The sequence below is a fragment of the Sphaeramia orbicularis genome, chromosome 4 (assembly GCF_902148855.1).
Source record: "Sphaeramia orbicularis chromosome 4, fSphaOr1.1, whole genome shotgun sequence".
Lineage (NCBI taxonomy): Eukaryota > Metazoa > Chordata > Actinopteri > Kurtiformes > Apogonidae > Sphaeramia > Sphaeramia orbicularis.
In genome coordinates, this window is record NC_043960.1 from 30,504,848 (window position 1) to 30,649,026 (window position 144,179).

Sequence of the window (144,179 nt, forward strand, 5' to 3'; positions counted from 1 at the left end):
TTTCATTCACCTGTAATATAAAAAAAACCCCATTAATCATAAATTGACAAAAGTAAAATCTTCAGAACTCGTTTATTGCAAGAAATATGAAAGAATTTTGTATCATATGATGTGAAAATGCCCATAAATGTAAGCAAAAATGTTAAAAAGCCAATATGTAGCATAGTTCAGAAAGTTGACCTGATTGATCAAAATTAATGTGATTTTTGGATTCAGAACACCAAAATTATCCCAAATCAGCTCAAAAAACTTAAACAATAAATTTGTTGTTGACCAGTGGAATGATTGTTTTCTATAATAGTTGCAGACTGGGTGTGAGGTGCCTCTGTGTCCACTAGGGGGCGTGCTGCCTTGGAGAGGCAGAGTGGGTGCGTTCCCGCAGCAACAGGGAAGATGGCAGCCCTCACATCTCTCACCCAGGTAAAGATGCACCAATTTACGACTCTATACTTCACTTTCAGCCTAAAGGAGTGGGTGGTTTTATACGCTATATCTAACTGGCTACAACGGTTTTAATTGTAATGTGGAAAACACAAGAGGTCTCATTGAAGTGAGGCTAGAAATAAGGCAGTCAGCTGGTCCAATAAGGCCTATATTAGTACCGTTAGGTAGCGGTCTTGCTAACCCCAGCCTGCGTTAGCTAGCCTTATATTGCGTTATACCTACGACACTACATTCAGTATGTCTCTAAACAAAGAAGTTAAACTGCTAGCCTGTCGTATGCACATTTAAGGACAAGTTGGCCCGCAGACGTTTGTGCAACAAAGCATTCAACTGTGGTAGTCCTTATGCTAGCAGTCCCTAGCTAACCTAGCCTTCCTCCCAAGTAGACAGTAGTGAGGATGGGGGATAAACCGACGTGAGGCTATAAGGCAGGTCAGACAGAATGCTAACTTTAGCCAAGCATTAATGAATGCTGTTGATTTGAGGTAGCTTGCCGGTGTGGTTGATCCAGTCACACAGTTTGCCGGTCGCTGAGTTAATACTGAGACTGATGTGATGGCTGGAGGGGCTGTACAGGAGCTGTGGTTGCGCAACAGTCATTTAATATGGCAATGCAGTCAGCCTGACATATCTGTGGTATTGATCATGAGCGTCTGGGAACGGGGATGTTGTAGTAAAAGCGGAATTAAACGACTATTTGATCAAGCATGAGTCTAGACTTAGTTGTAGATGTTGGATTGATACTACACACTACCGTTCGCGCAGTCTTTGTGTGCAGTGTGAGATTGTAAAGAACTTTCACTATGCAAATCTTAAACACTCACAATACTTTATATACCAATACTCTGCCACATCTCATTGTCTTCTTGTTCAGTGAAAACCACCTATTAACAAATGTACTGAATAGTGTTTGCGATACAGTAAAGGTAGAGGTGTTCCTTTATGGATTGAGAATTCTCAAAATTTTCCAACTAGCTGTTATGTAGAAAATAAAACATGGGTATTTGATTTAAGTACCTCCTAGGTATGTATAATATGGACAAAGAAAAGAAACGATGGTAAAGTATTTGTTTCCAGACTATTGCCCCATATTTTGTTTTCTGCTCATGGTTTTTCTCACCATTACTGGGCATAGGTACAGCATCTAGGTGTTTTTACACAGCACCTAAACTGAAGAAATAGAAAACAGTGCTCTAATATCTCTACCACTGTGGAAAGAAAACACATCATGCCTGAAGTGACTTTTTTCTGGATATTTTTTTTTTTTTAAAGGAGGAGGAATAGCATATGGACTTAGTGAGCTGCTTTGTTGTATGTTTCATGAGTTATTTGCTAGACATTGTTATACATTCAAATTTGTACCTTTTTTAGTCAAGTTACAATAGTAAGTAAATTAAAATTAATTAAAATAGTAGCATCATCACAACATCTGAGCTTCACACAAACTATCTGATGTAGTCTTTCAGCACAACCACAATATGTTTATCAGTTTTAAACTCCATCTGCAACCAGTGAAACAATATCAGTGTATTTTGTTCCTCTTTTCTAGCACCCAGGAAAAAATAAACTTCCCTTCTGTTACTGTAATTGTAAAGTTGAAGATATGCAGAAAGGAAATGAAATATGTGAAATTGGATTAATTTGCATTGTTCCAGTATTGCAGCTTTAATAATATGCACTGGATTGAAGTTTATTTGAAAGTACTACCGGTCTGAACAACCTTTCAAGAAGTCTATCAAACTAGAAAACAAATGGAAGCTGTGTTGGAATCTTATAAATAATTTTCTTAATTGAAAAAATAAAGTATGTAGTTCACACAGAGACAAAGATTTCACAAACACAGACTATGATGCACTGCTGTAGTTTTCACTACCTAACAGTATGCAAAGTTCAGTTGAGCTCCATCTGTATCTATAGCAGTAAGAGGTACATACATATTAATGCAGCAGTAATACAACTGTAAAACATTTGAGCATAATAGTAAAACATTTTACTGCACTATGAATACTTAGATTTTTTGTACATTTTGCTGATACCTCCACTTAAGTAAGGTTTTAAAGCAGATCTTACATCCAGTTCCAGCACAATTTATTTGAACCCACAAACACCCGGTGCTACTTTTGTGGCAGTTCCCAGATGAATTTTTCTCTCTATTTAATCTTTCTTAAGGGATTTATCACCATTTATTATAATATTATTCTCTGTATTTTGTGTTTTTTTTCCAGTGAAAATCAAGTATTTTCTCATATTTAATTTTCTGACCATGTAGATGTTCATTAAAGCTCATATTAAAGTTGGTTATTGTAACATCAGAAACCGAGAAAACTGAAGAAAAAGTCACCTTTTAAGCAAAATATTTCATTAACTGAACATAAACCCAGTGTGTCCATCCACTGTCATTGATCAAATTCCATGGGTTTTACTGGTGAATCAGTGTTGTAGAAGATGATGATGCATCCATGGCAACTACGGAGCCTCTGAACGTCCAAATGGGTCATATCTGATGACCATGAAAAGATGAATAACTGTATTTTACACCAATTATTTACATATATTGATAGAATTCATGGATCAACAGGTATTAAACACTTTAGATCAGTAAATGGTTTTGGTTGCCAGCGGCTCTTTGGGTTTTTATGGGTTAAACACGTCACATAGATGCATTGATTACATTTTGTGCAGGTTGTCAGAACCTATAAGTGAGTTCACATCTTTTGCAGAGACAGAAGCGTTTGTTTGAATTATATTGCAATCAGCGCTGTCTCTCTTCCACAGTTGTCAAGTGGGAACCCAGTATATGAGAACTTTTACAGACAGGTAAGCACTCACATCTGTTTCATGAGTGAAGTTCAGTCTGAAATGAAAATGCACACGATGTCACTTCAGATTCTAACTTGTGTGTTCATTGTCAGGTGGATCCTGGGAATACAGGGAGAGTCGGACCCACAGAAGCTGCCTTGTTCTTAAAAAAATCCGGCCTACCAGACATTACTTTGGGAAAGGTAAGCATGGACAAATGTTATGCTGTGCTGTATATGCTCTGCAGTGGCTGAAAGTTATGAATATTACTCCTCATGGACCTTGTTTTATTCATTGCTTCATCAGTTGTAGCAGTCGGTTGCTGGTTTAGATTGCCAGTGGACTGAAGCATTTTTAGTTTGGCTGGAAACTATGAACTAGTTTGGATTGGATTTCATTTTTGCATAAAAAGCAGACTGATGATTCCAGTACTTGGAATGGATATTAGATCCACCCTTGTTGGATCCCTTGTTGATGCGAACCCCCCCCCCCCCCCCCCAAGTATCTGATGAGACAGTAATGGATATTAATTGTAGTTGCATCGTAAATATCCTCTTGTGTACTTATACTGCAGTAATCTTGAATGTGCTGGATGTAGATCTATGTAAATGTGCACATAGATCTGTGTGTTATGAGTGTGTATATTCTGCTTGTCAAGAAAAAAAAGTCCAATTTCATATTATATACTATCATTTATACCAGGAGTGTCAAACTCATTTTAGTTCAGGGGCCATATTCAGCTAAATTTGATCTGAAGTGGGCCGGACCAGTAAAATAATAACATAATAACCTATAAATAATGACAACTCAAAATTTTTGTCTTTGTTTTAGTGTAAAAAAACCCATTAAATTATGAAAATGCTTGCTTTTATAAACTATCCCAAAAAAAAAACCCTGAAAAAAATGAAATTTAAATTAAAAAAAATGTAAGAAAATTTAGTGCAATTTTAACAATATTATTCCTCAACTTATCATTTCTACATGTGCATTATGGATCAGATCTACAAAGACACTAAACACTTAGTAACAGGAAGAAAAATAATTAAAATTGTGCTTAATTTTCTTTAGACATTTCAGGTTGTTCATATTTGTTCAGGTTATTCACATTTAATTGTTTCAGGATAGTTTGTAAATATTTTCATAATTTAATGTTATTTTTTGCACTAAAACAAAGAAAGAAATTTAAGTTGTTGATTCTAGATTTTTTTGGCTTATTTCAAGATTTTTTTTTACTTAATTGAAGATTTTTTTTTACTTAATTGAAGATTAATTTTTTTTTTACTTAATTGAAGGTTTTCTTTTTTTGCTTAATTCAAGATTTTTTTTTACTTAATTCAAGATTTTTGTTTTTGGCTTAATTCAAGATTTTTTTGCTAAATTTCAGATTTTTTTTGGCTTAGTTGAAGATTTTTTTTAATTAACTGAAGATTTTTTTTGGTTTAATTCAAGATTTTTTCCTTAATTCAAGCTAAATTTTTTTTGCTTAATTCAATTCAAGACTGTAGAATTTTTGCACTTGGCAAAAGCATCCCAGGGGCCAAACTGGACCCTTTGGCGGGCCGCATGTTTGACACTCCTGATTTATACCATTTTGTCTCCTTATGGCATTGTTTGTCATCATTTAAGGCATTCTTTAAAACTGCACTTTGCTCATTTATTTGTAGTTCTCAACCAGTAAAAAATTATATAGTTGCAAAGTTGTGTGTGTAGCTGGTATTTAGTTGTATTTGTTCTTGCAGTTCAAGTGCCTCTATTGTTGAAGAGGATGTTTGGCTTTGATATTATTGACCACATTCACAGTTTACATCTAGACCTCCTATGTTTGCTTTGTTTATGTCTGGTTTGGCTGTTATTTTCATGAGTGCCCTTTTATTTGTCGAATACATTAGTTTGAATTGTATTTGTGGTCAGCTGATGAATATACTGTCTTTTGGCTCTGATATGATGTACAACAACTCTGATGAAAGATATCTACAAATTAAATGCTGTACTCTGTTTACCAGCTAGTCTGTAAGTGTCTGCTAAGCAGTTGGAGCACATTTGGCTAATAAAGCTTTTTTAATGGAAGTTGTTCTTGGAAGTAAGGCCAAAAAACACAGCGACTCAGACACTAAAAGTTACCAGTTCTGATCCAAAATAATGAGCCAAACGATGCTAAATGCTCTGTAGAATGGAGAGAAACTGCAGGGTTCATTCTCTGTTGGTTCACATTACAACCAATATTTTTCACATTGCACTCAGTCATTTGAGCCAGAGTAATTTGATGAAATAATAGATTTGTCAACATCCAATGCATATACTATCTTGTAAATTTGTTTTTGTGTTTTAGCATGAGGACCCAAACATTTGGGTCTGATTCTTTTGCAGTCCAATTTAAATTATCTGAATCAGTTGTGTTTATGTTAAAATGATTCATTTTTGAATGAATTAATCTACATGTGAATATCAAACACTGGTTTATTTGTCTTTAAACTTGCTTATGTGATCTTTTCACTTCTCATTTCAATAGCTCTTTTTCTTCCTGCAATAAAATACTGCCATTGGGTCATTCCATGGCAATTCAACCAATGGTCCCCACATGACCCTCTCAGAAAATTCTGAAAAAATTCACACTTGTTCACCTATCAGATAAACAAACACATCCAAAATTTTAATGTCATATCTGTAATAGTTTAGGAGATACAGCCCTTTGAAAATTAATTGTTTTTTTTTTTTTTTAATTTTGCAAATTTGCTTTTCAGCCAACTTTGAGGAGCTATATCTCCTTAGGTATTCAAGCCACACTGCTGAAACTTACTGTCTGGGATGAAATCCCCCTGAAAAGACCATATTTTGCATCAAAATAATTGTAGGTGCCTTCATGTTTGGTCCACGAGGCCTTGAAATCAGGCGAAAAGGCTAATTCTTCAAAATGTCCTCTCTCTTCAGGCTTGCACTGTGCCATAATGGATGAATGTAGAGACCTAATTTTTTTTCATGGATTCTTATGGTCCAGATGCAACAATATACTGCAAAAAGACAACATTTCAATGAAAAGTGTTGCTGTGAGGCAATGAATAAAATGGGTCGATTTCAGTTTTTTACAAAAATATTCTTTATTTGAGCACCCAAATTACCAGGTGGCCAGTTAATGAAAATTTTGAAATTTTTACCATGCCTAATTTTTCTGACATTTATCCTTTAAGATCAATCCAACAACAAATTTTTCCCCCATGATGAATAAGTTTCTTCAGGATTATGAATAGAATTCCCAAAATTAGGCTGGCCAGCATCATAAAAATTCTGGGAAATCTTAGCTGCATTTATGTCATTGACCCTGGTGAAATCGGGTCAAATGACCAGCTCCTTCCAATTTCTGAGAAGTCTCTGCTACAGGCATCAACCTGAGCCAGTTCTAGGAAATCTATAATTATTCTATCTGAACCATCATGCAGTTCCACACCCTAGTTCAAATATCTCAAGTATTATCATAACTCGTGCAATAATCAATGCCATTATACTGTTTAAAATGCCATTTACACCGATGTTTGTATACAATTTGAAGAAAATATAGTCATGAGGTTAAAAAAAAAAAAAAAATTAAAAATAGAACCAGTTCTATCCCAAAGCTAAAATTTTGTCCACACCATCCTGAAACATATATGAAGACAAGGTAAAATTTAAAAATTTTCATTAACTGGCCACATGGTAATTTGGGTACATTCATCCATTATGGCACAGTGCAAGCCTGAAGAGAGAGGACATTTTGAAGAATTAGCCTTTTCGCCTGATTTCAAGGCCTCATGGACCAAACATGAAGGCACCCACAATTATTTTGATGCAAAATATGGTCTTTTCAGGGGGATTTCATCCCAGACAGTAAGTTTCAGCAGTGTGGCTTGAATACCTAAGGAGATATAGCTCCTCAAAGTTGGCTGAAAAGCAAATTTGCAAAATTAAAAAAAAAAACATTAATTTTCAAAGGGCTGAATCTCCTAAACTATTACAGATATGACATTAAAATTTTGGATGTGTTTGTTTATCTGGTAGGTGAACAAGTGTGAATTTTTTCAGAATTTTCTGAGGGGGTCATGTGGGGCGCTTTCTGAAATCTTGTTGATTTGGGATGGAATGACCCCATTATTCTTTATCAGCAGATGTGTGTATTTCATTATGTATATTTGCAGGATTCTGATGGCTCATGTGTGATACAGATCACCAAAACACACTGTAATATGTGCAGAAATATTTTTAAGGACATGGTATATGAAGTAGTTTTAAATTTTTCAGAGTCCTTTGACTTAACTAATGATGGTTAATAAATTATGTTTAACAGTGGCAGGGATGGATTATTAAGGATTCTACTCTCATGGTCCATTAAAGAGCCCAGTCAATGATGAACAGTGACCTACAAGGAAGGGCTGAAGCTGAGTAGCTACATTATCCAATCCAGCAGGATAATACACACACACAAACACACACACACACACACGCACACACACACACACACACACACACAAAATGACATAATGATTTTTCTAGTCCTTTATCCTAACCCCAGCATTAATCCAGTTCTAACTGTAACCCTACCCCTAAACTGAGTAAACCCTCAGACCTTTAAAGATTTGGGGACCAATTGAAATGTCCTCACAATAATGTTAAAAGAACAATACAATTTGTCCGTAACACTACTCAGAGACGTATGCAGGGGACAACCAGACAGGAAATGGAGTGAAGGGCAACGCTGATGATACCACATGTTCTTGTGTGGCTCTGGCCTCAGCTCTGTTAATGTAATTGGGAGTGCTCATTCTTAATATGAAGTAATCCATCTGTGTTATTTTTAGTCATAAAAGTTTACCCAGGCAGAGAATACCCAGACTGCATCAGTTCATGCTCACCTAACTGATCAACTGATTGACAGAAAATCAATTAGGAAGTCCCTTTAAGCTGTTCACTGCCCATAAACTGACAGTTCAATAGGTGAAGACAACTGATGACAGACAGTTGTGATGAGATTTGGTTGTTCAATAACAGATGATCCAGTTGCTACTGACTCTTTGTTAGTGTGGGGCTTTTATGTGACTGTCAAAGCCTTGACTGTTCTCCAGTCTTTGGAAACAATCTGTTTGTTCTGTCCACTGTGAAAATATCTTAAGGAGTTAGGAGAGTAAGGAGTGTGTCCAGCTTTAGGGTCATTATAGGAGTTTATTCACCAGTCTGTAGTGGGAGGTTTTATACTAAGATACTCTGCTATACTTTTTGGTTTGTTTATTAATGCTGTTTGTTTGTCCTGTGTTTCAGATCTGGGATTTGGCGGATCCAGATGGGAAAGGCTACCTGGACAAACAGGTAGAGAACACATCACTCAACACTAGTGCTTGTGTCTCTGATAATTTGCTCCATCAAAAAATAAACAATCAGCGTGGGTACCATTTATTGTTTAAAGCAGGGTTTTTCAACCTTTTTTGAACCAAGCCCCACTAACGGCATCATGAGCCTACTGGCTCCCGACCCATGCCCGGAAAAATTTGTGGGACCGGGGGGTATGTAATTTCACAAGTAACATGATGGACCTGTATGTGGAGGATGTGGTGGGTTATATAGCTCTGTGGATAAAGCTGTGAGAAAGTGAAAGTGAGGTCCTCTCACCTTATCATTAGCTGGGTTTCCATTACCCTCACACATGCACAACATCTAAATTACACAATACAAAACTGGTAATGGAAACACAGAAATATCGCAAAACTGTCTGTAATGGAAACACATTTTGCGCATTTTCACACATCTGTGCACGGTGGTTTTACTCACGCCAAATGTCTCACCAAGTAAACACGGTGAAGCTGTGTTTCAGTTCCATGCAGCTAAACTCTGGACCAGTCTTCTGATGATGTGAGACAGGCCTCTATTCTGACAGTGTTCAAGTCCAGGCTGAAAACGGCTCTGTTCAACTGTGCATAGAACAACTGAAAGGGTTCTGTCTGCACTCTTCTCTTTTACTGGTTTATTGATTATGTCTTAATTGTGTGTTTTTAACTTGTCTCTGTTCCATTTTTGTAAAGCACTGTGAATTGCCCTGTGAATTGTGCTATACAAATAAATTTGCCTTGCCTTGACTATTACCCTGTACTCAGAACAGGTCACTAGTTTGTATAGGGCAATAGACACTTGCTTTTGTGTAGGAACTGCTTCCCGAGGGCATGACAAGTCTGGTGCCATGAGAAGTTCAATAACATCACACAGTTCATTAAACGTTGCCCGGGTCATTCGGAAATTCTGGATCCACAACTCGTTGGTGATTTCCTGATGTACGATTCTTTCCCAGAAATCCATTATGCATGGCCGCTGCCATAAATAAGGACTTTGCCTTGGGACAATTATACGTGTCCCTTCCTCTTTTGTTTAAGACAGTCACTGCAATAGCAGTAGATGCAACTGACACTACAGTGCCAACACTGTGGAGGTTTTGCATGAAACTTAGTGCGTCCTGTTGCGCAGAATTCTACTCCTTGCCAAAAACTGCATCCCCAGCTGTCCAGCTGTGAGGATGCATTTTTCAGCAGGGAGTAGATTTCAGCACTACACATCCATCTTCCTTAAACGATGACCGGACTTTACTAGAATCACGTATCAGAAGCCAAACACTCTTCAATGGAAACACAAGTTGCAATTGCACTTTGTCGAAATTGTAAAAATATCGCTTTTATTTTACAGAAAACTGTAATGGAAACCCAGCTATTGACTACCTGCCGCCCCCCGAAAACAAATTTGAGACTGAAAATATTCAGTATTTATACTACCTCATGCCACTTTCCCTGGTATTATACCAAGCAAAATGACATGAAAAAGAAGTAAATGAGAGATAAATTTGCATTAAACCACCAGTTAATACTCTGTATGTATTAACAAGTAGCTACAATCTAGCTGCTCAGTTACCTCAAGTTGTAGGAGCTCTGGGTCTCATAATGTTGGCTGCAAGTCCAGTTTAGGTTTACTTTATGTAGAAAATAAATGGAATGTGCCTTGGGTTTCTTAAACAATATGATTGATCAGCAGAGTAACAAACTCTATGTTTTTCCTCAGGGGTTTTACGTAGCTCTGCGACTGGTGGCTTGTGCTCAGAGTGGACAGGAAGTCAGTCTATCCAGCCTCAACCTCACAGTACCTCCCCCCAAATTTGTGAGTTTGACATCATCAAGCTGTGACATTTTTACTACACAACATATGTCTTTTAGTCACCATTCATTATGTAAATATAAAACATAGCTTTTCTGTTTTTCTTACATTATCATTAACCCTTGTATTATGAATGTAAGGACAGAACATGTTTCTGTGTTGTGACAACCATCTTTGTCTGATTTCAGAAGGACACCAGCAGTCCATCTCTGGGCAGCACTGCTTCTGTCACTGGAGAATTACACTGGGCTGTCAGGGTATACACAAACACACACAAACAGTGGATTGAAGATGACTCATAGATCAGGGAGAATAATGTATGGTTTCTTTTTTGAATTATCCTAAAGAGCATTGTTGTGGATTACTGACTGAATACGACTTTAAAATACAAGGAATATATTTAAGTCATCACTGTGTTTGATGCTCATGTATCCTGGAATGTCATGGGACCAGTATTGCATTATAAATTGTCAATGAGATGCCTGTCCAAAATGTTTTCATATAGTTCATGCATATATTTTACAAAACTGTAAGATAAAACCAGCAAAATATGTAAAAAAAAACAAAAAAACAAAAAACAACATATTGACCAATATATTAGTATCACAGTGTGAACACTTTCAAATAGTAATAACTCTGGCCTCATTTCTCAAGTATGGGCTAGGGCAGGGTCAGCAACCCTGGTCCTAGAGAGCCACTATCCTGCATGTTTTAGATGTATCCCTCTTCCAACACACCTGATTCAAATGATCAGCCTATCCTCAAGCTCTGCAGAAGCCTGATAACCACCATCAGGTGTGCTGGAAGAGGGAAACATCTAAAACATGCAGGATAGTGGCTCTCTAGGACCAGGGTTGCTGACCCCTGGGCTAGGGTCTGCTATGGTACATTTACCAATCATTTATTTCCACTCCAGCTTTTTCACAAAAGTCTTCTTTCTCTTTCCCTGTGTGATAGCCTGAGGAAAAGAGTAAATTTGATGGAATTTTTGAGAGCTTGGCACCAGTCAATGGTCTGCTGTCAGGAGAGAAAGTCAAACCTGTGCTCATCAACTCCAAGCTACCTCTGGACGTCCTTGGGAAGGTATGGACTTCTCTTGTTCAACTTGACTCCTTGTAGAATTGAAATGTAATGGTTCTGAAGCCAAGACATAAAACAAAATAGATGTCCACAATTAAGAGTTGCAGCCCCACCTCACAGTATACATGTTCTTCTCGCATACATTGCCATTGCATCCCAACACTGTAGAGTGAGAGGGACAAATCCATCAAAAGCACACATGAAGCTCTTGTGCAAAGACATTTCACATGATGTTAAATATGTTGCATCATCTGCAAAGTCAGATGTACTCCACTCTAACAGGTAGGCAGGTTATTGTTGTACTTAAGTTGCAAAAAAAACTTCAATTATAACTAGAACAAATAGTTTTTACAAAAATCCTGGTGTGTTGTTGAAAAACAGCAAAGGAGGAGATATTGAAAAGGTCAACTGCTCTACCGTTATACTTTCTGTTCTTAGAGCAGCATTCAAAATTTTTCCTGTTGGCAGGTTTGGGACCTCAGTGACATAGATAAAGATGGTCACCTGGACAAGGATGAGTTTGCAGTGGTGAGTGTGTTTTTGTTTTCTCTACAATTGCCTACAGAGCTGTTGGTTAAAAAGATGCAACATGTAAACCACAAAATTCACAAACTGCAAATTATTAGTATAATAATATAACCATCCAAACTTGATTCACGGGATCTGAATGTGTTTTTTTTTTTTTTTCCAGTTTATCCATAGTAGCTCACAGAGGCCTGCACAGTTCAATTCAGTCAACTGTATAAAATAATTAATGTGAAAATAGATACCTTTTAATGGAAGTTTTAACACAATGTTATGCAATAATATCCATGACATGGTATGGGAGATGCTTTGGAATGAAGCTGTGAAGTTATAAAAAGCAGATTCAGTTTGAGTCCTTTGTGCCTGTTGTGTTTACTGCCAGCCATTTAACCTCATTATTGTACCCATTATAATACTACAATTGAATTGGCATGTTTTATGTGTCTTTTAATGTAATTTTGCTGATGAGACATACTCTACTCTCAGCAGGTACTTATACATTTTCGTTGAAGTATTTTTTAAATGTTTGGTACCAAGAGAGCCTGTCAAATCCAGTTCATACTAACATTAGTGTCTGTGTTATCATAAGGCAATGCACCTGGTGTACCGGGCCCTGGAGAAGGAGCCAGTCCCAGCACTGCTCCCCTCATCCCTCATCCCTCCCTGTAAGAGGAAGAAGAGTCTCGTCTCAGTGGCAGGTTCAGTACCAGGCCTGCCAGCAAGCCCTCCACCTCCCAAAGACTCACTGCGCTCCACACCTTCCCATGGCAGCATGAACTCACTGAACAGCACCGGCAGCCTTTCCCCAAAACACACACTCAAGTCTGGACAGGTAAAAAGAGTCAATGCCAACACTTCTATAAAACATGTTTTTTGATTTCAGATATAGAAATTTCACAAGGTTTTGCTCTCTTTCTCTTTCTTATTTTGTCTGCGTTTCTTCTCAGCATTCAGTCAACTGGGTAGTCCCAGTTTCAGACCGTGGTCGCTATGATGACATCTTCCTGAAAACAGATGCTGATCTGGATGGTTTTGTAAGTGGACACGAAGTAAAGGACATCTTCATGCAGTCTGGACTATCTCAGAATGTCCTTGCCCATATATGGTAAGAGCTGTTTTATTCTGCCTCAGTGTGTTGTTGGTGGCTCTGCTCCACTGTGCACTCATCCTGTTCAGTGTATTCCTCTAAATCACATGAGTCTCTTTTGACCGCGTGTGTTTTGCTGCAGGGCTCTTGCAGACACTAGGCAGATAGGCAAACTGACTCGGGAGCAGTTTGCCCTTGCCATGCATCTCATCCAACAGAAAGTCAGCAAGGGCATCGACCCTCCACAGACCCTGACTGCTGACATGATCCCTCCCTCTGAGAGAGGCACTCCTGTGCCTGTAAGTCACTCAGACAGTGTATGTTTAGCTCAGCTGAGTGACATATCTGTGTAGTATGTGCATTGACATGTCACTCTCATGTTACACTGTACTTAACTGTTGTAATTGTATTCTACTAATGGTGGGAGGGGTGTTTAAATGAATTGTGTTGAATGATACAATAATATTTGCAATATGTAATTTACTACTAATTGCGCCATTATTTAAAAAAAAAAACAACAAAAACAAACTGGGTTTTAACCCATCCAACTCTGCAGAAAACAGAGAATGCATGATAGGGTTCCACTTTATTTGGAATGCTAAAGGAAGGCTTTATCAGGACATGTTAGTCCCCAGACCACTTCATTTTTAATTTGCTGATGGAAAACTGTTGGCCAACTTGGTGGACCCTCAGGTTAGAATTGTTCGGCCTCTGGTTCTTCTCAGTGTACCACTGCTTGTGTAGCTGGATTTTACAGTCTTAATTTTCACCTGCGTTTTCTGTGATCTTGTGATCACTAATGTGAAGGGTCCCAAATGGCCAGGACACCGTCCACCCAGAAATCAAGGCGGGTTTAATTAACTCTAACTAAGAGAGTCAGAAGGCACATTATCCTCTTTCTATACTACAACTCACTGATGAAATACTTCAAATGCCTGCCTGATGACATCCAGATTCCCCCATTGGCATAGTGTATGTGCATGAATAGTGCACATATTGGTTTTGTTTCCAGACAGAAAAACTGTGTAACGCAGTGTAAATGGCCCCTGTTTTATTAGTATAGCTACACCCTCATAGGTCTACTTGTATGTAACCCTATGTGGAATGCTCAATGAGGTGTCTGTCTTGTCCTGGGAAGGTTAATGTTTTAAGAAAAAATTGAAAAAAGACGTGAGCAGTGCTGTGAAGCTGAATGGATATATTTTATGTAGTTAGCTCGTTATTAATCAGTCATCTCTACTGAAAAGGTGTTTTGACAGAGATGAAGGTTTGCAAACTGCTGCTGTGTCTGTCTGTAGCTGATGTGTTTTTTTGGTGGCTGCAGGGTATGTCAGGATACATGACCCCAGTGGGATCGGAAATGGCTGCTCTGTCTGAGATGAGACGGGTGAGTCAATATTTCTCCTCTGCTCCTCTTTCAGATTGGTGACTTGAGATGTAGAGATACAGTGTGATTTGTCTGCTGGATGTCCTCTACTTTAGCTTGAACAATTTCCTGATCTACTTTTTTGGTCAAAGACAAGAACATTAATGATTTCCCAGAGACAATAAAATGTGGAGAAGATTTTTTTTTTCTCTGAAGCAAATTTACTCCCTTCAATTGTTGAAGGTTTTCTGATATTTACTGCCCTCTGTTGATCTTTCTAAGACTAACCCCTCTGCTGCTGATGTTTCTACCTTTCCCCTCCTCCTCTCTCAGGCTATAATGTTCAAGCTGTGGGTACGTAACATGGACCTACCCTGTGTTGACCCAGAAATGCTTTCAGTGACAGTCTCATCATGCAAATTACTGGAAAGCATTTGCAATAATTTTTTTTAAAATTTCAGTAAAACGGAGTCTCACCCTGCCAACTGTCTGCTTATTAAGCGACAACATTTATCTTCAATTTTCAACATTGTGATGGCCCAGGGTTAAATGATTTAAGTGAAAGAAACAGGCATGTATTTTTTAAGTAACACCAGAAGAGATACTAGAAATTTGACAAAACCAAGAGCATGAAAATTAGAGGTCGACTGATAGTGGATTTTCAAAGGCCCAAACCTTACAAGCCTATAATCAGCAACCTTATTATGTTCATTATTTATAAATAAAATATGAGACTAAGTTTAGTGTAAGTATAAATGATCTCAGGTACACAGACACCATTTAATAATACTGCCAGGTGAATCTGAAGCAAACTTTTAAAGTGCAGGAATAAAGAAAATGCTAATTGGTACTCACAAATTGAGGTTATTTTTTATTTTACGATTTTATGTCCTTAAGTATAAGAAGTTGATAGAGCTCTTATACAAGTAGAGTAGAAATGGGCACTCTGGCCAAAAGATCAAATGAAGCTCTTTTGAGGTAGAATTGCCATTTATCAAATAAATCACAATTTTTCTCACCTCTTTTAAAATAAAGATCAAATGCAACAAAACTAAAACAAGGGTTTCCACTAATTTTCCTTTGTTTCTGGATTCTGTAATGTGATGGCTTTTGGAGCATCGAAAGCAGTTTGGTCTGATACTATTGCATATTGTAACAATACTTATAAGAAACCTAAAATAAATGTGCTCATTAATGAAGTCAGCATTTGTCCATATTTTCCTAACTGTACATACAACCATTACACCTGCAGTGTTTTTATGAATTTGTCTTACCAAAAATTACATTACATGTGTTGTGTTTTGTTGCTTTAGCAAAGAATCTGTGTAAACAGAAGTTCAAAAGCTGGACCAGCAACTCATGTAGTTCCAGTAATTCTGTAAAACCTCTAATCTGAAGTTGTCATTTTTGTCATTTATACTTGGACATCAGTGAAACATCTTATTGCACAAACTTCGCAGATTAAAGTAAACATGTGCAGGCTGACATTAAATAATCACTATAAATGGACTTGGACACAGCCATTAACCCATAGCATTTGTGGTACAAACAACCCATAATGCAACACTCTGTAAATGCCGATAAAATTAACATCATACACGTTCTAAGATTGTGAGATTGTCTAGCCCTAAAGCGCAATCTAATGAAGATATTTCCAGTTCCCTCAGTGTTGCTGTTAAACAGATTTCACCGCCATTGGCCAACATGAATAGTTAGTGAAATGTCTGATCAGCTCGTATTAATCAGCCAATCTGTTGACCTCTAATTAGAGTAATCAGAACTTTAATGTCCAAAAAGGAAAACAGACTGCAAATCCAAAAACTCTCCTCTCATTGGCAGTTTGTTGTGGGTGGTGACACCCTTTACATGTTGGTGCCTGACCCAGCCCCCACCCACCAATTCAGACCTGTGTGCTGCTCCTCATATCGACAGTGATTTCTCTCCTACCCTCTCTTCACCTCTTCCCCCTTCCTCTGACCTGGTCCACTGTGGCTCCGTTGGTGCCATATCATCATCCCACCTCATTCAACAAACAAGTGATACACAGACAAACATTTCTCCTTTTGTCTTCCTTTCTTTTCTTCCTTCTCTCTCTGCCTGTCTCTGTGTCTACAGGACAGTTCCAGTTCAGTGGGTTCAGGAGAATTTACTGGCATCAAGGAGCTGGATGACATCAGCCAGGAGATAGCTCAGCTGCAGAGGTAACAAGCTCTTTCAGAGCCAGCAATGACATAACATGAAAACACCAGAGCTGTCCTGTTACTGGAGCTATGTACCAAGGAGCCTAGAGAAAGAAGATAACATTAGATAAACAGTCAAAGTCATTACACTGATCTTGCTTAAATACAAGAAAGTATTACTTAAGCATGGTCTTATATCCAAAACATGATGGGGTAACTATAGTAGCACCCACGTAGGCCAAGGAACATGCACAGGATGCAACTTCAAGAGTGAATTTGAGATTTCTTTTCTTTTCTTTCTCACTCTTCAGCAAAGGTTTTGGCGATGCTCTTTCTTCAGAGTCTGTCAAACTTCTTGCATCTTCTCATGACATTAGGTTTCTCACTAATTCACTGTTATCTGTAGCATTCAGCCTTTTTGTGTTGCAGTTCTCTCGTATCAGATCTGGAAAACTGATAAAAATGATCCAAGTCATTTATTTGTCATACAATTTTTGATTTTTTTTTTTGTTTGAAAGATCAAAAATGTCACCCACATACTGATCTGTACCAGTTACACTGGAGAAATAAATAAATTTAAAAAAAACTACAGTGAAATGAATCTGAATCAAATTCAGAACATCCTGAAAATGCTGTTCTTATACAAAGATACTGATTTGACATTTTTGTACAGGTTTAAGTCATACTTACTGCACCTCCATCTCCCTGCTACCCATAAATACTACCCACTGTACTACCTACCTGTACTCCTATGGTCAAATCATTTCATTACTATGACTAATCAACATTATCATTATGGACAGTTAACCACTCCTTTTCCACAATATCCCCTGATAAAATGCACACAAAATAAATCCAGCACCTCCTGTGGATGAGTTCACTCGTCTTCTTATCTCACTGTTTTCCTCTTTCTCACATCCATCCATCCACCCATTCACACATCCAACCATCCACTCTTACTTTGATGTGTGTATTTTATCAACTTTTTGTTTGTTCACCACTTATTCTCCATGCTGCGTCAGCACTCTTGCCTTTACCCAGTGGAATACTCTCAGGTAAACACACCAGCTCCTGAATATCCATGGACTGGCATACAGGCAGATTACTCAGCAAAAATATGTTTCCATTCTGACATACGAAGTATTGTTTAAACTGTGGCAGAAAGTAAATATGAATGTCACGGTTATTTTCAGAGCCATAGTGAAATGTGTTATATCATGAACTTAATGAATGTAGATGAAGATATATTACATTATAATTTCAGCATTTATTCTTTTTAGCTTCACTTAAAAACCTGTACCAGTATGTCATTTTAATATCTGCACACAACCGGGGGTTAATGGGTGTTTATATTTTTTAACCTTATAATAACTATGCTTGTATGTCTTGTCTGTGTGTCAGGGAAAAGTACACTCTGGAACAGGACATCAGGGAAACAGAAGAGGCCATCAGACATAAGACTGCAGAGGTGCAGGTGAGAGCCGCCGCTGCATAATTACATCCATACTCATTGGAGGTTTATACATGTAAACACATGATTCCTGAAAATCTAAAATTGTGGACTAGAATAATTTTTTTTCCTTTTATGTTTCTTTAGGAAATGCAGAATGACCTGGACAGAGAGACAGCCAGCTTACAAGAGCTGGAGGCTCAGAAACAAGATGCCCAGGACCGTCTGGAGGAGATGGATCAGCAGAAACACAAGTTAGAAGACATGCTGAATGAAGTCCGCATCAAGTGCCAGGAAGAATCTCAGATGGTGGGTTCACAGAATGAACAGGGGCACTGTTGAAAAACAAGGCCAGGGTTTTTAATTCTGAGTCATATATGTGATAAAATGTGAGAATGAATGTTAATTTGTTATCTTTATGCTGGTAACTTTGGAATGAGAGTTGTTTAACAAAATTTTGACTCTGTTTCTGGGGTAATTAAAATACATAAATACCAGTATCAACATTTAAGATGAAATATCATACTTGATTCCAATTCCAAGTGCTGTTAGTGCTTTGTGTTTGATGATTTCAGACCTCAATCTTTATTTGCCTCCAGATCTCAACACTCCAGAGCCAGATCCACTCCCAGGAATCAGACCTGCAAAGCCAGGAGGAGGAGCTGAGCCGGGCAAAGGCTGACCTGGGCCGACTACAGCAGGAAGAAAACCAGTTGGAGCAGAGCCTGGCCGCTGGCAAGATCCAACTGGAGACCATCATCAAGTCTCTGAAGGCCACACAGGATGAGATCAACCAGGTAAAACACACAGCCTCAAAGTGTGTGTTTGTCTCTAAGATGTCAACAGAGGGCACTGTTGCATCATATAAGTAACTACTAAATTCAGTATTTAACACCCCTGTACCACCAGAGGATCTGCAGGATAGTGTTTAATGTAAATGCAGCTGTCATGTGTTTCCTACCAGTCACACCCATAAACCGCCTGCAGCAATTGACATATTTGGAACAAATACTTGGACAAATGTAGTTTATTTCAATCAAGAAACAGTAAGTATAGGTAATTAATGTGCATTGAACACTAGAAGACAAGAATAAACTATATGCTTCTGTTTGTCTTGTAGTCTTTGTAAACAAACATTGCACAGAGCAAATTTGACATAAATAAGTATCTTAATGCACAAAACCTGAAATATACAAAGTGATTGCAGACAGTGAGTGGTAGTGATAGAAGTGAAGCGCCATGGGTTTGCTGGGGGGTGGGGGGTGGGGTCACAAGGGTTTGTCAAGTATGTGAGGTCTCCATAGCAGGACAAGAGGGAGTAATGAGATGATGTTAGTAAAAGGGTCAGTCAGAGATCAAGTGTTTTAAGATGACGTGATGGGGATGTAAGATTTCTGTGTTTCTTCCAGCTCTTTTCACACAGGTGAAAGGAGACAGTTATGATAATTCTGTAACGTAATTGCAGTCAGCTGAAATATGTGGACTGACGATCATGTAATAATAGAGACAGAGCTAAAAGAACACTTTGTGCCAAACCAGTGACTCCTGTCCCCCACCCAGCGAACTACACACTAAAATGTAACTGCTCAAGATGAGTCATTATCTAATACAGAAACATGCATGAAATATATACCTTTTTTATTTGTTATTTATGTAAGTGAACTCCATCAACCTGAAAGCACATGGAGGGTAATTTTTTCTTCTGGATGAATATGTAATGTCAAACCACAGCATATAACTTGTATATATAAATGACATAACTTAACTCTGAAAATTCAATGTTTTCCACAAAGCTTCTAACAACTTTACACTGAATCAGATAATGTCAAAGGGTGGGTAGTAGATAAAGTAGAAGTAAATAAATAAAACTAACCTGCAGAAGTGAGCCGTGTGCGGTGGCAAACGAACAAGCAAACAAGCCAACCGGATTGTAGCCTTAAATCTACTCCTTTTTTCTGACTTTCTGATTCTCTTTTAAGAAAAATTACATCACTCCACCCTTGTCACAGTGCAGTTCTCTGCATCTGCAACAGCTACTCCAAACAAAACTTTACTTATTTCGACATCCAGGCCTTTAGCTTTGTGCATAATTCAGGATGTTGGGTCATATTTCCCTGAATGGCCACATGTTTGTGTAGAAGCCTGTGCACTTTTCTCTTCATGCACAAGGTCACCTGGGGAGTTGAGGTGTCTCAGCATTTGATCATTTCCTTCTCCTCACCTGAAATAATATCCAGACTTATTATTTCAAGGAACACTGATTTTAATTCTGATGACATAGACCTTATTGTCATTCATATCCCACCAGTTTCAACAGCTAGAGTCCATGTCATGTACCAAAACCATAAGTTCAGATGTACTCCGTACATCATATTAAATGCCAGCATGACCCGTTTTAGAAGGAAGCACCCTAAAGTGATCCTCAGCCAGAAACATATCGACATATTTTTATTTTTTTCTGTACTGTGCAGTTTTCAGAGGTTACAAAAGCACTGGGTTCATGTCAGTTATCTTTAAGTCCAACAGATTAAAAGGGACTCACAGTATAAACAAATATTAAATTATGTAGAAACAAAATGAAATCACTCCTACACTATATCCAGTTTTGTCCAAACTGCCACTTTAAACCAAAGTGACAACTGAATATATCATATATTGTCCTGTGTTTGCCTCCCTTCCCATCAGCGCTTTTAGGTAGATAAGTGTGTTTTCAATATCCTGTATATGAAGCCACTGAGTAATACAGAGAAAAAACGTGGGGGAAATTGGTTCACCCAAAACACACAGACACAGTTTTGTCTTTACCTCTAGTGGTTTATGTATGTGTGTGTAGTTTGCTCAACTTCTGAGTGATGTGACATTTCATCCTGCACCTCAGAACAGTACTGGCAGGAAAGAGGAGTTAGATTTTAGTTAAATAAATTATGAGTGTCATAACATCAGTGGAGGAAATAAACAATCACCAGTTGTGTCTTGAGTGTATAATAGATGATCTGATTGTCTCTCAACACGGTCAAGTATCTATATGTTTACATTAGGGATGAACAAATTAGAAGTATGTGATGCAATAGATAATATAATCTGTACTGATATAGACAATTATTAAAGTATGTTTTTCTCATCATGTGCTTGTATTTCTTTTAGGCTCGCAGTAAGTTGTCCCAGATCCAGGACAGCCAGCAGGAAGTGTCTAAAAGCATTGAGCAGTACAACAGCACCTTGAACGGAACCCACGGGGGCAGCATGACCAACCTGGCTGACATGAGCGAGGGCTTCAGCGACAGAGAGAACGGAGCGTTCCCAGCCATGGTGAGAGCTGCACAGGTCAGGATCTTTAATTTACATTTTCCGATCAGATATTCTAATAGAAGGCAGAAGGAATTTTACTGACATATGTTTTCAATGGGAAAGAACCTACTTAAATAAGCATCAACAGTGCAAACAGTTGAGCTAGCAAAATGGAAACTACTTTGTATGAGATTTTTTGCTATGAAAGCAGAAGACATTTTAGAGTTCAGTTTCTATTAGGCTCTTTGTTTCTTCAGTATGTACTTGTATTGAAGTGGAGACCAAGTACCAGAGAATTACTATATATTGCATTCAAGGAATTCCCCCCAAGAAACGTTATTGAAATGATTGCCCTTTAAAGTGTGGCATCTCATTTTCGCAGGGATGCTACAAATACAGAGAGAACATAAGAACACTTACAGACACAGCACTTAACACCTCCACACATACTGAGAGCCTCCCTCGTACTGTTGGTGAGTCAGTAGACCTCCAGTGGACAGGACTATTGCCTGGAAAAAGCAGTGGCCTCTGGTAGAAGCACAGCAGGGGCAGTCAGTTGTAAATAAACACAGAATTTTCCATTTGTGCATTTTGGGTCTATGTTGCATGGGCTTAGTAATTCCCCAGCCTGTCCAACCTGTTTAGGTCCTGAAACAACACAGGGACGGTTAAACGCCAATAAAAGTCTTAAGCCTCTTAATCACATAAATCCTTTTTGGCCTCATATAAGGAAAATGTCACAGCACTAGAGACATTTGTCTTCATATCTGGTAAAATCACAGTTAACTGTAAAATCTGTCAGTAATGAGGGGGCACTTTGAGTTAATAGAAAATCCAAAATTGTCAAGTATTTAGGTTGATCTCACATCATTATATTAAAGATCACATATTAATTTAACAGGCTTTGGTTCAATTGTCCCACATTCCATCTTCAGGCTCTGCTGTCGGTTCGCTGTCAGCAGTTTGTGCCAAATCCTTAGCTGTCATGTCCATCACCTTCTGCTTAAAGCGTTTTTAGGGCCTTAAAGAGTTCCACCGATGCTGAGCAAATCCCTCAACTTGTTGAGCTGTGGGATTTGTGTAACAGCCTGATTCCAAGTACAAGAAATTCAGAAATTTGTTTGCAAGCAGATTACAAAGTAACTGCTGAAATCCTGAGAATAGACTATGAGGAATGTAGAACTAAATTATGGAGTTAGACTGTTTATCAACCATTTTTTGTGACATAAAATACTTACACTTTCTGAGTTTACTGACTGATTTACTGTTGTTATTGTTACTGTCTTTTCATCTGTACCTGGGTAGTTATTTACCTAGCAACATTATACTTTTACCTCCTATGTTTTAATGTACTTATCTGTATTTTCTATTCCATACATTTATAGAACAGACTAATTACTTGAGTTTTAAATCATTGATTGAAGTTGTTGATTATTTTTATTTTGTATTTTGTGCTGCATGCCTTCCCAACATAAAGACCAAAGTAAATGGATGGACGATAACATAAAGATTAGATGTTCCATTAGTACATTCGATTTATATCACACACATTAAATGTTACAAGATGTAAAAGACATAAGACAAAAATAACATAAAAGATTAAACATGGTGAAAATGACATAACAAAACAAAAACACACCTAATATCGTTTTTTATTTATTTATTTTTTAAATTTTTGTTTATTGTAAAGCACAGGTTATCACATGACCCTCATTTACAATCTGACAAACAAGGAGAAAACATAATACAGTTGTTGTACTACAAGGTTGTTTATAGAATAGTTTGGCTGGCATAATAACCGTAATCCTGCAAAGAAAATTCCAATGAAATACAATAGGCTTAAAAAGAAAAAGGAAAAATGTCAAAGTAAGCATTACTATGAACAGAGGCTAGGTGAAGTATACATTTGTCAAGTTCCAGGATATAGCCATGGTATATCTTCTTGCAGCCTGGTTATCTGAACTGTCCACTTATGAGCACATTCTTTTAACTTAGATCTGGCCACATGCTTTACCACACCATAAATCTTATTGAGGAAAAAAAAACAAACTTGGAACAGACAAAAAAAAAGATTTAATTAAAGCAGTGAATAAATAAGTTCAGATATTTGATTCTTTCACAACCTAGTCAAATGTAAGGGCATGCTGGAAAAACCTGGCTGACTTTATTACCTCATGTTATTTATCCTCTTTTTTTAAGAGGCTTCTACACAATTTTTTAAAAATTTGTTTTGTGAATAGTATTGTAAATGTTTCAGTGTAGTGTATATTATACAGAGATCTATGCCAACTTTGGACAAGCAGAAAGAGTAGTTTTGGATGAGTGAATGAGTAGTTCATGCTGGGGCATATGTAGACATATGTAGCTGTTTCCATAATATCTTTTGATAAAGCATGTAAGAAAGTTATATGTTCAGCTGACTCAAGTCAGATGTACTAAGTCTACATAAATAAATTTGTGTAATTGATTTTTGGGAGATTCATTTTTGAATCATTTATCATATCTACAAATATACTACATTTATGTAGTCAAGAGTCAAGAGAATTTGAATTAACAATACACATTGTATGTAATGTAACATTGTGAATGACTTTTCCGCATGTCATAAAACCTTCTATATTCAACAGCTTGAATAAAATAGTTTTCTTCATAGCACCAACTTCATAATTGGTACATATATCAATTAGACCAAGTTCTTTTCACTGATATAATTTGTTTTCTGGTAGACCTTGTCAGACATTTGCTATAAGCAGTCAAAATACAGACTCAACACGTTTTTTTCCATTTTTAGGGGCATGTATGCCAGAGAATATAATTTTTGTCACAGATATAACATGTTTTTCTGACAGTACTATAACTTGTCTCATATATTAAAAAGAATCAGACATCTGGTGTCATTAAATCTGGAGATATAGAGAGCCAAAAGTGCTACCATGGACAAATGCGCATTCCAGGAAGCCATGTTTGGCATGCCATAAATCTGCAAATATGTCACATACAAAGCTCTCCATATGTGTACCTAGCCTTATTATATCCAGGAATTAGGTGTGAAAATTTGAACCATTTAGTATGAATAGTTCAAAAGTTATTAGCCCTCTAACTATGGATGTTTGATTGGAACACTTAAATATGGGGCCCCGCCCCTTTTTTGTAGGCTTAATATCTCCAAAACTAGTGGAGATATTGGCCTCAAATTTTGCACAGTTGTTATTAGTTACAAGGGCATCAAAATAAAAAATTATGAAGCAAATCTGAGATGGTGAGTCGGGAACTTTCTCTAAAATCTGGTGATTTGGCACGGAATTACCCTATAACACTAAATAGAGTATTACCTCATATGGCTAAGTTGTTGAAAAGTAATAAAAAATGCCCACTCTCTTCATATTATAATTATTTATATTTTATATAAACCAACACTATGTCAATATTCATAGCATATGCCATAATTTTCATTATTATAGAGCACCTGTTTTTCAGGTTGGTTATTCTTTTTACCATTCAGTTTTGATCCGGTGTTAGATAACACATTTTTCTGTAGTGTGACAAACTTCACACACATGCTTATTACTGCTGTACATGGACTACAAAAGTCTTTTCTTTAGACTCCTGGTTTCAACCCAGTCCAGAGTCAGGAAGACAACTGAAGAAAAGTCCATATGTATTTACACACTAAGGAATGTAACAGTCCAGACACGGGTTTCCTCTCTACAAGGTTTAGAGTCAGAGCAGCTGAGCACAGCAGGGAGCAAATAGAAAATGGTAAAAGAATGAAAATGGTCTGGCCTTGATGTGTGGACTGGAATTTGGGTTTGGAACAGTCAACAGATTTGTGATTTTTGCATGTTCTTCTGTGCATGATAAACATCCACCTTCCAAAAACTTGTCTTTTTTCTCTATTCATATCTTTCTGGAACCACAGGAGGATCCATTCAAAGTGAAGCCATCAGTATTCAACAACCAGTCTCAGGAGCTTCACACTGACCCCTTCCACTCTGAAGACCCCTTCAAAACAGACCCATTCAAAGGTTGTCACCCCATTTTTATTTCATTGGACTCCTTTCAGGATCTGCTTCTCTGTACTTTCTCTCTCTCTCCTCAGGATATATATTCTCCTCCTCTTTTGCCCAAACTCTCATCTAGGACTCTTATCTTTTTCCTTTCTTCATTTCCTCAACATGTTCTCTCACTTTTCCCATCTATCTCTCCTTACTTCTCTTTCTTTGGCCCAGCCTGACGCTGTGTGTACTGCTCTGGTATCTGTTTATCTTCAGTTTTCTCTCCTTCAGACAGCTTATTTGTTTTCAGTTTGCATTGCTCTCTGACTGTCTTCCTCCTCTCTTCTTCCTCTTGGTTTCCTCCTGCTCCTCCCTCCCTCTGCTTGGCTTTCCCGTAGGTGACCCTTTCCAAAATGACCCCTTTGCAAAGCAGCCCACAGCAACTGCAGGTATTTATTCTCAAACACTGTCCCTCACTAGTTTATTAAATTTTACATCACTAGAGATCTGAGAAACTTTAAAATGTAGCTAATAGCTGATAAAGGTGCAGACACACCAACATTTTGAAGAAGTTTTGAATTTTACAGTCAGCAGATTTATTCACTGGAACAAAACAAACCTCATCCATTGTATCTCAAAAGTTGAACAAACGTCAAACAGTTTTGTCTTATAAGGCATTTAATCCACTGTTCTGTGTGAGCTATAAACTATAAATGTCTTAAACCAAGTCTTAAAAATTTTAATACCTAATGAATGTGGTTTTAACTGCATTTTATTTTTACTGACAGAGCAAATCTTTCTGGGCATTTATGTCATGGATGAGGATAGGATTGATTGGAACTTAAGTTAAACTAACCTTGACAACACACATTTTGTTAGTCAGTGTTGCCCGATGCAGATATGTTGTGTCTGTTGGCTAGGAACAACACGGTGAAGTCCAGATTAAATGGAAATTTTCAATTCAGACAAAACTTTGCACCAAGCTTGAAACTGGTGCCAGGTAGGAATGCACCAGTGTGTACTGGCTGATCTTGGCTATAGATGTAAATTCATCTTTTTGACTCATATTAACCATTGTCAATGTTTTCTGTTGTTGTAAGAACTGTCTGTTTAAATGCAGCTCCACTCCATTCAGCTTCATTTCAGTAGTGCTAATCTCAATTCAATAACAAGTATGTGTTCGAAATGTCTTATCTGAATATTCAGTGGCCCATGTCTTATCAGAACTTCACGTGTCTTTGATATCAAGTGACTGAGGACACTAAAGTATATGAATTTAAGTCAAGTTCATTGATGTGAACTGTAGGTTTATCTTAATAGTGGTTATTACACTAGTGGTTAGTTGGAACATGAAACATAACAACCAAATGTGACATTAGTATTTGCATCAACTATCTGTTCTTGTATCAGGCTGTAATTTCATTATTGGTGTATGCCTACTTCAAGACACTGTTAGATAATCTAACTTTGTAACTGAAATAAAAAAAGCTATATTTTGTTGCACTTTCCTTTTGAAAAACAAAAATCATCCCCAAACCTAAATAATTTAGCCTTTTTGTCTTTCAATGTTTTTTTTTTTTTTTTTAAATTTCGGTCTAAAGTTTGCTTTCAAAAAAGTTTAATGGAACTTTGCTTAAGCTTTTGGCATCCTGCTGTATGCATGCACTCTATATTTACAAATATTCTAAAAGTCGTAGGTGTTGACATATGCACATTTGTATAAGACATGTGACATGTTTTGGTCTAACTGGCTTGTCCTCTCTGATATGACCTAATTGAGTGCTGCTTAAAAATGTTTTGCTGTGCAGTATTTTTTAATAATAATGTTAAATATTGTTACTGGTGTTTCTTGTGATAACTCTACTAACATCTTCTGACATGAAATCTAAACAAAGTCATACAAATACCCATGTGTTGTTTTCTGGTAGCAGGCTTATCTTTTGTTGATGCCCCTCCACATGTGTGAACCAACAGTGTATGTAACTGTGAGTTGTGCCACACTTCCCTCTTCAGTGATATTGTAGAGTTTCACTTCTCTGCTCAGTAGATGGAGATCAGTGATAGAAAACAGCCGTTTCACATAGCAGTGAACCAAACACTGAAAATATGTTCTGTGATCACAATGCTCCACTGTGTGAACTCTCCATTTTGTGTCTGTGTCATGCTGTAGTTCATTTCAGAATGTTTCTTTCATGAACCTTTTTTTGAGCAGACTCTGTTACTCTCATTCCACTGGTGTGAACTAAGTACATGTTCTGGGATTGTGTTAGTGCCGGTCAGAGGTGCTTCTAGCCTTCAAAGAACTGGTTTGCTTTTTCTCAAGACTGAGAACAACCAGATATCTCACTATGTTTAAGGCTCTCTTCAGACCTCGCATTAGTGCTGCCTGCATGTGATCAGAATTGTGAGGATGAATGTTAATGCCAGGTCTGAACAAGGCTCATCATGGTGTATGTCTCTGTGTGGGTAGGTGAACCAGTGGCAGCATCAGAAAGTAGCACGCTGTTGTTAGCTATCGAGCTTAGTGTAACACTTTCTTGGGTAAACAGCTGAAAAAGAACTGAGAATATTGGACATGTCTACAGGTTAATGAAGACACTACAGTCAACAGTAAGAACTTCAGTGGCTGAAATACTGTTTCTGTTTCCTCTGCAGATCCTTTTGGAGGAGATCCATTCAAAGAGACAGATCCATTCAAAGCCTCGTCAGAAGATTTCTTTAAGAAAACTACAAAGATGGATCCCTTCTCCACACCTGATCCTTTCAGTAAAAGTGCCACGTTACCTTCCAAGGTACTTATCATTGATCCAAAATGGAATCTCAACTTTTAGTTTATATTGGAACACTAAACCAATAAGACGTGACAGGTGTGTTATTGTCTAGGTAGGTGATTATCCAGAGCTAATGCAGCTGTAGTTTGAAAGATTTTTCTGGAATTTCTGCTTTATGGGAGCATGTCGGTACAGACCCAGACCTTTATCAAACTGGTGCCACTACAATAAATTTTTAAGAGATACATGCTCCACCAGGAGGGCCAGTGGGCCCTGTCTATAGTTTTAAATCATGTACAGTGGTGACAGTGACTTCAGTCTCACCAGTTCGAAAGTAGTGATATTTGACTCTTTAGGCACTGAAGCGTTTGTTGATGCACATTTTCCGTCTCTTGAGAATTCCTGTAATGCTCTACTGCAGCTCACTGTTACTGGATAAACTGTATCATTGATATTGTATAATTCTTGTTTCTCTCAGCAAACCAGTCACTTCACAAGCAGTGATCCATTTTCTTCAAGCAACCCAAAACCCAAAGGGCCAGGTAGGGTTTAACTTTTTATTCTTTTTGGTAACTCTAATGGTAGATCTTTAATTGTTGTCTGATTCAATGTCTGCTGTCAGTCATTGAAGTGAACCTCTTGCGAAACCAGTTCTCTCTCAATTAACTGTTTGTTCTCTCTGCAACAAAAAGGTCTTTTAATTTCTCCAGGATATTAAAACACAAACACACTCTGGGTCAAGTTGAATGGCACAGTGATTGTAGGAATCTGAGCCGGTCGCCACATGGGACCACTGCTAGCTCAGCCTAAGGTCACCATGTTGTTCTGCCCATTTAAACCATGAATGGAGAAGAATCATGTAACATTGACACTTACTCTGTTATATTTAATTTTGTAGTTCAAAGTTGTTTTTATTAATATTATATAAATATAAAATGTTGTTTATATGGATTATAGTATATAAAGTGTCCACAGACAGGTGGGGCTTTCTTTATTTAAGTGTTTGACAGTGTTACAAGTTTTTAAACTTTTTGTTTTCTAAGGAATCAGTTTAACAGCCATTAAAGTATTGTTTCTGAATTCTGAAATTACAGTCACCTTATTGTACACTAAACAAACTGGGAACAAGTGCATTTTAAGCAATACTCGATTATACTCCAGTTCCTTCTGCTTATTGATGTCATTTTAAATTGATTTCTGGCTGAAAATGATTTGATCCAATGTAAAAAGAAGCACTTCGTGCTAAATGATTCCTGTTGTCTGCCCACTGAGATTAAATGAAACATTAAGCTAAATGATTGTCTTTAGAAATTTGAGTACATTATTGCTATCTTGGTTCCACATCCATCTAGATTTGCACAAGTGTACAGCTTTTTACTGAAGTAAATAAAACAAGTTTACCCCTTTAATAAGGCGTTATTTTATACTGCAGTTGTCATTTATGCATCAATTCAGAATGTTTGACAATTTTTATGTATTTCACGTATGCCTATGATGTGACACACAAAAAATGAACATATTCCCAGTAACATTATTGCAAAATATTGAGGGATGCGTTTTACTGGCATTGTGGTGTGAAAATATACATGTTGTCTTTTCAGACCTGTTTGGCACATTAGACCCATTTGGCAGCAGTTCCTTCAGCAGCAGTAACAGCTCAGGTGGTTTTGCAGACTTCAGCCACATGTCAAAGCCCAGAGACCCTTTTGAAGGCCGGGCCAGCTGGCTACCAGACTACCAGAAGGTAACAAAGTCCAGAACTTAACCTGAAAAGCTCACTACTACTATTACTACTATGACGACTTCTTGTTCTTCTTCACACTTGGTCTTCTTGCTTTCTTTGTAGTCAGTTTTTGCAGATGACCCATTCAGTAGGAAGAATGACACACCAGCTCTGCCACCTAAGAAAAGTGTTCCCCCAAGACCCAAACCTCCCAGTGGTGAGTGATACAAACACTAAAGGTGAAGGAAGAAGATTATCATGGGCACCTGCAGCATCTCATTCCCTGTGCTGCTCTTGCTCTTCCAACTGGGCCAATAAACATATCAGTATTTATACATAGCTCTCAGTCTAGCATTGTCCAGACAATTTTTGAAAGAAATAAACAGTTTATTTTCAGAAGTTATATCCAATAGTAAAATGGATTTTGAGGAAGATTACCAGTCTCTACAGCAGACTGAAATCCTTTGAGAGTTGGGCTGTGTATTGGTACGAATGTTGGGATTATGCACGTATCTTGATATGGTTGTTACAATAAAAGGTGATTTTAATAGTGTAAGCAAGACAATATATCACAAGTTTTAATATTGTAACTTCAGGAAAGCTTTCACAAAGGGATATTTCTGGGCATGGAGCTTAGGTTTAGTGTGTGTTACCTCTTGTCAGTAACTATAAAAAATGAACCAGCTCCCATTACATAGCTTATGTCCCATCTTTCCTCATGGTTTGATGCAGGTGTGGGTCTGTGATACAATGTGCATTGGATTACACAGGCATGCACACATGGCTATACAGACCTCTAAGCCACTGCAGATGGTGTGAAGTGTATGGCTGCATTCATTCATTACTTAGCTGTAGAGTTGCCTGAATGTGTGGGCATCTTGATCATTTGTGTTTTAGAACATAACCACTGTGAAACAATCAGAAAATGTTTGTATTTATCACCACTCTCTCTCCCATAAGTGACAAATGTTACATAATGTATCTTTTAAATTCCTTCTGATATTCACTACATCTACAAGGTTGTAAAGACATGGATAATAACTGATAATAACTTGACTTTACTTAGTTCTTTAAATTTGTATTTAAACTGTGAAAAAGCTGAACTGAAGTCCATAGTGTCTTGGTTTAAACTTAGTCATAATCCAGGACCATTTTTGTTGGGTTTGGTTATGGCTTAGTGAGTGTCCTTATAGGGGGTTAATGAAAATGTAGCTCAGTTTTTAATTTTGCTTGACTTTTTTTTTTTTTTTGAACTTCTTTTTATTTAGATTTCATGTGTGTAGCCATACAGTGCATTGTAACAAATCATTATATACCAGAGATATATGTATATATATATATATACATACACATACATACATATATATACATATACATCTCAGTCTTAATGGGGGTTTGCTTGACTTTTAAAGGGGTCATATTTTGCTAAACCTACTTTTATTAGTCTTTGGTACATTTATTTGTGTATTTGGGGACCCCAAAAGTTCAAAAAGTTTGAATTTGAACCCTCCAGGTGCTGCAAAGCTATCTTTATATTCATTTTGGCAAACATCGAGTGGATTTCTACAACCTGTTTGAATTTCTTCTTAATTTGTTACGTCTATAACTAGTTACGTCACGATATTTGCACATACAAGGTCAAGACGTCAGACAAACATTTCTCAGAGTATGACATAACTGTTTGTCAGCAGCAGCAGTTGTAGTCCATTCTGAAAATATGTCCAAATTTCAAGCAGATTAACTAAAATGTTCAGTTGTTGGTTGAACGGGACAGAGCAGCACAATCAACAACCTGGAGGGGGTGGGGTGGGGTGGGGTGTGAAGTGGCTCATTTGCATTTAAAGGGCCAGCGCTCAAAACAACCTGTCTGGTATCATTACTCAGAAATAGTTGAAGATGGGCCTGTGGACTTGAATTAATGTAGAATTCAGACCCAAGCATAACATTTACAGTTTATGTAGACCACAGGGAAATGTTTTAAAATGGATAATTCCATTTAAAAAAGCAAAATATAACTCCTTTATCACAAAGCAGCATTAGTACTTTTTCAAGGTGCTGTGTTGGTCACTCAGTCACATGCAGTCACATATTCTTAGTAGATTACTTTAGTTGGTGCATAATATGCGTCTCCCATCCTTGCATCTATTGTGATAAGTATTTTTACACATTGTGATCATTTTGTTGAGTTATAAAATTTCAGTGTCTGAAAAGACAAAGTGTCTCAAGTATGACTGGAAATTAAATTTGAAATCTAATCAGATAGTGTTTTGTAATCCCCTTACACTTAAGTGGAATGTTTTTGTCAAAGTGTGAATTTCTGTTCGTGGCATCTTTGCTGCATCTTAACTTAAACAGTGGTTAACACCAATTTTTACTTTTTTTTTTTTTTTCATGATTTCAATCTAGAAGCCATTAATGCTTGAAGGGTTTACATGTTTACTGCCTCCTGTAAAATTTTCTATCACGTATATTATCAAACATTTATCAGTCTTCCTGCCCACATTAAAAGATGCAATATTGACGTAAATACCAAAAAAGGGGAAGAACTTGAAGTTGATCGCCCTTTTTTAAAACTGATTTGCATCAAAACACTGACATAACAAATTCAATCACTTTTTTCTCAGCTAGCAGTAACTTGTTGATCGAGGTTTTATACATTTTAAGTAAAAATCCTTCCACAGTCTTAAGCAATCTTGTATTTGTTAACACTATGTACAACATACAGTGTGTTTTATCAGATGAAGGGACCCTGCAGTCTAGCCACGCTTGCGTAATTTACCTGTGCAGTTTTTTGTAGCTTGGGTTAAATACTCTGAATGCTCCTCACCTAACCCTTCCCTACACAAAAGGCTTGTTTGGTTTGTCTGCTCTGCACTTTTTTGCCCAAAGGATAACTGTAGTCCCCTCTCAAACAAAGTGGATAATGGTCATTTACTCTAACAAGAAAGATGAAGTCATGGGCATCATGGGGACTCAATGTAGAAAAAATACTGACTTTATAGATATGAGGAACTTAATTTAAGAAAACAGACCTTAAGACAAATGCACCTTCCCCATCTTTCTCAGTAACCTATGTCCTTATAAAAAGCATATTTACTGATTTCTTTGTACAGCCAGCTGGTCATTTTTAATGCAACAATCCTGATGCTTGACTCCCATGTTATTTACTGCCTCTTATCTTTTCTTCTACAGTAGTGACAGTATCCATTCTAGCTGCCACTGGTGTAGAAATAGAGCTGGTTAATGTCAACAAACAATGAGCTCAGAAAACAACAGTTACCAACACAGACTTTACATTAAGTCAAATAATCAACCCAATTTAAGACAATTAGTCATACTGTCATCATTAACACGTGCCCTCCACCCAAACCAAAATGATAATAAACTTAACATCTAATTTTTTTTTTTTGTTTTTCAGACTTTACTTAACACATGCAGCACTTGAGTAGAACCATAAACATTTTTTCCACATCTCTATGAAGGAGCAAAATATAAATCTGCACCCCAAGTAAAGCAAAGTGGATACTTATTGTGTTGTGCTCACTGCTTTGACACGTTGTTTATTTGTGCACATGCCTAGATAGCACACCAATCTGTGCAAATGTAGCAAATTGTACCTTTAAAGTATTGTATTCACGTGCACTACTAAAACAGGCACTGGGCTGATTGTGCTCTTACCTTGGATCCAAGTTTAAGTACCTTGTCTACATGTGCTCAGATCATAGACAACAAAAAATGTATTGATTTAATATTTTTACTGAGTCCTTGCCCTTTGTTTCACACTCAGTTTTGCACAATTCTGAACATCTAATTTCAGTGTATTTTTGGTGTGCTTGTTTGGTTTGCTCAACTGCTTTATTTTGGTAATTTATGAAATGTCGTAATCAAACCGCAGATGATATAATGTAAGCTTTTTATTTCTTTGATCGCAATCTCAGGGGGGTTATAAGTTTATGTACATTTTTGCTTCATATATCATCTGTAGGAGCACCCAAATAACAAAAACACACACCCACACACACCCACACACACACACACACACACACACAAAAAAACTCCCTCACGATCCTTTCCCTGGGGACTGAACTGTTACTACCCAGAATCCCTTTCACAGTGACCACCAGCTTGATGACTCTGCAATTACGGAGGGGAACTAGAGAGAACTGTACATCAGTGTTGATGGCAGCTTTTAATCAGGTCAAAAACAACAGACAAACAGCTGTAGCAGTCAGTCATCTCTACCAAAACACACAGGTGTAAAACTTAAAATAATTCTCTTGTGGTGTAAATTTAATCTCACATTCATTTTAATGTTGTACTCTTTACCACTGATGTTCTGATGTTTTTGTAGGTGATGTTGTAAGAGCGATGAGATGTGGTTTGCTTGGTGTGTTGTTTGCAGACACACCCAAACTTGCTTCCTCTCTTCTCTCTCTTGATGTGTGTGTTTACTGGATGAGGGTGAGTGGTTTAGAGAAGATCAGGCTCCAGGCTTGTGCACTGGGCACATGCCAGCATTGTTGCGATCATTTTCTCGTATATTTAAATTTATATTCCATCTTACTGCATCTTACAACTGCACACACAAAGCCACTGCCATGCACTCACACACTTGCATGTTCCGTCACTTTCTCCCAGTACCCATCGAGGTGTGAATAGTGAGTAACTGTAGGGGCTTATAGTGACACTGCTGCAAATAGACTGGCATCATTGAGTGCACCTTTGTAGAGGTGCAGGTTAAATTCTTTATGCGGCGTGTGTAGGCTTGCAGAAGACGCAAAATTAGATGCCACTAATGCCGCTGATTATTTTAAAACAGGGTGGAGCTCATGATTGTGGTTTTTCAAGTATGAGTATGTGTGTGCAGTTTACTGAAAGAGGAAAAAAACTGATTGCCAGGCATGCAGTTTTGCATAGCGAGTAGTGTGAACTGAACTGCTCACCCCAGTCGGCCGGGTTATCTGGGTAGCAGGACTAAAATGCGTGTGCGTATTTTGTATAGCAGCAGCTCAACTGGTCCTGTGGTTTAACACCTACACAAGCAACTTGGTGTGCTCTTAATGTTCCCACGATCCTCTGCCAAAGCCAACTTCAAGTTTATTAATTAGAGAAACTGACATGATGGCACTGTTTTCTCACACTTGGATCTAACATAACAATCCAACTCAAAACATGTATAACTGTCATATGTTTCCCATATATGGTACATGTCACACTGATACTTATATTAATTGATGGTCAAGAATTTAGTATGATAATCTAAACTTAAAATTGTCTTAAATTTTTTATTATTATTATTATTTTTTACAGTTTAATGTTTTTTGTCCTGTTAATTAAAGCTATTCTTTTATATTTTAAACTTTAGTTTTGCAGGAATTGCCTGCTCACTTCTATTCCCAACACATTTTAGTCACTTTTATTTAAGTTTAAATCAGAAATAAATTTGTCTCCAATTCCAAATTTATCTCTTCCTATTTTGCAAATCATTTTTATCTCTAAAGTAAGAGGTGTGAAGATTTGCATCCTAAAGAAATGATTCAGGTTTTTAGCAATTATTTAGACAAAGCAAGGAATTTGAAGGTGTCTTAATGAGCCTGTGCAGAGAGTGATTTGTCATTTCCTGATGGGTTGATTATCTTATCGTCTTTAAATTTAGAAATGCATGTTTGGATAAGAATTGATCAGATTAACCGTAAAAATTAACATCTATAGCAACCTTAGTTTTTTGTCTAAAAGTCTTCACTGTATAATTCATGTGGGAGAAAACTGAAAAGACATCATAAGACTTTGTAACATTTTAATGTCCACCAAATTGGCAAAAAAAAAAAAAAGTGTTTACATTTTTCCAAGATGTGATCCAAGAATTTAAATATGTAGTTTAATACAGGATAAAATTCCTTCACCAGTCTGTAACTAATATTTCTGCAGGTTGCATTTGTGTCGTCTTTTGCTCCAGAATGATAAATATTTGTGCCTCATCATTGTTATCAGGAGCTTGTGTCATCTATGAATGTGGCCTTTTTGGTGTTGGTGTTGGTGTATTGGTGAACCAACAGTTGGTGATGTGGGCAGAAACGCGACCGAATGATTTACCAGGAAACCGTTGAGAAATGCTCAGTGGGTTCTTGGGTATTGCTTTTGGTTTTTGTGCCTTTGGGTGTTGTCTCTTCACTGTGTGTGTGTGTGTGTTTTTTTTTGTTTTTTTTTTCTGTTCGCTGCCAGCTGTTCTCACATAACAGTTATTTCCTCTCTCATGAGGATGTAGTGCTATATATGATAACTTTGAGATTTGTGTTGGGACTCAATATGAGATGTTTTGGTGTGCCATGTCAGGAGGTGAAACTTGTGCGGCTTTCAAATCTGCCCGGTATCTTTGATGTGACAACTCATGTGAAGCAGGGTGTGGGCAGAACTATGAGAACCAGAGAATTGAGCATTTCTGTTTTAATCCTGAGCAGATCAAATCAGATCCTGCGTTATAACCTTGTTTGCAAAGGTGAGAAGTACTCTTATAAGTTACACAGATGACTCATGGAATCTTTCTGCTATCAGAGAACATCGTGTCTGTTTACATCCTCCTCTATCAATAAGTGTCCTGATGTCTGTGATATGTCATTTTTCCCCTCCCTTTCTTTGCTTCTTTCACACTGTCTTCTTCAGTAAGGCAATTGTTATCTATGTTTTCCTGCCAGCCCCTTGTTTTAATGGCCTTTCTCACGTTACTGAACTTTACTGAAATTCCTTCGCATTTTCAGACTTTACTTTTATTCCCGCTAGACCTGGATATTATTAATATTTCATCTATTTCAATTCTGGTTCTCAATTCCATGCTTAAATTCAAAAATGTTGAAAATGATGCACTAAAATCCTGTGAATTATTTATTGAATAATCAAATAAAATCCATTTTAAATCATTATATATATATATATATATATATATATATATATATATATATATATATATATATATATATATATATATAACCTTTTTTTCAGTGTTTTTGTTTCAGTATAAACCTATTGATAAGTTAAGCTACAAACTAATTTACCATAGTGACGGCTACTAGCTAAACTATAGAAGTAGCTTAAATGATGAACTGATTAGCAGGACAATATTTCAGTGTGTCTTTTAGAAACTGAAGTGGAGCTGAAAAGTAGTTTATCTTGTGTTTTTGTAGCATATCTGCATTTTGGCATGTTCTTCTCTTTTATGGAAAGAAAACATAATATTATATGTAAAACTGCAGGTAAAAATAGAAGAGTTACATCTCCAAAAATAGATTATAGCACTATCTATTTAACAAGAGGTTTAGTTATAACACAAAATTAAGTCTGACGTGAATCTTTGAATGGTGACTTAATCATTAAAAAGTACTAAAATACATTAAAAACCTTTGATTAACCAAAGCACAGTAAATTGATTTGGCAGCAGGTGTTTGTTAAAATGAGGGAAAAGAAAAGTTCCTATGTCTGTTTTTGTGGTGACAGTATTTCTCACGTCCTCAGGTAAAAGTACGCCTGTAAGCAGTGACCCCTCCAAACCATGTGACCCTTTCCAGCCATTTGGGAGCGACGCCGTTGACCCATTTCAGGGCAAAAAGGGCCTCGGAGACCCGTTCAGTGGCAAAGATCCTTTCGCCCCATCATCAGCTTCAAGTAAAGCCTCTAAAGACTCTACCTCGGGTTTTGCAGACTTCAGTTCTGTAAGTTGAGCTGGGTGATACTGTTTAACATTCAGTGTAGAGATCAGTCCATACGGATCTGCACAGACACCAGCATGGTCACTACATCCAGGTTGTGGGGGTTTTACCTCAGCAGAGTTGAGGAATACAAAGAGAAGAGGAACAGTTGTTACAGTCCAAGCTGTTAGTGTCTAAAAGTAAAATTGAACCCCAACCATTTGTTCATAAATTAGCTTGATAACAAATTCGACTACACTGACTTATTTCCACCTGAAACTAATGTGCAGTCACATATTTATCTGTGCTCTATGTGTAGTGTCTGGTTTTTCATCACCTGCTCCCTCTGTAAATATAGACAGATCTGTTACAACAATCACAATTTTTGTAGGGATACATGGGAGTAACATAAAGAGTTATCTAAGCATGTTCAGAAGCAACAAGATAACACAACAGTTCTTTTTTTGCATAATTACATACTAATAGAAATATAATTATCAATATCACAACATTTTGGTAATTAGATCTTCCAAAATCCATCTAAATCTTTCACATCCAACCTTTTAGTTGAATATTTCCCCTAAGAAAGTTATGATTTATGCCATTCAGTGGGTGTAACCACAGTGACATCAGCCTACTGTGACATCATGCACATACAGCACTTTCTATATTTGTATTTATATGAATACCAGGAAAATACCAGGACCACACCTTGTCTCAATCAGATTACTTACATATTTATATGTATGTCATATTACACTGCAATAAACTGAAAGTGCAAGAGTACAGTAACCCAACTAAACTGACCATATTTACTGTCAGCACTGTGTATATAGTAGTGTGTTGATCTAGGCAGGACTTGGCAGCCTTTTTGCTATTTACTTCAGATTCTCTGTTCACCTTGTTCTAATGCTTATCTCCTCTCCATTTTAACAACACCCCCCCCACTCTGAACCGCTCCATCACTGTAACGACAGGTGCTCCAGTCATGTCCAGACAGAATCATATATAATTAGAGCTGAACATTTTGGTCAGTGGGTTCATTTGTCTTCTTTTTGAGAGTTTAATTGGGTACATGAATAAAAAAAAAAAACCTACATTTTTTGCATAACAGTATGCAATATTATTTAGTTTGTCCAAAATGTCGTATGAATTCAGCAGAATGTTAATTGCATACTGTATCCGGGTCAATATTAAAGTAAGCAACCACTGGACACATCACCAGCCAAAGTATCCCACAACGCACTGTGTTTGTGATGGGACTAAAACAACCAAATAATGGCAGAAGTTGAATTTAGCCCAGTAGGTGGTAGTCAGTGGTATTACACAAATGTTGGTGTGACAAAGCTGCCAATAAAGCGAATAGCATTTGAGATGCTGTTATAATCTGTAATGTTACACACATGCTGATAGTGGTGGCATATGCAGGTTACTAAGGTTACATGCCTCTAATTGGTAAAAGAAGCTTAAGTAAGTAAAATCTATTCATACCCTGAGTTGTGTATCTGAAAACATGCATTCTACTGTTTATTTACACAAAACTGTATTAGTATTATAGATAGTGGTGTACTCTGAAGTATAGGATTTTGGACAGAACCTTTATACAGAGCTTGGAACATAGCAGAATGGTCAAAGTTGGACTAAGCTTAACCCTGTAAAACAATACAAATGCAAAAGTATGATCTATTTATAAGCAAAGAGCTGCCTATCAAAAATAAAATGGATGTTGGTCTGTGAGGGCTAGGGGTGTTGTTGCAACTTATGTTTTCAGCTCACTCACAGATCTGTTCCTTTAAATGGCAGTGGGCTCCCTCTGCCAGACGATTGACCCCATTGTTCTGTGAACAATGATAGGCCATCTCTAAAGGTCAGCTAAAAGAAGTCAAATGTAATTACAGGACAGCTACCATCTGAGGAACCCAATTTAACTGTAACTGACAATCAAAGTGATATTATGAACAGTAATGACAGGGATACGACATCTAACATGACCCCCATTCAGCACAGTGACAAAACATTTGAAACCACTTTAGAAATTCCAGTCGTGCTGCAGTTAAAGCTCATAGAGGCAAAGAGTAGAGCTGCATTGTGAGTGTAATCTCTGATGTAGCGCAGGAAAGGGTGTCAGCCCTTTTTGTGGTTAGTTTGTTTTGGCAGGAAGATCATAATGAGATTGTCAGGGTTTCCCCTGACTTTCATAGAGGTTTAGGACTAATATCAGCAGACTGCTGGCATGATGCTCAAAGTAAGGACTAGCACACAAATGGAAAGAAACACAAACCTTTTTCAATACATAATCAAATAATTCACATTCTCAGATAAAGACAAAATACTATGCATTTCTCATTTCAGCCAGGCAGATAATCACTTCATTGCTCAGAAATGTTCACGCAGTATCACTACTCAACTCTCAGCTCTTGAGTCTGTCTGCCCTGTATGAGCTTGTGTGTGTGTGTGCTCTCTGTTCACCATTTACTTTGCTGGCACCAGTAGAATAGCGGTTAACTTCTGCTTTCTCTTCTTGTTATGCATGTTTTTCTTTGCATGTCTTTGTTCCTTGATCTGTCAGTTTTATAGAGCCTGACTTTCACTGGACAGAAAAATCAGTATTCCATAGTTGAAATGTAAACCGTATCCACCAAAAGCTGTTTAATGCACATCAAAATTAAGACAGTGCAAAACTCTGTTAGTGTTGATAGGCTGACACAGAGGTATTATGATTTTGTACTAAGGGCCAGATCTGCTAAAGGTTTGCGTGTATAAAAATGTGTGCAAACTCATTACACATGCAAAAAAATGTACAAACTGATTTACTAACAGTGGGCACTAAGGGTTGCGTCTTTCAAAGGTGCAAAATAGTGCGTCTGCATCCAGTTAGTACGTTTGTCACAATGAATATGCAATATGAGGCGTTTACACGCAATTGTGCGTGTGCTGGGAGGAGAAAATGTAAATATATAAATTTAGCACACGCCAAGTGATATATCAAACCCAAAAGCAATTTTGCTCATAGAAACTGCATCTATATTTACCACATCTCAAAGGGAGGTGCAAACAGTTTGTGTGCGTAATTGCGCACACATGGAAGTGGTTATTGTTGTAAAAAGGAGTCACTGAAATGATGAAACGAGATGCAGAGATCCTCGTGTGAACATTTTTGGAATGATTCTTTTCCACTTGATCTGACGGTTGTGATTAAAAATATGCATGACTAAATAATGTGCACCTGACAGTCAATCCAACAACCCCCACACCCCCCACCTCTAAAATGAAAAATAATGAATGAGTCATGCAAAACCTTCTATGACAAAACTCCTTTAACTTTACTTTTCCTTGCGTCTGGATCATTTCAGCGCACTGTTACCATTAATGCCGATGTATCCCAGAGCAGTTTTTACAGTATATTGTCTCCAGTAGTGCATGCAAAACCCTCATTTAAATAGGGCGGTCTGCAAGACTTTGCACCTGTTGTAATTTGCGCAAGCAATCTTTGTAAATCACCCACAATCCGCGGTTCAACCCCACACGCAAAATTCTAGATTGTGCATGCAAATTAATTCATGTAAATTGGGACCTTAGTAGATCTGGCCCTAAGTCTTTAATTGGGCCTCTATATCCCATCACCTTGGCATGAAGACAACTAAATGAATGAGACCCATTGTCAGTTCAGATGTGTTCATGTTGGTGTAGATGTGCCGCAGTAATTATTGTGTCATCAGTCTGTCTATGAGCACTTTAACAACATACCATGGCCTTAAACAATACACAATTAGAAATGACTGACTGTAGAAATTACACACCACAAAAAATATTTTCTTGTTCTAATTAGATCTAAGCTTACAGACTTTTGGAGACATTTGTTTTATTTCAGCAGCGTATTAGGGTCAATTTAGGTAATAGAATAAATTCCTTGTATGGTTTTAAAGTCTTTTTTCTTGCAGCTTTAACCTTTACTTTCTTCCCTCCCTCCTGTGTTTTGGTTGATTGATTTGCTTTAAGACCTACATTGACTCTAATATGCCACCACATTTTTAGAGCTTTGTGTAAAAAACACAAAACAGACTGTGAACATGTCATTCAGCTCCACCAGAATATATCCATTTTGCCATCTTTCTCAGTTATAAGATCCTTTTAGAACTTTATTCTAATGAGATTTAATAAAATAATGAATATTCTAAAGCTGCAAAGAAAGACGATTTAATTTTTTTTGTGTTTTTAATTTATATTTATTTATTTTTGTTTAATCAGGCCTAAACTATTTGTGATGCTCTCTGTCTCTGCATGTCATATTTCTTCCTGTTTTGCTGCCTTTATTCTATTTTTCTGTTTTTGTTTTGTTTTTGTTTTGTCTTTAACTTGAAGGGATTCACTGACAGTCCTGTTGCACCACAGTCCATCTGTCTCATCTGTGATTCTGGGCAACATTTATCTCAGTTGCCTATGATTGTGAGATAAACTATAGGAACAAGAGCAAAACTACCAGCTTTGACTCCTTTATTTAATGCAAAAGCTAACGAAAAGGTTTATAGGGAGTTTTCAGAGAGGACTGAACAGGACATGTGCAGGTATCCCTTTAAAGTGGCTGTGGTGTGACGTCCTGAAAACTACATTCTAGAGCCAAAAAGTTCAGGGTTTTTGTGGTTTATAACCTCTCTATTCTGTAATCCACCTCTCTGACAGGACCTGACAAAGTCAAGGTAAGACTGAACACAATGAAATTCATACTGTGATATTAGGCAGCACTAGCCAATACTACTGAATAGATGTGTGCATCAGATATATGTTGTTCTTATGTGCCATAGAGCTGTGTTTGTGGTCCAAAATCTGTTACAGTTACACTGGGTGTCTTGTTCCTCTACCATGATGACACACACATTTTAATTTATTTGATGTTTCACAATCTGTCCTGCATTTTCAAATTTATTGAAAAAAGATGTGCCCTCTGCATTGATATCAGTGTATAGACGGAGTAGTCACGGACATAGTCAACCGAGACAGTTGTTAACTTAGAAATAGACATATGATCAGGTCTCAACAGAACACAGACTCCAACACAAATTTCATGAATGGATGCAGATATTATGCACAAAGAACCTTTAAAAAGATCTTACAAGGTCTTGAACTTGTTGAAACCTGCACAAACCCTTGTACATAATACACTATTTTGACATGATAGTTAGTTTTTTGATAATATAACCAATAAATACTGTACACACAGCCAGAATTTAATTTAACTGAAGTAAAAATAAACTTGACAGTACTGCTATAGCTGTTGAAGACACAATGATAAGGCAAATGAACTACAAATAAAGATGTAAAACCCCTGAATTACACGTGTTCTTCAGCTCTGTTCTTACTGAGCACCAGCTCCTTTTTATTGGAACAAAGCCATACCAAACATTCACACAGCAGAGAACTATGTAAGACAAAAAGTCAGCAGATGAAGGCAGGGGTATTACAGACGCTGTCTCTGTCTGTGTGTCTGTCTACAGTTTGGGAACGAGGCTCAGCAGTTGGAATGGGCCAAGCGGGAGAGTGAGCGAGCAGAGCGCGAGCGGCTGAAGAGGCTCCGGCAGCAGGAGCAGGAGGACCTGGAGCTGGCCATCGCTCTCAGCAAGGCCGAGATGTCTAACGCATGACCTGGACCCCCCCAGTAACCCCCACCCTGCCAGAGTGACACAAACAAACTCACACAATGCATAGATAGGCTAACACACAGTACATAACATGTGCAAAGCGACAAACATAGACCTGACTTACATGTTAATATGCAGACACAAAGCACAGCACTGGACTAACTCTGTATTTCATAAAACCTCTGGTCCACACACACACAGAGTACTCCACTATTTACATTCCCCAGTACTGAACAGAAAGAAAAAAGGAAGTTTGGCCACTGACTTGCATAAAAAAACACCACAACCCAACTGTTGGAAACTGAACTCATCGGTACAAATCTCTCCTGCTGACATAAAGAGACTGATAGTTAAAAGATGAAGATAAGAGGAAGAGGATGGCAGCAGAGGAGACTTACTGGAAACCTGAAGACGGACTGCTTTTCTGCACTATATCAACCGGACAGTAATGTGACAGATCCGTTTAATGGACTGAACAGACTAACTGACAGAACACCCTGACAGTTTGTGTTTCAGTGTGGGGTTTTTCTCCAACTTCACTCACCAAGTGGGAAAACTGGGGTGACGACAAGCAGCAGTGAAGAAGAATAACACTAAAATTCAGACTTTCAAGGTATTTGGGGAAAAAAAAAGAGGGATTTATTTTACTGATGTGAAACCAGTGTAACGTGGTTCTCTCATTGAAGTGCCGATGGTACAGACTGTGTCAGTTTGTATTTAAGGTTAGAAAATGCTGAAAAATGAGGGGTCGCTGAGTATCAGTGTAGAAAAGACAGGGTTTGGCACTCCTCAGGATTGAGAGTATCACTTCAACATGTTCTCTGTATTTTTAGGAAATATTCTCATTAACACACGTTCGCATGAGAAGTGAGAAAATTGATATCAGTTAACATTTCCCACTTCTGCTGGAGGCTAACTGATTCTCTGCTTTGTGCTGACAGTGGCCAAACTCACACTCAGATTACATCGATTCATCTCGCTAAATCTCGCTCCATGTAGTTACGTCTGCTAAGCTTTCACACCCAGCAAGTCATTTTATGGAGTTTTTTTGTAATGTCAGAGGGAAATTTTACAAAGGAATTAGTAGAAAATTTCTGTTAAATTCTCGTTAAACGTCAGAGACAAATAGATTAAAAGGACAACATTATTCATGTATGAGAACATTAGCAGCGTAGTTTTAGTTTGACTTTGTGAGAAGAGCTCTCTCACCATTGACTTTAAAAATACTGACACAGACTATTCCAAAGAAAATAATTGCTAATATCTGTTAAAACTTCTGAATCACAATGTACAAAAGCTACAACCATAATATAGTATTAATTTGATAAAAACAAAGTAATAATAGTAACTAGCTTAGCACACAATTTTTTGAGTTACTTATGTTTTAACTTTAATACTGCATATTATGCAGACACAGAAGAAACAACTGTAACAACATAGTTACAACACAAAGTAATACCAGCATCAAACCTTGAAGCCAACAAAGGAGTTTTTACTGATCAAATTAACACTATATTACTACTCTTATGTACATAAATTTACTATTTCATTTGGAAAATACCTGTATCTGATTTAATTATTTAGTTACCAAAATGTCATGAAATAGCAAAACATATTGACACGTTCTCAGGCACACCAAAAATACACACAAAATGTTATGTTCAGTCAGCTTGTGTCCATGGTTGGTAAAAACCTCCAGAATTCTTTGTAGGTCTCCATAGAATAAATCACTTAGATGATTTCAAGTAGGAGATGAATCCATTTTCTCTCATTACAGCTTATCCCTCTCTAAACTTAAAAAAAAAGAGCGGACATTATCACTTGTTCTGAAAGCTTAACAGGTCTGTGTAAATTACAGATGATAATATAAGAGCAGACTGGAGCTGTTCTTGATGAGATCTCGGCGAAAAATCAGTTGAATTTCTAACTTCTTAATGTAAAACGTGGGTGTAATGAAGAACATTTTCCAAAACATCACTTTGACTTTGACTAGACAGACTAGGTAAAGAGGGCAACTCACAGACCCTCAGGGGGCCTCGAGGTTCACTGTGTGGCACCTTTTGTGGTAACTTGACTCGCTGAAATGTAATTTGCTCATTCCTCCGTACACTGGTACCCTCTAATGTGACGCCTGGCAAACAAGGTGAACCCTGTGAGCTGTCAGCATGTCCTTTGGAGCGACACGAACTAACTGTACAGATATATTTACCTTGTCCGTGAGTGGGCGACGGTACTGTGGACGTTCTGCAGTGCTGTCCGACCCTCAGGTCAGTGTACATAGATAATCTGAGCTAACTATGCCTCTTCTCAACAGCTGTACTCTGATCCTAATGCTGTGATGGTAACGCCACATCCAAGACCTGGAAGGCACGATGAGGGATTTAATTTTTCTACTTTTGTTGTTTTCACTAGAGAGAGCAAAAGGATTTTAACAGTTTTTATTTCATGGGTGGTGATTTTATTATTTTGACATGTTTTTGTTTTAAAAGAACATAAATGTAAAGTCATTTTGTGCTATCATTTGTAGTTCATGTTTTAGTCACTCTAGCTTTCCTCTGGCCAGCAAGCACAAGCTGCAGCTTTACAAAAGGTTTGGAATGAGCAGAAATCTAACCGGAAACTGGAAATACTGTTCATAACAACTGTGTGATAGTTTGTCGTTCCAACATGGACTTAACCACTCATTTATTTTTAGTTGTCCCTCTACTTGAAGTGGTTGCTGATATCCACACTAGAATTTTTCTGTACAGAACAGATTCTGTTGAACATATTTTCTTTATTTCAGAGTCCCTTGTTGTACGCAGATGTCATGACGTGTTTCATACCCATGTTACGTTTGTGTTTTATTCTTGAGTTAGTGCAGATAGACAAACACAACAAATGTATTCCTCCATCACTTTAAAGGTTCAGTGTGTAACATTCAGTGACATCTAGTGGTGATGTTCCAGATTGTCTCAAACTCTCTCACTTACAGGGGTCATAAAAAACGCAACAGCTGCTCTTCTGAGATTTGTAGTTAAGGAGAAATTAACTCTGGACAACTCTTAGATTATGGTAATGTAGTTTAACACTTGATGCCACCCGCCATTAAAGCAAAAAGAAGAGGTTTTCATTTTTAGCTGCTCTAGAAACATGGCGGTCTCAGAGATTATATGCTAAAGAAAACATAATACACAATAGATTCCAATTCTGTTGCTGTATCTTCTTATATCATAAATCTTGCACACTGGACCTTTTAAGGGATGAGATATTAAGATCCTCGTTTGTTTTCCTCATTATCAAATTGGTAATGAAAAGTCACGCTTCATCATCCTGTACGGAATAGCTTTCCCAGTTCAAGCATTTCAGTCACTGGTGTTGATACAGTTTAATACAGGAAGTATCTTGAAAACTCTGCTTGGCTTTATCCAGGGTAGGAAGAAATTAATGTAAGGCAAGTGCAAAGGAACAAATATATTTATCTTTGTGTTATTTAGTGTTGCATTTGCTTGTCTTGGATGACAAATTCAATACCGGTACTTTAGAAGTCATGACTGAAAGATGGAAGAGCTTTCACTATTACCCAGATATTTACTGTACTTGTGTGGAATTGCCTTGTTATGGAAAAAAATGCTGAAAATCCTCTCAATGTGAATTGAAATTGGTGAGAAAAGCTACATTTACATTTGATGTGCAGCTGTGATTCTGCCATATAGGAATGTGTACTGCCTCTCCCTGCCAGTTTTTGACTTGTTTACATATCATGAATAATTACGTTGCTGTAGCTGTTACAAGCTGTGTTGATGTAAAAGAGCAGTGTCTCTGGTACAATGTAAGCTTCTCCCTCTGAGCGGTACACAGCTAACACCACCTGAACAGCTCAGAGCCACTAAACCTGTTTCAGATCTTTGCTGTGTTCCTGTCACACTGTTGTGAATATGTATATGAAGACACTCATTAGAACCGTTCACATTTCTGTGTTGAAACATTAGATCATTAGCTGCCAGCTACCTAGCTAGCCTTTACTTTTAATATGGAGTATAGCACTGCTAACGTTACTAAGAAGGTAGATTAAATGCAGTGCCACATAAAAACACACAGCTGACAACATTATACATCTTTTTTATATTCAAAATTTCTAAAATGAGAAATGGAGCTGGTTAGTGTAACCTTGAATGTTATGCTGGGCACTAGCTTCACTAGCTAGTTGCTAGCTTGTCGCCACAGTACTCAGTAGTTTTAATATGAAGTTCGAACATTTTTCACAAGGTTGTTTACAATTTCTTTCCCACATTTTTCTGTATCTTTCATATTGTTTATATTCACAGGCTCATCCATTTCCTAAAACAAAAACTGACAGTGTTTAGCATAACATCAACTACCTAACTCACTTCTGCTACTGTTAACCACTTGCAGTAGATAGTTTTAATCTGAAATGCTGACATTTCTAATAAGGTGACTCAAAATTCACAACAATGGGACAGGCCATTCACCCCAACAATAACAACTGGTTAAAAATGTCAAAGTATTGAATTAACATTAGCTTCAGTCTGTTGTGTTTTAATTACAGGCATGTGGCTCAGTTAACTGCTGTGAACTTTCCCTATCATCATTATTGTTATTGCAGATTTGCCGCAAAATACTATTTTAACACCCTGTTTTGTTTGTGTGGGCTGGGTGGTGATATTTTTACACAGAGTAAATAGCCACATACAGGAAGCGTGAAGCTTTGCAGAAAATATTACAGTAGTAAATGCCAAATGTTGCCTACAGTACGTTCTGGGCCAGGTTCACTTCCTGGCTTCATTATCACTGTTTCTGAATTATTTAGGAAGTAGTCTTAAACTTAATGTAACTATCTTTTAATGACTATCTGATACAAAAACATATTGCTTTAGACTACACGTTAAATGAGAATTTTATGTGTCTTTTAGTTGATACCAAACAGTATTGAGTTATCTCCAGCCCTCCAGGGTTTTTTTTTCTCTTCATGCATTTCCGTTCACCTCAGGCTACAGCTGTGTACTGCTCAGAGCTGTCTGTTACAGACCGCTAACATCATTCATACTGTCTTCTGATACCTCCATTGTGCAATAGATGTTTATTTTTATTGTATGTATCCTGTGAAACCAGTCTAATGTTTTTTTTATGTTTTTTGTAGTGTACGTTTTTAATATTATTTATGCACCTGCCACCGCTGACTACATTGTCCCATATTTGTAGAGGATGTTTTTTGCTTTGATTTCATTCCAGTTGTTGCAGAATCTAACCTTTCAGTCCAAAATGCCTGTCATCCATTTTGAGAAAAGAAAAAGTGATCATTACTTGTTTCTTTATTTTTATTCAGCAATTTGAACAGAAGGAAAAATAATTTTTAGAGAATGTCATTTGGAAAGTATCAGTATTTGAGATTTAATGTTTATTTTATTGCTTTCTCAAAATGGTGAATATTTCGTTTTGGTATGGAGCCTTTGGTTTCAGTCATTACTAATATCTGATGCTTGATAGAAAACAGCCAAAACTGAATTTTATGGAACCTTATTGGTTTGTTTACTATTTCATATTTGATTCTTATCTGAGTTTTTTTTTTTTTCTGCCTTCAACTGCCCTTCCTGTCACATTGGCGAAGTAATCTGAGCTATCTTCAAGAAGATGCATACCATGTGTATACAGTCTGTATAGTATCACGTCTGTTATATTTGTCCTAAAAAGTGAAGAAGAAAAAGTAAACTCGATAATGAACCCTTTGGAGGATTACCTTCAGTAACACTAACAGCTGAGAAGAAAGAGATGCTGGTTTATTTTGAACAGTGGTCCTCCCCACATGATCTGTACTGTTTACTAGAATAAACATTTCAGTTAAATGAGAACAAACTCTGATTCTTTTATGAGAGAGTCTCAAATCCATTGTTTCATCATGGCGCCCGCAACCACTAAGTTGTGTTGCCAGGACAGTGTGAAGGTTTGAGCTTTATGCTAATGATGGTTTGCAAAGACACTCTGTCATAATTGTAACATATTGACGATTAGCGCATTCAGTTGTAGTATTCGTTAGGTTTTTGGGTTGTCTATCTCTTGAACACAATATTTCAGGAACCTCATGATCAAATTTCTCTAAATTTGGCACAAATGTTCACTTAGCGATAAAATAGTTAAATTTTGGTCAAGTCACTGACACAGACTCACTCAGAGAAGAATTTCACTCAGATCTGTAGTAGAATAAAGTGATGTGATGACATTTCATAAGCATATAAATCTTAAAAACTAAAAAAAACGTGCAGTAATGTGCAAACATATTCAAATATGTGGAGCTTTTTTTAATCAAACTGGTCATAAAGAGGCAAAGATTTATATGTTGGTGCATGATTCAACAGCTTCAGAGGCATTAGATCCAACATGAAAACCCAGTATCTACAGTAGGTTTGCAGTGCAGTAAGTGCACATTTAGTTCAGTCACTGTTGCCGTTGCTATATCCACCATATTATCTACATTTCAATCACAGCTTCAATAGTCTGGGTTCCACAAATAAAACCTTGTTCCTGAGGGTGCAACAGCTTTATGATTTTAAAACCTATCAATATCAGTTAATTTATGAAACACTTAACAGTGAATTAATAGTCATTAATTGTTTGATGATCAAGTGAGTCTGAAAAAAAAATGTAAAGCCGCAGTGACTTGATTACTATTCTTTGGTGAAAACATGAGTTGATGCAATATGTATCATAAATATATATGTTCAAGTATAATCATGAGTCACACATGCATTATTTAAGTTGCCTATATGATTTGTATGTTTATTACCAAAACTATTATATGAAAAAAACGTGTACATACATTTTTGACTTGAGAATTGTCCCAACCACTGACTGAAACAGTGACACTTTTAGGTTTTATTAAGTAAAATATGTCATTAAACAGATGTCCAGTTGTGATAAACCTGAATAATCCTTGAGACAAGCTCCTGTAACATTCAACCATGTGGACAGGCCTGTTGTTCCTGGACTGACTCAGTGCAGACATGTAGAAGAGCTCCATCCACCTCAGACAATATGCACAGTTAGATTTCAAGGATGTGTGGTGTGAAATGAACGCTGTGCAAACATGGTGACCATTTCTGAACATATTAGCTGAAACCCAAGCAATCTGCTATGTTAGCAAATGCTAACTGTCTCCGTATGGAATAACAGGAAATTCCTAGCTAGGTTTGTGTTTACCCTATGGTAATGGAGAGGAGGAAATGAAAAGCCTATTGGCTTTTAACTGGGAATGTGGGTCAGAGAGAATTGGAAGATAAACACTGGTTTGCCTTCACATCTCAGTATCTCTTTTTTCTCTTCGATCCCTGTGCTCCTCACATGCTTTCACTTTCAGCCTCGTGAGCTGCTCCACAGATTTCAGCAGGAAAACACACACTTTGCAAGGGGGGTATTCCTGGAAATACTGGGCTATCCCTTACTGAACACACACAGTCGGTGCTGGTTGCTGGTTTTGTGTGACACTGTCATATGTGTGTGTATCAGTCACCAGGATCTGTGTGAGATCATTTAACTTTCACAAAACCTGCAGTGTGAAACTAAACAAAGACAGAGCCTTACAGGGACCTTTAGTCCACAAAATCCACTACAAATGACCCACAACTGCAGCAATTATTCGATTAATAGAATATTTAGGTGTTAACTATAAAAATGAAGTTTACAGATGAGATAATGAAGTTGAATTCACATTACGTTCCTCAACATTTGGCATATTGTTCATACACATTTGCTTGGTCACTTACATAATAAAGTGTAGTTCGTATTAGGTATGATTTGTTATATGTTATCAAATTTTAAACAGCTATAAAAACTGTACCACTAGATGACTTGAATTAGAATGAGAACATGAGAGCTGTTTGTACCTTTACCAATGAAAATCTGTCTGGACAAATGTCAAATGTTTCCTCCACTTTTCAAATTTAGAGAAAAACAAAGTTTTTCAGCGGACCATTACCTTTGGTCATCTCTCAATGTTGTCAAACCACTTTTATTAATGTTAATATTTAATGTAATTTAATGTTATTTTTGGCTTGTTTTGCAACAGAGAAATGACATACTGTATTGTGAGTATAAATCCCTTAATGTAATATGAATAAAACTCAAATATCTCAACTGCAAACATGTTTTCTACCCGAGATGTCCCAGACAAATCAGAGATAAATTCTACTGTTCACAGATAGTGAAGTCTGGTTTATTTTTACCTCTAGTCTCATTGTGGCTCATGGTCTATGTTGACATTATCGTTGAAGACACGTTAACCTGCTGACATTAGCGAGTACTTCTCAGCCTCACTGAGCTGTTAGCAGAGCTGCAGACTTACTCTTCTTAACCTGCTTTTCCTGCAAAGTCACTGAAAATTGATTCTCTTTGTCCAAACAGAAATCATCTGACCAAATACCAGATCTGTTTGAGATATGAGATATATGTAAATCTGACTTGAACATTTTTTTTCCATGTGTTTACACAGAATGAAATAAGCATCGCTTGCTGGCAGAGGATCACTCTGTTTTTGTAACGTGAGTGTAAATCCAACCTTCCACACAGACAGACAGCCTGCATTCAATCAGCCTTGGCTGCTAACGCATTTAATCCACTGGTGAAACCCTAAACTGGACGAAAAATTAGTTTCATACTCACACATTTTCTCCCTTAGGCATGTGATTGCCAACAAGGTATAGGTAGTGTGTGTATGTGTACATGTGTATCCCTAAGTAAAGATATTGCAGATGGAGGTTCTCACACACACACACACACACACACACACACACACACAATATGACATAGTGTGTGTATGTGTGTGTGTGTCTGCATTTGCAGCCCAAAGTTTCAAGAAGAACCAGAACTGCCTGGAAAGACCAGGTCTGTTAGCAATTTGACTGCTGACAGAAACCAGTTTGGTCACTGAGCTGAAACCAGAGCAGACAGTGGGTATTCACCTGAAGTCACGTACACACACACACAGAGAGAGAGTCAGGGATAACAAGAGTGTGTGTGGGCAAATATGACATACATTATAGAAATGTAAACGTGTCCAGACAGTCTGTTGTTATGGCGACAATCTGGTCCACAGCAGAAAAAAGGGTTCCGTTCTACATTTGGATGGATATGCGTTATTATAATGTCTGTGCACTATATATATATATATATATATATATATATATATATATAAAATATATATATATATATATATATATATATATATATATATATATATACACACACACACAGGGTGGGGAAGCAAAATTTACAATGAACATTTTGTTGTTTTTTCTCAGCAGGCACTACGTCAATTGTTTTCAAACCAAACATATATTGATGTCATAATCATACCTAACACTATTATCCATACCTTTTCAGAAACTTTTGCCCATATGAATAATTAGGAAAACAAACGTCAAAGAGTGTGTGATTTGCTGAATGCACTCGTCACACCAAAGGAGATTTCAAAAACAGTTGGAGTGTCCATAAAGACTGTTTATAATGTAAAGAAAAGAATGACTATGAGTAAAACTATTACGAGAAAGTCTGGAAGATACTATTAAAGAAGAAGGGGAGAAGTTGTCACCCGAATATTTGAGGAACACTTGCGCAAGTTTCAGGAAGCGTGTGAAGGCAGTTATTGAGAAAGAAGGAGGACACATAGAATAAAAACATTTTCAATGATGTAAATTTTCTTGTGGCAAATAAATTCTCATGACTTTCAATAAACTAATTGGTCATACACTGTCTTTCAATCCCTGCCTCAAAATATTGTAAATTTTGCTTCCCCATCCTGTATATATACAATTCAGTTATATTTGTAGAGTTCTGTATCACAACAAGGTTGCCTCACAGGGCTTTACAGAAGTAGTTGGATATGAAAACAAACAACAGTCAAATAAACAGTAGATGAAGGAAATGGATTAATGTCCCAGGCATCCCCTGTCCTTAGACCCTTAGACTGCTTACAGTCGTGGAAAAAATGATTAGACCACCCCTTGTTTTCTTCACTTTGTTGTTCATTTTAATGCCTGGTACATTTGTTTGGATAAATACAATGATAACAACAAAAATAGCTCATAAGAGTTTAATTTCAGAGCTGATAGCTAACCATTTTCCATGTTTTCTTGATAATAACCGAAATCACTTTAGTTCTTCCATCAATAGCTGTGGCATTGTACTGACAAAAACAGTGCTTTTAGGCATTCCATGTTTTCTTTTCTGTCTGTTTTAGTCACATGATACACACAGGATTTAGTATTTGATTGCATAACCATTGTTTCTGATAACTTTGATGGTCTAATAAGTTTTTCCATGACTGTATGTATCCACGTTACCATTTTATGTTTCCCCCAAACTTGCAACATAATAGGATGGATGATAGATACTACACTGTTGCCCATAAAGTTGGAATAATTTTGTTTTCAGACACATTTCTCTTTTTACTTTTATTTATACACATCACTAATCACTTTTGACCAGGTTCACTGATTACATATTGAGTCCCAGTTACACTATATCTAGCAAGAATAAATCATATTGTCACAATCATTTCATAAGAAGAGGTACAAATATTTTATTCAAACTTCATGGGAAACGGTGTATATACAAAATCCTGGAATTCTGGAGCTCACACCGCAACTCTTGTAAGTTTTTAGGTTTACGTCAAAGAAGAATTTTGGTTAGTTTCATATCAAACCATGGTACTTTTCCTAAAACCTAACTATTAAAAATATTTAATGCTGACATGTAATTTCTCAGAGACACGATCGATAACTAATGGAAATGATGAATGGATTATCAATTAAAACACTAACATGTGTGAAACATGTATCTCCAAATGTTGATATGAAGCATGTTTTGGTTTGTAGTTGTTTTCAGGTCCGTGGTTTTGCAGAATCAAGCACTGTCAGCACTGGCTTTGGAGACAGAATGCATTTAGATCCACGTAAAGTAATTAAATGTAAAGGTTAAGAGTCCTTATAGCAATAAGGTTTGTTGAGGGTTTAGGGTTAGGTCAGGTTCAAGTCTGGGTTAAGTTCAGTCATGTCATGGTTATGGTTTGGTTCGGGAAGGTCTCCAGGAAATGAATGTAAGTCAATATTAAGTCCCCAAAACTCAATGTGTGTGTGTGTGTGTGTGTGTGTGCGCACGCATGTGCGAGACTATGTGTTATTCCTGCAAAAATATAGACAGTAATTTCAGATTATTACAACCTGCTCTGGTCTCTTAAACACGTGGCAGTCAACACTCAACTTTCATTCTTTGATTCTTGACCATTCGATTGTTGTATTTGATTGTATGTGTGCAAGTTTCCATGTCATTTTTTCTTCTGTAATTTGTCAATAGCTGGATCTCTCTTATATCAGGATGTTGTTAAAATAATAAAATCCTTTTATTTCAAAGAGGGAGATGTTTTTTGGATTAATGGACAATTGAGTGTTGGCCCAATGTTAAATTTATACACAGATGTTACGAGTTTTACACAGATGTCACATCTTCTCTTGCAACTGCAAAGAATGGGAAAGCTCTTCACCACAGAGAAAAAAGATTACAAGTATAAAAGGAAAAAAGAAAAGTGGAGGAAAGTCCCAAACATTCAAGCCTCTTCAATTTTTCAAGATGGGAAACTGTTTAGTCTGTCTGTTTATGGTCCACAGTGATGCTGCTGTCCCAGTAGATGGCATCCTCTTCCCATAGTAAGAATTCCAGCTTTTCCTCACACAGCGGCAGCACCTGCACCTCTGGAAATACACTTTTTTTTCAGTTAAAGCTGATCAGCTGATAAAGCTCACTGCTGACATTTACCAGAAAAATGTTTATCTGATGACTCCTCATTTTCTTCTGGTAATTTCGCAATTAATTCAGTTGTATTCTCAAGAGATCAGATATAACATTATTAAACTGTGTAATATCCACCAATCTGCGCTAATGAAAAATGACATCTCTCTTTGACATATTTTCTGACTAAATGAGGATGTATTTGGGCCAAATAAAATGCTAGTTTGTCGGAGTTGGTTCCAAATACAGTCTTTGGAGGTCTACAGCCTGATCATGGCCTTTTGACCCTACTGACAGGAACGTTCTCAGGGGAAACGCTGCTAATCTCCACCGCTCTGGTATCAGTTTCCTCCACACACTTATGGTTTTATGAGTGTGTTATGTTGGAGTTGGAGAAGAATGCGCAGTGAAATGCTCTGGATGGGGAGTTCCACAGCGATAAACTGTTGCACAAGAGCTCATGAACATGTTTATAGCCTCCTCCGCTGCTGGACTGAAAATATTAGGCTTGGACAGTGAGGTAGGAGAGAGCGAATCAGTGAAGAAAGTGACTTAGTGTATGGGAATATGCAGGAGAGAAACATGTTTATCTCTGAGGTTTGGAGGAAAAAAACCCTGAAGCTGAATGCATTCATTGGAGGTGTCAAACTGGTTCATGCGCCATCAAAACCAAATACCAACCACTCCATCTGTTTCAGTCTGTTGTTGGATCTCAATCTCATGAACTGAGCTGAAACATAGTGAGGGGAAAGGGTTCAGCTCTGGAGATGTTCACCCATGTCTTAAGAGAAGGGAGGGGGGTCATGGCTGAGTGCCATCAGCTGTATGAACGTTCTCCTGCACAGATAAAATAACCATCACACTGACAGACACTGAGAGAGAGCAATAGTCTGATTGGAGCAGAGATAAAATGGTTTGACTCATTTAAGAGCTTTGTGTTGGAATTCAACAGGATCCACATTCTGCCTGTTTACAGCATTTAAAATCAATCATCAATAAATCACTGAGTGGACTTTTAATGGGAACAGAATTCAGTGCAACTAGTTTGTGCTTTAAAATACACTGAAATGTCACAGCTGACTGTTGAAACAGTCACACATTCATGTTCTTAGTCAGTTCGAGTGCTAAAAGGTGATAACGTAAAATTTCTGATCCTTCCACTGGATAATTACTGCAGTGATTAATATAATCACACCGCAATGACTTTATTTAGCTCAATTTAATGCAATGAGTAGCAACAGACAAAGGTCACATGGTCTGATGAGTCTAGATTGACCCTGTTCCAGAGTGATGGGTGCATCAGTGTGAGAAGAGAGGTGGATGAAGTGATTACCCATAATGCCTTGTGCCTACAGTACAAAACAAGGGAAATAAATGTAACATTTATTGTGGCACTGCCTAAGCCTGAAAGATATTAGGATGAATGTATCCCATAGTTAAAGCTGAAGGTGGTCTAAAAACAACTAGGAGTATGTTATATACGTTTATACTTAGGTGAAATTTTATCATAACAAATGCAATGTTTATTGATTGATTGATTGATTGATTGATACTTTTTTTTTCTTACTTAAATGCTGTTTTGTGAAGCAGTGAGCCTGTTTATTGATTTCTTGAAAGCCACTGGGCTAATGTTTATAGCTGAATTACTGTTAGATAACTCTGTAAATATAATATAAAGCTATTATTTAACATGTCATCTAATATCATGTTAAATACTAACTTAAACTTAAGTAAACTTCATCAGCTTACGTACCTTCAGATAAGGTCATGCTGCTACTGCTAATTTAGCATCTAACATCCAAGTACAGCAAACTAATGTTATATTAGCATTTAACATTATGTTTACTAATGTAAACTGGTGACTATTTCATTCTACATTTCTAAACCCTGATCCTATCATAACTTTGAGCACTACAACAGAAATGGGAAGTAGTAATCTCTGATTCACATTTATCAAAACTAATGTCATTTTGATTATTCATTTTTGAATGTTTGTGATTTTGATGACATAACCCTTTAAGTTTAGCAACAAAATGCACTGATACATCATATATACATTTCAGTTTCCAAAGTTTCAGCTCCATTTTCTGTTGGTTTATTTTTTTTTTATTTCAGTTTCTTGTGGTCTGATTACAGGATACACAGCAGCAGGTTATCCTCACCCATCTGGTTTCTCATTCCGTCATGTTTTATCTGCACTTTTGAGAGAACACACAAATCAATGTGGACCAACATCTGACCCCCCTTGGGCTCCAGTGTTCCCACGGTCTGCAGCAGCAGCCACCCTGCTTTACCCGGCCGAAAAAGTGAAATGAAAATGTTTGATTTTTCACTTGAGTAAATGTACTAATGATAGAGGAGGGGGTTCCTCTTTTGTCAGGACTGGCACAGAGCCATGCCTGGAGATGACACCAACACGTGGGGCCTTTCATGACTAAAAATAGACTAATGTATTAGTGCAAGTGTGAAACAGAAAAGCTGTGTTTCACGAGTTTCATGTTTTTTTTTCCCATGTTAAATAGTCAATGCAAGTGCTGCCAATTACTATTAACAAAATAATACCAATGATCTGAGAACATGTTGAACTCATTATAAACAATCACGGAGACGTTGTTCCCTGTCACTCAATTCTATGAACTCACAAATTAACACCATTACTGGAAGTGATGAGGGATAAAACTATAAAAATAAGACCAAGCTATGATCAAGTGGACATATTCTTTGGTAAAGTATTCTTAGGTAAAGCGACTTTACCTTAACCTTACCCTTAACTATTTAACCCATAAAGACCCAAACAACCACTGGCGACCAAAATCATCTACCACCATACAATGTTTAATAACTTCTGATCCATTAATCCTAGCAATCAATGTAAATAATTTGTGTAAACTATAGTTTTTCATCTTTTCATGGTCATCAGATATGACCCAATTGGATGTTCAGAGGCTCTGTAGTTACTGTGGAAACACCGTCATCTTCTACAACATTGATTCACCAGTAAAAACCACAGAGTTTGATTAATGACAGTGGATGGAGACACTTATTTTATGTTCAGTTAATGATATATTTGGTGAAAAAGTTACTTTTTCTTCATTTTTCTCTGTTTCTAATATTGTGACAATTAATTTTAATCTGAGCTTTTACCAACATCTACATGATCAGTAAATTAAATATGGGAAAATACCTGATTTTTATTGAAGAAACACAAAATACAGAGGATAATATTATAATAAATGATGATAAGTCAATTAAGAAAGGTTAAATAGAGAGAAAAAATAATTTGGGAACTGCTGCAAAAGTAGCACTGGGTCTTTATGAGTTTAACACCATTCACCATTTTTGCTCATTTGGAAGACTTGTAATCCATTAATACTTAAGACATGCTTATTCCTTGAGCGTTTGATGTATTCCCACCTCTGCTTATGCCAACACGGACGTCATTTAAACATACAAACACATCTGAGTGTTATAACTCTGTTTTCTAGTGGTTATATCCTGTATTTTATATCTGCTACCCATTGTAACCACCTCCTGTTCATCGAGGAAAGGTTCAAACTTGAAGTTGGTTAAAACACTACAACACTACACTACTACACTATGAATGTTGAAATATTGATATAAAATGAAGTTTTGTTTCAGAAACAAAACAATTATACGTACATGTATAATGGTAACATGGGTGACTGGTTGGAGAGAGAAGAGAGCATTTTTAATCAATCTACTACACTTCCACATATGTCAGACTGCTGAGAAATGATGTATAAAATATTAGATAACAGTGTACTGAGGCTGTAACTTTTCTGTCCTTCATAATGTTTTTTCATGCAGTATCTCATAGAAACCACAGATATTTACAGTCAGGAGATCAAACCAACTCTCTTTATCTTCCCTCTTGATCATCTCTGTCATGCTCCACTAGACCTTAACACAGCACTTATTTCCATATTGATGAATAGCGTGGCATGTAATATTCCTCTTGACGTAATATGACAGTGATTCAACCCACAGCTGTGACGTTAGCCACCTGCTAGAAGACATCAAAATACCTCACTCCTGTAGGAATCAGTCTTATATCTTCTGTTGGGAGGAAAAAAAAAAAAAGAACAAGTTGATAGTGTGTGTGTGCGAGTGTGATGAGAGAGTATTTCAACGCCAGAAACTGTAACTGCTAAAAGAAAAACATAATTCCCATAATTCATCTGCACAAGTTGCCTGTTTGAGACAGGTTTTTCTTTCTGTTCATCCCTCCCACTCCTTGTGGTTCGCCCCTATGCCCCGACTCAGGCTCCGTCTATATCCAGCCTCTGTAATTATGTCAGTGTAATGTTTGTATTTATAGGCAGCTGCCACAGCGCTCTGGCAGTTGACTCTGTCCCAGATGGGAAGCATTGGTCTGACGCTGCAGGCAGACCGGGCACCAGGGGCTCTGGGCTGGACAGGGTGAGGAGGACGCTTCACCTGCTGCTGCTAAAAAAAACAAGGAAAGCTCGGAAAAACCATCCACCAGGAGGAACATTCCCTATTCTAAGGATCATTTCTCCACACATTCCTTGAAATACTTCAAGACTTTTGCAACTTTGGAATTAAAATAAGATTCTTTTTAAATGTGACTCAGCTCAGTTGTCAGAATAGAAGATAAGACTGACATAATGAAGGTCAGTTCACAGCCTTTTAGTTTGATATATCTTTATAGTTCCATTAGTAACACTATGTCTTACTCATGTGGACTCAAAAGTAAATCTTTGTCTGAATATTTTTAATGAATTATTCATTTAGCAGATTATGTAACTCACTGTTAGCTAATGTTGCAACTATTTCATCACTTACTTAACCCTACCATTTCAGCTGTTTTCTTTTTTATACTTTTAGTCGACCGTTTTATTATGTATGCAAGTTTACGGTTAAGAAATACCAATTACTTTGAGCACTTCAGCTAATCTTACTGACTGTCAGCTCTTTCGTTTTCTATATCAACATTGCATCATTGTATTTCTTCTTTAACATATATCTTTGCATTCTGATCATATTTATCAAACCACCCCAAGCCCCCTCCTGGAACTTTGTCAAGCACCCCCTAGGCACAAAAGGCCAGATTATTTAACCTTTCTGTGTGTGTGTGTGTGTGTGTCCTTTCTCCCTGTTGTTCTGTTATTATTATTAATTCTCAGATGGATGAAGGCAAGTAAACAGGATTTAACCTTGAAAAATAACACCAGGACAATCATCACATTGGACTCAGAATTCATGTTGTTCATTTAGTTTAATATGTACATTAAAATAAACTATTTACATTATATAAAAAAGATTATATTTACAATGCAGTACATTTCTTCAAGACACAAACAATTATTGCCAAAGACTGTGTAGCCCTTTGTCAATCACATGGCGTTGAGATGGCATGCACTTCTGTAAGACTTCCTACTGTTAAGACCCTGACTTCAAAATGCTTTTAGACTCACAGACATTCAATTCAAGCCTTTAAGGAGAACAGAAGGAAAGGCAGTTTTGGAAGAAAACATTGTCTCTAAGCTTATTTCACGTGCTGTTTACACTTAACAATATAACACAGAATAAAACTTTGACTGTCTTTAGCCAGTGGAGGATATGGCACTCGTAAAATGTGGCTTTATGTGTTATAAAAGGCACTAATGGTGAAAATACAAAAACAAAACCTTTGCTCTTCAAATGATTGTCTTCCAGTTGCTTCAGTGGCATGTGCCTGACATGTTGAGTGGAATGTTCCTTTACTACGTTTGTCTATATAAACAGCATTCCATACAAAAAGTAGTACCAGCTACATAAAAAATGCTTTGGTCTGAACAGAATTCATGTGCTTCTGTCGGGTTTGGCTGTGTTTGTTTTGTGGTAATGTTTAGCATTTCTTTCATTCAAAAATAACATTTAAATAGAAATTTCTCACAAAACATCATTTTAGAGCATCTCATCTTGATGCTCTGTTGCCCCAATGAAAAATCACTATAACATTCCTATAATATACCTATAGGTATTACAGTGTAGTCAATAGTGGCCTTGTCATACTGTATGGCAGTTGTTCCTGCAGTGGTACCACTATAATAATACTCTATAATACTTTAATTGCATAGCCTCCCTCTATAGTTGATCATAGGATGGTTATAGTTCTTTCTGGGCTAATGCTGTGCATAGAAGTCCATGTCTTCTCCCTTTTTGTCCTTAATAGAGGGTTTTCCCTCACATGTGCCTTTTCATGTGTAAAGCCAAGTGGTCAGATCGGCTGAAGGCCCTTTCGCAGAGGTGACACTGGAAGGGTCGATGGCCAGTGTGCTTCCGGAAGTGACGTGTGAGCTCATCTGAACGCGCGAACTTCCAGCCGCATCCCTCCCAGCTGCAGTGGTAAGGTTTCTCTCCTGTGGGAAATCAAATAAACTGTGAGTGGGGGTCAACCTATAAAGGTAGGACACATAGTAGAGCACATGGGGCATTGAATTAGGTGGGCTTACCTGTGTGGGTCCTGAGGTGCGCCTTCAAGTGGGAACTTTTGGTATAGGTCTTCCCACAGCCGCTGAAAGTGCAGGTGTGCGTCGCGGTCCGTTTCCTGGGCCAGGACCTGCGACCCCTCTTTGGCTTGGTGTCCATCATTTCCAGAGGAGAGGATGGAGGGGTGAGTAGGACCCTCTGTCCTGCCGCCGGCTGCTGCTGCTGCTGCTGCTGCAGGCTCATGGCCGCGTCATCTCCGAACATGCCCGTGAACTGGTGATGATGCTGCGCCCCGGGGAAAGACAGCTGCATCCCGGGGTGCTGGTGGGGGAACCCTCCCGGGGCGCTGCGGTGGTGCGGGTGGAAGCTCTGCGGGAACGTCAGCGACGTGGGTGGGCACATCTGAGGCTGGTGGCACTCGGAGCTCATCAGGTCGTCGGGGCTGAGAGGCGGCGTCATGCTGCCCACGGCGGCCTGCGGGGAGTTAGCGAGACGTGGCTGCTGGTCGTACGACATCATGCACGCAACGTTCCCTTCGTGCTTTATTTTGGTGCAGCTCTGAGGAACCAGACCCATCACAGGTCCGTAACTGTCCATGGAACCGGGCTCCACTTTGATGTTCGGGTGTTCGGGGAATACATCCTGAGTGGGCTGGAAAGGTGAGGTGCTGATCAGGAATCTGCCCTGGATGTTCCCGGGGAGAAAGCTGGTATCCACGTCTGAGCGAAGGAGCTCCGCCATCAGGCTGTTGTAGGGCGGCGGTGGGCTGTTGATGTCGGGGACAGAGGTGTAGGAGGCCGAGGGATGGGGCATCCCGGTGTGCGCCTGCTGCGGCTGCTGGTAGACGGGCGCCGCGGACTCCTGGAGCCGGTAGGACTCTGTTCCTGCTCCGGCTGGAGCGCTGTCAGAAGCGGCGGTGTTTGCAAGAATAAAGTCAAAATCCAAGAACTTATCCAGGTCCTCTTCGTCTTTTCTGCCCAGACAGTTGCTGTCCATGTCGTGCGTTACGCCGCTCATGTCACCCTTCCACCTCTGGACAAGAAGAGAGAAGAGTTGGCATCAAAGTTCCAAAACTTTCCTCCTAGTATCATTTTCAAGAAAACAGAAGAAAACAGCCTAAAACTGCACGAAGGTGCCTAAATATGACTATATTACACTTTTTTCATTATTTTGTTAAACTCTTAAAATCCCAATTTAACCACAAATACAGCCTTTAAACACCAGAATCTGTAAACTTAAACAACTTTTTAAAAAACAATCAGTGCAATCTATGTTATTTATCATGACAGAAAAGTTAACAAGTGCACTAAGAACATGTTCAGTATGTTTCCCTTTGCACAGATCAATATTTACATGAACAGTTCTACTTACATCTTCCCAACATTTCTCCTTCTGGTTGGCAAATGTAGAAATTGAAGGTAAAATGGTTCCACTCAAAGCCATTTCCATGCGTTAGAAAATTAAAAATAAAAAATAAAATGTCCCTAAATACTGACAGAAGGCGCTCGGTGAAATCACTAGAATCCCCCGAGCCTTCTGAAAAAACCCTTAAGGAACGCGTCTGTTCTTGTGCCGTCCGCTGAGCCGCTGCTGCTCCTCACTCATGTGCAGCTGTGACTGGAACGAGCTGGACTTTTTCTTATAAATATTGTTCGCTGCACAATTCGGACCAATGCGAGGCTGGGGGAAGGAAGCGCGTCCAGGATGGGGGGGAAGCTGTGCACCGACCAGCCCCCTAAATTTAGCCCCGGTATAAAAAGTCCGTGTTTCCCTGAAGAGAGTCAGAGACAGAGAGCTGCTGAGAGAGTCTGCGTCAGGAGGAGGACGAGGACTGGTGCTGAATGGTCTCCGCACTCCGCTGTGGGCAGCTACTTAACCTTCTGCTGGAGGAGAAAAACCCGCCCCTCCAAACCTGTCCAACAACTGGCAGAACGAGCGACAGAAAGAGAGAGGGAGAGACCGCCCCTTGAGCAGAACCACTAAAAGACATAATAAGCAATTAACACGTTGTTGGGAGAGAAGAAAAGCGAGCGACAAAAATGATACTAGGAGGGCACACGAAGAAGGCGAGAAGAAAGACAGAGGGGGCAGGTGCCGTGCGTAAAGCGCATTTGGGCACAATGCGCTTTTACGCACGCACATGTCAGCTGCACGATCTTCTATACGCATCTTGTTTTGAAATATTTGTAACATCAACACATTTTTCTAAATAAAAACGCCTGCCTTTCTGTTGTGTCTCTCTGTAAACCAGAACATAAGGAGGCAGGGGGAGCCTGTGCGTCCTCCACATTCCCATTAGTCAAACTCTCTGTTTCCCAGCCTTTATGTCATGAGCAGCGAATGGTGCTGTTCCTGCTACCGGCGCCACCTACTTCACAGCTATTCTCACTACTTTCAAGTGTTAATAAGGCTGCTCTCTTGTCTTCACTGTGGTATCGGAATAACTGTGAGACTGTGGTTATGCACAAATTCGAGGTAGTTTCATTGAGTATATATTTTCAGCTTCATACCTCTAGAGGCAAACATTTTACATTTGTTTTTACTTGTATAGTTGTCTTTCCCTTCTTGGCCACTGAATACAAAGGTTTTGATTTGAATTATTTGTGGTAAAATGAAAGGTGAAGTGTTTCTACATGGGTTGAGTTGAATTCTCCCTCTTCTTTAGCTAAATAAACCCTCAGATTCCCTGTCACAAAGATGAAAACAGGCCTGTTTTTCAGAGAAATGCATGGTTGTCAGTGGGCAGTGATGCCACAAACATATGATGATCTTATACAATATGATGCACTGTTTAACTACCCTGCAGTACATAAATAGTTAAAATCAGCTCAGTACAGCAGTAAATTGCAAAGTATATAAGAATGGAGCATAAATATGAATCCAAAAACATATACAACAGGACCATTGTAGTGTACATTTTGACATTTCATACTTAACCCTTTCATGCATGAATTATGAGAACCTTAGTCAAGATTTTTTTTCTTGAGTGTTTTTTATTCCTCCTTAGGCATAAAAAAACAGTGTGATTGAGTTTTTTTTTTTTTTTCTATAGAGTTACAAAAATATCCATGCGTTTAATTTTTGAAGTAAAGAAACATGTTTAAAACCCAATATCAGAAAGTGATATGAAAACAATGAAATAAAAACATTTTTAATGCTGCTAATCTGATGTCTTCTCACATTTTAACCTATTCTAATGCTAGTAATTACTCACTTCATGGAGATAATATGCAAAAAACACCTTTTTGTCTAACAAATAACAATTGAGTTACACTAAAACATGTCACTGCAGATCAGGTTTATCAAGAACAGCAAAGTTACAGTAATAGTATGAATGTCAGAGTATGAGATGGTGCATAAGCGTCCACTGTGTTGGCTGATATGAAACTAAAACAAACCAAACCCATGAATATACAAGAGAACAGCTGTAGAATAACTGTCCACTGTAGTGACTTATGCATGAAAGGGTTAATGTGCATTTTGCTCATGTTTTGACTGCAGAAGTTTGACTGTTTTACAGTATTTCCACACTGAGACATTTGTAAAGGATGTGAAATAAAGGATTTGAACAGTAGTTTTCATTTAGTTTCATTCGTCTTTGATTTGCAGAAGTGTGAAAAATAATTTAGGAGTCTAATTGCAAATTAAACATGTGAAATATGAAAATGATGATATGAAAATACTCCAGTAATATAAATACAGGCTATTTATTTACTGTCAACCATTGGTGTTATGTCAATTGAAGGTGTTCTCAATACCATGAAAATAACTGGCAGTAATTTAGTACTCTGTTCTTCCCAGAGTTGTTTGTTTGAGGCACGTTATCTTCCCAGTTTACATTCCATCATAATTAAATCTTCACCTCATATGACCTAAGGAGTGAGACTCGTGTCTCCTTTGCTACCAAACGTAAATCTCTCTGACATATGACATGTTTCTGAAGTGTGTGAACAACATGTTAATGACACGTGCACCATGAAGAAGAATACTGTTTGATGGCAGAAATATTTCTAACAGCCCTCTGTATTGTGTTGAAGAGTCACCTTAGATAATAATGCCACTTGGCAGCAGATATACAGAAAAATGGGTGTGTTGTATGTGTGTTGGATAACATACTGTACTTTTACAGTGTTATGCCTTCTGGTTAACACAGGTTTTAAATACTAATTAAAGGCTGAATGGTCTTTGATAGTTACCCAGTGTTTTAAGGGTTGGCAGCCGTTGGTGATTTGGTGGCATTCCAATGAAGTTAGTCAGAGTGTTGCAGTGTCTTCTGAAGCACTTGAAGATGTGTAGCATGTTCCAACCTATCAATGTGTGTACCTTTATTAAATACAACACGTGTCCTGTCTTTTTAATTGTGCAGCACAAACATCATGCAGGGTTACATAAGGTAAAACTGCCAGTCGCTGAAAAAAAAAAAGGTAAAATCAACAAGGTGTAGTGGCAAATCACTCTACGGAAATCACATATTTGGACATTTCTCATGAGATCATGAATTTGCCCAGACCACTAGAAATTAGTTGCAATTGTATGTTTCTGTAACTCCTGGATGGGTATAATGTTGAAGTTTCTGAACCAAAATTTCATTTCACTGTCCACCTGAACTACCTGTTACCTGTAGAAAGGTTAAAAAAAAACAACAAAAAAACAAAAACAAAACCTTGAATGATAAATTACAATGAAATTATATGCATCTAGGATTGCAGAGATGTTTGATGGCAACATTTTTACGTAACGACTGGGTTGCAGTTGCCATATTGAACTCAGGAAACACAGGATCTGTTCATTTGTCATATGGGTGCTTCTATGAAACTGGGTTTATTTTGGTACCTGGCACTTTGCCAGCTTTTTAGACCCAGTAATAAAAGAGAAATTTAGACATATTTCCCCCCAGGATGTACCTAATGATGACCTCAAAAAAGTATACTCCTGCTCTGAGCCATCCCAAAATTAATGAATTTGTAATAAAATATTGGGGCCAAAAATCAGATAAAAATTTGACAGGATAAGCTAGGTATCAGTGCATTTGATCTGGAAAACATGGCTTGAAATGGTCTTATATACCACTATAAATAAAGACGATGTGTTTAATTTGTCGATCCTGGTAGTTTTTCTAATCCAGACATGTGGGTTTTTGCATGAATCTCAGTCTCATTTCAGGTTTCGCGCATAACCCACTGTGTCCACTGGTGTTACATGCAGAACCTGCCCATTCAAACACAAATAAATTGCCAGTGATTTTGCAATAGCGGCCATTATTGTGAAACACTCTGCCTTGCATATTTACTTTGATTCCTAAAATGTACCTGTGAGAGAATAAAAACATGTTCGAAAAAATAGTAGCGCGTAATTTTTGTGTCCTTTTTGCTATGTTACACGCTGACTTTTGTATAAAAATAATATAAAAATGTGTTTTATCAGAAAAATAGTTTCTTTTATCTCGGTAAATATTTACTTTTAAAATAGACCCAAAGTGCTTCCTAACATGCTTCATAACATTAGTCTACATCTTGTATGAATTTTTAGCCCCTGTGTCCTGCTTTTAGGGACCAGTTTCATAGAAGCACCCATATACAGGGGTTGGACAAAATAATGGAAACACCTTAAAAAATCAACAAAATATAATTTAATATGGTGTAGGTCCGCCTTTTGCGGCAATTACAGCCTCAGTTCTCCGAGGTATTGATTCATACAACTTGTGAATTGTTTCCAAAGGAATTTTAAGCCATTCTTCAGTTAGAATACCCTCCAACTCTTTTAGAGACGATGGCGGTGGAAATCGACGTCTTACTTGAATCTCTAAAACTGACCATAAATGCTCAATAATGTTGAGGTCTGGGGACTGTGCCGGCCATACGAGATGCTCAACTTCATTGGAATGTTCCTCATGCCATTCTTTAACAATTCTAGCTGTATGGATTGGGGCATTATCATCTTGAGGTGAAGGTGTTTCCATTATTTTGTCCAACCCCTGTATACTGATGTAGTGAAAAACATCACAGTGTATCACAGACATTTGAATGCCTGATCATTCGTATACAGTTTTTATTATTATACATGTAAGAAACCATGAGACATAAGCTGAAATCAATAATATCATCTAGAGACAGGAAAATCCCCTGGCGTTAAATCAAATGTTTCTGAAATGTGAGTCTCATCAATACTCTGATCTGTTTTATGCGTGGGTGCAATGCTGCTAGACACACAGTCTATGATCATGTTATTATGTCTTTCATATCATTCCAGAGGGTTGCTTACTTGGGACTTCATTGCGGAAAATTGTTATGTAAATAAAATACCTCTTGACATAGACATAACACAGTGAGTAATATGACTGACAGCTAGGACCTGTTATGACAGCTTCCATTCCCAGTACTGTGTTGAGTGTTATGCAAAGGATGATTCAAACATCACTTTCTGACCTGGTGTGATACATGCACGCTGCTTTACCGAAACACTCAGTCACACATTTCAGTAACAGCTATCTATCAGTGGGTGGACATTCTCTGAGATGATCTGTGCTCATCAGACTTGATAAATATCAGATCATTTTCCCACGCTGGGGGAAAACTGTCACTTCACCCAAACTTTTGGAAATCCTTTTGAACTCTCACAAATTGTCCTTGCAAATCCATGTGCATATTCAGCAATGGAACTTGATAAATGTTCATAATATTGGACTAAATGCTCCACATTGCATGAAACAAAATGGAGTTGTATGAAATTTTAATAAGGCATTTTCCTTTTTCTTCCGGGGTTATGTTCAGACTTGCCAATTGTGTATTGCAACTGATATTTAACTTCTAAATCAGCATTCAACTCATAATGACCCAAAGATCCACCACCGACCAAAGCTATCTACTGATCTAAACTGTTTAATACCTGTTGACCCACTAATCCTATCAATCCATGTAAATAATTGGTGTAAAATGCAGTTTGTCATCTTTTCATGGTCATCAGATATGACCCATTTGGACGTTCAGAGGCTCTGTAGTTACCGTGGAAACACCTTCATCTTCTACAACATTGATTCAGTAATAAGACCTATGGAGTTTGATCAATGACAGTGGATGGAGACACTTGGTTATTGATATCTATGCTGGAAAAGTTACGTTTTCTTCATTTTTCTCTGGTTCTGATATAATAACCCTCAATTTTAATCTGAGCGTTTATGAACATCTACATGATCAGTAAATTAAATATAGGAAAATTCCAGATTTTCACTGAAAAATTGCAAAATACAGAGGATAATATTATAATAAATGATGATAAATCACTTCAGAAAGATTAACCCTTTCATGCATAGTGGTCACTACAGTGGACAGTTATTCTACATCTGTTCTCTTGTATATTCATGGGTTTTGTTGTTTTAGTTGCATTTCAGCACACAGTGGATACTTATGCACCATCCCATACACTGCAGTTCATACCATTACTGTCTTTTTGCATATTATCTGCATGAAGTTAGAGATAACTAGTATTAGCGTATGTTAAAATGTGAGAAAACATCAAATTAGCTGCATGAAAAATGTTTTTATTTCATAGTTTTCTCACAGTATCTCATTTTCTGATGATGGGTTTTAAATACATGTTTTTTTTTTCTTAAAAAATTAAATGCTTGGTGTCCAACTGGGTGGACATTTTGTAACTCCATGAAAAATAAGTTCATAAAAAAATTTCAATTGCATTGTTTTTTTCATACCTATAAAGGAATAAAAATACTCAGGAAAAAAATCTCAACCATGGTTCTCATAATTCATGCATGAAAGGGTTAAATAGAAAGAAAAATTCATTGACTGCCACAAAAGTAGCACTGGGTCTTTATAGGTTAAAATGGTTAAAATTCTGCTTTATTTTTAGGCTCAGTTCATATCTTGAATGTGGAAAATGTAAGACACAGAAGTGAAAAGTTTCAGTCACATCTCAAAGCAAGCCATCCCTTTAGTGTACAAGTGATGTGACGGTGACCCATTGTGCTTTTCGTTGCAGTTATTGAAAAAACTGTATCTTTTTCAGCAGCAGCTGGTATCAGTGACTGCATGTAACGTCATCGCCGCAGTGTTGTCCATGTGCGGTTGCAAGATTTGACTTGTCTTAATAGCATGAATAACAGTGTTCATTGCTGATTGTGCTTGCATAGTAGTCTCACATAGTCAGACCTATCCTCATTCTTCATTAGTACTGTGCCAGTGCTGTAGATACACTGCCTGGCCAAAAAAAAAAAGTCGCACATTCAGTATTTCACTGCACCACCTTTGGTTTTGATTACAGGAGACATGCACTGTCACATCTTTTTTGCCACATAATATTTATGTAGTGTCACAATAAGGCTCATTATAATTTTTCCATCCATAGTTGCATTAATTTTTGATTACTGGCATTGTCCAATCTTTTTGACATTAGAGACATGAGAGGCACTTACTGCAATAGTTAGAGTTAAATAACCTGTTACAGCTGAAACATTATGAACCACTGCAATACTTATCCATGGAAGGATCAGAACTATTTGCTTAGATAAATCCAGGCAGTTACTTTTTTGTCCAAATGCAGTAAGTAGCCTCTCATTTCTTTAACATCAAGAAGATTGGACAATGCCAGGATTGATCAGGGTCATCAGGTTTGTGACAGAATGGTTCAGGGAGAATGAGACATCATTTATACACATGCATTAGCCTCCAGACTCTAATTTGGGATGGGATGAAGACTTGATGCAGCGGTCTGATTCTCCATCATCAGTAATCAAAAATTAATGTAACTATGAATGGAAAAAATGTTATGAACCTTATTGTGACACTACATAAGTATTATGTGGCAAAAAAGATGTGACAATGAATGTCTCCTGTAATCAAAACCAAAGGTGGTGCAGTGAAATATTACATGTGCAACTTTTTTTTTTTTTTGGCTGGCTAGTGTAAGTCTGGCAAAAGTAATGTGAGTTGTTGGTCTAGTTATTGGACAACACTGAGCAGAGGATGCACATGAACAGTAACAGGTGAAAATTTATTTTGGTGGAACACGTGTGCATAAGAAAGTGTTTTATACTATTAAGATGACTAAATTCATACAGAACCAAGTAGTTGCTTTTCCTTTGGACATTTGCGCAAAACTTTACCGATATTTACTAAATGTCCAAAAATCAGAAGTGGGTAATGTCAGTTTTTCCATAAAATTACAAATGTGATGATTTGTGTATTTATTATCGCAAGATGACACAAGAAGTCATTCCATAAACATGGCAATGAATGTAAATATTGTGTTGATTTACAGATATATTCATATTATTATGTATTAACCCCCTGGATATTAAAAACCCTCAACTTTAATCTGAGCTTTAATGAACTTCTACATGATCAGTACATTAAATATAGGAAAATACCTGATTTTCGCTTAAAAATGCTAAATACCAAGTATGATATTAAAGTAAATGATGATTAATCGCTTAAGAAAGGTTAAAAAGAGAAAAATTCATTTGGGAACTGACACAAAAATAGCACTTGGTCTTTATGGGTTAAGAGCAAGACTGGGATCAAATTTTGTTGCAGTGTTTCCTGATGTTTCCTCTTATAACACCCTACCTTTCAGCTTAATTTAGTGACATTAACTGTGTTAAGCATTACATTGACATTCCTTTACATAAAGCAAAGTAAAATTAAGGAACAATAAAAGTGAACTTTACTGCATGATGCTTTCCACCATGAATCATGATCCTTAACCATAACACTGTCACAGCTTAAAGGCACAAACATGTCTTTTGTACAGATTTCATTTCATGTGATAGTTTGTGTCATTTCTCCTACTGCCTGTAGGGGCGCTAATCTAATGTCCTAAACCAGCAAATTAAGCACTTCTGTTGTTTAGTTTTAATTTGACCCCAAACACTTCATATCTATTACTCTTATAGATGTAGGATATTACAACTTTAAAAGGCTGATCGTAGAGGCTAGTATTGGAATAACAGTACAAATAAAAATCGTTGTTCATTCAACCAGGTATGTGAGGTTGCATGCTTTTTATTAACCAGTGTTTTGCCAAAACTGATGACGTCACCTGCGTCCTTCCATCCGGTAGAAGTCATTGCCACAGTCAGCACCGGCTCTGCCTCTGCTATGTCTTTGATAATGATAGCATGCTTCAACATGCTTTCCCACTTGTTCACCAGATGAAAACAGCACGCATTCAGCTCTCCAGCCCTGGCTCTCTGCTCAGTGTTTGTCTTCTTCTCTATTTCCTCCGCTGTGCCTCATCTCATGTCTCCAATAACTCATCCACTTTCATCTCCATCTTGTCTCTCCTGCCTTCTCCCTGTCCAAACACACTGATTCATCGCTCAGTAACAGCCCATGTGCTCGGAGTCACCAGTGTCTGTACTGATGGGCAGCTTTAACTGAACACATATTGAACACATGCTCTCCCACACACTGTTTACTCTGTCACTGTGACTTACTTTTTCACACTGCATTTGGGTGATTTGATCATTTAATTGAGACATGAACAGCAAACAGTGGACCAGCGCTGTTTGTTGTTTGTGCTCTTTCAGCCAGAAGAAGAAAGCTGCACTCCACATGCAGAAAATATTAGATTTTACATGGAAATATATTTGTGTTGGAGTGGCTGTGTCTGTGTGTTTTGGCCTGTTGTCACACCGTGATGGAGCGGTGTATGATTTCCATGTGGAAGTGAGTCCTGGCTTGATGTCTGGGTGTTTCTCTGTGCGAGTCTCAGAGGTTCACATATGTGCTCATCTGGCTGTGTGTCATCATTTAGCCTGAGATTTACATCATGGCACAACAAAGCTGATGGGCCTTACTGCACATATATGACCTTTAGAGGAGTCCAGAATTTACTCCCTATATGTGTAAAGACTCACCCATGCCAAATTAGAATAAAAAAAGAGAAGAATTTGACTCATCTGTACCCACTTTAGCTCCTTTTAAAACGTACACAATCTCTGTTATATATCCCACAGTCGTGCAATTCTGCCTGTGTAGATATAATACTGTATGCTCGGTTAAGTTCACCTATGTGGAAAATGCCCCAGCAAGCACACACTTGCCTCCTCCCATGATCATAACCTCATGATGTTACTCTTGACAGATATACATACTTTACTGTTTCATCAGTCAACACGCTAAATGCTTGAAACTAATAACTTTGTAATGTCAACAGATTTAAAGAGTGACATTTTGGCTCTGTCTACCATGTACCTGCCAGAGAAAGACAAGATCACAACATATATCACATATGTACGTCCTGGGCCAAGTGTCAAGTTTTTTCTCTCTTTTTTCCTTCTAAGTGCAAACTAAGACCTTAGTATACCTTCATTTTTTTTTCCTTTTTTTTTTTTGAATAATTCTATTAATTTAGAGACAATGGAGTTCAAGAAAATAATCTAATTTGATGCTTAAGGTTTCAAAACAAACGAACAAAAATTGTACAGAAGTATACTGAAATAAATAATGTGCATTAAATGTCAACATTTTGGGTTTGCTTGCAGCCACCACTTCACCTTTGCTGTACAAGATTTTATATCTGTAGGGAATGTGATTTCAGTAATGTGTTCCAGATTCAACAGCCAAATGGACAAAACTGATTGTTCAAATTTAGATCTACGATGTGCTATTTTACAGCTGCCTTTTACAATGCGCCCAGTTACTGTGTTACTGTCTTGTCTTGGGATCTATTCAAGAAGAGGCACTGGGGATAAACTAGATGCATTTTAAGATAGGTTTAAGACAAGAAAAATAACTGAGGCTCTCAAAAGCAGATTGTATCTTTTAAGGATGTGACGGTGATGCCATCAGACAGGCTTTTTGTCCATTAGTTTCTGATTGTACAAAGATGTGAGGTTTCTGAATGTAGTTGGTGATGCTCCCCTTTTTTTTCTTTCAAATTCAATAGAACATAAATATGTTGCAGGCATATTTATCTTTGGTCATCAGCCAACTATACAGTTAGTGTCTCTGCTGTCTAACTTGAGTGGCAGTGACAGTCAGCTGCTGGGTAACTTGTAGGCACGTCATGTATAAACACAAAACTAAAAGCAGTGTGCCCAGGATCAAACTGTGGGGAACACCCATTCTGTTGTCTTCTACTGGTTTTGTGATGTGTTCTACTAATCAAAGTAACAGCATTAGTGTACATTTCTGTATAGCAGAGTTTGTCATTGTTTGAGTTTTTTCATGTTAAAAAGTGATAAATGTTTGTAAGTGGACTGTATAAGACACCATTTTAATTTGGCTGTTCATCACAGGGAAATTACATTTACACAAATGGTTATGAACAAAACAGAGTTAGGTTTTAGCAATGAAGAGAAAGGATGTTCTAGTGGACAGTCACAACAAATAAATGTATTTTTGACTGACTCAGGCCTTACCATCATGAGGACTCTGCAATGGTGAAGTACAAAAGGTTGTAAACAAAAACAGCTGATTTTCTGAGTCACTTTGGAGGCTAGGATCAAAGGGATCACACTTGTAATGTTGCTAATTGTTACTGAAAGATTTAACCACATCCAAACTATTCCAGCATTGTAGGATCCTGGATACAGATATGCTGCTGATGCTGTAGTTTGTTTGGTATTCTGAACAGACAAAAACAGAGACTTTTGGAAACCATGATGGAGAAACCCAAATTTAATGTGTGCAGTACCAAATGGACTTTGCTATTGTCCAAGAAAAGAAAACTTGCTCCACTGCCTTTGTAGAGTTTTCTGTAAGTAATCAACCAACTAACTGCCCTGCTGAAGTTGTTCCATGTGTATTCACTGTGCGTGAATGGTTACAGCAGACAGGAAAAATTATTACTTCATCTGGAGAGCGACAGTTTTCATTTTGAAATAGCATTTTAAAATGAAAATATTAGCGTGAACATATCCATAGTTTGTCAAACCCGGGCTTTTGTTTGAAACCCTATACTGATCTCAGCAATTGGAGTGGAATAAAGTTGACTGATTTATGGATCATTTTGATTGACAGCAAAATTGGTGGTCCTGATACTGTAATTAAATGAGTGATTCAATGTAATTTTTCAGTATTGTGAATGCCAAAAATTCTCTGGCTTTAACTTCTCCTATGTGATTACTCCCTTTTTGTCCTCAAAATTAAATATCTTCGGGTTTTGGACTGCTGGAATTTTACCATGAATACATTACTTTGGGCTTTGGGAAAATAGTGACTGTGACAAAGTTATTATAACATCAGTAAATGGTGCCCAAATCTGTAAAACCCAGTTTGTAATAAAAACTGAAATATCCTTTGTGAACAAATTCAGTATGGTGTCATAAGTATGTGCTAGATTCTCTACAGATGGTTTCAAAACTTGCTGAAAGCAGTGATGCCGTGTGTAAACCTCTCAGAGCCTTTAAGCTCAGCTAAAACGCCTTAAAAACACAGGGCTCCATGACTGCACACACAGCACTATACCAGTCTAATATCAGCATGCAATCAATTCAGTCTGGCTTACAGTGTGCCGAGGAAAAGTATCAGTTGGCGGAGGCTTATCGGAGTAATGTGTTTCTGCTCCGAGCCTTTATTTCTTATTGGAAACAGACGGGACTTTCTCCCTCTGTCAGAGTTATTGCTGCCTGTTTGGGGATAAAGTGGCTCTCCTCAGCACACATAGTTTATGTCTTTGTTAAACTTCTTGGAAACACCTGCGTTAACTTCTCCACTTTCCTCTGCACGGCAGGAAAGCTATCCTGCGCTGTGTGTTTGTGTGTGTGTGTATGAAAGAGAGAGAGTGGAGGCGAGCTTCTGGCCGAGGTAGAGCTTTGTTGGAGCGCCGAGTGAGAGTTTGAGACAAAGTGGGCTCCTGCCTCAGCTTATATAGGCGGGTTATTTTTAAACCCACACCCCCTTCCTTATTCCTTATTACTGCACTTCCTCTCCCGCTCGCTCAGGAAGCCCTCTTGGCCGAGTTTCCTGCCGGCACGCCGTGCCGACTCGGAGGGAACCGAAGCAGCAATAGCGCTTCGAGGGCCAGGCACTGGGGGCGAGGGACATAGACAAAAAGAGGCAGTGAGAGAGGCAGAGAAATATGAACAGAGGTGGGGGGAGGTAGGGGGAGCTGGCACTTGTTCAGAGTCTGACATGCGAAGGCCTGGGCCTCTTCCAGCCCTTGTTAAAGTGTCCCTCTGGAATACCTCAGCAAAAAAAGAGAGCAAGAGAGCAGACAGGTCAGCTCTGAAGGGATGAAAGAGATGTGAAGCAGAGATAGAGATTAAACAATAACCCGTTACTTTGAGTTATAGATTCTGGATTAACCTGGTAACATCTATGTCGTTTTCATTGTCACCATTTTTTAGACTCAAACATCAGTCTCACTTGAAAGAAACCCAGACCTTGTCCACAAACACTCGGATATTTTGAAGAATGTACTTTTCTTTGGCCTTTTGTCCACACACAAACACAGTTTTAGATATCTGAAAATGGACCTTTTTGTAAACTCCATTCCAGGGTGAAGATATTTCTCTTGTGGTGTTGCCGTGTGGACAGGGAAAACAGGGACAGGGAGTTTTTGGCTTGTAAAGTCAGGGTGTGCGCTGATATCTCCTCTGTTGGATGTCATTGTGTGTGCTCTTATACTCGTCCATGATTGCTTTTCCATCTAGAGTCCATACTTGCCCATAATCCCTTATATTGCCTTCAGTTTTCCTGGTGATTATGGTCCTGGTCATATCCTCCTCGTAATGAAGAAACTCTTGGGACGCCTGATCCAACAAAAGAACTGGGATGTCACCATACTTGGACTGGCCCCATGCCCAGGCCGTGTTTTCCTGTGTTTTGCTAACTTTATATTGAAGCATGATATTGAGAATTAACAGCACTTTACCATCAGTCCACACATGTGATGGCCTCATTCCTCCTCTTTTTGTTGGTTTGAACTTGACAAAGCTTCAACGCAGTCCAAGATGTGTATGTTTTTATGTGGAGTTTTTGGTTTTTAAAGATACGTTAACACATGTGGAAGAAGCTGAAGTTCACTGATGACTGTTTTTTGTTCATTGTGCCTTGGTTTTCCTGCATCATATGGGCAAAACCAAGCCAAAAATGAATGCACTATATCCTACTCATGGATCAGCCTGATTGATTACGTTTTTTTTCTACTCTATATGTATCATCAGTGTCTTGATTCCACTGTCTCTGATGCGCAGTTGCTAGTGTCTCTGTAACAGTAGCTTCAGGTTGTAGCTGTATCTTGGTCATGTACAGTATGACATCAGGAGGTGGTACAAGTCCATACATTCTCTACTTAAGTAGATCTATGGATAGTTGTGTAAAAATGGTGTAGATGTACTGGTTCAACTTCTTTGCTCAAATAAACGCACAAAAGTATTTCTACATTTCTACCTGCTGTTTCTGTGCAGATCTACTGAGCCTCACCATGTCATCCATGTCAGTGCTGATTCTCCTGGACCCCACAAATTAGGGATATTTTTCTAAACAGATATTGTTTTCCTCTGTTTTTTGAGCAAATTCTATCAACACAATCTTCATTTTTACAGAATTTTTGTCAACAATGCAAAAATGACTACAAACTGGTGCTAATGCTCAAAGACACCTTTGTTTGTGTTGGACTTAAACCTGTGGATGATGCTGGATGGAGGAAATGCACAGACTTTAATCTGTCATCAAGGTGAACAGCAACGACATTTTTATGATATAAACTTACATTACCTGAAGTGTTGGTTCAGGTTGTTGAAGTGAAATTGATTTTCATTGTTCCTGTGACAGTGAAAATAAAGATCTACTCCAATGTTTTTCAACCTTGGGGTCACCTGGATTTCAAATGGGGTCACCTGAAATGTCTAGTAATTGATAAAAAAAAAAAATTACTAATAAAAAATATTTTAATGATTCAATATATATTTCATTATAATTAAAACACCACACACTTTTCCTAATAAAGATCAAGTTCAAATAAAACGCAGGATATAATATCTGAGGGCATATCTTGATTGACCTGATCATGTGACCACGTGCATTACTACACTTCGACCTGCCCGGACACAGTCGCAGTCAGAAAACCGGACCGAACAGAGAATGGAAAGATTTTGTTTGGCCCTGCTAAGACATCTACAAGAGAAAAATGTCTCTGTTTTGAATGTCTGGGGTCGCCAGAAATTTGTGACATTAAAATGGGGTCACAAGCCAAAAAAGGTTGGGAACCACTGATCTATTCTGTTCTATTCTTGAAGTGTATTATTTACATTATGTGGATGTGGACATAATGCCAGTTGGATTTGATGTTTCAGGTGCAGGTATGTTACACAAAGAAATAATACGACATGAGCAAAATGGGGTGGGACGTTTGCATTTTCCAATCTCTCTGTTTTCCCTGCCCACATAAATACAAACAAACACGAGTTTTTAACAATCGCAGGTTTTGAGACGCACCTAAAATACTGTTTACACGCGGATGAGAGGCCCAAAATGTACAGTTAAATATCTGTTTTGCTAAATCTGTTTTAATGTGGACGAGGCATTAGATACCTATTAATGGTCAAGTCTCCTTCTGTGTGATATGTGCTGTTCAATATACAAAGGGCTCGTCTTTTCTACATGGAACGTACAGATAGGATGTTTGCTTTAAAATGTTTTCAGAAAAATAAGTGGTCATGTATTTGTTGTCAAATATGTCTCACCTCTAGAGATATGTAACTGACAGACTGTGAATCAAGTGATACCGTTTCGGATCATTTTCTTTTGGACATGTTTACTCTGGTAATTAAGGTTTTAAGAGAAGCTGTGTCTATCTATAAAGTCTGCTCTCTGTGTGTATCCTCTACGTAAGCTCCTCCAGTTATGTAGAATAAACCTGACAGCTCCACTGAAATTGGTCCTTAGTTGCCAAAACACTGGATTAAAAGCCCTGTTTCATTTCATTTATTTGTTTATTTGAATAGGACAGTAGTGCATATAAATGAACAGACAATACAAGATTGTCATAAATACACCAGAGTTAGCATAATTGCTAATTTCCATCTGTTTTCCCTTACACCCTATTTTCCTAAGAGATTTATCCCTGATGTGGAGATTCTCATTATGGTTGTTTTAGTCACTTTTCAAGGTTTTTAGAAACAGTTTTGAAGGTCATTCCAATGGACAGTCCCATTATGATATTATATAAGTTATCAGAGGCGATTTCTCATAGACTGCAAGGGAAGCTCGGCTTCCCCTAAAATTATGAAAATTAAATGGTTAAACATGTACGGTTGTGTTGACATTTCATTGACTACAAATGTGTTAGAACACGTTCATCTCAAAGACGAGTTCATTCAGAATCAGCTTTATCACAAATCAATGGACTCGATGTTGTTCACTTCTCATACATTCCCGTTGTGCTGTTTTCTCATTCGATCTCTGCTCAGTGCATTTGTCCGTAGACGCTCAGCGTTCATGCACTTCAATGGGACTGAGTGGAACAGTTTTTTTTCATTGCCTCAAAACTGGATGGTAATTGGATAAATGCCACGATGTTGTCCCACCCTGGACGCCTGACATCTCTGGGGGTGAATGGAGCTGTGGGCGGAGCTCGGCCGGGCTGGACACCGGGCTTCCATGTGCTGATTGGAGGATCAGTCGAAAGGCTGAATCCCATTTGATTGACAGCTATTTTCAGATCTACTCCTTCACTGACAGAGTTCAGTTTAGTACTGTCGCACATTCTGCTTGTCAGAAATCGAGAGAGAAACCACTACGAAATTACTTGTTCATTTCTTGCACTGTAAATAAAACACACTCATTGTACTTCCTTGTTTCAATTTAACATAATTTCAGCGTTTTCTTGTTTACTTGGTACGATAAGGTCACTGACCATTTTCTTAAAAAGGAACGGAGGGCCGAATTTATGTTTAAACTAGAAGCACTCGGAGAGCGCAGACCTCCGCCAAGGCTGATCAGTGGCCCCCCCCGTGGGCCCCCCCACGCCAAGGAGGTTATGTTTTTGCCAGGGTTTGTCTGTCTGTCTGTCTGTCTGTCTGTCTGTCTGTTTGTCTGTCCGTTAGTGTGCAACATAACTCAAAAAGTTATGGACAGATTTTGATGAAATTTTGTGGTCTGCACCCCCCCCGTGGGCCCCCCCACCCCCGATCATCACCAAAATTTAATCATTTCTTCCTTATCCCATTTCCAACAAACCCTGAAAATTTCATCAAAATCTGTCCATAACTTTTTGAGTTATGTTGCACACTAACGGACAGACAAACAAACAGACAGACAGACAAACAAACAGACCCTGGCAAAAACATAACCTCCTTGGCGGAGGTAATAACTTGACCATTTTTTTAATGTAAGCTGACAATGAATTTCCCCTCTCTGAAAGTCGAGCAGCCGCCACTGTAAGTTATGTATGGGGTTTGCGTGTTCTCCCTGTGCCCATGTGGGTTCTCTCCTCATGTATTTACTCCACAGTCCAAAACTGTGCAGGAGGGCACCTTAATAGTACATGCACCTTAACAGACTGATCGGTCTCATGATTGTCTGTATGTGTGAAGGGTTGTTCATCTCTATATGTCAGCCCTATGAAAAAGTAGTAACCTGTCAAGGATGTACCTGGCCTTCACCTGATGTCAGCTGGGCTCATCTCCAGCCCCCACTACCCTACAAAGGATTAAACAGTGATAGAAAATAAATGAAACAATGAATCCTGTATAAATGTGCCAACTTCTAGCATTAATGATTTCAAGTAAGAGCTATTTTTAATGAGTTCAGAAATCCAACTGTGAAATCCAAAAGTCCAGAACTGTGCGCTGACATGACCAAACACGTGATCCCCTGTGTGAGTGTGGGGTATTATTAAATCTGGCAGAGGCCCATTGAGGAGTCTGCACTTTGAAATATCATCCTTCCTGTGTGATACTATAGTGTCTAATTTACCAGCCAAGAATGACTTTTGAGTTTGTGGACAATAAACAGGGCTATTATTTTAAAGAAGGGGAGACTTCTGTTAGCCGATCGTCTTTCAGGCTGTGTATCACACACTAAAATATAACAAAATCTCTGCTAGTGATGTGGATTGACAAGAAGTAAAATAAATCTAGGTAACAGACAAACATTCTTCACTCAAGCAGAACCACAGATGTATAAGAAGGACCAGGTCTTTTTCAAATTCTTTAACCCATAAAGGCCTAAACATGCACTGTCAACCAAAAAGATCTACTGATATAAACTGCTGATTCATTAATTCTGTCAATAAATGTAAACAATTGGTGTAAAATGCAGCTTTTCATCTTTTCATGGTCATCAGATATGACCCATTTGGGCATTCAGAGGCTCCATGGTGAATGTGGAAACACCGTCATCTTCCTTAACATTGATTTACCAGTAAAACCCATGGAGTTGGATTAATGACAGTGGATGGACACACTGGGTTTATGTTCAGTTAATGATATATTTCACTGAAAAAGTCACTTTTTCTTCAGTTTTCTGTGTTTTTATACAATAACCTTTGACTTTACTCTGAGCTTTTATGAACATCTACATGATCAGTCAATTAAGCAAAAGAAAATAGATGACTTTCACTGGAAAAAATGCAAAATTCACAGGATAATGTTATAATAAATGGTGATACATCCCTTAGGAAAGGTTAAATAGAGAAAAAAAAATCATTTGGAAACTGCCACAAAAGTCACACTGGGTCCTTATGGGTTAATCAAGTAAATGTACAGAAGAACATGTTCTGAAATGAAACTTCAGATCAAGGTGTATAGTTTTCTTTAACATTATTAATATACACAAAGTGAAAAATAATAAACACAGTCTACAACATTTATCATCATAAATTATGTAAAAACTGACACAAGAGCTAATGCTAAACACATGCAAACCTAGAACAACAGACACACAGAAAGAAAGATGTCAGGTCCACTGTAGATTTAAGAAAAGTTTAACAGCAACTTTTTTTTCCTCATGCAATTTATTTTATAAACACAAGTTTTGAACTGCAGCTACAGTTGACTTGATATTATATTAGTTTAATTCTTATACTAAAGCCAAGATTAAAACCACCAGAGTAAATTCACAGAAAACATCATTTAACTTTTTTTTTAATCACACCAACTCTTTGCCTTAAAGAGTAAGATTGTACTCACCCTTATTCAACACCATAAATATAACCCCACTGAATGTGCTGTGCAGTAACAACTAACCGATACCTTAAGACGACAGTAAATACTATTGACAACCAAAAAATGTTGCATGTGAAGTGTCCTTTTAAATATAACGTTAAATATATATATAAGTTAAATATCATCGTAATGTGGGCAAAATTACATTTGTACCAAAATATCACTGCAGTGTTGCAATTTCATTATATGGGAGGGTTTTTGTGCTTCATTGCCAACAGTTCCATTTCCTCATAAACAGGCTATGTATAAGTCTTCTTTAGTCATGAACACACCCACAGAGTCTCAGCTGTTAAACCATTGACCTTTAGGGCCACAGGTCTGACTTTTCAACATCCAGGATTCTGAGGTACTCTGTGTATAAGTATTCCCTGTATGTTCTTCATAAATCAACAGACACATGCAAAGCCGGTATGTTCACTATTGCATCCCATTACATCATTCTAATTTAATCACATCAGCACAAGGCCTGAATAACACAACATGTTATGACAGATTTTATAGTAACGTATGAATCTGATACTGTGAGTAATGACTTTCCTGTCACAACCTATTGACATTGTTTTCACATATTACTCCACAGTATGCATATGATGACGATAGTAAACTCATCAGGGAGGATTGTAACACCTAATGTGAGCAGAATGTCAAGTGATGTGTGAGTAAAAGTACCATAGTTGAGATGGGACTGGAGGAGAAAACAGAAATCAGAAAAACTCTGGTAGGAAAAGGAGGGGGAGGATTCCATGCATAACTGTGGGCAGGGTTGGACTGAGCTGCACTCTGTTACAGAGCAGGACTGTAGATTATAGTGAATCTGTAGAGTCCGAAACGTTCATATTCATCATCATCATTATTTTAACATAGCAATAACTGTAGTGTGAAAAATACATTTCTTTAAAACAAAACACATGCATACGGTAAACACAAGCTTGCAGTCAGACATGTATCATTATCATTCTGACAGAGGGAGGGAACTCTGGGGTTTGTTTGGATTTCATTGTATTTAACCTGCAGAAACCAAGATGCTACAGTCCAAATGTCTGCAAACTAGTGACATAATGGTATGAGAGTAATATTCATCCACCACGCACAAGAGCAAATGATCAGCCACTACACTTTTGCAGGCAATTGCACTTCCAGAATGTGATGTGTGTTTTATGATGCACTTGATGGCTATGGTGTGATGGTTAGCACTGTCACCTCACAGTAAGAAGGTCCTGGGTTTGATTCCAACACTGGCTGGTATGTGTGTGTGTGTGTGTGTGTGTGTGTGGTTCTCTCCATGTCTGTGTAGGTTTTCTCTGGGTACTCCGACTTCCTCCCACCATCCATACACATGCACTAATAGGTTAATTGATGAATGTGAGGGTGAATGGTTGTACATCTGTATATCGCCGCGTTTCCACTATGTGGAACCAGCTCGTCTTGGCTCGGCTCGGTATTCCTGGAGACTGTTTCCATTACAGGATACTACTGACTTTACAGTACATGGACGTCATAGCGATCCGGTGCGTTATTTCCGTGTCGTCTGCTCAGAGAGTTGCTGAAAACTCGCTTGTTGCATGTTGTCTCGTCTGAATTTTTACGTCAGCCACCAAACACTGAATCTCCTTGACCGACCATGGTGTAGTTTTGGGCTGTTATCATGTGGATTACTGTACTGCTATATTTACTGTCCACTTCCACATCTGTTTTTTGTAAAACAGTGGGTCACAGAGAAAACTGTCTAACCAATCAGTGGTCTGCAGTGTTATATGTCATGGTTTAGTATTGCTTGGAATCTCGGCGGAGGTGATACCAAAAAACTAGTACCAGGTACCAGATTCCAGGTTTTTCTTCGTAATGGAAATGCAAAAAGGTCGAGCCGAGTCGAGTCGAACTGGTACGACACAATGGAAACGCGGCATATGTCAGCTCTGTAATTGGTTGCTAGGACTCGAGGACTAACCAGTTTGAAAATGTATGAATGATAGTGATGATCTTATAGCACACACTCAGTTTCATGCTATGTTTGTATTTCAGTGTTTAAACCCAAGAGTTGAAAAACAAAACTGTTTAGAACATTGCAGGTAAAGGTGTGAACCAACCCATCTCAGCTCAACTTAAGCCAGAAACTAAGCTCGTCACATCTCCGATGGTTGGCAACAGAATGCAGTGTCACATAGAGCAATGTATTTTTCTATGTTTATATGTTCTGTAGCTAAACTGTAATGAACAAGTGCTGTATGCCCAAGCTTTGGTTCACTTCCTGTTATCATAACTTCATGCTCTATGATAAAGGATGTATAAGAGGCAGAGCATGTGGGGAGCATCATACATCATGCATTTTCTTTCTTTTTTATGTTAGTTTACAGTTCAGTTTCAGCCCAACCTTTGCCATTCATTGTACAAACCATAGACTGTATATAATTAGTGGATGAGGGAATTGTGATGTTACCCATTGGTTTCTGAACGGCTGTTTTGAAGCCTGTGCTTTGTGATTTTGCTGTTGGCATGTTGCCTCTTTAGAGCTTGAATTGACCATATTTGGGCAAAAGGGGTGGAGATGTGAGGTTCAAGGGGCCAAACCCTTCTGTCTTTGTGGGGTCAGGTGTGAGCTAATGCTAAACACTAACTTACTGAATCTCAAATTTCATCAAACATTGAATAACAGTCATCTTATGTTCTTGTTCGTATAAACTATTCACCTACAGTTTAGCTATTTGTAAGAAAAAAAAAAAAAAAGTTTTATAAATAAACAGAAATTGCAAAAGTCTAACTTTGCAGGTGAGTATGCTGTAATAAAAGTGTAACACAGCAAACATCAGCACTTTCTGTTTGAATTGAGATCTAAATGGTAAACTAGAAGAAGACCTACTGTATTACAAGCTCCTAACAATTATTAACTTAATATTTTTATAGAGAAGCTTGGTGGAATTTCAGTGTTATGGATTTCTATGCCTATGGGAACAAAGGCTTTTTGGAGTGAGCCCCTACTGGCTGTCAGCGGTATTATACGTGGCCCTTGGTAGAAATGTACTTCTGTTGAACTCTAAGAGCTCTGAGGATATTTTCTTGATTTTTACATACTTTTCAAAATTCACCTTTTAAAGATATTTGCAAATAACACAATACCCAAGTGCTTTATATCAAAATGTTCAGGACAATCACAGCTTTATGTCTATTTAGGTTTTTGCCCTAGAGCAATGTAGACAGAGATAATTCAGCCCAAATGCTGAAAGTTTCAAGTCAGATTTGTGAAAATGTTTAAAATTCTTGTGAAAACACACCTTCAAGGATTTTGATGCTTGAAAGGGGTTTACCAAAATCTTATCTTCACAAAAATTGAGGAATTTCTGAATTAAATAATAGGCAAATTTAGAAAAAATGTCTGAAATGAAATTTTGTAATGCCGTCTTTTGAGCATAAATGTTGCCTGTCATTCTATTTTCACCAAATGTGAGATAAATGAGGCTGAAAAAATGACTTCATATTGCATGTCAAACTTAATTACTTTTGTGCAAATGAGAAAGGAGCATTATATTATATATATTAAATAACAACACAAAATGTACAATAATTATATTCTGTGTAATTGTTTATCTTTCTTTTTTTTTTTTGCTGTGATGCTAAACCTTTCCTTTCCAGCTGCACACAGAGGGTTGCATCTTCCAACAGGTTTACAGTATTTCTCTACTGTCTCTCCCCATACCTCTCCAGATAAAATTGGAATAGGGAGGGCCTTAGGGATTCCAGAGTGCCAAATAGTTGGTAAAAGAGTGAAAAATGTGTCAATTTCAGCTAATATGGTAACTGTACCACTGCCCAGATAACCTCAAGCTTCTTATCGTGTGTCTCCAGTGTCTCCAAAATTAGGAATTTTGTGACGTCTTTGCTACTCATTGAGCAACAGCTACGTCCATTTCTGGAACGTCTGGAGGCGGTGGTATCTTCTAATCGGTGGGCTGGCATTTCATCAGCTTTCACAACTCTGGAACCAGCGGAGGGATTCGTGGAATTTCCAGAAATGTTTTGCACCTGCTACATTTAGCAAGATAAATCAAAGCAAATTGGACTGTTTTCAGATTTCAAAAGTAAACATGTGTGGGTGCATCTCTGTGTTGGACAGCCATACATGTCAAGTGCATCAAACGACTTCTGTTTAATCCAACATTGAGTAGCTCAGGTGCCAAACCTGTAGATTCATAGGCAAAATGTTGAACAATGTTTTTAATGAACAAATGACTTCAGCCTTCCTATGTTGTAAAAGGTTCACTGGAAAAAGTTTCCACCACTCACTGATTTCTCAAATATCGTAAATGTTAAGGGGTGGACAACATAAGTAAATCATTTTGCTCTGGAGGGCTGTGGAGAAATATCAGGGATTTCCAGACACAGTGAATAAACTGCTTTACAACTTGTTTTTACACATTTTATAGCAACTGAGATGGGACTGCTTAGTTAGCTGAACCAGAGGGCAATTTTACATCAGAAGAAAATGGCAGAACTGTGTATGTGTCTGCAGTTATTACTTACTATGTATTACATGAACACATTTACAGATTCACAGCGACAGTCCTGTTAATAGATATCATTATATTTCATGGTTGAGACTCATTTTAAGGCAGTGTTTTTCAACCTTGGGGTCGGGAACCCACGTGGGGTCACCTGGAATTCAGATGGGGTCGCCTAATCGATAAAAATAAAAAAAAACAAACAAACAAACTTGCAAATAAAAAATATATGGTGAGTTGACAGAGACAATCCCAATCCATAACAGACATGATGAACTGTGAAGCTGAAACTGAAGCACTGTAGTACTTTTTATCTTTCAAATGTTCATTGTGGTCGGGTTCAGATGCTGCAGCTCTTTCATAATTCATAGTTTGAGTTCTTGTTTGTTCAGTATTAATTGTCAGCCTTGTAAATCTAAGCTGGACTGACTGTACATATCCTGACCAAGGAAAATCAAATTCCCACTTTGTGCTGTAATCTACACTTGGCTTTCCTGTCTCCGTCCATAATAATATACATTATATAGACTAAATGTCATCTAAAATGAACATTTATTTGCAACATAGTATAGCAAACTATTACATGATCAAAAACTAATTAAATATAGTACATAAAATGTCTCAGATTTGAATGTCTGGGGTTGCCAGAAATGTGTGATGTTAAAATGGGGTCACGAGCCAAAAAAGTTTGGGAACCACTGTTTTAAGGTCAGGTTTAGGATAATCCAGGATATAAATATGGTGAAAACAGGTTTGTTTGTGTGAACATTGATCCAGTCTGGGACAAGTGCACACTAACATGAATGTTGCTTGAGTTACTGCAGTTATAGTCAGTATTGGTCATATGTTTGTTATTAACTGTTTGATTGCAGTGGGCTTTCCATAAGCCAGTTAAAACTGACTAATAAAAGCCATGTTCCCAAACTAAACCCGCTCTCAGTCACTTTATTAGCTTTCAGATGTGTCAAACTGGGAAACAAAACAGTGAGCAGTAGTCCAAAGCAACACTTCACCTGCGCTGAAAACCTAGTATCATTAATGATCTGTTGGTCAAAGTTTGACGTAAGTTTTATTAACGTATACACAAACACTTGCGGTAGCTGTTGGTGGTCATGTTAAAGGAAGTTTTACAATATTATTTGTTGAAAAGAGAGTTTTTATGAGGGAATTAAAATGCTCAGGGCTACAAGGAGCTGTGAGGTCATTGCTACTCTACTAATGGATAACTGGTGCATGTGTGTTTATATGTGTGCATTTCTGATACGTGTTTTATGTGAGGGTTTGTGTAAGAAACTGACGAGGTCTCGACTCTCAGCATCAGTGTAAGTTTTATATCCTGGATATTATTTCATGTACTACACATGTTCATGTTTGGGCTTGTGCGGGAATGTACACGTGCGTCAGTAATACCGCGTTGTGTGAAAACACTGCATTATGTAATAACTCGATAAAATGTAATAAGTTTTCACTTCATTATAAATAACACACACGTTTTGCAATAATCGGCCGCAGAACACACAGTGGCAATACTGGAGTCTGTTGTGGCCAGAGGCAAAAACACTCTGGTGTTCATCACTATTATGTTACAACACCAAACAAAAACGTACAAAATTAAAACTCTTCCATTTCAGGTCTTGCAAAAGAGGCAGTGTTCACATTAGTAGAATGTAATAAGGATAACAATGGGAATATAAAGAGAAAGAAAACATTGTAAATAACTGAAACCAAACAATACAATCACACAATATAGATCTAAAATAGAATTGTCTCATTATGAATACTGTTCAATGGGACTGACATGGTGCTTCTTTAAGGGGGTTTCCTACTCAGGTGTCATTGCAAGTTGAGTTACGTTCACTACAAGTGGCACATTTTGATTGCACATTACTGTTAAACAAAGTTTGTCCATCCTAAGGAGTCCCCTAAAGTCCCAGGCCCTTTCTGTGCCTCTCTGAACGCATGTGATAAACTTTGCTGCATTTTGTAATACATAGTGAGAAATAATTACACTCTTTGCAGCTGTATATGGTACATTTTAAATAAGCTGAAGAGTTTGATATTATTCTTAGTTAAAGGTATTTGCAGTGGTGAAACCTACGACAATCAAAACAGTGGATGACTTTTCCCAGTTGGTGTTGGGCACAAAATCTAATATTTTTGGCTGAATTCGAAGGTTAAGGTTAAAGGTTATCTCCTTTTATTATCCCTGTTTGGAAATCAGGCCTCTGCTTTTTAGCCATCATAACACACACAGTACCTAACATTAGTATTAGCAAATAGCACATAGGATACATGAGGACCAACTCCAGATCTTCATCAGTACTGTGGTCAGGGACACTGTAAGAATAATTAACCTATATATACCTGTTTTTAATGGCAGGGGAAACCTCAGAACTCATAAAACAGGTAAACTCAACACAGAAAAGCTCCTGGGTCCCTGATTCTCAGTCCAATTGCTAAACACTATGCCACCATGTCGCACAATTTTCAGTATTTGTCATGTAACATATTCGGTTTTATGGTTATTGAGGCTAATGCTAATTACAACACTGATCTAACTGAATAGCTGGTATGTTGAATTTAGCTTAACTGATAAAAGAGAGCATACATACAGGATAAAGACATCTATTTTGGTTGATTATTATATCATGCACTGCATTACAATATTTTCATCATAAAACAGTGCCCATAAAATTCCTATGTGACACGTATGTTATAGTTTGCTATCAGGATATCTATCACAAAAAGTGTTTTTCTATATAATGAAGTGACAGTTTGATTTTGTTGAGTTATTACGTAATATGGTGTTTTTACATAATTCCAAGGTCAGCCAATGAAGTCCCAACAAAAAAATTGTTTTTACATGCAAAGTTCAGAATATGATAGATTTATGTGTGTTTTTGTGCAGACTCATGCAGATATTAAAGGTTTTGTGTAGATTCTATTGGCTGAGTTTTTCACCAGACAGAAAAAAAGCCATTTATTAGCTGTTAACACTCCCCAGTAACATCACACACCCACATCCACACTCTGAAAACCAAAACACTGTTACACACACATACAAACTTGGTGAAAGCACTAGATTGTTTTCATTCCTTGACTAAAGGTGAAGAGCAGCAAAGTTCTACCAGCTTCATGAACACAGACTTCATTTAATCTCTTTGTGTTGTTTTCTTTAGTTGCCTGTCAACAGTGAATGTTACTAAAGCAGAGCTGGACCACAATGTGGAGGAAACATTCCCAAGGAAACATAAAAGCAATGTGACTGTTTGTAATTTTACATTTCAGTGCAATATGTATGGCCAAGTTGGTTTAAAGTTCTCTTCACCATGAAAATGTGAATGAGTCATTCTGTGATAAAAGGCCACTCTGCTTTGTTGCACAGATGACATGGGTTGAGTTGGATGATTCTGACCTTTTCATTCAGTGACAGTGGTGGGGTGGAAATGATTTACAACTACAATAGCCATACGTGGCAACAACAACTATACTGCTGTTAAGGTATAGTTATGGTTGGGGTATGGTTTCACTAAAGAACAAGTAAAAATAACTTAAGCGTCAAATGTGAAGGTCAAGTCACTTTTACACTGTTGGTCCAAACAAAACTTTTAGTGATACACAATCCTGCGTTATCAACACTACATGAACCACAGAGGAGGAGTATCAGCTTAGTGACTGACTACAGGCCAGTGGATGTGGATGAACCTTCATTTAAAGGAGTGATATTTTGCTTTTTTAAGTGGAATTATGCTTTTTAAAACATTTCCCTGTGGTCTACATGAACTGTAAATGCTATGCTTGGGCCTGAATTCTTCCTTAATTCAACTCCGCAGGTCCATTTTCAACCCTATTTCTGAGGAATGACACCAGAAAGGTCATTTTGAGCGCTGGCCCTTTAAATGCAAATGAGCCACTTCACGTCCCACCCCCTCCAGGTTGTTGAATATGCTTTCTGTCCCGTTAATACAGCCAACAACTGAACATTTTAGGCAATTGGCTTGAAGTTTGGACATAGTTTCAGTTTGGACTACAACTGCTGCTGCTGACAAACAATTATGATGTACTTGGAAAAATGTTCATCAGAAGTCTTGACCTTATATGTGTTAAATGTTGTGACGTAACTAGTCACAGACGTAACAAATTAAGCAGGAATTAAAACAGGTTGTAGAAATCCACTTGATTTTTGCCAGAATTAATATAAAGATGGCTTTGCAGCATTTAGAGGGTTCAAATTCTAACTTGATGAATTTTTAGCATCCCCAAATACACAAATAAATGCACCAAAGACAAATAAAAGTGGGTTTAGCAAAATATGACCCCTTTAAAGCATCTTATGGGGTCACAAAGAGCTCAAGAGCTTTTCTCTGCAAAAAATCAAGTTACTCAAGCACTCACCTACCATGACCACAAAGTCATCTCATTGTATAGAGCTTACAGATGTGCATCTGCCGTGTTGTAAGAGCAGCCTGACCTCATCAGAAAGCAACAGCGCTGACTGATTATTTGACAGGGTCACAGCAAAGTATAGAGACACTGTCTTTACTTAGGTGCAAGGTCTGAACCATCTCATACTGTTGTTTATAGAGAAACTTTTTCTTCTGGTAGTGGCTTTATTAATTGGCATTATTTTAGTTGAGGAGTGTTTTAAACATATCACTTAATCTGTGCTTTCTTGTCTTGTCTAGACCTGTCACAATTATCCCATATTGCACACTCACATTATTACATAATCGTGTCATCACAAGCATTTGAGTTAACAGTGATTTTTTTTTCCGTAATTGTAATAATCATCTCCATTAACCTGCACAAAAACAGTTGAATGACACCAACGGTCAACCTCAATATATTTCATCATTACTTTCACCACTGTTTACCTGTTTGACATCCCATTCTTCTTCTCTAAATGTACAAGTAGCCACTTACTAGCACAATGGTAATATTGTAGCAGTATGAGACATGACTGTCATGAAATCAAGAGTCTTCAATAACACCAGAGGAGTAAAGTTACAGTGTGACCGTGATGCTTGCCAGTGTGTCGTACCCTGAGTGTTGTCAAACCACAATAAGAAAGACAAGCGTCTGCTGAACACACACTCTTATTGGAGCCTGGTTTTAATTGGAGGACCTGGGAAGTTGGAGAACAGCAGGGCAGAGCATCCAGAGGCTGTTAGAAGAGGAGATTATAAGGTTGAGTTGAAATGTTCTGGAGCTGAACCTCACTTGGAAGCATTTAGATAAACTCTAACATCCTACACAACCTCTCACTCTCCTCCTCTCTGACTCTTTCTCCGTCTTTCCCACCGGTTCTTTCCCTCTCTCTTTTTCTGAAGATGCCAAAGCCACAGGATTGCTGTTGGAATGGCCAACCAGAAACCCAGTCTCCTTTTTTTTTTTTATTGAGGGACAGGAATTACAGAGTGAATGCTTACAATGTAGAACTGACTTTTGGGCAATGAAAGGAAGAAAGTGTAGGGAAAAGAAATAGAATGCAGAATGGGAGAACGGGGAATGAGACATGAGCGGGGAATTATCAGACAGGCACAGATCATGACAGAAACAGACAGAGATTGCGAGGCCCACAGGATTTTCATGCACAACTCTTAACCACAAACTCAGTCACACTCTAATATGTCTCCTTAAACTGTGCCAGCTGTCCAAATAGTCTGTCCTGGCTGCAGAACAGGTTCTCCACTGTACTCCCACTTTGAACTCCCTGTTGTACTAACACTGCCCTCACTGCTCTCTGGCATTTTCAGACTCAGAATATCAAGGTTCCTCAACCACAAATTGCTGCAGCATTCCTCTACCAGGTTCCTCAGTCCAGGACTTTTAGATGGTCATTCATTTATGGCAGTGAAAATCTGCTTGTTTTTCTTCAAGAGAGTTTTCTGCAGACAGTTAGGAGTGAAACCAACTTAACCTTGGTTGGTTTACAATACAGTTCCAAATGGATGAAGCGCAGTCTTGTAATGTGCTTTTTGCAACAGGATCCATGTCGACCCGTGTCAGACAGTGGTTTTCAGACTGGTCTTTTTTATATTTTTCTTTCTGTCTTTGTACCAGTTTCAATGAGATGCAGTTTCCACTCAGTATTAACCTGTGATGTACAAACTATCTGGGCATGTCAATAAAAACATCTTTTACATTTTTATTTTCTCACAGGTGGTCCTTTTGCACCAAGGAACAGACCAAACAGGTGAACCTTGGTCTGATTAAAAGAAGTGTTCCCAGTCCAGATTAAACTGAACCATGGCTCAGTTTGTTTCTAGACTGAATTTTTTGGACGATACCAACTTTCACGAAGCAGCAGGATATTGTCAGCTATTAAACAAAAGAAGAAAGAAAAAGAACTTGAAAGAGAAGAAGGAAAATGTGGCTTGGTATGAAATGCTTTTATGGAACATTATTGTATACTTTTAGTACCTTTTAAATTATTGATGGTGTTTTATATGTATGTTCTTATTTTAGTGTTTTATGTCTGGTTTTAGAACTGACTGTTATTGTGTTTTATGTATATTTTTAGTGTAGATGTATGGCTTTGATTTCTATTTTGTGTAACTTCTGCTGCTGCTGTCTTGGCCAGGACACTCCTGGAAAAGAGATATATAATGTCAATGAGCTTTTTTCCTGGTTAAATAAAGGTTATTATAAGAATGAAAAAATTACATGGGGAGAGGAGTAGAGTAAGTTTTCAATAGCAATACAGCAGAACTAGACTCACATACTGTGCAGTGGTAGTAATGCTATGAAATAACAATATATTGGAAGCAAATAATCTATTCAAATCGACACTACAGCTTCAGATGCATGTCCATCCACAAACCAATTTAAATCATATTTAGGAGCACACCCATGTGGGTGATGACATCAAGATATAGGTATGTCATGCACTCACAAAATTACAATTTGAAAACAAACTGAAACCAGGTCGATGGAGCTGTCAGGACACATGATCTATGATAGGTCAAATGAGATATGGGATGTTAAGTTTGACATATGCATTTTGGGTGCATTCATCCCTGTATTAACATGGAGTTTCCTACTTTACCTTAATAACAAAACATCCAAGTTAAAGATCACATGGCATCAGAAGACAAAAAGTCAGTTCATCTCAGATCAGGGAAAAGCTCATGAAATGGCATTTACCAATGTCAGTAATGTTACATCTAGACTGACCTAAAAACAGTATATAGTATAGTATAAATACGTTTTTGTATTACCTCCACTCAAGTTCTGTAAATTTTCTGATGTATCAATATCTTTTTCTGCGTTTTGTCTTTTCTCTGCAGTTATTCTGTCTTTTTAAGGTTTTTACCCCTTGGCTGAGAAGTATTGTCATCGTTTTGTCATCTGTCTGTCTGTCTGTCTGTCTGTCTGTCTGTCTGTCTATCCGTTCAATGACATAATCGTATTATCTGAAGAAAGCATTGCGATATCTGCATCAAATGTATACTGTGGATGCATCTTGGCATGGAGCAGAAGTCTATTGAAAATAGGTGACCTTGACCTACTTTTTCAAGGTCATATGGTCTTGTGCAGTTATAATACCTGAGCATTTTCAAATATAAATATGTATGTAATCAGTTTCACACAAATACAATCTAATCTAAATTATAGGGCAGTAACTTTCAGCAGAATCTTACACTATATTTGGCCGAGGGGTATTAAAATTATTATAATGTTTGCATATTGTAATGAAATCACCATTAAGAACCAGCCTTATATTTTCCAGTCTTCTAGTCTAATGCATTACATCTCAGTCATCAATATTTCCTTATCCTTAAACCCTAACATTTAACTTGTCTCTTTTCTGCTATCAGACTGAAATCCTTGCACTCTGACTGACCTGCAGTTCTAAGGTATTGACAGTGATGCACAGTGGGAACATTTAAGTTTCTGGCATAAGGTAGAAGAACTGGAAGCCCACAGTACGTGTATTAGACTCCATTTGAAAGGGAACATCTTCTGGTTTCTGGGTTTTGCATAGTGGTCGTGGTTAAAACACAAATGACAAAACAATTTGAACTTGAGGTTTACCAACTAGATTTGACTTTATTTTAAGAAAGAGAAAAACTTCTAAACCTTAAAATGAAATTTCTCAGAAAATCATGGCGTACTGAACTGAATTTCACACTCACATCACCACAGTGCGCGCAGGCGGGTGGGGATGGGGGGTAACTTTTTCCTTTAAGGAAAATCCACAATGACTGTATTCTAACCTTTGTCTTACTGGGATCATTGGTGTGTTTTTTTCCATGTGTAAAACCCTTTAAAGGCCACACACACACACCTGTTTGGCAAAGTGTACATGCAGAACACATGCTTATCGATCCCGTTAACCTAGTTTTCAGTCCAGATATAAAAATAAATAATCATTATGTAATCATGTTGAGTGAAATTAAATAAAGTTTCACCTTTTCTCACTATTGTCTGACTTTTTTTAGGGATACAAGGATGTGTTTTTTTGAGCTCCTGATGTTTACAGCAGTTTCTCACCTTTAACGCCTCAGTCTTAGGCCTACACACAGCAGAGGAACACACAAAGTAGCAGTTTGACACGACAACAGAATATTCTCAGTCAAAATGTCTGTGGTTTCTGTTTGACGGGTCATCAAACCTAAATTAAAAAAAGAAAGAATTGGACAAAATGTCTTTTACTGACTTCTTTAGTTCATGTTGGTGTCATGGCAAAAGCAACAGAAACACTCTTTTTTAGCTGACCAGAGTTGTGTTGCTTGATGTGATGTGACAGTTAGTGGTGACAATTTCAGGTAGAGGTTTTGTTTCCGGAGTGTCTTCAAAACCTGTGTTTTTCACTTTGACTGGTGGTAAACTTGTGGTTGCACACTGATCGCACTCCAGGCTGCTGACTTCACAGTGCATATTGACACTTCACTGGTCTGATTCTGATTAAGATAAAGGCAGGGTGTGTTAGTATGTGTGTGCCTGCATGCATTTGCATAGTTTTAAGGACAAATTTGATATTTTAACCATCATTTTGAGGATATTTGGACTAGTGTTTGCAACTCTCCATAGCTTACTGAGGGTTCAGACTTGGTTTTAGGGTTAGGGTTAGGTTTATAGGCTTGGTTTTGATGGTTACAGGTTAGTGCAAGGCTCAAGCTAATGCATTCTGCCAGTGAGTGACATAGATGCATGATTGTACAATGGTGGAAAAAAGTGGACACCCCACACATTTGTGATTTATTGCATTAACAATCACTCTTAAGTCACTGAACTCTGTCAAGTATTGTTTCATTCTCCAAACACACATGCTCTCTTCTGCACGTGCTCTGTTACATCGAGGTCACAATGGGATGTTTCAGCAAGATAACAAAACACGTCCAAGGCATGACATGTTGAAACTGTCAAGAATTTAGTTATTTTTTCTTGTTGACAATAAAGAAACAAAACAAAAATTTGCATATGTTTTTGTCTGTCGGATGCAGCCACACCTTTTGTAACACAAAGAATATTTTTTCATGAATATTTCAATATTTGAGATTATATCAAATCTTAAGGGTGTCCAAAAACTTTTCTCCTCTACTATATATTTGCTGTTCTGTGTGCACTCAGGAATTACAGTGTGCGGAAACCATGCGTGGGTTTAACTAACAGCAGAATGCATGGTCTGCACCCTTGTGAGTTAATTTTGGTGACACCATTGATCTGGAACAATCACCACTCAGAAGACATAACTGTATAGTTATAGCTGCATAGACAAACTGTCCTTGCATTCTTATCTGAAGTCACATGAAGAGACAGACATCAGTCTCATCTTGCTGGCACCAGTACAGAGAGAGGATTGCAGATAGCTTTAGTAAAGGGAAACTGCTAATGCCTGTCTCAAGAGACTTAATGACAAAAGATAAAGACAATAAACTGAGAAAACACCTGTAAATTCTTAGTTGAAATCAACATGTCACATTATAACTAAAATATGTGCTGTCAGCAGGTCCTGATGACAACTTCAACGTTCAGTTTTGTCTCACTTTAATACCCCAGTTCAAAATCAACAGACTTTCTCATTTCACATCCTGTCAAAGACAAAACTGCAGAACACAGAAACCCTACAACAAACAGGCTGATCTTGTATGCTGTGTAGAGGAACAGACAGCGCACAGTTACTCCAAACAGAGAGGGATATTTGCTGTTTCAAGGTTTCAGTTTTATTTTGACTTGGAACAGGAAGAGGTGTCAGGAAACAACAGCCAAAAATACCATTGTTCATCTGCATTAGGTCCATCATACTGCACGCCCAAACTGTATTTGAAGCAACGGGCAACAACCATGAGCAAAAACAGAAGTATCTTATAATATAATACCAATGACAGTGGCAAGTTGCTGAGGCACCTGTTTGTTTTTTTTCTAGAAATACAAAGTGAACACATTTATTCCAGGAAATTAACCATTGTTTAGTAGAGAAATTAAACCCCGCCCCTTCTGGTTAAACCATATCGGACTTGATTTTGGAAAAATATTTTCTATTAAAGTCAAAGATGAGAGACAGGTCATTTTTTATTCATAAACAGAAAGACTCCAGAGTCACAAAGGTGATGGCATTGTAACTGTCTCTCTCCATGATCTGAAGACATCCCTGCAGCTTCAACATGACCAGACTTGTATTGATTTTCAATTCTTTTTTATACTTTTTGACCTTCATCTTGAAGAACAAGGTGAAATATGCAGTGCAGTGACCATTTTACTAATGACTGCTGCTGGTAGTGTGTATTATGTACCGTGAGAGATGCAATCCATTGAGCTGAAAACTACATTTTTCTTTACTATCTTTACCAGAATTACTTTTGTGACTTGTAAAAGGATATTCTAAATTGGCAAACATCTAATTTATGCTCCAGTTGTTAGTGTAACTTAGCTACATTGGCTAATGTTAACATGAATTTGCTGTTGATTACATGGTCTATAGGCCGATCTGCTAGTTTGTGTGATTGTACATGATGGAGGTTTGACATAGCTGTAAAAAAAAACAAAATTAAGTGCTAACATTTAGAAAGAAGCTGACATTTTTCAACCTTTGTGTCAAAATATGGTTATTAAATATTTCAGACTTCAAAAAAAGAAAGATGGCCACAATGAAACTCTCTCAAAACAGTATGGATGACATCAGAGCAGCTACTTTCATTTCTTTTATACTGTCTATGATATAAAGCTGAAAAACACTGTATGATTACACTGTATCTACAACCTGTAGCTTATGAGCTCACTCTTAGTGAATATTATGCTGAAAAAATCTCAATAGATTGTTCACTTACAAAGGTCTAAAATTAATATCATTACTGTCATCAAATAGGCAAGCACAAATAGGATGTGTCGACCCACTTGACTCAGTGACGTTATATCAAGACTAAACCATAGATGAACCCAACCTCTGACAGTTGCTGCTAATTTAACTTAACTCAGTCAAAGCTACAGATGACTTTACTGCGGCAAACTGAATCTTTTTCACAGTACACCGAGCCACTTGAAGTTCAGCTCAACACAATTCTTTCTCAGTGTGATTCAGCACGGTGAAAGAAATATAGATGAGAGCTTGCAGACATCCCTCTAACAGCTATTTAAAGTGTAATTGAGTGTTTGGTGGATTCAGATCTGCAACTCAAGGACACAGGTTAGGAAACCTTCAATATTATGGTGGTTAGGAGAGAGAGGGGAGGCTGTAAATAGGGATTTTTCCAGGGTGGTCTTTTCCCCTACTGTTCAAACACCGGAGACAGAATTGGTTAAAAACATACCAACTGCAGCTGGATGGCTCCAAGGCTCAGTCGCACTCACTCACACATACACTACACACACATGCATCTCTAGAACTCAGTAGCCAAGTTTCTGTATCACTGCCAAGAAAGTCTGAAGCAAACTTTTGAAAATTTGCAAAACATTAAAAACTGTGAGCTATCCAAACCGTCAACTGGTTTTGGTGTAGTATCACCACAAGGCTGTTACACATGTCTGTAATAAACAAAGATAGGTTGTGAATTGGAACAATATTTTTATGCTTCTGCGTCAGTGATAACCAGGACCTGCTGTCCAGTTCTTAAAAAATAATATTGCAAGAACACCTTGATGAAAATAACTAAATAAACAAATATATAATTAGATAAATAAACCAAGGACACCTTCATTATGAATCTCAGGAGTGGCTTAAGGGATTATCTTTCACATTTGACAGAAACATTTAGACTCAAGATAAAAAGATTAGTTTTGATAGTCAAAGGTCATCGTGATTTAACAAAATTTGTTGTTTGCTGTAACCTGGGGTATTCTGCAAAAATTCCTGCCAACATTAGGTTTGTTGGTTTAGTAAAGTTCTAGTAAAGTTGACCACATGTATGCATTTCACTGTATTAAGATGTGACGTATGTACAGCAGTAAAAACAACAGTTTCAGGGAAAAACAGCCTCTGTAAACCAAAGTGGTTCTGTTTAGCATGACCTCCTATTGCACTTAACATGTCTTTTACCCTTTTGTTCAGACAATATTAGATTTATTACATTAATTTCCTGATGTTTTATACCAGCTTTCATTCAACACATGTTAGATGTTTCTAACTATTTGTGTTGCTTCTTCTCATGGGGTCTAAGGTCACACTAAATACTAACTTTAACCTTCACAACCCTTTTACTTCAGTTTTTTGTCTTTCTGTCTTTTAAGGCTGTGCACTTGTATTTAAGGCTGTGCACATATTTCCTGTATTTTCTCGTTGTATCTGAAGAAAAGAGAATGAGAAATAAATATGTAATATCATTTCAACCCTGCAAACACAGCAAAGCTAATGGTGGTCTTTTGCACAGTACTGGTTATTATGAAAAAAGTTGCATACCTTTCATTGCATATCTTCAAAGTCTGCTGTACATATATCAGTCTGGACAGACATGGATGTAACTTGCAAGTTGAGTGGTTCATGGAGCCAAAAAAACACAAGGTAGTGATTCTACTATTCATAAAAATGTGACTGAGGAAATTATTTAATCGTCTCATCCATCCACCCATTTGTGCCTTATGGGAAGATGCCTGGTGACAGCTTCTTTTCTGAAAGCAGAAACAGTTGATAAGTCATATGAGCTAAATGTTTGCTATGCCAGGATGCATAGAGAAAATGTGTTGCCATCTCCTATTAAGTATGTGAGCTATTTTGCAAAAAAAAAAAAAAAAAAAAGTCTAAAAACACCTCCACTGGAAGTTAAAACTTTTTTAGGTCAAATTTAGCTTTGAATTCCACTGTTTATATCAACATTTTCAAAGCAATACTTTAGAATGTGGCATAAAAATATACTGACATGTCTTTGAAATAATTTATCCACTTGTTCTTCACCTTGACTTTAACTGCTACTCCTAACACTAACCCTAATGAAAGCAAGTCTAAATCCTCAAACACATTTTATGCTGCGAGTATGAGCTAAAATGTCCTCACAACACCAAAATGTCCTCTCAGAAACAGCAAAATGCTAAAAAGTGTCCATACTATACAAAGTTATGTAGACACACACTTGCAAATACTGTTGCACCATACTGTAATTGTATGTTTTTGGTTTTGTGCCGTGGTATAATAGTGGGTAGCAGGGCACTGCTGCATGGTAAGTCATCAGACGCTGGAAAATACCAGTTGGGTCTGTCTTTGTTTGTCTAAGCTGGGACAAAAAGGAAAGCATGGACGGCTGTGATGCTTGTGTTTCATGGAGACACCACATTATTGTGTCTCTGTGGCATGTGGTGGTTGTATGTCTGTGTTTGTTTAATCTCCAAAGACATAAGAAAAGGAAGGTAAGAGAATGTTGTGGTGTTTGGTGCCTCTGTGTCTTGGTGGCTCCGTGTAACTCTCCATCTGTATACTCACTGAGCTGTGCTTTTGTCGCACAAAGGTGTTTTTTTTCCTGATAGCTAGTGTTTTAGGGCTAGAGGTGCCATAATCTGTGCAAAATTAATGGCTAAATACTGTGGAAGCAGACAAGTGTAAGGGAACTAGAGAAATCTGGATCTAAAGTCAATATGGATTCACATAAAATCCCAAGTTCTATTTGTATTTCCTAGTGTGTCTCAAAATATCTGAAATTTACAGTAATTTTAATTTTATCTTAAAACACGTACCTGTCAATAAATACTGTGCTTTTCTAATGTTACCAGAGAATTTCTGTGTGGAGTTTAAACTTGGTGGTGGATTTCCTCCACTTTCTCTGCCATCAAAAAGCATGTATGCTAGGTTGATTCTCCTGAAAAAAGGGTCTAAAAGAAACATTTGTATGTTCTTGTTTCCTTCCATGACATACGTGTTAAGAGCCTATGCTGGGAATCTTTAGTTAAATCATTGTATTTCTAAGCTAACTGTTGTAATTTCCCACAACCATGTTGGTGGCCTGTACACTGATTTCTAGGACTCTGGTTGTTTTTCCCCCAAAATCTTTGGACTCCCACCTATGTTCTCCAGTGTGTCTCTCCTCAGTGGTTCTCTTCTGCTCCTCTATAGCAGCAACAATGTACAACATGAGCTAATGTAGCTTAGAGATGGGGTCAGCTAATGTCAAGAAACACAGACTCCAAAGCAAACTTCATAGAAACAAAGAAGAATGTGCAAATGTTACTGGTTGAACCACCTATGGGGAAAGTTATTCTTACTAGTTTTGGGGTACATGTAGCATAAAGTAATTATTACTACATTGCCACTTGTTTCTACTTGTACTTTCCAATGTGTAATTGCAACTTTTTTTAGTACTGTTTTTATAGTTATAGTATTGCTTTTTTTTTCTTGTGATATTTCTTGTGTGTATATTCGGTGTTGTGCTCCTTTTTGAACTTCAATTTTCTGAGGTCTCTGCCCAGAAATGTAATGTAATGTAATCTAAAGTACAGTCTTTGCCTGTACAAGCAAAAGAATTAAAAATGGAGGGAAAAAAAATCATGTAGCTTGGAGGTGCAGTGGTTTGCACAGTTACCTCAGAGCAAGAAGGTCCTGGGTTTGATTCCAGCACCAGTCGACATGGGCCTTTCTGGGTGGACTTGTTCTTGTGTGTTCTCATGCCTGCATGGGTTCTATGGGTTCTCTGACTTCCTCCACCATCAAAGACATGCATGTTAATGGGTTATTTGGTCAATCTAAATCACCTGCAGGCAGTGGGGGTGTGAGTTTGAATGGACACCCTGTGCAAGACACCCCTTTGTCACCCCCCACCCCTGTCATAAATTTATTTTTGGGAGGTGACGTCCTCCACATACAGGTCTGTTGCAGTACTTTTAGAATGATGTAACACATTTTTTTGGGGATGGGGGGGCGGCAGGAGGCTGATGCTGCTGATAGTGGGGCTTTGTTCAGAAAGTTGAGAAACACTACATTCCACAATAGAAAACCATTTCACATAGTAATTTCTTTTTTAAATTTTGGGGTGTGTTGCCACTTTCACCAGCAATGCCCCCTTGTGCAGCAGCACATAATGCAAATGCCAGAAACCACCACTGCCCGTAGGTGTGAATGTGAGAGTGAATGGTTTTTATATGTCAGCCCTGTGATGATCCGGTGACATGTCCAAGGTGGACCCCACCATTGCTTGTTGGTAACTGGAATAGGCTCCAGGACTCCTGCATCCGTCTTGAGGATTAAACAATTCAGAAAATGAATGGATGAAATATTTTCACCAGAATGAGACAAAATGACTCACCTACTGGTGTTAAATTAGTTTTAGCAACAGAATTATCATCAGTAAAATTTGGCAAAATACACTTTCATAGTGTCATCAGACAAAACTATAACTGATTTGTTTATATTTGTAATATCACAGATTACCTTATTTACTGTATTTTCCCAAAATCAGGCTACATTTTCAATGAAACTATGACTAGAAAAAAATGTCTTTATAGGTATAGCTACACAGTTTCTTTTTATTGTAAAAAGATATTTTACATGGCTCATATCATGACATAGACATAGAACTTTTATAGGACATTGGATATTATACCCCCCCATCCACACACACAGTAGCAGTCTTGTTTAAAGTGGTGGGTGTTCCTCACACCACTCCAGTAGGCTGGCCCTCTCCTTTCATGAAGCCTGCAGACAGCCTTTTTTATTGGTGAGGGGTAATTACTCACATACACAGACTCTCTGGTGTTGACACACACACATACCTAAAGACCATCATGTAGGTACACACACAGGCGCATGGTCTGCCTTGATAGTGCTTGTAATTAGGTAGTGTTCTCTACAGGGGAACACAGCAGAAGAAAAAAGCCTTGGCCTTACATTAACCACTCATCACAGCTCTATTTGATGTTTACACACACACATCAAACAGTGTTTAAGGCTCTTTTATTTGCCAACCATTACCAGCATCATCATCATCATTATTACTGTTCCAGTTTGCACTAAAATCTCCTCCATTAATGAAGAAAAGTTTTGCGTAGAAAACGTGGATCTTTAATGTAACTCCCTTTGATTTTGTTATTACATGGGACTCATTTGGGCCTTTGCTTTTTATATTCCAAGTTCCTGATTAGAGAATGTCACGTCAACCCACCTCTGCAAACTAACTTTACTTTAGAGCAGTTGACAGTTTCACTCTTAGGTCACCCAAACTGACACACCTTAAGGCTGTTGCATGCTTACTTACTACCATAACCAACTGACAGCAATGGTTAGTTTGATGGGTGGGTCATGGAAACTGCACTATCACGTACTAAATATCTTTACTTATACTGAAACCTCGCTGCTGAAAAATGAAAAAAGAATCAGAGTGCACGTGTGAATTTCATGACTTATCTGGGCTTAGTGTCGGACAGTTTATCTATAAAAGAATGAACACCAACCCATAACTAAACATTTGATTTGCTAACTTAAAACCTCATAGTATTTATAACATGTAAGCTCAAAAGAAAAAATTATTAGTGGACGCTGAGTTAAGATTTTATTTAGGTGGAGACGCTGAGTTTGGCATTTTTTTTACGAAACAAAGATGTTAACTCATTCATTTTGAGATGTATCTTCTGTGAGCTGTACTTATACACATCCTGACCACAAAAAAGTCTACCTAAATTTAACTACGCAAATAGTTCACATCCTTCATATGTTTCAACTGAAAACACATTCTTTATCTCTAACTGACACACTGAGTACCTTTTCATTTCTTAAACGTCCATCAGTTTGATAGTGAACATAAAGATTAGACTGTGTTTCAATGAAAAAGGTCATGTGGTCTGATGAGTCCAGATTGACTCTGTTCCTGAGTGATGGACCCATCAAGGTGAGAAGGGAAGCAGGACTGACTACCCATCATGCTTAGTGCCTATAATACAAGCCTGTGGGGGCAGTGTTATGATCTGAGGTTGCTTCAGTTGATCAGCAATGTTCTGTGTCCAGAAAATTATGGAAATAAATATAGTGATATTGCATAGACTTCTTGAAATGATACAACAGCAAATGCATGTTGTAATCCATGTTGAAAATTGAAAGAAAAGTAGTGTGGGAGGGTTTTTTTTTTTAGGTTTGTTTTGGCCAGGTCGTGTATAAAGAGATGAAATATTAACTCACTGTAAGGTGTGCTTAATTTATGCATAGCTTTATGCAGCACAAGAAGAACAAACATAATTTCAAATGTGTGTGAAATTTCCATATCACACAAAGTACATTTTAAGATGTGTGGGAGGTTTGATTTGTAACATTGATTATTTTAGATGTATAGGAAGTTCTCACACACTCTGTGTTTCATTTCTGTTTTTCTCTGCTCCTGACTCAGCCTCAGCTACTTAGATCAACAAACAGCTGGGATCTTACTCTGTTTCTGTCTCTCACACACAGGGGACACTACACTCACTTACATTACATTCCTGGAGACTTAGTCTAACCTTAACTATGACCACAGTATGCCTACACTGAACCAAAACCTTAAAATAATTTGTCTCCATAAGGGAAAAGACTCCCCACAAGTGACTGTACAAACAGATATATGCCTTCATAATGAAAGTAAGACATGGCCACACATATACACAAACCTACACACACATACACAGACACACAGACACACACACACACATACACAGACACACACACACCTACACAGACACACAACTGGATGAAGTATTTTTAAAAGTAACTGCAACAGTTTGACCTGAGGGAACGATACAGGAAGAGAAAAACAGATCTGGGCTCTTCAAGTCATTTTATTGTTGCTCAGGCTATAACTCTATGTGGTAAATATGAAATGACTTCATGATTTGTGTGTGTGTGTGTGTGTGTGTGTGTGTATGAATGTCTTTCTATAATTGTGTGAGGACATGTTACTTTTAAAGCTTTGCAATGAGGACAATTCTCCATTGTGAGGACACTGTTTGAAGATCGGATACAGTTTTAGTGTTATGAGACAATTTGACTAAAAAAAAAAAAAAAAAATCAGCAAAGTACTGAGGAAATATCAGTTTGGACCTAATGTCAAAGAAGCTGGAGAATTGAGTTGTAAAGATATCCACTGAAGTTGGCATGATGGCCATGGTTATCTGGTCTGGTCTCTATTTGTGCATGTTGTGTTCAGTCTTTTAGGAAGAGACGTATTGCTGCCAAGGGGGTGCATTCTAGGTGACACAGACCTCAAAACTTTCTATTCACGTTCAAATATTATTATACTCAGTGCTATAATTTAAAGATAGACAGCCAGAACACTTACCAGGGGGTGGGTGAATGAAAGCAAGATAGGCTTTTTACATTTTACAGTGGAATTACACTTCAGTTTCTAGCTGTGGTTGTCTCCCCTTGGTCTCAGAGAATAGCAGTAAACCAACACTAAAACAAAAGTACCACAACAATGGTTAAACCTCTTGACTGTTGCTAAAAAGTATCACATCCTTATATTCAAACTGAGATGTCTTTTCCATTTCGAAACTCATTTGGTGCTTAACCTGTTCAGTTTCTTTGGGATCTATTAATAATCAGGTAATTTTATAGCTTGGATGACAACAGCTGACAGATCACTGAACAGTTCACCTTTATCTGTGATGGGAATTTGCTGTTCAATGAATGGCTGTGACCTTTGACCTATATTTCTAATAACAAAACCATACTCTCTGTAAATAACATATTGATTATAGTGTACATATTACAACTGAAGAAGAATGGCCAAATCTACAAAAGTAAAGCCATATGTACAATAAGAAAGAGTAAAGATTTTGAGTATATTCAACCCATAGAGACCCAAACAGCCACCAGTGACACAAACTATCTCCTGATGTAACTGTTTAATGCCTGTTGATCCACTAATCCTGTTAATACATGTAAATAATTTGTGTAAAATGCAGTTTGTCATCTTTTCGTGGTCATCAGATATGACCCATTTGGACGTTCAGAGGGTCCGTAATGAACGTAGAAACACCGTCATCTTCTACAACATTGATTCAACACTAAAACCCATGGAGTTGGATCAATGACAGTGGATGGAGACACTTGTTTTTACATGTAGTTAGTAATGTCTTTGCTGAAAAAGTAACTCTTTCTTCATTTTTCTCGTTTTGATATAATTAACTTTGAATTTACTCTGAGTTTTCATGACCATCTACATGATCAGTGAATTAAATATAGGAAAATACATGATTTACACCAAAAATGCAAAATACAGAGGATAATGTTATAAAAAAAAATGGTGATTAGTCAATTAAGAAAGCTAGAAATAGAGAAAAATCAATTTGAGAACTGCTACAAAAGTAGCACTAGGTCTTTATGGGCTTAATACTGTGGGAGAAAAGATGCCCCAGTATCATTCAGCTAATCAGGTATACAGATAGAGGAGCAGATCCACACTTTATGTGTAGTGAAGATGGAGACAAACTGTAAATATATGCTGCCTCCTTGAGCTCATAATTCTTCATAATCTGTATCACTTCTGGACAAAACTGCAATCAAATGGTATTTCTCTAAGATGCTGTTATTTGGGAAACCGGGCAAGCTACATGGGAGTTATTCCAGGGATTATCTCTACCTATTATCTTCTGAGCTGTTAGCTGCTTCCCTCTGATATAATACAACTCTATAGATGAGTCATTCAGCCCCCGTCGGCCCACGGCTACACTATCACTACGAAATCATAACTCTATGAACATTTACAAATGAAACATAGATCTTGATATGAATCAATATTACACTAGTTCAAACACCAAAAAGGTTGAAAGAACTTTAATGTGATTCCCACCATAGCTGTGATTTGTTTCATAACTTGGTGTGATTCTGTAGCCAAATGACAGCACAATGACTCGGTAATCTGTATTTAACCTGTTCCTCTGGCATAATCTGACACAGTGGAAAGATGTTTATCTGTTAAAAGATAAGAACATTTTTAAATGTTCAACTTTACATTTTTTTCCTACTTAAGTTCAAAATAAAGTTCATCATCATCATAAATAAATCACTAAATTTAAATTTGTTTACATTACAAACCACAGCAGGGACATAATCAGATGTAAAATCAGAATACTGATATGCCACTTATTTAATTTGAGAGTATAGTCACATTGCTTCACAGAGCAATAACTGATCATACTTACTGCTGATGAAAAGCATGGCAACATGAGTGAAACTGACTTTGATGCACAACTGCTGTTTTCGTTCAAACTCTGCAAGGTGAACAACAAGCGTAAGAGGTGTTTTCCTCTACATAGAGTGTGTAAAACCACATCCTTTACGCTTTACTTTACTCAATTGTGCATGCATACAAGTATTGCCTATAGCAATACTGTGAAACTAAGTGTGTGTGTGGGTGTGTAATCTGTTTTTCTGTATGTGTTTTTCTGTATCTGCTCAGGCCGACCAAAACTCTTACCAATAAAACCCAGAAAACCTCAGGGAGTTCATACACAAACTGACATGACACCGCTGCACAGGGACTGCAGCTGTGTGCACAGAATGTTCAGCATATGGCACTTACAGACCCATAAAGCCAAACATTTCACTACAACAGCCACCAAAACCTCTGCTGTTATTCAGCAGCACAGCTAAGTTTAGAAACCAATTATGTACGGCAGATAAAATGGTTGCTTAAGTGTCCACAAATATGAACATAATAATAATAATTAACTTAATTTTAAACAACAAAATATTCATTAAACAACATACAGAACAAACCAAACCTTGAGGATCTCAAAAGGACAACAGAAAATATGTGTGTAATTGGCATACAGTGGGATGACATGGTGGTGCAGTGGTTATAGCACTCGTGCCTCTCAGCAAGAAGGTCCTGGGTTTGATTCCAACACCAGTTGACAGGGGGTGGGACCTTTCTGTGTGGAATTTGCATGTTCTCCCCGTGTCTGTTTAGGTTCTCTACGGGTACTCCAGCTTCCTCCCACCATCCAAAGACATGCACTGATAGGTTAATTGGTTAATCTAAATTGCCCGTAGGTGTGAATGTGAGAGTGATTGTCTCTATATGTCAGCCCTGTGATGAACTGATGAAATGTCCAGGGTGTACCCTGCCTTTGCCCATAAGTAGCTGGGATAGGCTCCAAGCGACCCCCGTGACCCTAGTGAGGATAAAGCGGGTTTCGATAATGAATGAATGAATGGATGGCATACAGTGTGAGGAACAAGTAGAAACCACTTACTCCTAAAGTAGATTAGTCCCTATAGACACCCCATGTTAAAATGTCAAACTCTACAGGACAAATAAACATGTTTATGGTTCCCATTTGTGACAGTCGGGACAGGTTGGAGTGAACTCAACTGTTTCTGACCTCTGAAGCTTCTGTTTACTGAATAAAACATGTTTCCTGAAATGTACCAGAACTTTATTACTATATTCTGTTAACATTACACTCTATGATAAATTAGATATATATATATAGGCATCTGTCAGTCTCCTGAAATCACAGATCACACCAGTGGAGCATTGGTTATGGCTCAGAAGTCCGTTCTGTGAATAATTCAGGACTGGCAACCTCTGCTGCAGAACCTGAAAGTCTGGGGCAGCTTGGACAGCATGGAGTTCTTCCATAGCTGCTTGAGTTCAGACTGCTGACAGGTCACAGAGATCTGGCTAAGGTTTCAATCTGAGGGCCTTCAGATCTCTTTTGCATATAACTTTGTACCTCAGGTGGGATCTGTCTACTGGTCATATTCCTTGTTCCAGTTCAGCACAGAAGCGCTCATCACATGTTCCAAACATAAGTCAGTCAAGGGTGAACATGGAGGAGATCCATGCACATGTTGACATTACTGTTATCAAATACACTCTTACAAATCATAGTCACAAATTATTGTTCTGAAAAATGGTCTGTTTTCCATAAGTGAGCAGTAGCATTAGCTTGGCAACTGTCACTCCACACCCACACGTCTGGACAGGGTCACTTCTGGTTCCAAAAAAACTAACGTTGTGATGGGGAAATCCCAAACCTGAGCCCTGACATTTATACCCACAAACCAATGGGTGACATCACACGGATTATGTTCCTTATTTTATGTAGACTATGTTTTGGAATGACAACAATTATGTGTCATTTAGTAAAACAATTCAACAATTCAATTTTTTCATGAATTAACCTACATTGATATTTATAACTGCTTTAAACATAATAATTTTTAGCATTGTTAAGCATTACTAGCATGAACTCAATTACTATATATGCTAAATAGGCTAATAGGTCTGTTTGAGACCAGAATTTCTGCTGAAACAAGATTCAAGGCACTAGATATACCCGGACATATTGCTGAATAAAATGGTCTATGAAAAGTAAATGCTTGTCCGAGATGGACTAGCGCGAATGAGATGTTTGTCGCAGCTAGAATAAACATGTTGCAGGCCAGACTGTGGAAGCTCATGTATAATTTAATCTGTCGATTGAATAAGTCTGTGAGTCAGGTAGTTGTGTCACTGGTTGACATCAGATGTAGTGCCGTTCGCTACCAGTCCAGGATGTGGAGACACTGATATAACTTTCTTGGTAAAGTGACTCTTTAATTGTTTCATTTTTTTTCTTCCTGTTTTTAATGTGTTTCTCTGTCTATATTGGACCATGAGTCTGGAATAAAGTTGAATTGAACTGAATTAAACACAATTAAAAGTGTGGTCTTAGCATGTAGCATTAAAACTTGTGTCATAAAGGTCACATCATCAGGTCAAAAACTGAAATTCCCATCCTAAATAATGGTGTCATTTTACACATCATAATCTTTTCCTGTAACAAGAAGTGGTCTTGTAGGATTTAGCTGATTTATTCTGGCCTAAATGGAAAACAGTGTAGCGGAATGTGAGCGGTCTAGCCTCAGATGCCCAGAATCAGAGCCAGGGAAACAGAGAGTGAGCCAGCTATGTGGCCAAGCGTCTGTCCACAGACATACTAAGGCAGAGTTCAGCCTGACTGAGGCTCAGCTATTGCAATTTTACTTCACAAAATGTTCATTATTTTTGTCTTTCTGTCAGCAGAGTGGAACAGTGGCTTTAGGTTTGGGTCTGGACTCTGGCACCTGCTGTTTGTAGGCAGCTGTCAAAAAGGAAGTGACAGAGCGCCCACAACCCACTTACTGCTGAAGTAGCAGGGTGAACACACTGCCAGGGTGTGTGTGAGCTGTGCACGTGTTGGAACTGATTGAAAATATCTGGTTTTTGATTTAAATAACAAAGGTACAAGATGGTGCATATGAAACAGAAAAAGAAAAATGATGCCAATGTTTTAGTGATATTTAAGATTATACAGAGCACAAAACTTTACTTCTAAAAACTTTACTGTACTATTTCTTATTTAAAATCTGTGTTCAGTTTTGTTGCTGCTTCAGCTCCAGGGTCGTGGTGTTGTTGTGCATGCTGACTTACTGCTCCACTGTCATAGTTTACTGGGATGGATTTTATTGGTAACACCTGTGCTCTTCTTACTGTGGGTGCTTCTCATTACTTAGACATCTTACTGTTATTACACATCTCCTCTGTCCTCCATGACCCAGAAACTGTTTGTGACCTGCCATCGTGAAGGATGTCTCAATTCCCTTATTGCTTATTACTGAGGTGGGAGGGGGCTGCCTTGAGGATGCTTTAGTGAAGATACATGAGACCAAATCACCCCTTCAGTGTGGAAATCTGTGAGTGCCTGGATGCTACAGCCAATCACAGCATGAGTGTAATTTAATATAGAAGGCAACAAATGACAAAACCAACTTAAGACTAACAACTTCATCAAAATGAAACAGAGCAGGTTAAGCCAGCTGCATTATAGTGAGACATACAGGAGTTATCAGGAAATTACAGGAGGGAAGTCTCTATGTGTGATGTGCATACTTATCTTTACAATTTGAAGACTATAAAGTAACAGAAGATAAAGCCGCTGCATCAACTCACAGCCGTACAGTTTGTGAGAGGTCTGTGTTGCCAAAGTTTATTGAGGTGGACTGATTAACAGCTGTAGGGAGGCTTATATAACAGAAGCACTGAGAAGTGGAGCTGTGATACAAACTGGTACTGAAAAAGATACACGGAGCCACTTTCTCTGGAATAGTGAAGGGGATTGCGTAACATAATTCTATTTATTTCAAAGTAGTTTACAGTAACGAAAACTTGCTTTATCAAAATTTCTTCGATTGTTTATAAGAATTGAATGAATCATCAATGAAATTTTGTGGACACAGGGTGGGTAAAAGACGTCTAAAGGGATAACAGATGGTATTTTTCAGTCCCATCCTGTGGTAGTGTTCTTGCAATCATATATCGTAAAGTGTCTTAAAGAGACGTAAAGTGATTGGACTGTAATAGAGAACTTAAGTCCCACCCCTTCCAATTGTGCCCCATGGGACCAAACACTGGAAAAAATATGAATGGTGGTGAACGGAGAACGTTATTTACACATATGTTTATCAACTTAAAAGACAATTTTGCAAGTCAAGAAAGTCAGAGTTTGTTGTAAAACTGCTGAACCATCAGACTGTGGAAATACATAAATAGAAATAGGACACATCTGAAAGTCGTGGAGGTGATGTCATTGTATTTGTCTCTCCACAATCTGTTTAGAGTTGTTGTTTCTGGAGCTTTAACATGAGCACACTTGCAGTTACTTTCATGTCTTTTAATACTTTTTCACCTTGTTCTTAAAATATTCCAAGGCAGCAGCTATGTTGGTATTGGTTTATTTGGTTTATTTCTGCCTTTAGGTTTATCATGTGCAACAGAAATGCAGTCTAGTGAGCTCCAGCAGTCCACAAAACTCAAAGTTTTCTTTATTATTTTTTGCGACAAACATCAATTTTCTTGGCTTGTAAAATTATATTTATAACTCATAAAGACCCAGTGCTCCTATTTAATCATTCTTAACTGATTTAGCACCTTTTTTTTTTTTTTTTTTTTTTTTTAATTATCCTCAGATTTTGTGTTTTTTCAGTAAAAATAATGTATTTTCCTATATGTAATTTACTGATCATGTAGATGTTCATAAAAGCTCAGAATGAAGTTGTGTTTTTTTTTTTTATATATCAGAAACAGAGTAAACTGGAGAAAATGGGACTTTTTCAACAAAATATCTCTATCAAACATTAAACAAGTGTGTCCATCCACTGTTGTCAATGTTGTAGAAGATGACAGTGTTTCCACATTCACTACGGAGCCTCTGAACGTCCAAATGGGTCATATCTGATGACCATGAAAAGATGACAAACTGCCTTTTACACCAATTATTTACATGCATTGATAGGATTAGTGGATCAACAGGTATTAAACAGTTTAGATCAGTGGATGAATTTGGTCACCAGTGGATGTTTGGGTCTTTATGCGTTAAATTGAAAAACATCAAATGTTTAAATTTTCCACTGGTAAGTCCCATGGACACTGCAGATGTTGGCTCTTTATTTGGAAGAAGAATCTCCGAACACTCTGAAGTCTTTAGAGATGTGCACCCATTAAAAAAGCAGGTAATGTAGTCAAACATGATTGCAAGACACTAGGAAACTTGACTCTACCGTCACTACGTACACACACTGCGTAGTCTGAAAGAAAATGAAGAATGAAGCATCTAAATAAGGAAGGGTGTTTTGATTATTGCATCTTTGAAGCGCATGAAAATGTGTCATTGAACCTGTTTACATTACACCAATAGTGCGATCATTGTCCAGTTTCTGGAGTTGTCAAATTATTGAAGTGTCCATGGAAACAGGATAATCTGATATGCTTTATCAAGATAATGGAAGTTATCTGATGATGACAAATCGGATTCACACTTGGATGTGTCTGCAATACTCCAATGTCTTCTGCATGTATACAGGTTAATCTGATGTATTTTGTTCTTTTACGTCTATGCATTTGTTAGCACAATTAAAATAATAGAAAACAGAAATTACATAGTCAAATGTGAGCAGAAGACAACCGGAAGTTTGAATCTACCATCACTACATATGTACGTACTCCAAAAGAAATCTGATAATGGACTGAAGCGTATAAACCAGGGTTTTTCGATTATGGCGTATAAATGCATCGAATCTGATTATTACAATTGTCTGACTTTTATGGTCATGTAAACAGGCTCATTATGACAATCTGATTACACAGTTATTGGATCTAAATATGGAAATGAACTCAGTTTCTCTACCCTTTGAGGAATCAGAGTTGGTCAGAAGTTGCTGCTCCATGGCTGTAGCTGCCTCTAGACAATGTAACCAGTTTGTTCCCTGACTGGGAATCAAACCCAGGCTGCAGTGATGAGAGCGTTGAATCCTAATCACTAGACCACCAGGGAGCTGACTATCTTTGAAAATCTGTCATGTTTAACATTAATGTTCTTTTATAGTCATTCTCCTGCCATCCTTTGCCATCCCCTGTCAACATTGAAGCAGTCCCAGGGTAATTTACCACTAAAATGATCCTTAATATGACTGAGACTCAGAATTTTAGTAAAGAACTAAAAGACCAAACCTCCCTTTGAGTGAAAATGTGAATCCTCTGAAGTCACATACACAAACAGTCCTGTCTGTGGTCTGCACCATCCACTGGCTGTTGACTGTGTTTCAGGGTGTCCTCACCTGCCACTGAGAGGTTGAAAGGTCACCCTGACACAGATCGGTTGGCCTGACTTAAATCACGTAGGCAGGTTCTTCCTATCAAAGCGGCGGTGACAAAGTGTCCCTGTGAAGTTTTAACCTTAGGATGAGACAAAAATGTAACCACTTTCAGACTGTTTAGCTGCTTGTCAAGTGCGGACCCTGCTTGTCCAAACAAACGATGGGAACCTCTTGACAGTATAGTCACAGGTGTTTCTTATCGGTTAGACACACGAGCTCTCGATGTGCATCTGCTGTATATGAGCCTATTGTGTATATAAACATGCAAAGTCAGAGCTCAAGGCTGCGTGAAAGCCTGAAATGTGTTTAAATGTTTGAGGGAAAGCATCTGGACGAACTAAAGCTAAAGATCTAAAGCCAGCAAAACAAACTGACAGTAAGGACGACAGAGGTAGTGTGTAGATAAAGAATAGATGAAGTGTTTTTGGGAAAATGTAAAAAACTGGAAACAAATACATATGATTATGTTTGAAGAGTTAAGTTGGTTTTTGCACTCGTTCTACTTTGTAAAGTCAATAAGGGCATTTACTTTTCATCATGTCTCTGTCCGATAATTCACCAGTACAGCAAAGAGAGGATCCAAATTTTGTCAACAGCAAGCAAGTCCTGTGTTTGAACTGAGTGTGCGTCGTCTTGGGGTTTTCTGGGTGGAGTTTGCATGTTCTCCCCATGTCTGTGTGGGTTCTATCTAGGTTCCTCCCACCAACTAGAAATATGTACCTTCATGTGTAGGGATAGGAATCATGAACCGGTTCTTTTTGAGAACCGGTAACCAGTAGCTCGATTCCTTGGAATCGTTTGCCTGCCTGCTTAACAATTCTGCTTATCGAGTCCGCCTTCGATGTGCATGTGCGATGACGTCACACGTACCCTGCATTGTTTTGGTCAGAACGTGGCCAACATGGCGTTGAGACAGAAACGGTCTAAAAAGATGACACCAGGTCCACTTACTTGGAACACTGGCAAAGCTTCCATGTCTTCAAAAGGGTGGAATCCCTCCAATATCCTCAAACATTTATCCACAGCATGTGAATCATTTACAGGAATGTCATGTATTTGATACGCTACTTAGTGGCGCTTGTGAATGTAGCGGCAGAGTGAGCGCCGGGCCGGTTCCAGTTCGGGCAACAAACGTTATAACTCCTCAAATACAAGTTTCCGAAGGTGAGAAGGGGAAGGAAATGAGGTGCACAAAAACAGGAGACAAGCTGAACCAAGTCGAACCGGTTCCACGTAGTAGAAATGCGGCAATAGAGGAATTAGTAAAGCTTCTTTAGTTTCACTTTCACTGTACCCCCCTTCGAACCGGGCCTGGCGTCATCTGTTATTATTATTTGTACATACTGTATATGTTATATTTTCTGTGCAGAGATGGAAATATAAAAGACAATTAATGCAAACACACCCGTTTGTACTCTTTTATTCCCTCACCCAATGAGAATCGATAAGAGAATCGATAAGGAATCGGATCAATAAGCAATATCGATAATGGAATCAGAATCGTTAAATTCTTAACGATTCCCATCCCTGTTCATGGGTTACTTGATCAGTCTAGATCACCCATAGGTGTGAATGTGAAAATTCATCAGTTTATTTCTATACGTCAGATCTGTGATGAACTGGACCTGTTGAGGTGCTCCCTTTCCTTTTGCCCATTGTCAGATGGGATATAAATACTGATAGAGTTTAACTTTATTGATCCACAGGGGGATATTCAGTAATATAGAGATATAATATAGGGAAAGGTTCACTCTACGAGGCCTAAGTGGTTTCAGAAAACAAGTTAATGAATTTAGTGACTAAGGTATTAAGATACTTTCACGTTCAGTTCCTTCAAATTCACTGTGAGTGTTGCCTATAAGCAACCAAATACAACAATGGCAATGCTTGTCAATAATTTGTAATACACTGATGCCCATAAAGTTAGAATATTTTTGTTTTCAGACACATTTCTCTTTTTATTGCTCAGTAATCACCTTTGACCAGGTACAATGAGTCCCAGTTACACTTTATTTATCAAGAATAAATTGTACTGTCACAATCATTTAAAGAGAAGAAGTAAAAATATTTTAAGCACACTTTTTGGGAAACAGTGCACATTCACAACCACTGATGTAAGAAGTGTATGATACATTTTTAGAAAAATGGAATACATCTGATCACCTACTAAGACCATTCTTTTCTCCAATATAAAATAAGCTTAATTTCAGTAAAGTACTGTGTATTGCAAAGTCCACTTTAAAGGAAAGTTTGGAGTGATGTTTAAGGAAACATCAACCAGCAAGAAATAATTTGTGCATGTATGGTATAACTGATGTACCGCTTTGCCTTTTCTGCCTTTAGTTTTTCTGAGCTGCAGTTCTCAGCACAAGTAAAGCTCAAATTCCACCTAATACTTTGTTTTATTACATAAATTTATTATAAAAATGTTTAACACCAGTGAAGTTGAGGACATCTGCTTTGTGTTAGAGAGGGCACTGGGCCTCTTGCATGATGAAACCCAGCCTGGCGCTCAGCAGCACAGCAAGATACTGCCATTGGTCTCTCCCCCTCCTCCTCTCCCACCGGCCAATCAGGAGCCGGCAGACCCTGAGGAGACATTACAAGAACCCTCGCAATCTATCCTCCTACAGCCCTCCCGATTTCAGTCCGACTTATGCTGCATTCACTTCATAGTGAATTTACCTTCTGAACATCATGTAATAGGATAATAAAGACATGACACTCCATGAGTCAAGTGCTTTATAACTTTTGTTCCTACTGAAACACGTGTAAAGTATTAAAATCTATGATCTTGTCACAAATAAATATATTACTTCTAATGCTGGATGACAGGTTTTTATTTGGAGATTAAGGTGACAAACAGCACAGACACTGACTGTACACCCAGGTTTTAAAGGTGCAGAAAAGAAAGCACACAGGATTAAGTGAGTGAAAGCAAAAGTGATCTGTGCTTTATACTATAAGTGGATTAAATTGTTCATTTTACTGTATCTAAAATTTCCTCACAGAGCTTGAATGCAGCATGAGCTGGACAACAGCTGTGCGGGTTTCCCCCTCTATCGCCTTGACAACCAGAATCCCTCACAATAACAAACTGGTTAACATTTTCTATCTTTCTTCCTTGTTTTCCCTCTGTTACCTCACTTTCTATACTTCAAACATTTTTTTCTCCACATTCAGTTTTTTGCTTCTTCTGTCGCTTTCACCCTGTCTCTTCCCTCGTGTATTTCTATCTTTTTATGCATTTTATGAGTATGTCATGGACTGAAATGAAAGCTATAAAAGCACATTTTCAGCACTGTTTACAAGCAACTATTACTGGACATCTTCATATAGCTGATGTTAATGTTCATTTTACTTTTGGGCCATATAGGTAAATGTGATTTAATGAGGTTAAGCAATAACAGTTTACAGCACATGGGAGATTTAGCCTATGTTCAGACAGCAGATCTTAATGCACAATTTGGATTTTTGGGTGAAATCCAATTTTTTTGTGTGCTCGTTCATATTACACATTAAATGCAACTTCTATCAGTTTTGAGTATGAACTGAATGTGACCCTGAAGTGACCCGCGTGCGCAAAAGAGGTTCTGACCACGCAGGCATGCACTGTGTTTACAGAGGTATATATATTTTCTTGCCACTCCTATTCTGGAGCGCACAATTGTGATGTTTGTTGTATTCCAATGATGTAAAGATCAGATAAATGCGATCCAGCCGTTCATACTGAAGTCGCATTGCAAAATATCAGATACGTATCGGATTTAGGACTGCATATGAAAGTGGCCTGGGTCGGATTTGAAAAAATCAGATTTGTGTTGTTCAAACTGTCTTTAACATTTGGATACAGGTCACATATGGGCAAAAAAATTGGATTTCAGCCACATTTGCCTGCAGTCTGAACGTAGCCTAGACAAAGTAAAAACCTCCCCAAGCATGAAAAATATACCATAAACGACAGCTGTATCAGGTATTTTACATGCATTGCTTTAGAGTTTGTGTGTGCTTCTTAATGATTTTGAAGCATTTAACAAATCCTTCTCATGTCATGGTGATCTCATCAGGGTTATCATGACTCTGACAAAAGTTTTGATCACAGTGGGGTCGTGACGCATCAGATAATTCACCATTTTCCCGCAGGGAGGTGAAGGTTGACTTTGCTTTGTGGTTGACAGTTTGGTCAGGTGTTAGGACACTGGACAGTTTTTAGGCGGTTAGCAAAGTTGGTTGTGAGTGTTAGCGTCAGTCAGTGACTTCACAGAGTTTGAGCAATATATTGACCAGCACTGGAACTCAAAGTCACGATGAATCAATAGCTTGAGCCTCCTTAATTCTATGTTGACAATATTTCTGTATATTATGATGGTCAGTGAGTCAAATTTGATTATTTTAGAGTCATAAATTCCTGGTGTTGTGGCTAAGAAGCATGACAGATTGCACATTGTCCGCCAACCAATCATGGCTTGCCATCGTTGAAGACATCAGGACCGAGGTGCAAGCGACCATCTTCAGTAAAACCAGAACATAAACCAACAATAGCATTGCTTTCTTTTGTTTTGAGGAGCAAGAAGTTAAAAAAGACTGTGAACCTTTTCTTGGGTCACACAATAAAAGACAAAGAAAACTGAAGATACATGTATTTGCTTTACCAGGTTCAGTTCGACAAAAGTATTCACATTTAATACTCAGGGTTTAAACAGACTTCTGAAGAAGTTGAAGTGTCAACTCCAGCTTTTTACCTAAGTAAAAGTGTAAAAGTACTGGTTTCAAAACTACGTAAAATATAAAAATAAATGTAAGGGGACAAAAATGCCATTAGGACAAAAGCTTAGGCGGCACCACAGGGGTCTATAGTACACTACCTCACCTCCCCAAAAACAGTTTTCTAAAGGCCATAATGACTATAATGTTAGATTAAAATGTTAATGTTGAAAAATTAGGGATGCTACCTGTTTCAGCTGCATATATGCCCATTGAAAATGGTCTTCCTGGCTGCTACCAACCTACTTGCTGGTGCTTGGTTGGGACATTTCGTATGAGTTCTCTTGATTTTCTGCCACAGACATCTTCATACTAGGCTACATATGTCTACTATGTCCTCGCTGGAGTCTGACGGGATTTGTGTCATGTGCAGGTGTGATGGATCGCTTACAAACCAATAGGGTGTTGGAATGGTATACGTTTATACTTCTCATCTAACCACAATCAAATTCACTCTATCTGGACAGCGCCATTTATCTGGATAGTTTTTTTTAAAAAATTTGAACGATGACAAGCTGGAACGAAAACAAGCTGAAATGAAATAGGACTAACGAGGCTATTTTTAAAATGTAAGGGGTAGAAGTAAAAAGTCAGCTGAAAAATAATCACTCCAGTAAAGTATAGATAACCAAAATTTCTACTTAAGCAAGGCAACAAAGTATTTGTACCTTGTTACTTGACACCTCTGCACATGGCAAAATCACAAAGTGACATAAACCACCAAATAAATCATTAAATGACAAATACATGCTAGTTTTTCCATCAGGGCATCCAAGACTTTTCAAATGTAATGCCATGTGTCATCCACTTTGTCACGGTACACAAGATAAAATGATTGATTGCTAAGCCCCACACCCATTTGTCATTCTTGACATGACCCAATGTCCACATCTGTGAAAATGATCCTTAATCGAACCACTATTGTGCAGCAGAAACCAGTTTAAGGATCCTCTTCTAAGAAGCCCACTCTACTCTGATTAACCAGCTTTCACAAAACGTTTACTTAAAACAAACAGAAGAAGGAGAATTTTTCTTCCTTTTGTATTTTCACCACAGCAACAACAATGATAAGATTTCCCCCTCCTGGCAAATATTTTAGTTTTTGAGATAATGGAGTCCTTTAATCATACAAAGTACAAATATTTTCCTTCTGTTATGTCTCTTCTGCTTAAAAGTTCTATTGAGTGTCCATTCTGGGGATTTTTCTGGGACCTGATGAACAAGTACGCCATGCCTCTTATGTTTTATCTTGATAAATCCACTATAATTCTTGACACTTTTCATCTTGCCGACACTCAGGCCATGTGGGATTCAAAAAACGAGTGTATTTTCATAGAGGGTATTTGTTGGCAGGTAGCACGGTATTATTTAAGGAAACAAAACTTTGGTTTCGGAAAGTTTTTGGAATCGTTACTGTTTGTTTTGCCGTCTTGTCATTACCTCAGTTTTCATTACCTCCTTCCTTCTTTCTCACACTTCTTCAGTTCTGTCCATCTCATGTCTTGCTCTTCTTGTGCGCTGTGTTACATCATTTCTGCTTTCAGTCTGACGCATTACTGAGGTCAGTGCAAAATTTTTATCATCACACACACACAGCTGGGCCTTAGCTCATTCTCTCTAGTGGATGACATTGAGCCACTCCCTCAGTGTGTATGTGTGTGCATTATACTCCCTTTGTGGTAAGAGCAGTGTGATTTAGTGCAGTAATCTACGTATGTGTTTCCTCTCAATGACAGCTGGTTGATAGAGAAGGCAGCAGTTGACCAGACCTCTGGATGTCAGACAAAGTTGGGCTGTCCATCTTTTCACAGTTTTTTCTACAGTTCCACCAAGGAATGCTTACATTTGTGACAGCCTTCATGAAAAACAAGGCAGGCAAAGTTTAGGATTTTATTTATGCTCCATGTGCTTTTAATGAAATGAACACTCTTGTAAACATACCAGGATATGAAGCTAACATTTCGGCAACTGGCCATTGAGTGGAACCCAGTCAAATTTTCATCCACTGCTGCACTGTAACCAAGCAGAATAATGAACAGAAACACATGAGAGATTTCTGAAATGTTGCAAGGGTTTTACTAAAGCCAAAATCCAAGTATTAAACTAATAAACTATTAAATTATACAGTTCAACAAATCTACTCTAAATAAGTTACTTAGCTCTAATGTAGGACATTAGGAAAAGGAAGGTAGAGAGAATATTTGTGCACTTTCCTCAAGGATCAAGAACTCCTAATCAAACAGTCCAATCTACACTTCTTTCTGAAAAATTTAAAATCCTACAATAACGAGTCTTAGTGCTACATGATCTGAATGAAATAAATGCATGTCTCTGTCTTCATTTGTGTGGTCTCATGTGTGATATGAACCAAGGAACACCTGTTTTTTTTATACCTTCATTCATGAAGCAGTGCTCTTTAAACCTAGATCTACTGTTATTTTCTATTTTATGATATTTTGATCAAAATTTTGATCCTTGATTCATTTTGTCCCAGTTAAAGCCTTGTCCAAACTAATTTGGAAAAAGAGTATTTTTATCTACATTTGGGCCTCCTGTTCATGCACAAACAGTATTTTAGGGCTAAAATGGGGACTTTTAAAACCCTTTCCAAAGCAAAGATTTTTTTTTAACTCCAGTTTTTGTGTATCCAGGAAGAGGGAAAACTGACAGATTGGAAACGATGGCGTCACGTCCTATTTTGCTCATGTCTGTTATTACTTTGTGTAATGAACCTGCACCTGAAACACCAAACCCAGGTCTATAAATCAGTGTTTGACCTGTAGTAGATTGAGGTCAGCATGGATACCTGTGGGACGTGGACATTATGGAGAGATGTAAGGAATATACTTCAACAACCTGAACATACACCTCCTTAAAGGAACTTTTATAAGTTAATTTGTCATTGCTGCTCACTTTCATGACAGATTAAAGCCAGTATGCCTGGTCATATCCACATGTCTACAGGTTTAAGTCCAACAGAAACAATGGTTTGTTCAAGTGTTTGTACCAGTTTGTAGTAGTTTTTGTGTTGTCATATAGACGCAGATATTTCATAGGACAAAGATCATGTGAACAGGAAAAAAAAACAAAAACAAGAGGAACATCCCTTTAGAAAAATTTCCATGTTAGTGTGGACAAAGCTAGATTCTGCCTTTATTTCCACTATCCGGAATTCACTATTTATACAGGTTCAGTGAGCAAAAAATCAACACCTCCTGAACCTGACCTTCAGAAATTTTCTAGCACCACCACCCACAAAAACAAGTCACTAGAGCCTTCTTCAGAATGGCAACACAGATCTGCTTTTCCATATATAGGTCTGCACAGCTAAAAATCACCCCAAATGTGATTCCAGTCAGGTTTCTACAGGTGCATATCAGGCCAGATGCACAGATTTCAGATTTCTGCATCACTTGTGGCATGATATGCAATGTCAGTGTCATATCCAGACAGACAGTAATGAGTAGAATCTATGCTGTTACAATTGGAGGACAACATGAAGAGAGTCTTTAGACAATCTATGACAACAATAATAAAGATACAGACACTAACATTTAGAATTACTATCATCCTGTTGGTTCTATTAAATTAAAACCACATTAAAGCTAAACTTAAACAGGAACAAAACATCTTATTATCTAATGATCTTCATCAGATATATTAAAAAGATGTGTGTTTGTGTGTGTGTGTGTGTGTGTGTGTGTGTGTACTCTGTTTATGTATATATATATATGTGTATGTGGAGCATGCTACAGTCCCAGCTGCATTTGACCACAATGGTAGGCCACACCTGCCACAGAGCTGACATGAGCCTGCTGCCCTTACATCGAAGTCACCCTGCGGTCTGGAAATGAGGACATGAACCTACGATAAGTGTAGATACATGACATGCATCTGTTGTGCAAAACTGTCAGTGAGATGCTGTGATCAACAACATCGAGGGCAGATGTTGTTTATCAGAGAAATGAAAGAACCAGATTTCATAAAGGAAATGTTAGGCTCTGGTGCAAAAGATGGACAACAGAAATCCAGCTGCTCCTGTTAGACAGCATATATGGTATATATATATATATATATATATATATATATATATATATATATATATATATATATATATATATATATATATATATATTTAATTTAAAGATTGTTTCATTTGCACTGTCAAATTAAAGTGATGTTGTTTTTGTGATTACCTAAGATTATCTCCCTTATGTAAAACTGAGGCTGACCTTCACATGCACCTGTGTGCTCAGTGGATGGTGACAAAGAAACCACAGCCTGATTACACAAAAGCTTTAAATATTAGACAGTTACACAAAAATAAAGATTAACTAATTTAGGCTATGAAGTTAACCACCTTACCCTCTGGCAATGTCTGCTCCGCAGGTATTTCCATGGTAACCACCTCTGTATCAAAAACATTACAACACATGACTGATGATGGGCTGTTGTTCTGCGTATGTGTATTTGTCCAAAGGCTAGTGAGATCTAATGTATTAACATGGTAGAAAGAAAGGTAGAGGCAAGAAAAACAGGCCTTGTTATTCACTTCACTCAGAACATTTTCAATATGAATTGGAAATTTCGCATAATTAAAACAGAATGAATAACTTAAATTCACATTCTGATAGTTTGCCTTTGGTGGTCTCATTCTAAGAGGAAAACTGCCTCTTCAGCCAACCCTTGTGCTCTTCACTTAGAATGACTCGAGTGGCAGTTTAAGAAATATCAGTTTAAATGCAATAAACTGTCATGATGTAAAGCATATGTTGATAGTGCTTGTTGCAATAGGCAGTATATCCCTGTGGCACATACTGTTTTGAAGTTGTGTAACATGAGATTGTGTACGTAAAGATTTAAATTACCTTACTCTTACTGGATATGCACGTTCATGTCCTATTACCATTGGCTGTTCTTTGATTGATGGGTTCTTTTTTTCATGGGAGGTTAGTGATCATTTCCATTTCAGTGTTATTATATTATCTAGGTTTCTCGTGGTTCAACAGCATAGACGGATTGTCTCCTGTTCTGTGCCAGAACTAGAGAACCTATTTATAATGATCTGTTACTATCGGAGAGTGATCTGTATTGTATTCACTTGCCTGCCATCAGTTCTCTACTAAAGAGTGGAAACCGGATCAACCCACTCCTCATTGATCAGCAGCATGACAATATATGATAGATTTCCAGTGTTTCAACATAGGCATCTTCTTCCTCTTATTTAAAGATGATTTGTGTACAGCTTAGTGGTATCTAGGACTGAGGTTACAGTTTGCAACCAACTGAAACTGAAACTCGAGCCTCACCCTTTGCCTCAAAGCAGGTAGGAGAACCCACAGTAGCGGCTGACAACATGACAGATCTTTGCTAGAGACAATGTAACATGGTAGATTTCTTAGCGGAAACCCACTCAATCTGTAGATATGACTTTCATTTTAGAAAATAACAGGCCTTGTGCAGCAACATTCTCTTAACCCATAAAGACCCAGTGCTACTTTTGTGGTAGTTCACAAATAAATGTTTCTCTCGATTGAACCTTTCTTTAGTGATCTATCATCATTTAGTATATTATATATGGTACTATATTTTTCATTTTTCACTGTAAATCATGTCTTTTACTATATTTAATTTCTTATACTTAACCCATAAAGACCCAGTGGTAATTTTGCAGCAGTTCCCGGATTATTTTTTTCTCTATACATTTAACCTTTCTTAAATGATTTATCACCACTTATTACAATATTATCCTCTGTATTTTGCCTTTTTTCAGTGAAAATCATGTATTTTCCTATATTTAATTCACTGATCGTGTAGATGTTCATTAAAGCACCAGAGTAAAGTTGAGGGTTACTGTATCAAAAACAGAAAAAAACTGCAGAAAAAATGACTTTTTCCAGTATAATCTATCATTAACTGAACATAAACCAAGTGTGTCCATCCACTGCCATTGATTAAACTCCACAGCTTTTACTGATGAATCAGTGTTGTAGAAGATGATGGTGTTTCCATGGTAACTATGGAGCCTTTGAACATCTAAAATGGGTCATATCTGAGGAGCATGAAAAGATGACAAACTGTATTTTACACCAATTATTTACATGTATTGATAAGATTAACGGATCAACACATAAAACATTTTATATCAGTGGATGATTTTGGTCACCAGTGGATGTTTGGGCCTTTGTGGGTTAAATTTCTCTCATATTTTCTCTGGATGGATCCAACTCTGGATGCACCAAACGTTCTTACTGTCCAAATCCGCTCTAACCCAGATGTGCTGAATGTTGAATCTCACTTGATCCTAAACAGGATGGGTGTGGCCAATTATTTGTAAGTAGCATATGTGATGCTTGCTAAACATCATAAAAGGGCAGGTGTTGTGCTGTGTGCAAACAACTGATTTTGGGTTAGCAATATCAGAGATGCCACCAAAAAATAAAAGCAAGAAAACCTTAGCAGCAGTGAAATACTTTTAAATGAAATGAAACTAAAGATACATGTGATCTTTCAGAATGTCAGTACTGGCGTTACAGGAACAGCAAAAACACAGCAGTGGCAACACATAGGTGATACAGAGGTCCCTCATTTATCCTGGGGGTTACGTTCTAAAAATAACCTGCACTAGGCGAAATCCGCGAAGTAGTCAGCTTTATTTTCTACAATCATTATATATATGTTTTAAGGCTGTAAAACCCCTCACCACACACTTCATACACTTTTCTCAGACAAGCATTAACATTTTCTCACATTTCTCTCTTGTTTAAACACTCTCAAAGTTCAAACCTTCACAGATTTTAAAGAATAAGTACAGTATTATAGAATGAAACCAAAGATCATAACCTGTTTTCAGGCCCAAACATTTGTTTGAGAAATAAAAATATAAACGTTTTCCTATAAATAAATATGATAGCTTTTAGAAATAACAAATTTAATTTTAATGATCAACCTACGAGGTTGGACACATAAGAAATTATTAAAAGTGACTTGTGTATTTCACAGTTCCTCTGACTGTGCCTCTTCATCCTGACACCGCTCCGCTGTAGTGTCTTTTTCCACTGAAGGCCTTAGTGCAGGTGTCTTTTTCTGAGTGAAGAACATAGTTATGGGTAGCGATCGAACATTTATGTAAATTTGGCAAGCCAAACGCATTCTGTACTGTACAGGAGATAAGGCACGGAGGAGATTGATTGACAATGGTCTACAGTCCGTTAGCCAATCAGGATGCAGAAAACAATGCGTGGGTTCTCCCTTAGCCAATCAGGATGCAAAACTCAATGCGCGTTCATACGCTGTAAGAAAAAAAAAACAAAAAAAAACATGCAAAATTGCACTAAAAAAATCCGCGAAACAGTGAGGCTGCGAAAGGTGAACCGCGTTATAGTGAGGGACAACTGTACTATGAATGTCAGCAGAGGGGCGCAGAGTGACCGAGGTTTAAAAAAAATCTCTAAAAAGGGGTCTATCGTTTTGAAGCTAAATGAATTCAAACAAAGGGGGATCCTGGAAGTCCTGTCAGATTCTCACAGTGAGGAAAAACTACGGGACTCCAAGGACAGGCAGATTAAGAAAAAACTGAATTTAGAAAGAAAAAAAATTGTAATAAATAAGAAAGAGGTGAGAAAGGAGGGGAACAGTCACAACAGCTCTGCTTCAAGTGGACATTAAATCCACGGAACAGACGTGACAGAGTTGGAGCGGAGCCGGAACGTGGCCCAGCCGGATCCAATGTACATGAGGCGTAAATCAGTCAGACTTTATTTGAAGAGTATCACTGTAAGAGCATTTTTGGCAAGTCATACACTCATCTTATATTTGAAATACATCAGAAATACATGCTTTGTGTAATGATAGTAACAATATAAATGAGGGAAGGCTGTGATTAATGGTAACAGTTTACGTTAAACTTTGGTATTTCAGAGTTTCATTCTGGCCTGTTGCTAAGCAGTGATCACTGTTGCACGGAAACGTATATAAAAGACATTTGGTGGATGGGCTATAAGCAGTCATGGAAAAACTCATCCAGTAACAAGACAGGCTCAAAAACAAATGTTGCGTTAAATGGTTCAACTGTACTAATAGTGTGTGTTTACATTGCGCAGATGATGACATGTAACGACTAATCAGCAACAGACGCTGTGTTTCTTCATTTTGATCATGTGTTTCCACTGACCCAAAGGTGCAGGAATGTAACTGTAACCGAAAATACTCAAGCATGAAAATGGACTCATATGCTGCTCTTTATAAAATGTGCCCAGGAGAACACAATAACACCACCAGAGCCTCAGCCTGCACCTCATTCCTGTCCCTCGCCCCATCTCCTGATTCTGTTATGATCTTTGTTTTACTACATTAATTATTTATTGACCAGCTAATACTCATAGCAACAGAGTGACATACCACAATAAATAAAGCAATGAATAAGTCATTTTATCCACTAGAACAAAACAGAAGCCAACAAATCATTGCAGCATTGACATTTATGGTATAACACACCTGTAAGTATCTCTAAAAGTGTTTGTTGAGGACTTAAAATTAGATGAGGATGGTGCTTGGTGGTGAATCATATTGTGCAACGAGGCAAAAATGGTTCCAATCAAAGTTTTACACATATTTGTATATAGAATAACGAAGTTAAAGCTCCAAGAGTTCTCTCTGACAGGACAATGGCTGATTGTGCTGCCACTGAATAAAATCATAACAAATATGATGAGGCTTTGGCAGTTGGTAGCAATTGGTTCCAGGACATAAATCTTCAGAAACAGGCTAAGAAATATTTTCCTGTTGAATTTCTTAAAAAGGCTCAGCAAATTTCCAAAACAGCTTTTTATCGTTGATGAATCCTATAGAAAGACTGATACGCCTTACAAAGGGAGATGGTGAAAAGCTGTTTAGTTTGCCAAAGAAGAGACATGTCATCCAGAACAATGATGAGGCTCAGTGTTTTTATGTGTTTCATATACTGATGGAGTGTGCGGGCGAGTGGAAGCCATAGCATACAAAACTCTAGGACATAAATCTCAAGACTTGGTGAAAGTGCTTTCTTAAGGCGACCATTCACTGCGATTATTTCGATCATTGCACGCAGCTCCATCTCAAACTGTGTGAATCAATTGTAAAGTCAGGCTCACGATTCATGTTCTCACACTGTATGGACCGATGCTCATATGCGACCTGACTGCTCACACTGTAGGACCATACACCAGAGGACACACCACACGTTCCAGTGTTGTATCTGGAAATACAACATTCTAATACCAAGGAATCCAAAAGTGTATAGATGATTGTGTATTGGAGTGAGTCACGAAATGGTAGTGCTAAACAAAAACCAATGAGCTGCTTTGGCAATATGTGCCATTATCTGCGGGGAATCAAAAAAGAAGAAAAGACGACGATGTGTTTGGTGCAGGAGTTGGTTGTCCAATGTGGACAGTATGGGCTGTCAATCCTACAGCAAAGGGAACTAGAGGTAAGCTGCAAAAGCTAAACTGCAGTTTAGCTTTTTTTCAACAGCCAGCTAGGCCAACAGCCAGCTACTGTAAGATTAGAATTAGCTTACAGTAGCTGGCTATTATTGTATTTGCGCATGCACAGTGTAAGAATTTGAGGCACATCGGCTCGTGGCACTGCTTTGACAGTGCGATACCCTCACGAGGAGCGAGCAGGATTTCAAACAGCTCCATTTTCCTTGCGAACACATGATTGCTGGTCGCGAGGTGGTCGTGAGGTGTTAGTGGCTTGTCCTTACCCCATGTACACTGCACAAAGCACGACACACGATTAGAGGCACATCTGGCCCGATCCCAGAAATAGTTGCACGAGTGAGAAATTGTCTCTCAAATCACACAGAGTATGGTCGCCTTTAACTGCAAAGACATTGTGGTAAAATGTAGTTACGAGCAGGAAGTTAAGGTTAAGCTTTACTGTATTATCCCTGAGGGGAAATCAGTCACTGCATTTTATCCACCCTAATGGACTCTATGCACAGCCCCAGTACTTCCTGAACTTCAGGTGGCTCCTTTATTTCCTGTCTTTCATTATTGGACACACTGTTTACTCCAGGTGTGCCTAATTAATCAGTAGTCAGAACAAGAAGTAGCAGACACACCTGGAGTAATCAGTGTGTCCAATAATGAGAGACAGGAAATAAAGGAGCCACCTGAAGTTCAGGAAGTACTGGGGCTGTGCATAGAGTCCATACACACATAGCATTAGCGTTAGCAATAGCAGCAGTGAGCTGTCACTGATGGCATTCAGGGACCAAATCCAGATCTTCATCCGTACCTTGGTCAAGTGTTTTACCTGTTTCTGATGGTGGATTCAACCTGCACAGAGAGAACACGCAAGCTCAACAAAGAAAGGCCCTGGTCCGACTTTGAATCAAACACAAAACCTTCTGATCCCTTGAGTGCAGGGGTGTCAAAGTCTCTTTAGTTCAGGGGCCACATGCAATCCAATTTGATCTCAAGTGGGCCAGGCCATTAAAATAATACCATTATAGGCTATAAATGATTTAAAAAAAAAAAGTTTTTCTCTTGTTTTAGTGCAAAAAAGTAAAATATATATAAATTATGTAAATTAAGTAAATTATTAAAATGTGTGTGTAAAATGTGAATGTAATTTATAAATTGTCCTTTCACAAAAAAATGTGTAAAACCTGAAAAACCTGAAATTTAAAAATAAATAAATATATAAAAAATATACACACACATGCATACACACACACACATATATATATATATATATATGTGTGTGTGTATGTATATATTCATATATATATATTCATATATATTCATATATATATATATATATATATATATATATATATATATATATATATATATGAATATATATTCATATATATTCATATATATATATATATATTCATATATATTCATATATATATATATATATATATATATATATATATATATATATATATAGTTCTGACAATATTGTGCCTCAGCTTCTTCTTGGTCGTTTCCAGCCTGCGGCCTTTGGGTCAAATTGAAGGATGGCTCTTGTTGGATGGTCAGGAGGGAGGCGAAGGACATGACCGAACCAGCGGGTGTGACGTTGCGCGGCCAGGCTGAATGCTTTGGGCTGGCATGTGCAGGCTTGACGTCATTGCGGGCGATCTCCAACAACATGGAGTTACCATGAAGGATGCAGAGCAGCTGGCACAAGACCGCCAGCGATGGAAAACACTGGCTCACCTGGTCAGCTCAACGCACCGGGACGGGACACCTGCCCCATTGCAGGAGTCCTAGTAGTAGTAGTGGTAGCAGTAGTAGTAGTAGTGGTAGTAGTAGTAGTGGTAGTAGTAGTGGTAGTAGTAGTAGTAGTAGTAGTAGTAGCTTCTTCTTGATTGTCTTGGATCTACAAAGGCAAAAAACATTTAGTAACAGACATAATATTGTTAAAATGTTTGAGTTTGGATCTAAAATGAGTTGAACACCCTTTACGGTTAATAGCTATAGTGTAATTGTGCACTTTTGAGCCATTGTGAAAAGTCTCTCAGCTGGAAACATCTTCTTGGTGTATTGTTGTATAAATACATGAGTACCTGAATGACTATATTAAGTCGAACCCACATCTAACAACAACCTGTTCACCCATGAAAAGCATTCGTATCACCCACTTTATATCGGTGTACAGCTGCTTCAGTCACAATTTATATCTGTGGTCACAGCAAAGGTGTGTCTGTCTGCAACTGTCCTGTAACTGATATTTGCAGTAGTGGCTAAAGAAGTGCAGTTTGTAGTTTAATCAGAGATGACAGACTCTATGGCTATGTTCAGACTGCAGACAAATGTGGCCCAAATCCAATTTTTCTTGCCCACATGTGACCTGTATCTGAATTGTTAAAGATAGTTTAAACAGCACAAATCAGATTTTTTCAAATCCAACCCAGGCCACTTTCATATGTGGTCCTAAATCCGACACATATCTGATATTATGCAATATGACTTCAGTCTGAATGGCCAGGTCACATTTATCCGATCTTTACATCATTGAAATGCGACAAACGTCACAATTGTGCTGTCCCAGGAGGAGGAGTGGCAAGAAAACATATTTACTTCCATAAACACAGTGCGTGACTGTGTGGTGACATATTTCGTCAGGACCTCTTTTGTGCATGTGGGTCACTTCAGGATTGCATTCAGTTCATACTCAAAACTGTTAGAAGTCGCATTTAACGTGTAATATGAAAGAGCACACACACAAAAAAGGGATTTCACCAAAAAATCCAAACCGTGCATTGAGACCTGCTGCCTGAATGTAGCCTAACAGACCAAACAATACACAAATGATTTTTAGTTTAGTAGGACTTAACAGACCTCCTTTAAATATTATTCCAGAATTGAATAACAAGCTTGGTTATTCAGTCTGTGAACCACGTTATAAACTTCATCAATCACTTATAAATCATGGTAGGTAATTTCTTCTCTGTAGACTCTCATTTTCTATGTATTTTTTAATTCATAATGCAAAACTAAACTTGTAAATGTATGATTAGATCTCACCAACAGATGAAACATTTGCTTGCTAAATGTGTGTATAGATTTTGCAAAAACTATCAACCACTTTATCTGTATTTCCATGGTTTTAAGACATGCTATAGTATAGTTTTTGTATGTTTATATGTGTCTGGTAGGTCAAATTCCTCTTATTCTTCTTTAAGCCCACTGGAAACTAATTTGTCCTTACAAATGATTAACAGATGAGTTATAGAAGACATTTTGTGGTTTGGAATTTTCTTTATGACTGCATTATTTTACCTGCCTCGTGTTCTGAATCATAACAAATCAGTTCAGTGCTTCTAACCAGTTAAAATAACTTCAAAGTGATTTTTACAGATGATCAGTTTTGGCATTGCACTGGAAACTAGCAGCTATTAAAATGGAATGTTTTCTTGCATTTTCTTTAATGTATGATTTGACTTCATGAATCAAGAATGCCTTCAGTTTTACTATGAAAACTATTACCACTCCATTTCTGTTTAATGATTCTCTTGCATAATTCACACTAATAATATAACTCTGTCTATACTATGTTTCCACTTGGAGGAAAAAAGTGGTAGACTGTCATTTATATACATTTGTAGCAGATAAAATAGAGGAAGTAGCATGTTTGTTTGTTTGTTTATTTCGAAAATAACATTAAAACCAAACCACAAAAAGATTTGTATAAAAAGAAAGGAAAACATCTGAAAAGGAGTGGGATGAAGTTTAATTTATAATCTCTTGCCCCCTTACCCCATTCTTCTACCTATCCTAAATTCTTATCTCAGATCCCATAAGTAACTTAAAAATCCTACATATATCAGACTAAATTCTGACAAAAGCACAAAACACAAATACTGTACATGTCAAGGATAGACTCTGCCCTTTTAGCAACAGCATTTCACATTAAAATAAACTCTGACTCTTTTGTAGCAGTAATAATACCCATATTAAAAAAAAAGTCTGTTCATTTACAATAATAGACATATTAAAAACAAAAATAAACTCTGTCCATGTATGACAATAATACACATATCAAGAACATATAAATACAGACTCATAAACAGAAACACAAGTACTTTTGATTGATCAGTGCTTTTATTTTTGAGAACCACACTTAAATTTTTCCACACAAATTAACTTTCAGTGCCCATGTCCTGCATCAGATGTTCCACAGGTGCCCCCCCGCTCTTCTTTACCTTTACCCCACTCCTCCCACTTGTTCCTATTCTAACAGGTGCCTTATAAAGCCTCCTGGAACATACCACAGAGAATCCATAACACCCCCATCACGCCTGCTAGAACAGCTGGCAGGTTTCCATTTGTAATTCTTCAGGAGAGCACTACCAGAGTTGTAAACAAAGGTCAACACACACACTGTAAAAGCACATCTATAAACACTGTGGAAAAACTAAGTAAAGCTTTAACATCATTTCCACCAGAGCCAGATACAGGTTGTTTACGCCGATACTGCTCCTTAATATACATTCTATGTGACTGCACTGACACTATGTAATATGTGAACATTGGACACAGCTACCATAATTACAAGTACACAATTTTCTTATGTTTTAGCCACAGATTGCTGCATTTACACTACAGTGGTCTACTTTAGGCTGCGGTACTCCTTTAGCGTGGCTGGCTATCACTGTGATAGGATGAACAATATTACTAGAGTACATAACTACTGTGATGTCATCTAAAGTATGACAGCAGCTTTTATCAACTATGACCAAGGCAAAAAGGGCAGTTTACAGTTTCTAAAATAAAATGTTATTCTAATATTACATCAGGTGACTGTATTGTTGCTTATCCTTCAAATCTGAGGTTGGTTAATCTGGTTGGTTCATCTTGAAAATGTTCCCTCTAGCTTGTCTTGGTGTGCTATGTTACAACATGATGATACACATACAAATTTGATGCAGTGATTAATCTGGATCAAGCAGTCTGTGAACTGCATGATTTCTCACCATGTTTAGTGTTGCATAATGGAAACACTCAAAATTATATGTAGTCAGGTTGAGTTGATCTTATTCCATCAGTACAAACACAGCATTATTGTTAAAATATCCCTACCAACAATTAACTTATCTTACTAACAATTATTCTATGATAACCCACTGTCCAAATCCAAGCATATTGATTAGCCACATAGATGCAGCTTATAGTTAGACTATCCTTGTTTGTTACCTTAAACAAACATGCTGTAAATTATAATGATTACATTTCTTCCTATTATTATTTTAAAAATAATGTCACTCCTTATTGTATCATATACAGGATTATGCATTTGCTTGTAAATCTTTTGTATGTATATATACATATATGTAGGAAGTGGTTCCATTTTGTAATAGGTGTCATAAATGTACCTAGATTACATTTGTGTTTGTCCATAAAGATGCACATATTTATTTTCACGTCTGTATTTGCTGCTCTTGTACTACTTAGACTACTACTACTTAGATGGATAAGGTCCTGGTTACATATAAACTGGTCAACTTCTTTTATTAAAACTAGTTTCAGTGATGGATCTGTCAATAACTGGAAGGGCACTAAATATAGTTGCAGAAAAAACTATTAAACCATCGAAAGTCATCAAAAACAATGGTTAAGCAATGAAGTACTAACTCCTGTGTGTATCATGTGACTAAAACAGACAGAAAAGAAAACATGGAATGCCTAAAAGCACTGTTTTAGTCAGTACAATGCCATAGCTATTGATGTAAGAACTGAAGTGGTTATTATCAAGAAAACATGGAAAACGGATAGATATCAGCTCTGAAATTAAACTCTTTTGAGCTATTTTTGTTGCTATCATTATATTTGTCCAAACAAATGTACCTTTAGTTGTACCGGGCATTAAAATGAACAAGAAATTGAAGAAAACAAGGGTGGTCTAATAATTTTCTCTGCGACTGTAGAAGACATACCTCCTCCAAGGCCCCCCAGGCCTCTAATGTTTTATTGGTGTTTTTTTTTTTTTTTATTGGATTGTCTGTCAGCAGAATGACACAGAAAGTATTGCAAAGATGTTCATGAAACTTAAAAGGTAGGGCAGGGGCTAAGGATGAATCTGTTACATTTTGGAACACATATCACTCTAATGATCAACAAACAGACATACCTCCTTGGCAGAAACAAAGACTTAGATGTCATAAAAATCCTCATTATTTTGAACCAAAGAGGACATGGTGACAAACACACATGCACCCGTATGACTCCCGTGAGTGTTTTACATGTGTCAGAACAGGGAGGTCGCTATGGATTAGCCAGTCAGCCAGTTAAAATTCCTGCTGGCCAGGTGGAGCTCTATAAAGCTTCACACAGACACCTGTTAATCTCTGCTGCTTTCCTCACAGTCTTGGCAACAAGTATACACACATTCTTTAAATCCACTGCACACTGCTGATCCCCTGCCATGCAATAAGAACATCTCCCTGTGTGCTTGTATAACGGAATAACAGTGTTTTATACAGAGCAGGTTTGCAAAATTGAAGCCAAAAACATGATTGAAATAGCAGGAAATAAGTCCATATTTGGATAGTGGCGTGGACTATAAGAGTGTGTGATTGTGTATATTTGTGCGTTCTCATAAGGACCTCTGTAACACGGGTTATCTTTAGTGTTTCCTCCATGCTCAAAATGGAGACCTGTTTTATTTTCTCATGCTTTCATCACTCTCTCCATTCTCTGTTTTAGATGTGGCTTGTAAAAATATCAAAGAGGCTGAAAAAGGAAGTGAGTATATATCAGGGTCGCTCACCCACTCAATCCCAAACTGTGATTGGAGAAGGTGTGTTTTTGGACAGTCATGGAAAAGCTACAGTTACAAACTGCTGGGAACTATAGTGGTGGAATAAAGCATTTTAATGCTCCCCACGGGGACAGAAAAACATCTGGAGTAAAGGGTGCTGTGCTCTCAACACAAACCTTAGTATATGTAGTTGAACCTGTTCACCCTGGGGGAAGTTGTTGACCAGATCACACTCACAGCTACCAAAACCACCAACAAATTAACACTATGTCCATCCATCACAAACAGAAGAAAGTGTGAAGCTCAGTGATATGTATTACAAAATCATCAAGTTTTTTCCATCAAATGCAGCATGTAACCCTTTGCATGTGCTGCATCAGCCGATAGTTTACACTGTGGCTCTTTTAGCATAGATGGAAATAAAACAGCCACAATAAAACTACAAATCACCTCCATTTTCTTCATAGTCTGAGTTGTCAACAGCTGCACTAAAGATCTGTTTGGAATCGGCCAAACAGGGTCAAAACTGACACAGTTTAGTCTGAATCATGGATCAACAAACAGCAAACTCAGCAAAGATAATAACATCATATAATAACATTTTACCTTCATTAGTTTCATTATCAAACTCACCTGTGTAAAAGAAATACTATGATTTCAACATCAAACTTTGTTCTTTTACTTTAGAGCTGTGTTGAGAGGTGAACAGAACAGATATTCTGTTTCTGGTTTTTTTTTTACTTTGTCACTGTCTTTGACTGAAGATTGAAAGTGATCGGGGACCAAGTCCTGATCTTCATCAGTACTGTGGTCAGGGGGATCAACCAGACAATTAACCTGTATGTACCTGCATTTACTGAATTTAATATCAGTATAATAGAAATATTGTGTAAAGCTACTTGTCACCTTGTACACACAGTAAACTGACTCTTCAGGCCTCTTTGTAGTTCTCTCCTATTAGCATGATTGACTACTGATAAGAAAGATAGATAAAAGTATATAAAAAGCACAAATTACAATAAACTGTAATGGCCTTTAATAGTTCACATCATAACCTATTCGTTGATGTACTTGTACTTGATGTAATTGCTGATGCACATACATAGTGGATAAAAGCCAGAGATGAGAGAGAAAGGTATGTGAAAGAAGAGGAACTCCTGCAGAGTTTTCCATCACGCAGCTCTGCTTCAGAGAGACAACAGCCTCAGTCTTGGCTGTAACAAACACGGAAAAAAAAAAAAATCTGCGGAGCCCTCCACCCATAAGCCATCAGTCATCTGTGAAAACAAAACCCAAACCAAGAGGACAAAGCAAAACACTTGAGGCTCGAACGCACTCAATAAATCAAACACTGTCTAATTACACAAATTAGGCCTAAGCCAAGACTGAGCCTCTCTGTTTAAACACTGTTTATCACACTATGAACTTTATCTTTGTTTTGGCTCCGAAAAACTCCTCTCCTCTCCTCTCCTCTCCTCTCCTCTCCTCTCCTCTCCTCTCCTCTCCTCTCCTCTCCTCTCCTCTCCTCTCCTCTCCTCCACTTATCTTCTTCAGCTATCTCTATCCTTCCTTCTCTATTTTCTATTATTTTTTTCATCTCCCCTCCTCTTCCTCTTTCTCCTCAGGGAAAATGACTAATTACTTTCTTGGGATGCAAACAATGACTACACACATACACATGAATGTTCAGGAGACACATGCACACTTGACTTTTTGTCTACTTGGCAACTGTTAATACTGTAGGGACATTCAGAGGCCTCTTTTCTCTGCACTGGTGTGTGTTTCATGCTTTCATCATACGTATGTGCGTCACAGCTCTCTGTTAATCTATGCCTGGTTCTCCTGGCAGCGTGCAGAGGTGCTTTCTCTAACTCGCTTGGATGGCAGGGGTGGAAGCAAACTGGCACTGAAACCTCATACCGTAATAAAATGACCTCACACACACTCTCACACATATACTGTATACACACGCTATAACACAAATACAGCTGGCACCAGAGTTTCTGGATTTCCCCCCTTCTGTAATTGTGTTTGCCTGGGACCTGCTGTGATTTCTGAGCATCAGCCAGTGGCAGCAGACGAGTAATCACAGTCGGGGTTGGCTGATGAGAGATGTGCGTGGAGCAACGCTCCTCTGTGACGCCTGCAGCTTTTAACGCTGTTGAAACCGAGCCAGGCGCGGCTGGATTCCATCCCATCCCATCAGCTCTCATTGTATTTGTTAGATTACATCAGGTCGGCCAGCGCGCTGCAAGGCCCAGTGACGACCACACACAGAAACACACATACGTACAAAGTCACAGAAAGACACATGGGCAGGCGTGTCATCATTTTTCACAAATACTAAGACATATTTTACAAACTTTTCAACCTTTCCTCAAAAATGTAAGCACAATTTTTCCTATTACATTCACAAAAGCCCTGACTCTTATAATATCAGTCACCTCAGAAGAGTTTTATCTACGATCCAAACCAGTGTTTACAGATCATACACAAAGGCTGTCCAAATAAGTGCTAATATGGAGTCATTACACACTTTATTGAGAAATATAAAAACAAATTGTTTTAGCAGTCATCATGATCATTTCATTTCAATAAATAGTCATTTATTTTTTGTATAATTGGGGGTTGGTTATTTTTAAACCCGTTTTGCCATTTGCTTATATATTGAAATTGAATGCATAGACCACAGGTATCAAACGCGTGGCCCGGGGGGCAAAATCCAACCCGCCAACGGGTTCAATCCAGCCCCTGGGATGAATTTGCGAAATACAAAAATTACACTGAAGATATTAACAATCAAGGATGTTAAAATCATTTTCGGTAATTTCAGTCTAAAGTGGATCAAACTAGTAAAATACTATCATAATAACCTATAAATAATGAAAACTGTAAATTTGTCTCTTTGTTTTAGTACAAAAAAGAAGTAAAATTACACAAAAATGTTTACATTTACAGACTATCCTTTTACAAAAAATGTGAATATCTGAAATGTCTTAAGAGAAGCATGTGGAATTTTAATAATATTCTCCCTGTTATTTAATGTTTTGCGTATTTGTAGATCCACTGTGATCTCTAAGTTGTGATTCACATGTATAAATGATAAACTAAGGCGTAATATTGTTAACACTGCACTTATTTTACTAACAAATTTTCAGGTTCATATTTGTTCATGTTATGTTCAGGAACAATTTGTAGATGAAAACATTTTCGTTACGGAATTTACTTTTTCCACTCAAAAGTTCTTATCCTATTATTTATATTATTTTACTGGTCCGGCCCACTTTATATCATTTTAGGCTGTATGTGACCCCTGAACTAAAATGAGTTTGACACCCCTGGCATAGACTAAAGCATCCAAACCTTAACTTCTATGTGTCCCCGTGCAATATCGCTCTGTCTCCAACAAAAGAGGACAAAATGTAGAACAAATGCAGAATGATCAACTCCCACTGTAACTGCTGCTACAACCTATATCTACTTAATAACTCAAAGGAATCCCACATTAAATGATGGGAACATGACAGGACCAGATCCACATTCTTTAATGCATTCTAACATTCTTTTGTCACAGTGTGATCATTATCTTAGCATCATCATTTGCAAATATTGCAGCATTGATAATCAACATGCGCTGATTTCTTATGCTTTGAGTTATGTCATAGTCTAAGATCCAGTAGATGTTATCATCTCACAGTCTGCATGCATGTCGAGGCCAGCTTTATTAAATCTACTGTATATCGCACAGTGTGGATGTCGGTTAAATTTCCATGACTGCTGAAATCGAAGAGTTTCTAGGAACTTTGCAGTTTGTTTGCAATTCAGCAGTACACTTCTTACAAAGTGACAGACACTTTGTAATCACTGGGAAAAGACTAATATACAAAATGTGAAACATAAAATTGGACAATCATGTACAAATGAGTAGAGAAATTGAGGTGAGTCCATGGTCAAATCCAAGGTGGTTATTTTTGCCGTTGCATATCATAGAATGTTGTTTGACGAGGTGATGTGGCCAGAGCCCGATGAAAAGGTGGGATCCATAAACTAACCACCCCATCCCTTACATCCCTACATTTTCTGACCATTGCACTGCAGTTGTTGTTTCAGTTAAAGTACATCAAAGTGTTTCACTGCTTAGACAGCGTCTTTAAATGATACATTGTCATTGCGCCAAAATGTATTGTTAGGTTTTGATTGCAGTTTCATTTTGATATAGAAATGAGATGTTTATCTCCAGGTGCTGTGTCTTGCTTTTGTGTAGAGCTTTGGAATGATGAGTCAAATTTTGCAAGATGTGTGTGAACAAACATAAAGCAATGTATTGTAGATGGTCATCAAGCAGAGGAATATTAAAACACACAGATCAGAGACTTTTCTTCCAACATATATTAAAGGGCCTGTGTTGTGAAAACTGCTCATAGAAATTCTGATTCTATTGCCATGTGTTGATCTAACAAATATTCATACATATACGGAATAAATGTATTCAACTTTGTCTAATCTCTAATTTAGCTTTCTATTAAAAAAGAGGCCAATATTCCCATTAAAAAGCACTCAGTTTTAACATTTTCTTCTGATCAGAGAGTGTAAGAAGACTTTTAGGTATAAAAACATGTCATCTGCAAACAGTGAAATACAGTGTTTTTGTATAAAAGGAATTGCTAAATGTGAACTTACATCCATGTAAGACCTCTGTCAGTGTTTCTCCCTCATTGCCTTTTATGAAGAAGACAGTTTTCTAATATAGTCGTGTATTATTTATTGTGATGATTCAATCAGAACAGATCTATGTCCGTTAAAGCGTTGAGGAGTTAAACTATGAAAAATGAACACTGATATTTTCCTTACAGTGTACTAGACAAGCTGCACCAAATAGATTTCTACTGGTGAAAGCTTGTTGTCTGCACCTTGTCCTTTACAGCTGATCTTTCATCCATGTGAAAAGACCTCCTCACATGTCTGTTGGTGCTAAGTGATTGACTCTTCACATAAAGTCAGATTTAGACCCAAAACCACACTACAATCCCCAGCCAGGCTTATATGACATTATTTACACACCACTGGCCTTTTCAACTCAGGTTGTACCGGTCAGCAGATCAGCTTATTTATCTCTTACAGGAATGTTTTCAGTCATTTGAGACGGTAAAGGCTCATAAACATGACAAATTACACTGCAGCACTACAGTTAAATTACATATGATGGTTTGATGAAACAATAAGCTGAAGAGGATGAAGAATGTAAAGATATGAGGTCTTTAAGAGGTCAGTGTGTGTATGAGCCAAAGTCAGCTGAATCCTCTGAACACACAATCAGTGACACACAAAATGTGGCTTCAACTGCTCACTGTGAAGAACTGTATGTCATACAAGCTGACAAGAGAGCACTTCCATGAATATCTGCTGCATAGAATCATACGTTATACTCAAAACTACATATGTGCCGCATATTTTCTCTGTGACAGAAGGACTGATGGGAATTAGACAAAGAACAAATTCATTTTTTACAATAATGCTAAGTTATGGACTACATCTGTTTTTTTACTGCGAATTATGACATTAGTTGATGAAATTCTTTTGTTCTGTAACCAATACAATACAATACAAGCTTTTTTACTCAGTATTTCTGTAATTTCCAACCATGGCATGAGGTTTTGCCTTTTTACATCAACAGTGCAGTGTGTAAGCATTTAGTTATGATAGCAAATGGTCACAACACCCTAAAGCCTCCTTTACACATGCAATGCCAGCCTTAAATCTATGGATATTACCCAGAGGGACTGTATGTGAAAACGCAAATGTCTCAATTAGTCAGACTGGACACTGCACAGAGTTTACCCAGCCAGTTCCCAAGCACACCAAAGTCTGTGTAATGTCCCACTAAGCCCATGTGTGAACAGAGCAGTACTTTGGAGAATTCGCAGATATGGTATTACCTAGAGTTATGTGAATGTCATACCAGATTAAGCTATAAACACATATATAAACATGGAAACAAGAGGGGGAAAAAATTTAGCTCCAGCAGCCAATTACAACTTTTAAGGTGGAATGATTCTTGATGATGTTGTGACAACAACAAACCTTGAACTTTTGACCATTCTCTCTGATCATGCATACTCTATATCCCCTGTATGTAGTTAGAATTATAACAAAATTAGGTCAACATATTCTACATTACGCCATGATGTTTGACACTGTAGAATGAATTACCTGAGACCTGCTGCAAGTGTTTATTTAATCTTCAACCTTGTGCAGTTGTAATTCTAAGCAACTGAAATAATGTGTTTGTTTGTAGATTATGGTAACTGTTAATAAATGGGAATAATTTACGTAAACTGACTATTTACTTGAAGAAAAACTGACAGTGGCGCTACTGTTTGCTCTAACAGCACCACACCTGTATATACAATGTGAAGTGAAGAGATGTACCCATTTTATATAATCTGGGTTTTATGGCAGTTCTACATGCAAAATATGAACATGCTCGTGGACTTAAATAAAATTTGTGTTTGAATGTGTGTTGTGCTGGTATATTGCTGCTGTGATGCCATTATCTAGTGTTGGACACTGTTTCAGCGGTAGAAGAACAGAGGAGACACATTAAAGAACTCCACTATATAGAAATCAGCAAAGAAGCTTGTATAATGGATGTAGAACTCAGACCCTTTTAGCTTTATAATGGTGTTATTTAATATAAACAAATGACCAACTCCCAGGACAACACAGACTCCAATATGAACTTCATGTAATCACACATGCGCATGTGCACATCTTACATAAATAATTTTCTGAACTAAATTTATTTATTACATCCAAATATACACTAGTGGGGCTGAAACAATAGGCAAAGAATTCAGGTAAACTACAACAGTGACATGGAGGCACAAGGCCCGTTGTGACAGAATCTGACTTTACTATGAGAACGTCACACTTCTTCCTGTGTTAGAGCTGAATGTAAACACAGGTCATTTAAAGAATGAACAAACAACACTGCTGTCTTGTTTGTAGAAAAGATGGTCTGCACTGGTTCTTCACATAGCACACATTCTATTTTTAAGACATGCCAGTGTGACCCTTTATACAAGGTCACTTTACTCAATTTATAAGAACAATTTTTCATTTACATCAATCATGCACTTGTGAAGACTGATTTTTTTTTTTTTTTTTTTTTTTTTTTTTTGCCCAGGTATTTTGCCGTCTCTCACATTCTGCTCACATTACTGAAAAAATACCCTTTAAATAATCAATAGTGCACCCAATGCGTGACTCAATCACTCTAGAAGCTCATTTGTCATTGCTACTGTACTGTTAATAATAAGGTCACAATAGCCTGAGCAGCTGTAGCCGACCTTTATAAGACGGACAGGTTGTATGAAATGTTGCCCTAATATTGTGAATGTTGCTTTAAGTCATACAAAATGTACAGATACAAATACAGATTAACTTTATTAAAATTCACCATATGCAATGTATAAATAAAATTGTATGTAAATATACTAGTATACACCATTGCTCATGAAGTTGAAATAAAATATTTTTCCCTCATTTTATGAAATGATTATGACAATGTGATTTATTCTTGATGGATAACTGTAATATATATATAGTATAAATGGGGCTCAGTATGTAATCAGTGCATCTGGCCAAAGGTGATTACTGATGTGTCTTAATAGGAATAAAAACAGTGATGTGTCGGAAAGCTAAATTATTCCAACTCTGTGGTCTACAGTGTCTATGTAAATATATTATATAAATGAAATATACAATGAAATTCAATTTTGATTGAATAAATTTACATATAGTAATAAATGCAGTGACGTCAACCAAAGAAAAATGTACTTATTTGTGCCATAAAGTGTATTGTATTACATCCTCTGTGTATTGTGTCATATTGAATTCACTTATTCCACCTGATATTAAGCCCATGGTTCCCAGAGAAAAAATGAATTTCTCATAAACAGTTTCCATGATTCTTATATAAGGCTACATTTGCTTTGTATATGAACCATCACGAAAAAATGAAGATAAATCCAAATCTTATTTTTTTTGTGTAGTATTCCAAACCCTCCAGATAATCTGAGCTACTTCCAAACAGCTTGGCCATCAAACACCATATTCAAAACAGCTATAAATTTATCCAAAACAGGCAGACTTCATGATTTCATTAAAGCTTGTGTTTTTGCCAGCCCACAAAAACTGCAGTGCTTTATGTACAAATAATACATAGCAGTAGAACAATGTGAAATGTGTCCATCTGTACATACAGTACATATTAGTTCATTTAAAAATCACAATAAGAATGGCAAATATCTGTTCAAAGTTAGTGAAGATTAAAGTTACAGTCAGCATGAGTCAGGCTGGAGTTTGATCATGAGTCGTTCTGCTTCTCTGTTGACTCATATAGAAAATGACAACATGAAGCCAAATAGTAGTGAACTGTGGGAATGGATTGTGTTAGAGGCCTTCATGTTAAACTAGTATGTTTGGCCAGTGATAAACAGAAAGAAGAAGAGGATGAGAATGAAACATTAAATGGTTTTGACTGCATTTAACATTTAATGAGTCAGTGTTAAGACGAAAAGGAAAATGTATCATGTAACTAGGAACACACACACACACACACACACACACACACACACACACTGAGAAGGGAGCAAATGTGACCATCGACCGAGCAGCCTCTCTCCTTTTATACCTTCCCCCAAAATAAGAGCTTCCCCATTGGCTGAGACCGAGTTCTCACTGAATCACACCCAGCCAATTAGAAAGTAACACTTCCTGTTCTGCAAAAGATGTTTCCTGTTGATAGTCGAGTGACGCTATGTGTGTACACCTACATAGTGTGCACTAGTGTGTTTGTGTGTGTGCGGTGTGTCGGCAGTGTTTCGCTGACCTGTGTGTGGCCCGGGGAAGTGCTGACGGTGATAGCAGTGTCGCCGTGTACGTGTGTGTTTGTGTGTGTAGACACATGGACAAGCTGAGCCGCGTGAGAATCAGTGTTTTGGTCGGAAAGTAAACAGTACAGCACATGTTCTACAGCACATCCCACTGTCCCATAGTAACCTTCAGTACAGTCACATCAAACTGAGGCTTTACTTGTAATACATCCACTGTTGGGTCACTTTATAAAGGTATTTTACCCGTGAGTCCATTGCCTTTAGTATAATTTCTGTTTTATTGATTAAACATTGAGTAAAATATTAAAATTACCTTGTGATAATTCAGCATTATATTATTATTGTGGTATTTACATTGTACTGTTATCTAAAGTTAAATGAACCCAGACACTCTGAAAGTATATGAACATTTGCTGTAGAGAAATATATGTAAGTAAAAGAAATGCAAAATTATTTGCAAAAAAAAAAAAAAAAGATAGACACAAATTTCCATTGGCTTTTCAGTTTCTACAGCATCGGGTTAGTGTTACAACTTGTAGTGACTGAAAAAATGTTGCATTGTAGTTAATACTTTTTAACTTTGTTTTCCTAAAGCATGAACTAAATTAATTTGCTTTATCATCCCAATAGAGAAATTCAGCTTCTGCATTTTATCCATACTAATACACACAGCACCTAGCATTAGCATTAGCACATTAGGAGCACTGAGTTGCCATTGAAAGCACTTGGGAACCAACTCCAGATCCTCATCAGCATCGTGTTCAGGAGCACAGACAGGAGAATTAACCTATGTATAACATTTTTTGGTGTCAGGAAAACCAGAGGACCCTGGGGAAAAATCCACTCAGTGTGGAAAGAATAGAGCTAACACAAAGCTCTCTAGTTGTGAAGTACTAACCACTACACTACTGTGATATCCATATGAGAAAAATACATAACATAAATATTGTCCACTGACCTCCATCTCATAAGTAGACAGGTACACATATTGATTTTAACATTTCAACTTTATAATAATTAATTGTAATTATTGTAATTCCATACGTTTACTTATATTTAGTATTGTAAATGTACTGCAGTAGTCCGCAGTACTAACTGTATCTGCTGATGCCTGGGTCTACAAACATCAGTGATGAAGCTTCGTCAGATTATTCTGGTGATTAGTACTCTCCAGTTTTTGGGAGAATCAAAACAAAGAGAACAAACACATGTAACCCTACC

The 144,179-nt window shown here is 37.7% G+C and overlaps 2 protein-coding genes across 13 annotated transcripts; one reads left to right on the plus strand and one right to left on the minus strand.

The window, feature by feature from the left end:
• Window positions 1-364: 364 nt before the first annotated feature.
• eps15l1a (epidermal growth factor receptor pathway substrate 15-like 1a) lies at window positions 365-61,399 on the plus strand. Of its 12 annotated transcripts, none has more exons than XR_003935172.1 (28): window positions 365-420; window positions 3,220-3,261; window positions 3,357-3,446; window positions 8,527-8,574; window positions 10,306-10,401; window positions 10,587-10,655; window positions 11,356-11,481; window positions 11,947-12,006; window positions 12,593-12,835; window positions 12,951-13,108; window positions 13,233-13,389; window positions 14,415-14,477; window positions 14,790-14,810; window positions 16,572-16,657; window positions 17,659-17,691; window positions 18,038-18,110; window positions 18,234-18,395; window positions 18,686-18,883; window positions 21,231-21,410; window positions 25,294-25,399; window positions 25,768-25,818; window positions 28,025-28,161; window positions 28,619-28,682; window positions 29,742-29,884; window positions 29,987-30,080; window positions 37,370-37,566; window positions 43,035-43,380; window positions 61,389-61,399. XR_003935172.1 is itself a non-coding variant. In XM_030131429.1 (28 exons), exons 1-28 carry the CDS (start codon window positions 394-396, stop codon window positions 43,179-43,181), a joined length of 2,841 nt encoding a protein of 946 aa, XP_029987289.1. In that variant the 5' UTR covers window positions 365-393; the 3' UTR covers window positions 43,182-49,021. The 12 variants fall into 12 exon arrangements, 11 of the variants coding, with proteins under 11 accessions (XP_029987289.1, XP_029987286.1, XP_029987287.1 ...); XM_030131429.1 differs by lacking the exon at window positions 61,389-61,399 and adding an exon at window positions 42,223-42,239 and having other exon boundaries at window positions 37,370-37,519; window positions 43,035-49,021; XM_030131426.1 differs by lacking the exon at window positions 61,389-61,399 and having other exon boundaries at window positions 43,035-49,021.
• Window positions 60,195-63,267, minus strand: LOC115417487 (Krueppel-like factor 2). The gene is made up of 3 exons (XM_030131437.1): window positions 62,781-63,267; window positions 61,433-62,441; window positions 60,195-61,339 (listed from the first exon to the last, which is right to left on the minus strand). The coding sequence occupies exons 1-3, from the start codon at window positions 62,856-62,858 to the stop codon at window positions 61,164-61,166; spliced, it is 1,263 nt and encodes a 420-aa protein (XP_029987297.1). The 5' UTR covers window positions 62,859-63,267; the 3' UTR covers window positions 60,195-61,163.
• Window positions 63,268-144,179: the final 80,912 nt, after the last annotated feature.

What these genes read in the sequence shown, in the direction of transcription:
- eps15l1a (XM_030131426.1), top strand. Translation starts at nt 394, where the DNA reads ATGGCAGCCCTCACATCTCTCACCCAG. An exon ending in AATTACACTGGGCTGTCAGG is followed by an intron (nt 10,656 to 11,355) that starts GTATACACAAAC and finishes CCTGTGTGATAG; the next exon opens with CCTGAGGAAAAGAGTAAATT. An exon ending in CACAGGATGAGATCAACCAG is followed by an intron (nt 18,884 to 21,230) that starts GTAAAACACACA and finishes TATTTCTTTTAG; the next exon opens with GCTCGCAGTAAGTTGTCCCA.
- LOC115417487 (XM_030131437.1), bottom strand. Translation starts at nt 62,858, where the DNA reads ATGGAAATGGCTTTGAGTGGAACCATTTTACCTTCAATTTCTACATTT. An exon ending in AGGAGAAATGTTGGGAAGAT is followed by an intron (nt 62,442 to 62,780) that starts GTAAGTAGAACT and finishes CTTCTTGTCCAG; the next exon opens with AGGTGGAAGGGTGACATGAG. An exon ending in GCACCTCAGGACCCACACAG is followed by an intron (nt 61,340 to 61,432) that starts GTAAGCCCACCT and finishes GATTTCCCACAG; the next exon opens with GAGAGAAACCTTACCACTGC.